Source organism: Erpetoichthys calabaricus, chromosome 10, assembly GCF_900747795.2.
Source record: "Erpetoichthys calabaricus chromosome 10, fErpCal1.3, whole genome shotgun sequence".
NCBI classification, from domain to species: domain Eukaryota; kingdom Metazoa; phylum Chordata; class Cladistia; order Polypteriformes; family Polypteridae; genus Erpetoichthys; species Erpetoichthys calabaricus.
Genome location: NC_041403.2, coordinates 36445186 through 36582972, shown reverse-complemented (window position 1 = coordinate 36582972; position 137787 = coordinate 36445186). Strand labels below are relative to the sequence as shown.

General features: G+C 38.5%; 1 protein-coding gene across 1 annotated transcript; it reads left to right on the top strand.

Moving 5' to 3' along the window:
- The first annotated feature begins 79341 nt into the window (after positions 1 to 79341).
- Positions 79342 to 137396, top strand: fam102bb (family with sequence similarity 102 member Bb). Its single transcript, XM_028811092.2, has 11 exons — positions 79342 to 80003; positions 107303 to 107423; positions 108538 to 108567; positions 112459 to 112575; positions 112766 to 112812; positions 124301 to 124404; positions 124557 to 124652; positions 131907 to 132120; positions 132728 to 132864; positions 133341 to 133410; positions 134947 to 137396. Exons 1-11 carry the CDS (start codon positions 79858 to 79860, stop codon positions 134987 to 134989), a joined length of 1125 nt encoding a protein of 374 aa, XP_028666925.2. The 5' UTR covers positions 79342 to 79857; the 3' UTR covers positions 134990 to 137396.
- The last annotated feature ends 391 nt before the right edge of the window (positions 137397 to 137787 follow it).

Below are 137787 nucleotides of genomic sequence, written 5' to 3'. Positions count from 1 at the left end.
CTGCACCCAACTCCAATTCCCAGGAAGCCCTGTGGGAAACCGAGGCACTGCTTCAACCCAGGGGGGGGCGGCCATCAAGCATCCCGGGGGAGGTATTGCAGTGTCCAGGGCCATCCCGGCTGGGCATGGACACCAGCCACCTGCCACGGTGTATATGACTTCCATTGTTCCCCTGCTCCTTTTGTAATCACCTGTGTATAAGGATTCTGTGAGACTAGAATATGGACCACTCAGGACAGCGGTAGAGAAGGAACTTGCAGGTGAAGACAGGAAATAAACTGTGAAACTGGCTTTTGAGGAAAAAAAAAGAAAAGGCACACAAGGCAGTGCAGTACAACATGAGATTTGCCATCTTAGAGTGAGACTGTGAAAAGCATCTTCAGTAGCATTTCATGCAGGCCTTTGCTTCATTTACATTTACACATTTGGCTGACAGCTTTATCCAAGGTGACTTATAACATCCATATTACTAACCGAGAATGATAAACCGGATATGGACGCAGGTACATGGCATGCCCATGGACGCAGGAGACATAGTGCGCAGGCGCCGACAGCGAGCGAAGTCTGATCCACCGAGAATGAAGGAATCACAGCTCAATAATGAAGGAGCTCAACTCAGCACAGACAATACAGAACCCTAACCGTCCACACTACACAGCATAGTCAAACCCGACATAGTACGGAAGGTGTGTGCGCCTACAACGCACGTCTAACACACCGCAGGCAGACCCCCGAGATGTTACAGACGCCCAGAGATACGGACTCCACAGCATATGTGAATCACATTACAGTAATACAATAATATGAGTACTCACAGACAAAACAAACACAACAGGCTTCGGCGTCCCGCCCCACAATCAAACCAGAGAGAGTACGGCGTCCCCAAACGTCCACAAAACACAGCATAGTCAAACCCGAGATAGTACGGAGGGCGCATGCGCCTACAACGACTACCACATAAAACACACACACGGCACCGGAGGTATAATATTAGCTCAACTAATGTAAATAAGCGCCTACAACGCGTCACAGCTCAAAAACAAAGGAGCTCAACTAACGTAAATAAGAAATGAAGTAACGCGCCCATAGGTAACGACACAGCCACACAAAAAAGAGGATTCAGCCCCCCGCCCCAGAGTGAAACGGGAAAAAGTACGGAGTCCACAAAGGTCCACCATACACAGCATAATAGTACGGAAGGCGCAAGTTAGTACGAAGGCCGAAGGCGCCTACAACGCGTAATAAGAATAAACGAACGCTCCATTTTAAACGTACATCATCCTCACACGTCCAAACTAAAATAAGAATAAACGAACGCTCCGTATTGAACGTACGCCATCCTCACACGTCCAAACTATACAGCATAAGTGAATCAGATTACAGTGATGCATTATTAACAGTACAACCACAGAAAACGCTCCGTATTAACAGTAAGTACAATTACTCATATTACTAACGGTAAACAACGGAGAACTAATGGGGGTCAAACTCATTCAAGGACAACACACCATCTTTACTACAAATGTTGTTCATGAAGACATATTCCAATAAATCTTTGTAATGTGCCATGCTATGGGTTCTTTACTTCCTATGTGCGTCATCTACACCTTTACACTCCGATCTATCTCATACATACATCAATGTATTTCAGGATACCCAACGCCAGGGGTTGGCGAGCGAAGCGAGCAGAGGGCGGAGCTCCCCAGTTTACGATAAAATTGGTTACATTTCTTTTGGTTTGAAGCCCAGGCAGGGCAAGTGACTTGCTCAGGGTCACACAGCGTCAGTAGTGAGATTTGAACATAAGCTGCAAAGGAGCTTGAGCTTGTTACAACTGTAAAACATAAAATGTTCCTAATATAGGCTAATATATGGGTTATTATTCTACTAAATTTCAGACATCAGAGTTCTACCATTTTGAAGAAGCTGCAGTTTAAAAACTAAGAAAGAAGGCAGTAGAAAATGAGACAAAACATTATGAATGCCATACAGAGCCGCACTTTCAGCACAAGACCTGTAACAAATAAATAATGGAGAAACAGTGAGACCTGGGGAAAAAGGACATGCATCACTTTCGGCTCATTTCTGTCACATTCCAAGGATATTTTCTTTACAGCTAAAGATTCTGAAAACTTGAGATTCTAGTTTTATATTCCACTTCAACACGGAACTTGTATTTATTTTTAACAATGTAGGAATCTTTCAAAATATTTGTTCATAGCTTCAAAGAAAATAAATACAGGACCTGATGAAAATCACATGAATGATAATAATGTGATATTGTTTGTGCACTGTTTTAAGAATGAGGAGATGTGTGAATTCTCAGTAGAAACCTGAGTGTTTTTTGTAGCTTTAGAGATTTTCATATTTAACACAAAAAAGTCAGTCTTTTTCATCCAGCCATTTTCTGAAACTGCATTTCCAGTTTAGGGCCATCAAAATAGCTCTGTATACAAAGCAGGGTCTTTACTAAAAAGTATTAAGCAAACTATATAATCTGAGCCTTTTGTTAAATCCATCCTGCCATCCATTCATCTTTTGTGGTTAGAAGAATGGATGACAATCCATAGCAATGCCAACTGACTTACTTTTATGGACCACCTACAGCAAATTTATAACACACATTTATAATATATAAAAATGATTGAGATAGGAATATAGGTAACAAGCTGGTTAAGTTTGCAGATGATACCAAGATACTGTAGGTGGACTGGCATATAATCTGGAATCTGTTAAATCATTATTGAAGGATTTGGGTAGATTAGTGGCAGCTGAAATTTAATATCAGTAAATGTAAAGTCTTACACATCGGAAGTAAAAATGTTAGGTTTGAATACACAATGGGAGGTCTGGAAATCAAGAGTCCACCTTATGAGAAGGATTTAGGAGTCGTAGTGGACTCACACTATCAACTTCCAGACATTGTTCAGAAGCCATTAAGAAGGCAAACAGAATGTAAGGTTATATATCACCCTGATGTGTGGAGTACAAGTCCAAGGAGGTTCTGCTCAAGCTTTATAATGTACAGGTGAGGCCTCATCTGGAGTACTGTGTGCAGTTTTGGTCTCCAGGCTACAAACATACAGGCATAGAGAGGTTAGGAGCGCGTGCTGATACAGCGCACTGCCGCATCCACCACATGACAAACCACCTCAGGATCCCAGATTAGGGCCCGAGTGCAGCCATGCAATAGGTGACACCTCAGCACCACACAAATTCAGATGGAATGGAACACCGTGAGGCTTTTTATGGTGGCCGGAGTGCCGATTCCGCAGGTTGGAGGGCCTGCATGCAGGGCTGGATGCAGATTAACGTCATACCCAGGACAGAGCAATTGCAGGTTAAGGGCTTTGCTCAAGGGCCCAACAAAGTGGAGGCACTTTTGGTGTTTACAGGATTCGAACCAGCAGTGTACAGTACATCCCTAGCCTCAGAGCCACCACTCCGCCTACACAGACATCGGCCTAGTCACGATTCCAGGACTACAGGGGATGAATTATGAAGAAAGATTAAAAGAGCTGAGCCTTTTCAGTTTAAGCAAAAGAAGATTAACTGTTTTAGGGCTAATTATTTTTTCTTTTTCGTTTGAATATTTTTTCCAAAAAAAACCCTGTTTTCTAAAAGGCACACAAAGCATTGGTTACACACGTAAATCAACATAAAACACTTGACAAATGACAAATGTCACTCTGTTTTATGTTCCATGAGCCACTACAGAACGTCAATTCAAAGACTTATTCCATAAGAATCATCATTCATAAGCTGAAAAGAATGTTCTGGAAAAAAACAGCTTGATGTAGTCAAGTGACCAGTAATCCGTAGCATCCACTAGCATGCTGTGTCGTTTGATGAAGTCCAGTTGCCAGCTTTGTAGCGGGGCCACATAGTTAGTGTTAAATGTCAGTTCTGAGTGCGTCTCGTTTCATTGTTCCGTTTACTGTTTGTGTATCAGTTAATGCTGTCCCCGTAAAGGGGGACGGATGATGGAAGGAGACCACAGCCGCAAACCTGGAAAACACCTGTTCACAATTAATCAATCACAGCCGTCACAGGACTATTTAAGCCAGCAGGAGGAGAAGGGAAAGGAGAGGAGAGAAGGAGATTTTTTTCACATTCATGACCACGAGCCATCTGTACCTGTTATTTTCCACATCGCGCATTTCCATCCAGTTTGTTTTTCCATCCGCCGGACTTGCATCAAGGACCTCATCACGAGAGACCCCGGGGTCGGAGTTAATCATCCACCACGCACCGAGGATTCACGGTGAGGCTGCTCCATTTTTTCTGGGGAAAATCAAACGACTCATTTTCACTAATTCAGTCAACCGCATCCAGGACAGTTTCTTTATTACCGGACTCACGTTCACATTCATTTCCATATATCATTCAATTCTTGTTATTCGTGTTGTGTGTTTATATGTTACAGGGACAAGGGAGGGTTTTTGTTGTATTTATATTTGGTGGTGTCTTGTTGTTGCTGGGGTGGAGGGATATTTATATTTATATGTTTCTATTTTTTGCATGTCTTGTTTCATTTAATACATTTAATCCGTTTAATTTTATATCCTGTTTTTGTGTACTTATATTTTCACCGTCGATTGTGGGGAAAAGTTTAATTGGTTAGAAGTACGGCTTGATAGTTAGATTATTTCTCAGTAAATCATCCAGGCCACAGGTCTTGGAAGTGTAGCTGCCGACTGGGTAAAGGGGTCGGCCGTTACAGCTTGTCTCCCACAGATTTATGTCTGGTAGTCCTCCCAGGGTGAACTTTGCCGCAGGTTTCGTCAGCTGCACGATCAGCTGATGCAGGTACTTGACTTTCATTTTTGATCTCCAGATCACTTGCATCAAAATCAAAGTTCAATAAGTCAGAGTCCGATTCAGCATTAATACACAATAAATAAATAAATGAATAAATAAATAAAACACAAGGAGCATTTTGCTTTTCACATTCACTTTGCTCTCTCGCCAGATGTTGATGCCATTCTAGACACTGTTTACTCTAATCTAACAGTCCTCCAAGCAAAGAGGGTCTACCTAGAACCTCTATCAACGTTTGTTTTACACCCTCTGCCCCAGCATGTTGACTTTAGTCGACATCCACTCTCAACCCCCTTGTGTTAACAAAAGTCGCCAAAAAAAGAGGAAACATGATTGAGACAGAAGGTGGTGTCTCATTCTTGACCAACACTTCTTAGAGATGAAGCTCCAAACCAGACCTGAGCAGTTACAATTCCATTGTAGTGGGCAGTTTATGCTTTATTATTGTGCTATCATGTGCGCTTTTTGTTAAAAACTTCAGTTTGTTATTAAAACTGGGTGACTTGGTTGGTGCCCCAACATTTTTCCAGTCCAGTTGTTGTACCACACACAACCATATAAGACAGGCATGTCAAACTCACTACCATTGGTGGGCCGCTTCGACTGCCATATGTGTGTCAGCAGGCCGTACTGTAACAAATACTATTATACTATTATACAAAGTTACTGTAGCTTTCTTTCCAATACTGAAAACTTTAAAAAATGTAACACTTAAAGTTTAAAGAAAAGCAATTTATTTCCATACAGTCTCCGTACAACAGTGTACAATTAGAGTCTTAGCCTCTTAGCTAGGTCCTTATATAGGAGTCTTACAGTCTGACATCTATTTCTTTTGTCCCGACACTTGGCATCTCTTGTTAGTAACCAGTTCGTCAATATCAGGCTTGAAATCTTGTGCAGCTGCAACTTTTATGAGGGATTAGAGGTGCTCGACGGTAAGTCTTGAGCGATGTGGAGTTTTGGTAGCTTTCATTAACGAATACAATTGCTCATAAAGGTAAGTGCTTCCAAACATAGACAGTACTCTCGATGCCAACTTACGGATCTGCACATACGAGGGTGGCAGGTAAGCATACAAGCCTGGCACACCAACTTCGTCGTATTTTGCCTCCAGAATAGAATCTGACTGCAGTTCAGTCAATTCCATTTGGATATTCTCAGGCGCATTCTCAACGTTGTAAGAGTATGGTCACATAAACAGCACAAAGTTCTGTTTGTGTGAACTGAAATTACAAAAACGCTCGCTGGATTCATTGCTAAGTAATCCAAATTGGAAAACAAATCCTCCAAAAATCTAATTTTACTTTACTTCAAAGATTATATTGTAAAATAAGCCGATATGCAAAAAGCCCCCTGATCTACACTAATTTTACAAACTCAAAATCACAAAAATTTGTTAATAAACAACTCACCAACTTCTCGCGTCCACTTGAGATCTTCAGCTGTAGTCTGCACTAACTGTTAGTTACAATACTAGTACAAAATTACATAAAACAAGAGCAAAAAAAAGTTGAAAATAGGCAAGCTATTACTACTCGTGATGGTCAGTTCTGCCCAGTGGCCAGTCTCAGCAGCCCAGCCAGTAGTGTAGCCTGCCAGGCTGCTGCAGCCTAGCACTTCAGTTGCAACGTCGCAGCTCATTAACTTTGGTCAAGGCTCATGAGGTGGGGCAGTGTCATGCCTAGGGTATCAAGGAGCTGACCGGCAGCTGCAACTATACTAGCAGATGACGTTTCCAGTACCGTAATGCCATGGGAAAATGTGCTTTTGTCAGAAGGCGGAAGTAAGAAAGTCAATAAGTAACGCCGAAGATGCAGAATGATTCAATCACAAACGATAGTAATCATTTCGTACAAGTTTAGTGCTAACTAGGATCTGTCATGCGGACCGCACAGATTTCATGTTTGACATACCTGATATAAGATTAACACAGTGTAGCACTATGAAACAAGACAAAACTAAGAGTTGTGGTGAAGCCTCATTTAACTGAAGAAAAAGCAAAAAGAAAACAGCGAGAAGAAAACTCAAATGTTTGAATGGAATCAGCTGGTTGACATACAGGATGAGCTCTGTCTCCTGTCCTCTTGGTTCATGAATGGACAACCGCTTCCCACTGCAAAAAATGAAATCTAAGTGAGTGAAAACTATATCAAGACATTAAATCTTCTTTTCCTTTTGTTATTAGAATTATTGACTTAGCAAAAAAAATTGTATTTACAATTATTTAGCTTACTTGAACAAATTTTGTTAAGTAAATTTTGCTCACCCTATTGGCAACTTTTTTTGCTAAATAAAAGTAAAACAACTCCCATTTAAAGTATTTTTTGTCTACTTTTTGCATAAGCATTTTTTGCAGTGCAGGTGGTTAGTAAGTTTATATGCTGTAGATTCAAGAAGATGTAAGACTTCCAGGGAAGCGAGGGAAATGACCTTAGTCAGCTTCCAAGAGATCTACAAGAAAGAGAAGAAGGCATTAGCAACCATGCCCACACTTGGCGTGGAGTGGCACTGCTCACTTTATTAGAGTCATGGAGCGCTGCTGTTTGATATTGGGTTGGGAGGTGAAGTGAGGGAAAAGAGAGAAAGAGGAAACTGAATTACAATTAACAGAAAGCCAAGATGATTGGTTAGCGAGAGGCTCATCCAACCCCATATTCATCTATTGGTATGATTCAAAATCAAGTAAAGTCAACAGCAGCCATGTTCAAGCTATCACACATGCATATAGAATGCTTGATAGAAGGTCTTTTTGCATTTCATATATATTGGGAAAGAAAAGGTCTAATAGAAGACCAGTATTCGGGTGGAAGGAATAGGAGAGCATGATGCTAATAAAATTAAAATGAGTATTGATATTCATTTTAAAAACATTCAGTTAAAAATGGAAAGGTAAGAGGAGAGAGATTCCATTACAGAACATAATGGTGTCTTACACTAATGAAGTAACATCAATGTCAAGACTCTAAACCAGTGGTCCCCAACCTTTTTGACAGCAAGGACCACTTTATTAGATTCAAATTTTTCCACAGATCAGTCGGGGGGGGGTTGGTTGTTGCAGTTTTATACACAATTTACATAACATTTCTATTATTATTAAAGTTATTAAGCAGTTCTCATACGTTTGCAATCTGAGATTTTTCTTCTTTTTTTGCATATAACAAAGACATATGCTTTACATTTGCCAATCCAACAGATTGCACATCACAAACATTAACAATGCTATCAGTTTTTTCGTGTCTGCCGTTTCTATAGGAGGGTGACAATGAGTTAAATTCCAATGGATGTTTTTCAAATGTTGACAAGCAATAAGTAAAAGGTATCACTGAAAACCACAGACAACAAAAACAACAAAAAAAAACAAACAAAAAAAAAAAACAGTACGAGGAAAGTTCGAAGAAAGAGATTTTTTTTACAATGTTTCTGTTTGGGGGTCGTTGTGCAAATGCGCACAACTGAGCTGCGACCACAGATCTAACTGCTCTGTGGATGATTCATTCAAGCATTTCAAGGTCACTTCGTTGTAATGAAAGCATCTGTTGAATGTACTTCGTAGTAACGTGATTTGTATAGACTCATGTCATATGGGGAAACTATCGGGACCATAAAAATACTTTGTTGTAATACTCTCTCACCTTGGTCTCTCTCCTCTCTCTGCGCCACTGCAAAGCCCCGCCCGCCAAGCGTTCTGAAAAGTCTGAGTGAGTCGGCGCTGCCGGCAGTTCTCTCGCGGCCCGGCTGTCAGACGGCCGCGGACCGGGGGTTGGGGACCCCTGCTCTAAACGACCTCGATAGTTAGAAAGAGATGAAGAACTGACTGTTGTCAAATACAGTGTAAGGGGAGCGGAGAGAATCTGGACTGATTGATTTATACCCAAATCACTGCACAGAAAAAGCAGAATATTTTTAATGTATAGTGAGATTTTTTTAGAAGACATTGTGTATATTGATGGAGCAAATCAGGCCTACTTTATGAAAGGCAATGATGGTAGACTGAGGAGGAAGGTTTGAAACACTTGGGTTTTCTGTAAACTGTGGTGGGTTGGCACCCTGCCCGGGATTGGTTCCTGCCTTGTGCCCTGTGTTGGCTGGGATTGGCTCCAGCCGACCCCCGTGACCCTGTGTTCGGATTCAACGGGTTGGAAAATGGATGGATGGATGGTTTTCTGTAAACCGGCTAAGGTTTCTATTCTGCCCAGAGCCACAACCAAGGACACCTTAGACTGTCATGTAAATCATCCATGTCAAGGCCGGACATGCATACTGACTCTGAAAGGTAAGAATTTTAATGAAAAAGAGCAGGAGAAGAGACAAAGACACCAATACAAGCCAAGGATGTTACCTAAAGGTCAAACTGATCTTTCACTAAGTACAAAATGCTATTCAAAAGTAAGTTCTTGAACAACAAAAATTAAAATCAAAAGAATTGCATACTAATACCAGTTTATTTAATCTGGGTGATATGTATTAACTTGGGTTTATGGGTATTTTAGGTTTCTTGTTTTTGTTAAGTCTGAATTATTATTTTCCGTCTACCTTTATGACTGCTGTTGGATTTGCTTATTATTTTGTAATTGTGTATTGTCACTTTAAATTCGGGTCTATTTTGTGCATTTTGTGGGTGTACCTGAAGAAGTGGGGGTGGTCACACTGACGTCACCACTACTGAGCCCTGTCTCTGGCATTTTAAGTTCAAAGAAAAGGAAGCTCCAGAAGTGGTACATTGTGCTATGTTCCAACCAGTGCCCAAATGTCTCATTGTTAGTTTCTTAGTAGCCATATTTCCATTGCAGTTATGCGCAAAATAGAAGCGACGCTTCTTAAAAGTCGACAAAAAACAAATGCGAATTGTCTGTGTTTCCATTGAGTGATTTTATGTGAATAGTTAGTTTAATGACTTGAAATTAAAAATGACGACTGATATGATGGGTGTTGGTTCTGTTATTTCAATTGCGTCTACAATCGCCGTGTTCGTTTTTAATCGGAGGTGACAAGAGTGAGTGAATACAATAAAGGGAAGGTGAACTCCCTATACTTGGCAGAGGCCATGTATTAGCGATTTCTTTGAAATTGTCCACAGTGATTTTACTGAGGAGCTGTGGGTACAAAATTTTACGATGAGCAGCTCCATATTCATGGCATTATGCAGTAAAATAGGTCCTCTTGTGTCCCCTGCCATAGCATACTTGAGGGAGTCAGCCCCGACCAAGAAGTGAATAGCCATTGCGCTTTATAAACTGGCCTCCTGTACGGAGTACAGGGTTGTTGCCGAGACTTTTGCTGTGAACAAAACCACCATTCACAGCTGTGTATAAGGGGTGTATCAGGTCATATGCTTCAAAATGATGAAGCAATACATCGCTTAACCTGATGTGGAAGAGACATAGCAGATTTTGCAGCGCAATTACAAATTTTTCAGGAAAAAAAAGACGCATGCCTTGCTCAAAACACTTCAAGAAATTCACCAAAAAATAGAAAAATGTCAATCACAATTCCATGGGCTCATGGCTCTTATTCATCTATTGCGTCAGATATTTTCAATGTTAGTGTATTATCGTAGTATTTCCCTCCACTTACCCTTTACCTATTTTCCCTCAAAGGTAAGTGTTCTCGTCAAGTTCGTTATCGGGTTGGTCTACTGTTGCACTTTAAGATGAACACACATATACATAGCTATACACATACACACAGACCCTAACCACAGCAGTGCCCCATGAATGACACACACATGCTGATTAACCCTTAGCACTTTAAACCATACAAGTGCTTTAGGAATAACACAGCCTGTCACTCAGCACTTCAAGAGACTTACTTATTATCGGCACGAACAACATACGATGTTTTAGTGATATCTCAGACCTAAATATTACTTTTGGTCTACAAGAATACATTTAAGCATACAAAGACTCAGCACTCTTGACTATAGGCCATTTATCAGCCAAGAATACCTTCTTTACGTTCTGTTCCTCTACTATTGAGTGGAGCTCTCATCCTCAGCCTTAATAACCTCGCAACACAGAGGTAATGGCAAATCTCCGGCTGCTCCAGGTGCTCAAAGAAATCTAACTTATTACTTCAATCACCCTAGACATTAAGACAAAGCATAGAAAGTTACAAAGCAGCATGCTATTTATTACAGGAATAATAATACCAGTGGAACAAAGAATAAGAAAGTCTGTATATATATAGTCTTTAGAAAAAGCTTACGAAAAAGTTACAGATGTCAAGGATGAATGTCCAAGGGCAGCGTTTGATTTAGCAATCGATGTTCATGATGCCTTTCTGATGACCAGTGACGTCTTTGTCCATCGTCGCTGTTTCTCTTCTTCTTCTTCTCTTCTTCTTCTTCTCAGACGAGGCATATTTATTCTAAAATTGTACCAGGGGTTTTGCAAGATGTGATTGATAGATATTCTGATTGGCTGGCTGTCAATATGAAGAATTAATTCACTGTCCGTTTTCCCAAACAATAAAACCTTTTTATGTTCTCTGAGGTGTCGGTAGATCTTCCTTTCTCAGGCTGTAAAATAATTAGGCATCAGCTCAGTCTTCCTTTCCCAGGTTATAAGATAATTGAGCCACCAGCATGTCTTCCTTTCAATGTTGAAGTAGTTTTAAAAGTGAGGTGTAAGGGAAGAAAACCTGCTTTGATTTGTCTTAAATGTAGTTCATCTGTTGTCTTGTCTTGAACAAAATATAATGGAAAATTAAACCTAAATGTACAGATTTTATACACCATAACAGTTAGTGTCCATGCATAATAAAAATAACTAACAAGAGGAATGTGAAATTATTGAAAATAAGAATGTTTATTAGCGGTGAAGTAGTTAACACTGTTGCGTCACACCTTCAAGGGCCTGAACTCAAGTCTGATGTAGATGAGGCACAGCAGATTTTGCAGCACAATTACGAGGCACACAAGATATCTTAGGTGTATGGTGAAATGGATGGCTCGCATATCCCTATTGGTGCACCAAGTTACATGTGTCATGATTATGTTAACAGGACTGGCTAGACATCTATTGTTCTGCAGGTGGTTTTTGATAACAGATTAATGATCAGAGACATTTACGTTGGATCATCTAGTAGTGCTCATGATGCTGCTGTATTCGCCACATCACACTTGCACATTTATTTGAAATTTTTTTTCTTTTGCAGTTTCAAAATGCGTATTAAGTAGGTTAATGGAAACGTGGCTTATATCAAAGAACTTTTTTCTTTATGCTTTGTGTTTTATATGTGGTTCCCCAAGAGGTGGGATCTCTTGCCCATCACCATCATGAGACTGTGTTTAGCCCTATAAAGGCTGAGGAAAAGCAAAGTATCTTGTGATTCATTGAATACACTGGCATTGGGGAGTTTTGTTGGGTTTTTGGTTAACCTTATGCTTTTGTGGATTATTGGATTTATTGCCCTTATTCTCTGTTTTTGACTTCGCCTACTGTATTATATATTGGGACATTATTTGCTTTTGGGATTGTCTATTCTTAGGGGATTACCTTTTTTACATATGTTCTCCTCTGAACTTATTTTATCTCACAGAGCATTTAAAAAAATCTTTTCATTTAGAAAGATTCACAATTGCCCTTTTTGTGACTACCTGGGGTCCTCTAATGGACATTTTTTAGTTATTTTGGGAGCCTGTGTGTTCAGGAACCCTTAGTCCATTGCATATTGTAATTGTTGGCATCTTTTGTCAGTGATATTGTTTCTTTACGAATTACTACTTTTTTGAACTGTCTTCTGAGCTTTGGATTATTCTGTTTGTTTATTAGGGATTGCTTTTTGAGGCAACTCGTTTTTGCTTTGTTGGAGCCTTTATTGTTATTCTTTTTTATTATTCTTTGAAAAGATGCCTTGTCTTGAATTGTCTTCTCAAGCCAGAGTTTTTACAGTTTCTCCTTCTTGCGAGGCATTTTTGTTATTTCAGGACCTTAACGTATATTTTGACCTCTAAACGTTTATTTTCCGATTTAGTGAGGTTGAAGGCTGCAGGTATAGCAACAAGGTGGTCTGAGGCGAGCTTCATCTGTGATGGCCAGGGAAGGTCCTGGCCGGTTCTTTGTGACATTTTTGAAGGCCTCGATCGCTTTTTTCCTGACCTTTGTACAGTCACTCCAATGATGGTGTTGCTGCCTAATGGTACAATTATTTAGCTATTTCAGGAACCTTCTCAAGAAAAACAAAAGCCAAAATTGAATTCTTCAGGAAAAAAAAAATGCATACTTCTATTGTGTCAGATATTTTTAATGTTAGTATCCATGCATAATCTATACTAATTAATAAAAGGCAAAGCCCTCACTGACTGACTGACTGACTGACTGACTGACTGACTGACTCACTCACTCATCACTAATTCTCCAACTTCCCGTGTAGGTGGAATGCTGAAATTTGGCAGGCTCATTCCTTACAGCTTACTTACAAAAGTTAGGCAGGTTTCATTTCGAAATTCTACGTGTAATGGTCATAACTGGAACCTGTTTTTTGTCCATATACTCTAATGGAGGAGGCGGAGTCACGTATCACGTCATCACGCCTCCTATGTAATCACTTGAACTAAAAACAAGGAAGAGATTTACAGCATGAGTCAAACGCGGGAACGAAGGTAAATGACGTTAATTTTTGAGTGTCTTTTAATACTGTGTAAGCATACATATTAACACATGTGCAATTAAACGTGTGCATTTACGGGGTGATTTCTCAGGCTTAAAAGCTCGCCTTTTATTAAAAAAGGTAAATGCAAACTGTTTTCATTCTGAAGAGCACAAACCACGTTGGATTTTGTAATGATAGTTGATTAGTAAGGTCTATTAAGGGATACTTACAGAATGATTAGTAATGCCTGTGAATGCCGATTAGTAACTTGTACAGTAAATGTCTCTAAAGTCTGTCTATTAAAAAGTTATTATATCTTTCAATCCTGTGTATTGATTAAACTACGAACCTAACAAGATCACTACATGGTGTCAGAAGTGGCGGATTGGAAGAGGAATCTGAAGAAGAGGTTCAGCTTTTGAACGAGTCGCGTGTCTGTGAGTAACCCAAAAACGTGATCAGAAAGTGCTAAGACGTTCTAGCAAAAGAGAAAAAAAATGTTAGGATTGCAGCCCCCACCCAATCTCCAGTTAAAGGGAAATGTAGCTGAAAATTGGAAAAGATTTAAACAGAGATTCGAGTTGTATCTTGCTGCGATTGAAGCAGATAGGAAAAGTGAAAAAATGAAAGCGTCTATGCTTCTACATGTAATTGGCGAAAAGGCGCTAGAGGTGTGCAACAATGTTCAGTTTGAAGAAGATGGAGACAATATGAAATTGAACAAAATAGTTGAAAAATTCAAAACGTATTGCAACCCAAAGCGCAATGTGACGTTTGAGCGGCACAAGTTTTTTTACATGTTTCCAGAAAAGCGGAGAAACAATAGACCAGTATGTGACGGAATTGCATAATAGGAGCTGTTCTAAGAAGAAACCGTCAAGACATCAAAGGACCAATAACCTCTAATCAGAACACTAACACCAGCGAAACAAATATTAACGAGAAAACAAGTATAAATCAGGAAAGAACATCTCAACTGCAAACACAATTAACCAGAATATCAAAATGTCAAGTAAAACCACCAGAACGACTCATTGAGACATGTTGAGGATTAAAGGAACATTTTCAATTAAGAAATGCTGAATTCCTTTAACAGTTGTGCTTTTTATACATAGTTTGAATGCTGGATGTATGCCTGAAATGTTCTGGATAGTTCAGTTGTTTGAAGTGATAAAGAATTAAACGTGTGCATTTACGGAGTCATTTCTCAGGCTTAAAAGCTCGCTTTTTATTAAAAAGTTAAATGCAAACTGTTTTCATTCTGAAGGGCACAAACCACGTTAGATTTCAGCCGTTAAACGCGCAAAAATGTCGGTACACCAGATAAATAAGCGCAACATATTATCAGTTGTATTGTATGCTTACAATACATATAGAAATGTTTTAATCGTTAACTAATAGTATCGGATGGTGTTTTTCGACTCGCGCCTTGATTTAAACGATTGCATGTCTTGGTAGGTTTGCATAGCTTATTGTCAATATCTTTACACCTGTTTTTAAGACTTATTGACTGAAACTGGCTTTCATGAAAAAACTTAGGGCTTTGCTACAAGATACACCCTCCACAAGTTAAGGAAGTAAAAATAAAAGGTATATATTTCTGTTTTATTTAAACCTTTTAAGTTCGTATGCATAGCCCCATTTGGCTGTTTTAGGTTTTTTTTTTTCTTCAGTAATATTTAATCTCCTTAAAGAAAAACAACATATGCATTTTACTTTTTTTGTATCTCTTTAGTAATATTTTAGTGTAAAGGGATAACAAGTATTTAAACCTTTTATGTTGCTTTATAGTTATTTTACACAATGTTGAAAAATTAATAAGAAAGCTACATATTTTGGCAGCTGCTGCTTTAATTTTCAATGAAATGAAAAAAGCTCTCCAAGAGAAAACCTCAATGAAGAAGAAACAGTTTGCACTATCTAAAAAGGAGAAACCCTCATTTATAAAGGTTTGCTGCAGATGACTTAACTGAAAATAAATGAATAGTTCCTATGTGTATAATACATATTTATCTATTTGACTTATGCCTTTATTCCAGCAACTTGCAACATCTGAGGTACAATTTGTTACATTACTTTGTTTTTTTGCAGCACAGGCAGGTGAAGTGACTTCCTCAGGGTCACACAGTGGTGTCAGTACCAGGATTTGAACTGACAAGCTCCGGGTTTGCTGAAATATTACTGAAGAATGAAAAAAAACGAAAACGGGCCAATGGGACTATGCATACAAATGTCCATCCATCCATTATCCAACCCGCTATATCCTAAATACATGAGCCAATCCCTGCCAACACAGGGCACAAGGCAGGAAACAAACCCCGGGCAAGGTGCCAGCCCACTGCAGGGCGCACACACCCACACACCAGGGACAATTTAGAATCGCCAATGCACCTAACCTGCATGTCTTTGGACTGTGGGAGGAAACCGGAGTACCCAGAGGAAACCCAGACAGACACGGGGAGAACATTCAAACTCCACGCAGGGAAGCGAACCCGGGTCTCCTAACTGGCACCTTTCACTGCACCACCATACTGCCCGCATACAAACTTAAAAGCTTTAAATAAAACAGAATTATATACCTTTATTTTTACTTCCTTAACTTGTGGAGGGTGTATCCTGTAGCAAAGCCCTAACTTTTTCATGAAAGCCCCTTTCAGTCAATAAGCCTTAAAAACAGGTGTAAAGCTAAACTTGCAGCACCGCTATTCAATTACACTTGCCTAACGCCTCTCCTAAGGGGAGATACTGTGGGATCTGGGCATCTGTCAAAGCACCAATCACAGGCCTGATTAGAAAGCGGGAAGCTGTGATTTGTCGTCTCCTTCCCATGTAACAATCACAGCCCGTGTCACAACGCACTATGTATGTATGTATATATGTATATGTGTGTGTTTATGTATGTGTGTATATGTATGTATGTGTATATATATATGTATATATATGTGGATGTGTATATGTATATATATATAATATATATATATATATATATATATATGTATATGTAGATATGTGTATATGTAGATATGTATATATATGTATATATGTATATGTATATATATGTTTACATAACCTCTTTAACACACTACTTCTCCGCTGCGAAGCGCAGGTATTTTGCTATAAAAAATAACTGACAAGTGGAATGTGAAATAATTGAAAATGAGAATGTGTATTAGTAATTAACACTGTTGCGTCACACCTTCAAGGGCCTAAACTCAGGTCTCAGCCCAGCCAGTTCTCTTTGGAAGTCTTGTGCATTCGTCAAGTTCACATGGATTTTCACTGGCTACTCCAGTTTCCTTGCACATCTCTAAGAAGCACATTGAATCGGAGACTCTTAATTGGCCCAGTATAAATGGCTTTGAGTGTGCCGAGTGATCGAGGTGGAGCGGCTGTCAGAGTGGTGCACAGTCAATAACCTGCTCCTCAACACCAAAAAAACGAAGGAGCTTGTTATTGACTTTAGAAAAAACAAAACTGACATCCAGCCACTCATCATTGGCGGGGCCTGTGTGGAGAGGGTCCCGGTGTTCAGGTTTCTGGGTATTGAGCTGGAGGATGACCTGATCTGGAGCGCCAACACCAAGGAGCTGCTAAAGAAGGCGCAGCAGAGACTGTATTTTCTGAGAATTCTCAGAAAGAACCATCTCCCCCAAAATCTGCTCCTTGCTTTTTATCACTGTTCCATCGAGAGTGGGCTCACGTACGGACTGTGTGTGTGGTACGGCAGCTGCACTTCCTCAGAAAAGAAAGCACTTCACAGGGTCGTCAGGACAGCGGAGAGAACAATTGGCTATACCCTCCCCACTCTGGAACAAATCTACACCTCTCGATGCCGCAAAAAAGCAATAGACATGTCACAGGATTCGTCACATCCCGGTCATTGCCTCTTCCAGCTTTTGCCATCGGCCAAGAGATAACAGAGCAATGAAAACAGGACAAACCACCTTAAAAACAGCTTTTATCCAAAAGCAATCATGGCCCTGAACTCAGAATAAAACTGCTCCGTATCATTCTCTAAATGTGCAATATAGACCTTAAGTCAACCAGTGCAATTTGTATATTTTGTAAAGTACTTTTATTACTATTCGGTTTGTTATTATTTTCTCTCTTCTTGTCTTTTTGTCCTTTTAACTCTTATTCCTCACACTGAGTCGACTGCACCTTCAAATTCGTTGTTCCTTTGTAAAAGTGACAATGACAATAAAGATCTGTCTATCTATCTATCTATCTATCTATCTATCTATCTATCTATCTATCTATCTATCTATCTATCTATCTATCTATCTATCTATCTATCTATCTATCTATCTATCTATCTATCTATCTATCTATCTATCTATCTATCTATCTATCTATCTATCTATCTATCTATCTATCTATCTATCTCTAGTCTACTGGCATCTGTGCTGGTTCCTGATTTGTACTCAATAGCAGCATTAAGTTTTCTGCCTTCCCATTGACCAATAAAGGAAAAGGAAGTTAAACAAAAGGATTGGTATTTATTGAACATGAGCGAACAGAGAAATAAGTAAAGGAAGCACAAAAGGTATTAATTAAAGAAGAGCCAAAGCAAAACCCATCTTTCCCACTCGATCACACTGTGATAAATTGTTTAGGGTGACATCTTTCACTGTGTCAGGCTGTAATGAATTACTAATGATGGTGGCTTCCCTTTCTTCCTTTCAAAACAAAAATCTTACTGTGTAAGTTCTGTTCTCTTGCTTTCTCTTTGTTTTACTATCCTTCCAAGTGTTTGTCCTCTGCACTTCCCTGTCCACTACTAGTTTGTTCCAACTCACCTTCCAACTCCAGAATCACTTTGGAAAAGTCAGGAAGTGAAATTTTAAGCCTCACCTTCTAGTAATTTCCAGGAACCAATTCATGAAGCAATGACAAGGAATAAACTTCAGTAACGTAAGTAGCTACTGAATGATCTACAACTCTGAGCCCACAGTGACCACTCAGCTGACTGCACCCATTTATTAAAACCAGAACTCCTTCCACTAGATACCTGCTTAGCCTGCCTGCTGAGTTTCTTCCTATCTGCCAGAATCTCTGTTTCACGCTGGAGTTCCTGGAGCAGTGGTTCTCAACTTTTAATCCTCTATGGTCCCCTAGTGAACCACAAGAATTTGCGTGGGCTCTGCTACATGATTTTTCCCCCTCTTGCATGTTTGCTGCAGTCTTCACAAAGATGCTTGTTTTTCAACTTACATTTATTAACAAAACCATATTTGCTGCTGGTATTTTTAAAGCATATTTGAAAATTAAGAATCTGTTTCCAAAACAGCCTTTATGTTTTTTTTATAAGCTATTTTTACTAGTGCAGGAATTTCTTAATCTTAGCATAAAATGAGTTTGCATTTTTTACTGATAAAAAATAACCAGTAATTGTCAACTGCAGATATTTCTAATAATAACAAAAGCAGCAAGGCTTAATTAAGACTTTAAATCTTACAATAAAATTACTATGCAGTTCTGAAAACAAAAAAATATAAAAAAGTAATTTTCATAAAGTAAAATTAATTATCATATACATTTTGTTTCCTAATTTAACTGCAGAAGCTTTGTGGTTATACTCAAGATTCAGCACTGGAGTGTTTCCATCAGTTGCACACATTGAACAAAAGTGGAAATGGAAGTGTCCTTTCTATCCTCAAACAACAGTCAAGTCAATTCGAAAAGACACAAGAACCATGGAGGGCGTCCTCAGCTGTCTGGTAACCTGAAGAAGAGCGGCCAGCCCTGAGTGAGTGGAGTGGTTGCAGTGGCACGTATCATTTACTGTAGCATCTCCATCATGTGACTGTACATCCACATGTCTATGCATCCATTTCCTCTCCTGAGCAGGGTCTTGGGGTTCATGAGACTTTCCTGTAGTTGGCATCAAAATAAAACACTGAAGTTCTTTTGGGCAGTGTGGTGTGTCACCTTGTATTCACTTTTACTGGTTTAGTCATTACGAGCCACTGGTTTCTATTCCAACAATAGGTTAGTACTTGCCGTGTGCTGTTCTACACGGATTAATGTTAGACATAAATAGTTCCTAGTTCAGTTCATGTTATTATTGCCTTAATACCAGGGGTGGGCAGTGTCAGTCCTGGAGGGCCGCAGTGGCTACAGGTTTTCATTCCATCCCAGTTACTTAATTAGAAACCAATCCTTGCCAATCTCAGACCTTATTTCATTTTATGGCTTGATAGTCTGCAATGTAACGTCCTTATATTGTACATTTTTTTTCCTTTCCAAGGATATCACCCAAATGATGTGAAGCCTAAAACGTATAATTTTCAGTCTGTCACATTTTTCTATTAAGTATTTATTAAATCAAATAGTGCATGATTAACACACATAGGTGTAAGTGGAAACAAGCTAGATGGGGAACTGCTGTCTACTTTGTCATTTACATCTTATCACTTCGCTCGTCAACCCAACCCACCAGCACTACGGGCCGTTGTGAGGTGGGGGGCTGAACGCAGCCGCCTCTCCTAAACCCTTCTTAAACGGTGATACAATGAGAAACAAATACAGTGTTGTTTAAACCTCCTGCATGGCTTGCTGCTCCTGCCATGCCACGTGATATGCACTGCGTGCGCCGCCACGATCGTTTAAAAGCCTGTACAGTACCTTCTTGTCCCCCAGACATTCTCAAACACTATACAATCCCGTTTTGCTGTTCAGTTATTTCACCAAGTAATATTTTCTGTTAATTTGCACTAATGCAATCTTTACTGTCATTGTTTTGAGACTTTCAAATTTTCCTACTTCCATTATCTCTAACCTGCTCTGCATGTGTATCACAGGACTTGCTTCCAAAGGTTGTAAGTATGACGTGACTTGTCCATCACCTATCCTCAACCCCCTTCACCCCCCTGCTCGCTTCGCTCACCAACCCCTCTTTCCCAAGTGCAACGTGCCGTTCTGAGCTGGGGGGGGGGCTGAACCCACTTCAAGAGACATGGTTGCTCCTCTGAAATACCTGTTAAACGGCAATACAATGGGAAACAAATAACAGTTATTTTTTTATCTCCTTTTTGCGCGATCAGCTGCATGGCTTGCTGCTCTTGCTCTTGCATTTAAAAGCCTGTACAGCACCTTCTTGTCCCCCAGACATCCTCAAACACTATGCAATCTCGTTTCGCTGTTCCGTTATTTCACCAAGTAATATTTTCCATTTGTTTGCGCTAATGCTATCTTTACTCTCATGTTTTTGAGACTTTCAAATTTTCCTACTTCCATTATCTCTAACCTGCTCTGCATGTGCATCACTGGACTTGCTTTCAAAGGTTGTAAGTATGATATGACTTGTCCATTTCGCGGAACGTGAAAGTGTTTCTGTCTCTCTTCCGAAGATCACGTCGCAAGATTTTTATTTATAATACAGTGATGGTTTGGAGCCATTAAAACAGTGAATGCAGCTGCTTAAGTGAAATAAGCAATTAAAGGAGGGGAACCTTAGCAAGTGAGATCACTAAAATGAAGCATCAAAATGTCACTTAAGCAATAAGTGCTTCATCAGCATTAATTGACTTCTCATTAATAAACTGGGTTGGAACAAAAACCTGCAGCCACTGCGACCCTCCAGGACCAACATTGCCCACCGCTGTCTTATACTCTTGTTATTTTTTCCATTGGTAAATAAAACACTTTTTGTAAGCACTTCCTTGTTCTGTTGTACCCTTTTCCCAAACCATGCACTGGGACACTATATCTTACATAACAGCACAAAAACAACTGTCAGTTTTCTCAGATTCCTCATTTAACGTTCATGTTATATAAAGTATAGATCCATCCATCCATCCATCCATTATCCATCGCTTATCCGAGGTCGGGTCACGGGGGCAGCAGCCTAAGCAGGGAAGCCGAGACCTCCCTCTCCCCGGCCACCTCCTCCAGCTCCTCTGGGAGGACCTCGAGGCGTTCCAGGGCCAGGCCCGGTCTTAGGTATTATAGGGCCCTAGGCGAAAGGGGGGTCCAGGGCCCCCCTGGAAGCTCTGCGAAATGCGTGAAAATTAGACCAAGGAGACGTTTTCTTGTAACGTTAAGAGGTCATCACCCTGCATCCCTTTTTCGCCCGAAGTAGTTAGCTGCTACAATTTAGCCAGTTTGAACTGTTAAACATGCGAGGGGAGGGGCGGGCTGGGGGCCTGGCCGCCGTCGATCCGGGGCCCCCTGGACGCCGGGGCCTTAGGCGGTCGCCTACTTCGCCTATGCCTAAGGCCAGGCCTGCCAGGGCCAGTCGGGAGATATAATCCCTCCAGTGTGTCCTGGGTCTGCCCCGTGGCCTTCTCCCAGTGGGACATGCCCGGAACACCCCCCCTAGGGAGGCATCCAGGGGGCATCCTAACCAGATGCCCGAACCACCTCAACTGACTCCTCTCAATGTAGAGGCGCAGCGACTCTACTCTGGGCCCCTCCTGGATGACTGAGCTTCTCACCCTATCTTTAAGGGAGAGCCCAGACACCCTGTGGAGGAAACTCATTTCGGCCGCTTGTATCCGTGATCTTGCTCTTTCGGTCACTACCCAAAGTTCGTGGCCATAGGTGAGGGTAGGAACGTAGATCAACTGGTAAATCGACAGCCTTGTCTTTTGGCTCAGCTCTCTCTTCACCACGACGGACCGTTGCAGAGCCCGCATTACTGCGGATGCCGCACCGATCCGTCTGTCAACCTCCCGCTCCATTCTTCCCTCACTCGTGAACAAGACCCCGAGATGCTTGAACTCCTCCACTTGAGGCAGTACTGTGCTCCCAACCCGGAGAGAGCATTCCACCCTTTTCCGGCTGAGAACCATGGCCTCGGATTTATAGGTGCTGACTCTCATCCCCGCTGCTTTGCACTCGGCTGCAAACCGCTCCAGTGAGAGCTGGAGGTCACTGTCCGATGAAGCCAACAGAACCACGTCATCTGCAAATAGCAGAGATGAGATTAAATACATATAGTATAGATTGCATTCAAATTTAATTTAGCCAGATTACATTTACAACTGCCATTAAAATGCATTTCCAGTATCCGCTTGCTATAAACCCCTCATTGTTCTTGTTGTGAGGGACGCCTTAGTTGCTGAAATACTGTTGTGAACACAACGCAGTGCCAATGAGCCCCAAACCTCAGACACAAAGTTACCCAACACAATTCTGTGTTCAAATAAAATGTTTTGTATTTTTTTACCAATACTTTTGAACACCAATGCCAGCCAAAACATTTCCAAAGCAAATACATTTCTTCTGCCTCCAGTTAGTGTCGCTCTCTGCCTCCTGACTCTGACTCCCTGAGATAACTGGACCCAGAACAGCTTCTGGTAACTTTTGGGGAGTACTTCCAGGATGTTTGAGAACAAGGGTAGTCCTCTCCTGACAGCACCCCCTTGTGGCACCCAGGGACCCCAACAGGGCTGCATTTCCGGACTCCAGTTCCCATGAAGCCCTGTGGATGCCCAAGCTGGGATGCCTCCAGTGGACTAATGCTACCCAATGTATGAGGGAATAGAACAGCTCCTAGCCTCCAGCTCCTGCTTGTCTATCCTCTGGCACCTTCCATTTTATCCCAAAGTCATGCCATCGTCCAGCTGGGATGCCTATCAGTCTACCATGGCACTCACACCATCCATCCTCTACTTTTTATCTTCTGCCTAGTGTTTGACCTGAGGTCACACTACCTGTTCACTCTCCACTGTTAAACTCACTGCGGTTTCTACACCAGCACCACACAGTGCAACAGCAATGAGAACGCTCTTCAACAAAAATTGGCTGGACTGCATGCCATTTCCACCACGTTGCCATTCTTTCTTCTCCATGTCAGTCTTTTGCATGCTTCCCTGATTTACATGACAGGCACTCTGTGGGGCTCTCTGCCCATACATTGTGGCCCGGCTGAGATGCTACAATGTTCTGATTATTGATGAAGTTGTTTGCTTTATAAATGTAAATCTGACACTCATTCTGTAGCTTGATGTTTAGGGATTTGAGTAGTTTCGTGCCATTTTATCATTATTTTCATTCATCTTACTGCCCCCCCTGAAAGTTTACTCAGGTCTCCTAATGGGCTATGGCCTCCGGGTTGAGAACCCCTGTCCTAGAAGATTCCTTTCAGGGTGAGACACACTTGGTCACCTGAGGATTTTTCTCTTTGTGGTGGTCTGTGTCAGCTTACACTCGATTGTTTCTTAACTCTACAACTGGTCCTTCTTCATCACTTAGCTTGCACTTTGGCTTTTATGGGCCTTTAATGTCAGCTGGTTAGTCTTTTAACATCTGTTATGGGAAAATGAGTAAGTTTCAGGGCCCTGGGGCTTTATCTTATTATGAAATATCAGAGCTTTGACATTTTTCCAAGATCAGTTTATGGTTTCTTCTTGTCAAGAAGCACTCCTTTAAGTAAAAACAGACAAGCAGAATATTAAAGTAATAAAACATGTTTGTTTCTTGCTTTTTTAATGTTGTTTATTTGTATTCCTAGATGGCACAGTAAAGCTGCATATGGCATTGCTGTGTCACACTGCCTGGGCCCAGGTTTGGCTCTAGTGCTGCTATTGTCTTGCCAAGCCTCCCAATTCAGGGCCCCGTTTAGGAGCTCAAACAAGGAACTCCCGACAGTATACTGCCCAGTATTCTCCCCTCAGGATTTCACTGTCACATCGGCTTGGTTTTCTTCATCGCTATACCTAGGAGGCCACATAATGCACATATTCTTTAGGCCTACGTCAATGAGGAAGGAGAAACCTGAAGTAGTTTTGAGTGGGTTGCCAGAATTCCAAAATCACAGATCGGGATAGCCATTCTATAGTTTGCTCATTCTATCTGCATTCCTGTGTGTCTGTTCTGAAGAGCCCAGTTTCCTACGATGATCCAAACACATGCTGTGACTTTCATTTTTTTTTTTGGTGTCTGTGGCATTCTTCCCTGGGTGGGTCCTTTGCTTCTCTTCCTTGTGCTCTTTGCTGTAAGGCTGGCTGGAGGTCCCTGTGACTCTAACTGGATAAGCAGGTTTGAAAGTGAATGAGTGAATTCTTCTCAGTGCAATCCAGTGTCTTCATGTGTATGTATTTTAACAAAACTCATAGTGTTGTTGGCTTGGCAGTATTATACAGTATGTCGCTTCTCTAATGTTTAGCCCTAAAGCACAATTACTCAACAGTTAAATGCTGACTTCTTCCCTCACATTTGTGCTACATGTGGTGCACCAGTAAAGTCTCACTGATAGCAGAGTTCAAACACATTTGCTTAGTGCATTACAGGATTACACACAGCTGCATAGCGCATGAGCGAGGAACCAGCTGTGGACAAGATGGCAGTGTGTCTTATGTTGTCTGTTATTAATAATAATAGAAACTAATCACAATTATGAAGTGCTTTTCTAACTTACTCAAAGCGTATTACATAGAGAGTGGAGAACCACCATCAATGTGCAGCATCTAACTGGAATAATGCAACAGCCACCATTGTGCAGGTACGCTCACCACACATTAGATATTAGGTGGTGAAGGAATGAGAAAGATAGTTAATCAATAAGGGGGCCAGAATGACTAGCTTCTGGATAGGCAGTTAAGCCAAGATATTTGGAAACACCGTACACTTTTTGAAAGATGGCCAGGGATCTTTAATGACCACAGAGAGCCAGGACTTTGGTTTTATGTCTCATCTGATGGATGGCGCCAATTTTTACAGCACAGTGTTCACGTCACTGCAGTAGGGAAATGGGATACCCACATCACCTGCTGGCCTCTCCAACTTCTGCTAGACCTTATAAAATATAGGATCTTAAAAAACGTATGGGGATGAAGCTATTTAGCTTGCATATACTCATTTAGTACTACATATGATTCCCCAGTTATGGCACAGTAGGCAGTTTTGTTGTGAAAAAGTCTTCAGAAAAGATAATTTAAACTCTATGATTCTTTTGTTTTGGTGAAAAGTTAAAGGATAAGTTTGGTATTTCTTCACAAACATGGTATATGTGCATTTCCCAGGTATTATTCTGTTCTAAAATTAAGAATTTTCTATAAAATGAAAAAATTGTCTTGCCCACTCTGGCGCTTAAAAACTTACCAAATACACCAATTTTTCAAGCCAGGACAGTTGTTGAGTATTGATCCGCACCTTCCCGTATTTCCGACTCATGTGTGTGACAATAAAAGGAAACCGGAAATAAACATTTTATCTCATTAGAACATTAGAACACTCTAGACGAGAACAGGCCATTCAGCCCAACAAAGCTTGCCAGTCCTATCCACTTATTTCTTCCAAAGAAACATCAAGTCGAGTTTTGAAAATCCCCAACGTCTTATATTCCTGGTACTGTCTTTCTTGTGGTAAGGATGTGTTTTCTATTCGCTTGTGCAAATTCTCATGGAAATACAGTGAATCAAAACAAAACCAACCATGCAGCACAAAAAGTTTACTGTGATTTGGTCTGTCAGGAGGAAACCACTTCCTGGTGTTTGGAGAAGGGGAGGGTGAAAGGTTAATGTCTAAGACTACAATTGCTGAGCTATCGTGCACAGCTGGTCTTCTTTTAAAATGGCTAAATCTCATAATATTGATGTTTTTTGTTAAAAAATGACAAGTATAAACTATTTTAAAATGTGTTGATAACTGCCTAACTTGAAACATTGATGTATTTGAGAAGTTTTTAAACTTTTTTTTCTGAGCTCCGTAGCCTCAAATGTAAAGCGCCAGTGCGGGCAAGATAATATTTTAAAATTTCAGACACCAATTAACTTTAGAACAGAATTTTGCATGGCAAATATATATATAGCCTGTTTGCGAATAAATAACTTTGACTTGTAAAATATGGAACTTGTCCTTTAGTACTGGTTATGGCAAAACTGTTAGACTTGATTCACATGTGTGTCTTGCAATACTTGCCTATTTAACATTCACTCAGTACAGATAATCTCAAACACACAAAAAAATACAAAGGAAGGATACCGCAACACAGGCCGAAATCGGCTACCTACACGTGAATACCTTGCCAGGGGCTAGAAGCTAGTCGCTCTTCAACCATCCCTTCCAGAATTTGCAAACAGGTTGATCCATCTTTAAGTTGCTTCTCCTGATATTCTCCTACACTTCAGCAAAAGCCAGAAGCCACCACAACTACTCCTACTGGGTTTTTCATTCCCTGATGCCCATTTATCAAAGGACTTCATAATCTAGCTGAAGCTAAGGGCTAATTGCTACCCCTGTAAGAACATAACCTAAATGAATCCAGTTTATTCCATTAACAATTCTACTGTAGGTCATTGCTAAATGTCTGTACACAACAGGACAACTTCAGCAAAGCAATACTTAAACTCTGTTTCAATCGTTACTTATATTTATTTGCAGAAAAACGAGGCATAAATGTTAGATATGAAAACATACAACCTGAACGATTCAAATCAGGGTCAGACAGAAAGCTTCATATCAGGTGATGGTTGCATAGTTTTGGTTGTTGCAGTTTTTGTCTCCTCAAGCGAGGTGTGATGATTCTGAGTTGATAAGCGGTGTGTAGATGGCAAAATCTGACAAGCTGTCTTCTCGCTTCTTCAGTTATGTCTCTCTAAATGCTTTTTAAAAATTCTGTGATGTTGCATCAGTCAATATTGGGCAACTGATAAATTACCATGCTCTGGTTGCCTTTAAAGAGAAGTTACTTTTTTAAATATTTTGACTTTCAAATTTTCAAACTCCTATCTCACATCTTCTTAAAAGCATATACACACTGGTTAGTTTATCCAAGCTTAAACTTATACTTTCTAATAAGCCATGACACTGTTTCACAATTCTTTATAGTTATCTTCCCATTTCTTTTGACCAGGTCTATTTTGCATACACTCTGAATTCTTATCTAGTCCTGAACTCAACACTCCTTGAAAACACATTGTCTGTCCCTTTTATAATCTCACTTAAAAATATATGAATAATAATGATCTGATGAGCTCATTTGTGCTGGCCTGCTGTTTCAAGAGAGCAGTTTGATTATACAAAAAACAAACTTTCCAATTTGAGCTTTAGGAACACAAGGTTAGACATATAAAACTTTATTTGTGCCCATAATGAACTTTGAATTCTACAGAATCCTTTTAAATTACTACATACATAAATACTGTAGTATGTATAAATGTATAAATCTTCTACGCGGTGGTGTGCTGAGGAGGCAGCATGAAGAAGAGGGACGCCTCACGCCTGGACAAACTGGTGAGGAAGACAGGCTCTATTGTAGGCACAGAGCTGGACAGTTTGACATCTGTGGCAGAGCAATGAGTGCTGAGCAGGCTCCTGTCAATAATGGAGAATCCACTGCATCCACTGAACAGTATCATCTCCAGACAGAGAAGCAGCTTCAGTGACAGACTGCTGTCAATGTCCTGCTCCACTGGCAGACTGAGGAGATCGTTCCTCCCCCACACTATGTGAATCTTCAATTCCACCCGGGGGAGTAAACGTTAACATAATACAAAGTTACTGTCTGTTATACCTGCATTTTTATCACTCTTTAATTTAATAGTGTTAATAAAGTATCTATCTATCTATCTATCTATCTATCTATCTATCTATCTATCTATCTATCTATCTATCTATCTATCTATCTATCTATCTATCTATCTATCTATCTATATTCATTTCCCCTGCTCGTCACATGTCTATATACCACTTCCCTGTACTTTCTTAGATCCCCTTCTTTTCTTATGTTGTACCTCTGATTGTAATCTTTTTAGTTAGCCAATAAAAGGTGTCATTTTGCTTGGCCTGCGGTGGGTTGGCACCCTGCCCGGGATTAGTTCCTGCCTTGTGCCCTGTGTTGGCTGGGATTGGCTCCAGCAGACCCCCGTGACCCTGTGTTCGGATTCAGCGGGTTGGAAAATGGATGGATGGATGGATGGATTTTGCTTGGCTTTTCTCTAAAAAAGGAAGAAAATTTTTAAAAAAAGAAAGCTTCTGACACAGTCACAGTGAGTTATTATGCAGGCATATTGCTGTTGGTACTAAAGAGCCCCACTAGGGTTTCCTGACACACTTCTGCTGAATAATTCTTTGGATGAAAGTCCTCAGTGTTAGTGTGTCACAGAGAGGACATGCAGCATTGTCCATAATGACACTCAGTTTTGTTTTCATTCCCTTCTTTACTACAATTTCCAGGGGGTCCACAATGGGTCCCATAACTGAGCTTGCCTTTTTAATTAGCTTGTTGATTTAGTGGGCCTCTCATGAAGTGATGTAACACACCAGCACACCACAGAGTAGAAAATCACACTGGCCGTCACAGAGTTGTAGAAGATGTAAAGCATGTCACTTCCCTCATTAAAGGAATAGAGTCTGCTCTGCCCTTTTTTATAAATTTCCTCTGTGTTCCGAGACCAGTCCAAATTGTCATTGATATGGACCCCCAGGTACTTGTATGAATGCACCACCACTACTTCCACTCCCTGAAGAAGTGAAAAGATTAAGAGCTATGTCTAAATAATCCAAAAATAAAATCACAATAAAATAAAACACACAAATCAAATATTACAAAATGAATTTAGTATATTGTAAAAGCCCAATATTTTTATCAGCATCACATGGGCACAAGGCCTAAAAGAAAAAGAAATGTTATATTCTTGAGACTATCCATTTTCTGAACCCACATTTTCCAGGCTGTCTTTGTACAGATATAAGACAGTAGTCAACACTGGCTGGCTGTCTGTCCATCACAGGGTCCAAAGTCACAAACAAACATAAGCATTTATACAAATGTCTCGAGCTTCAGCAGAAATCTCAACAAGGTCGCACAATGGGCTCATATTTTACAAGTAATGTTTTGATATGGTTTTTGTCATTTCAAAGTATTTGCATTGTGTACTCAGTAATATATCGTGACATGGATGGACAGTTGGTTGTTGTAATAACACACTTAATTTTGATTACAAAACTGAAGTCCTTGCTTCTGAATACCACTTTTAGTTACTCTAATTTATATTAGTGTGCTCCAGTTAAATCAAACTCATTCTAGAAGAGAAGGCAGGCAGTGTGGCATAGTGGTTGAGACGTTGGACTTCAAATGCTGAGGTTATGGTTTCAAATTCTGTTACTGACACTGTCACCATGAGAAAGTCACATCATCCAATTAGAAAAATACAGGAAATTATATTGATCATATCTCAGATGTTGTAAGACCCATGATAAAGGCATCAGACTAATAATAAAGAAAAGCTATGAAGCATTGAAAGAGATTAAAACAAGACTAGAAAGAGATCAAACCAAACTCTCAGTGCTGACTCCTTTTACCTCAGTTGTATCTCATATCTCCATTTTGTCTAAAGCTATTTATCTTACCCTGCGGTGGGCTGGCGCCCTGCCCGGGGTTTGTTTCCTGCCTTGTGCCCTGTGTTGGCTGGGATTGGCTTCAGCAGACCCCCGTGACCCTGTAGTTAGGATATAGTGGGTTGGATAATGGATGGATGGGCTATTTATCTTAAAGGAATTTAAGGAGAAACATCTGTGGCAAAATTGACTCTTACATGAAACATAAATGAGAATCTCATTTTTAAGTCTCATGAGTCATCAAAGATCAACCTTTGAGGAGTAAAATTTTCCAACGGGGTGGGCCAGTTCAGAGTCAACACCAATCAATATTTTAAGTACAGTATGGGGGAAGATATACCAGGATGTAGCCTACATGATCATAGGAAAGAAATCCGATAAGGGGTCACTTCAACTGGGGAATGAGCCGGAGCCTCAGCACTTTGAAAGACCATTCCTGCAGTTTACACCATCACAATGGTTTATGTTTTATCTGAGACAGAACATTTAAAGCCTTATTACTATAGCATATGAAGATATTTTAGAAAAAAATAAAATAAAAACACATTGCATGTGTATGGGACGGCATGGTGGCGCAGTGGGTAGCGATGCTGCCTCTCAGTTAGGAGACCTGGGTTCACTTCCCATGTCCTTCCTGCGTGGAGTTTGCATGTTCTCCCCGTGTCTGCGTGGGTTTCCTCCGGGTGCTCCGGTTTCCTCCCACAGTCCAAAGACATGCAGGTTAGGTGCATTGACGATTCTGAATTGTCCCTAGTGTGTGCTGGGTGTGTGTGTGCCCAGCGGTGGGCGGACGCCCTGCCCAGGGTTTGTTTCCTGCCTTGCGCCCTGTGTTGGCTGGGATTGGCTCCAGCAGACCCCCGTGACCCTGTAGTTAGGATATAGCGGGTTGGATAATGGATGGATGCATGTGTATGGCAAGCCAAATTATCGTTTAGAAATATCTAAAGATATCTTGAATTCATTTAAAAGATTTCTCTATATCATTTAAAAATATTTTTAAGTATGCAACTCATTTTAAGATATCTGCAAATCATTTAAAGATATCTTTTAAGTCAACAAGTATTCATGCAAAGAAATCTGAAAATCATTTAAAGACATCTTGAAGTGCATTAAAGATATCTTAATTTGAGATACATTTCAAGATATCTTCAAATCATATCCAGATATCTTTAAATCATTTACAGATAAGTTTAAATGATTAAGAGAGATCTTTAAATGATTTAAAGATATCTGGAAATATTCAGAAATAGCTTTAAATGAATTCAAGATATCTTTAAAGATATCTCTGAACGATAACTTGGCTTGCTATAAAACACAGTCTCCTGGATATAACAAGATTCTTTGTCCCTGACTTCATAGTATAATCTTCTTTTCATTTCTGCTTTCTGCCCTTTTCCCCTCCTTCTTTTATTTTCTCTTTGACTTGTGAAAGTTACATATTCTGAGCCAAATATTTTGGCCAAGTGGATGACTCAGCCTAGGAAACAACTCAGAGATTCCACATCATAAAAACACTATTGTGTCATGCAAAATATTGTGTCCCGTTGCTAGTTAATCCTCCTCTGGTCTGTCTTCTTTTGTAGAAACCATAGCATTGGTCTGAGTACGGAGCTGAAAATAATAAATAAAAAAAAAGGCCCAATGACCTCGCAGGGACTCTGGGGAAAGTGAGTGGAGACGGCTCAGCGCTAACCGCCCTTGTTTGCCAACAGTGTTTGTTCAGGTTTCACAAGGAAGGAAGGAAACAATCAAACTGTTTCACTAAAATATTTGGATTTTCTTCCCACTTTTTAACTCATTTGTAACAAAAATATAAATGGACTAGAGGAACTCCTAATCAAAAGAATGCACCCCGTAATATTAAAATGCTACATGCATAAACGTGTAATGTCACCATTATGAACTGCAAACATGTACAGCTACTCAAAGTGATATACAGTATACTGTACAGTACACACTGCATTGACGTCTGCCGGATTTGATTTCTCCAGCTGAAGCTGACTATGCATTATAGATGGCAAAACAGCAGGGGGCAGCTGCTCTTTGTTCTTTGTTGTATTATTTACTAGCAAGAGTACTAAGCAACCCTGTAGGAAGATGCAGAAATGCACACAGAAGTAGGAAAGAGACTTCTGTCTTGAAAACCTAGCCATGTAGCCCCTATGTCTCGAAAAACCTGCTTATTTTTATCTCAAGAAACCATTTTAGATACACAACTAAATTATTTATTTTATAGGCCGCATTTTCCATTTACAAGCACTGAGTGCAACACACTTTTACAAATTAAAAAGATATTAAAATGGAACTGTTAATATATTCAGTAGTTAAAAATAACATTCAATACAGGGGGTCCTCGGGTTACGACACAGTTCCGTTCCTACAACAGTGATGTAACCTGAATTTTGGTGTAAGTCGAAACACACCCTAACCTAAGTCACTTACCTAACCTAACACATTTGCAAAATCATAATCTAGAACATAAAAACACAACTAAGCTGCAGAAAAAGGAAAAGGATATAAATATACTGTACTGTACACTGTACTGTAATAACAGAAAAAATAAGTGTAAAAAAAAATCCTTATCTTTATTCCTTCTCACGTCTCAATTTTTTAAAGTTTTTATGGGAGTGAGTGTTGTAAACTCGAAATGTCGTATGTCGAGATGTTGTAACCCGAGGACCCCCTGTACAGTTGTTAAAAGATTTGGGATTTTTCAGGTCAAAGTTATTTCCTCACAATCATGGTATATATTAATTTGCCACATGAAACTGTGTTCTAAGGCAAAGCACATTTTATTAATTTAAAAAAATGACTAGCCCACTGTTGCAGTTTATAATGGAGTTTAAGAAACGCGTTAAAACTTAGAGAATGTATCCATTAAGCCAAAAATGTAACCGAGTTTTGAATCCCATTCTGAGAATATGTACGTCTTGCATAAGAATGTAGCCATGTCATTTTAAGATGGCAAGAAAAGAAAAAAGCAAAACATTGGTGAGATTGAGACATTTTAAAAGGAGGCCAGGGCAACATCCTCCTCCATGGCAACATTTCAGTGTGGATTCAACTCAGGACGTCATCACCAATAACAACATTTATTTTTATAGCACATTTCCATACAAAGAATGGATCTTGGAGAATGATATTGGGTGCATATCCTATACATTTATTGTTTTTTTCGGTTTTCGTTGTTGTGTTTGTAAAACAGCTGTATATATTTTGCTCTGTGCATTCAATTTATTTAGATATTTCCTTCTGTTATTGTATTGATATTCAGGTGCTGGGGTAAAAAATATAGCAGGGCTTGCATATAGGCCTACTTCCATTTGTCCAATCTCCTTTTCTCATTATTCTGTACACCTCAGATTGTAAATATAACATCAGGTTATGTCACTTGAAGAAATTCTCAGATGATTCTGCATCTGTGGTGTGTACTGATAAAGGGGATGAGACAGAGGAGAGGAGTCACGGGGAGAAGTTTGTTTCTTGGTGAAAAGAAAATTATCTGAAACTTAACATGAGTAAAACCAAGGAACTGCTTATTGACTTTCACCTCACCAAAGACCCTCCCTGTCCGGTCACTATTCAAGGAATGGAGGTAGAGGTGGTCCTCTACTACAGGTACTTGGGGGTCCACATTACTGGCAGGTTGGACTGGTCTTGGAACACAGAGGAACTATAGAAGAAAGGACAGAGTAAGATTTTTATTTTTTTTTGGTTCTTTATTTCGCCTTATACAATTTCTTGTATTAGGAATTTGTTAGTTTTCGCATACCCCTTGGGGTCAGAGCACAGGGTCAACCATTGTACAGCGCCCCTGGAGCAATTACAGGTTAAGGGTCTTGTTCAAGGGCCCAGCAGAGTAGGATCTCTTTTTTGGCAGTGACAGGGATTCGAACCGGCAACCTTCTGGATACCAGCGCAGATCCTTAGCCTCAGAGCCACCACTCCGCCCCGATTTAGGAGACTGCGTTCCTTTAATGTGGGAAGTGGGTCAAGAAACACTACGGGGGCTCCTTTATACCACCAAGCAATACGTCTGCATAATGTCTGACTTGAACGCCAAGTCAGAAGTTTTCATTTGTTTGAATTTTCTTGCTTTATAATTCGAGGGTGTGTTCAGACCAAAGGGTGTGTGTACCTGTATATTTATTTATTTAAAGAGCTTCTGTAAAATACCAAACTTTTTAAAAGCCAAATTTTCCACTAGTCGATCTGTCTATCTGTTGTGAACATGTTGGACCCGGACACCGACAGGCTGACACAGAACGTCTTCAAGCACACACGTTTATTGACAACCCGCACCCCCCAAGACAACATACAGTGCACAATCACCAAACATACAGTCTCTTAGGACTCCTCTCTGCTTCTTCGGCCACCTCCAAGTCCTCACTGGCAAGCTCTGTCCTTCTCCCCCCCAACTCCGGCTCCTTGAATGGAGTGAGGCAGTCCCTTTTATTCAGTCCCCGGATGTGTCGCAGGTGACCCCTGATTAACATCCGGCAGCACTTCCGGGTGTGTTGGAAGTGCTGCAAGGGAATTCAGTCCTCCTTCCGGCAACACTCCCAAGTGTGGCAGAAATGCTGCATAATCCAGACCAGGGACGATCCAGGCGCCCCCTGGCGGTGGCCACGGTGTAACATAGGGTTGGATCACCCATGTTTGTGGCCCCCGTACAACCCAGGGGCGCTGCCCCCTTGTGGCCCAGGGAAAGCACTGCCCTTCTTCTGGTACTCCCGTAGTTCTGGCATCCCGGTGGGGCAAGGTCCCTGGACATCTATCTATCTATCTATCTATCTATCTATCTATCTATCTATCTATCTATCTATCTATCTATCTATCTATCTGTCTGTCTGTCTGTCTGTCTGTCTGTCTGTCTGTCTGTCTGTCTGTCTGTCTGTCTGTCTGTCTGTCTGTCTGTCTGTCTGTCTGTCTGTCTGTCCAAGCAACATCATGCATATCACAGGAGCCAACCCTGAATGGCACACTAGTTCATTCACACTTGGTCACAGTAGGCCTGCTGATGTAGGAAAAATCCATATAGATGTTGGAAAAACTGCAGTGCTAACCACTGTGCCACCCCTGCTTATAAGAGAGCTGTAGTGAGGAGATAGAAAAGTGTGTTTCACAAGGTTAGGCTGAGTGCCTATCTTCATTCTGCGTGCAGATACAAAATCAGCAGTTTTTAGCACTTTTGCATTTTGCCTTATTTAAAAATCTTTTTACTGCTAAGCAGTATCAGGCATGTAAGCTGATTGAATCCTCTTTCTGTAATGCAAATAGTCAGATACGTTGTCGTTCATCTCTAGCAGTGTGGTGTTCTAAATAAAACACTCCGCAGACACTATCGCTTGAGCCTTGGCTGAGCGCCAAACGTAGCTGTACACGGTGAACAATAAATGTCAACTATACTGAAGATTTACATGCATTTAGTGAAGCAGACAGCCAGCTCTGTGAAATTCATAATGTGATTTTTAGCAAGCAACAGTGGGTACATAAAAAGCTGAATCTTCTTCTAAAGAGCTAAAGTAAATCCTAGCTATTAAATGGGCATAAAGATCAATAGCAGTTGAACTAAAGAAATGTGATAGATAGATAGATAGATAGATAGATAGATAGATAGATAGATAGATAGATAGATAGATAGATAGATAGATAGATAGATAGATACTTTATTAATCCCAAGGGGAAATTCACATATGGAATTGTTATGGAATATCGAGCTGACAGAGAATGAATATAAAGTCAGTTAAGTAGTAATAGCTAGCTTGAATACTTTCTAAAAGGTTTGTAATAAGAGCACAGAACCATAGAGACACAGAGCTTTGCAACCCAAGTACATTTTGTCTTGCTTGAGTGGCATTGTAAGAGTCAAATCCTCTCCGTATATGAATCTATTGGCATTACTGTCCTAAAAAACTGTAGTTGTAAAAAGTTTTTTTCAAGCCAATTTTTTAATTGTAAACCCATTTGCTTCTTTTATGGAACTGACAGGTATCATTCCTTTACAAATCCTTATCTCGATTTATCAGAAATTCTAATCATCTGACATGTTACTCTTCTGGAGCAACCAACAAAGATCAGAACATTTCAATCCCTCAACTGTATTATTTTACTGAAAAAAGCTACTTAATGATCGACTGCCTTTAAGTTAATCAGCACACATTTAGCTGATTAGCTGTTGTTTCCCTTGTTTTTACTGACATGTGGTTAATTGCCTTTTAGTTAGCAGAAGGCAACAATAAAGAACTTAAAATTCGTGACAAGCAATAGAATTCAATTGAAAATAAAAAGATGCCTGTGTACAAAATGATACTTGAGCTTTACGAGTCTTCCAGAGTTTCAAAAAGAAATAAAAATCATATTATTAATTTCTGAGCTAATGGAAGCTATCAGATTAAATGAAGCAATCAGTTACAACAAAAGTTACATTAAAATAAAATATTAATTGAAACAAAGCCTTCAGCCTCCCGGGACCAAAGTTGCCCACTCCTGCTCCAGTAGTTACAATATGCAGACACTTTATGTAAGCCACTACCACTTTTTCAATATGGCTGCTCATCAAATATTGAATGATTTTTTTTTTTTGCCAGCACAAAGTTTTGCATGATCTGCTGGAGGACTGACCGTATGGCAAGCCAAATTAACATTTAGAGATATCTCAAAATGAATTTCAGATATCTTAAAATGTAATTTACTTTTTAAGATATCTGAAACTCGCTTTGAGATATCTTAAAATACTTTCCTTTACATTTTAAGATATCTGCAATACATTTCGGGATATCTCAAATGCATTTCAAGATATCTCAAATACAGTTTCAGATATCTCAAAATAATTGTGTCTGTATCTCAAGATATCTCAAATGAATTTTCAGATATCTTAAATTGACCTTTCATGCATTTTAAGATATCTTAAATGCATTTCAAGATATCTCAAAATCATTTCCTGTAAAACTGCCTATTATTTCAATGGGACTTCTTGTTTATTATAAGATATCTTAAAATGTATTTGAGATATCTTGAAATGAGCAGGAAGTGATGTTGAGATATCTGAAAATGTATTTGAGATATCTGAAAATGGACAGGAAGCTGTTTTGAGATATCTGGAAATGTATTTGAGATATCTTAAATTGTATTGTAGATATCTGAAAGTGCTATTGAGATATCTCGAAATAATTGAGTGTCCTTTTAAAGATATCTTAAAAGGCATTTTAGATATCTTGAAATACAATTTTAGATATCTTGAAATACATTGTTAGATATCTGAAATAGAGCAGAGACCCATTTTAAGATATCATGAAATTAATTTTAGATATCTAAAAATGTATTTCAGATATCTGAAACAACAATGAATTTCAAGATATCTTAAATGCTTTTTAAGATATCTAAATTATATTTCGAGATATCTTAAAATAACTTCCTTCTCATTTTAAGATATCCCAAATTCATTTTGAGATATCTGAAATACATTTTCAGATATCTTAAAATGACTTCCTACACATTTCAAGATATCTAAAATACATTTCAAGATATCTTAAAATGACTTCCTGCACATTTCAAGATATCTCAAATACATTTCAAGATATCTTAAAATGACTTCCTGCACATTTCAAGATATCTCAAATACATTTCAAGATATCTTAAAATGACTTCCTGCACATTTCAAGATATCTCAAATACATTTCAAGATATCTTAAAATGACTTCCTGCACATTTCAAGATATCTCAAATACATTTCAAGATATCTTATAATGACTTCCTGCACATTTCAAGATATCTCAAATACATTTCAAGATATCTTAAAATAACTTCCTGCACATTTCAAGATATCTCAAATACATTTCATGATATCTCAAAATCACTTCCTGTGCATTTCGAGATATCTTAAATGCATTTCAAGATATCTTAAAATAGGCAGGAAGTTCCATTGAAAGTATAAGAAATTTTACAGGAAGTGATTTTAAGATATCTGAAAATGTATTTGAGATATCTTGAAATACGCAGGAAGTTATTTTAAGATATCTGAAAATGTATTTGAGATATCTTGAAATACGCAGGAAGTTATTTTAAGATATCTGAAAATGTAATTGAGATATCTTGAAATACGCAGGAAGTTACTTTAAGATATCTGAAAATGTATTTGAGATGTCTTGAAATGTGCAGAAAGCTATTTTAAGATATCTGAAAATGTATTTCAGATATCTCAAAATGCCTGCAGATGTATTTTAAGATATCTTGAAATGTATTTGAGATATCTCAAAATGCACATGAACATATTTCAAGATATCTCAAATTGCATTTAAGATATCTTGAAATGCATTTCAGATATCTGAAAATGTACAGCATATCACTTCAAGATATCTTGAAATCTGTTTGAGATATCATACAATTCTTTTTAGATATCTTAAAATAGATGTATTTTTAGATATCTATAATTCAATTTGAGATATCTAAAATGCATTTCCAGATATCATAAAATTCATTTTGAGATATCTCTAAATGTTAATTTGGCTTGCCATACTGACCGAGTACTTTTATTTATTGACTCTAGGATGGTGCATCATCTGTATTTATTCAAAGTATAAAATAGTCATCACAAATAATCATATTTGAGTCATTTTTCCACAGCCATATTCAAAACGTTTGTATCTTCTGTTTCATATGATTAGATGGATGTTCATGTAACATTTTAATAAAGTTGCTCCAGCGGTTTTTAAAATGCATAGACCTTAATGCTTTACAGTTTCTTGTCAGCAGCTATACCACACGTGCATCAGAACAGGTCATCCACCTGAAGCTAAGCATGTTTGGGCCCAAAAAGTACTTGGATGGGAGACCATCACTGGGCTGATGCTAGAAGAGGTGTTGGTGTGGACAGCAGGGGGCACACACAATGTGGTCTGTGTGTGGATCCTGATGTCTCAGCGCAGTGACGGGGACACTGCACTGTAAATATGGCTTTGTCCTTCGGATAAGACATAAAATCGAGATCCCGACTCTCTAGGGTCATAAAAGATCTCTGGCCATCTTTTGAAAAAAGTAGGATGTATCATGATGTCTAGGTTAAACTGACCATTATGGCCCCATTCATTCTGGCCCCTTAAACATCCCTTGTCTCTAACTGGCTATCTCTTACCTGTTCACCACCTAATAGCTAATGTGTGGTCAGCGTACTGGCACAACAATGGCTGTAGATTCATCATTCAAGTGGGTGCTATATATTGGTGGTGGTTGAAGCATGTAAGTGTTTTGAGTAGCAAGAAAAGTGATATATAAATGTAATTAATTATTATTATTATTTTTAACCTCTAAAGTGATCTGTTTTTTTTTTTTTACTTTAAACAACAACGTCTCAGCAGAATCCATTTAAGAAATCTGCCTTTTACAAAACTGGTTGCTTCCATTTCAACACTGTTCAGTCACAGACTTCACATAAGTAACACAGTTACTGTGCCAATTAGAAAGATGTGGTCAGTATAATTTTACAAACATGTACTGCTCACTGCAGTGGGCTGGCACCCTGCCCGGGATTGGTTCCTGCCTTGTGCCCTGTGTTGGCTGGGATTGGCTCCAGCAGACCCCTGTGACCCTGTGTTCGGATTCAGCGGGTTGGATAATGGATGGATGGATGTACTGCTCACATGAGCACTAAAAGAACATGCCAATTGCACAGAGAATGTACCTAAAACTAAAATTAAACTGTGCTCCTGACATTGTTCAGAATGATAGCTGCCTTACCTGCGTCCAATCCAGTTTAGTGCATGGGTAACAGACAAAAGGTTTATTTTTTTTACGCAAAGAACAATAGGCACCTGAAATAAGTTATCAGATAGGGTGATAGAGACAGTAGGACTTTAGGGACTTTCAAAACTAGATGGATAGGACTGGTGAGCTTTGTTGGACTGAATGGCCATCTCTCATCAAGATTGTTCTGAAGTCCTAACAAAATCACGAATGGTGAGTTTTCTCTTTAGCATTTTGTGATTGAAAGGGACAGAGCTGTTAATGAGTACCACAATGGAGGCAGCATTTTAATCTTTGTGGAACCAAATTTGACGGAACTGTAGACTTTTGTTCCTTAGTCCCATAGTCAATAAAACTGATTGTCTCCTTAAAGCATCACCCCCATCTTTTTTTACTGTCACTCTTTCATTTACAGTGTCATATCTAGCCAAACCCTATGACTGAAGTGACATGTATAAGGCATAAAGCAGAAGTGGACAGGATGTCACGCTGTTTCAATATACAATTACACATTACCCAATCAGGTGCCTCATTTAGTAAAAGAATACAAAAGTGAGGAAAAAATAACATAATGGAGATGAAAAAAATACAGAGAATAACAGTGATATCACAAATAAAACCAAAACACAAAATAAACTATAGTTCACTCTGCAAGATACATATAGCCGCACAATTCCAAGACAATCGATGGAAGAAGAACATGACAGCTTGTTGATCAGTGAAATCTTCTTAAGGGGAGAATATTTGACACCATTGACCATTCTGTTTTACTGCACAGGCTGGAAAATGATGTTGGGCTTACAGGCATTGTGTTCGCTTGGTTCTTATTTATCAAATCAATTCCAATATGTACAGCAATGTGCTGACAGGACTCCATCATTATACACAGAAGTGAGATATGGTGTCCCGCAGGGCTCAGTACTGGGACCTTTCCTGTTTTCACTTTACATGCTTCTACTGGGATCTCTCATTAGGAAACATAATGTTAATTTTCACTTGTATGCAGATGACACCCAGTTATACCTTTCATTTAGATCCAATGAAGTTTCTCCGATGTTGTCTTTAATTAGTTGTGTTAGTGAATCAAAGGAGTGGATGGATGAGAACTACTTGTCTTTAAACACACATAAAACAGAGATGTTAATTATTGGAGGGAGTGACGCTGATCGCAACCATATTTCGTCCTCATTTAACTCAGTTGGAATCACCATTAATTTTACTGAATCAGCCCACAATCTAGGAGTTATCTTTGACTCTAGCATGTCATTTAAAGCACACATTACAAAGTTGTCCAAATCATGTTTCTTCCATCTAAAAAATGTTGGGAAATTAAGGTATTTCCTTAATAAGTAGGATTCTGAGAAATTAATTCTTGTATTTATTTCTAGTATGATTGACTACTGCTATGTGGTGTTCACTGGATGTTCAAACTGTTCTTTATACAGCTTCCAGTTAATCCAAAATGCTGCTGCAAGAATTATTACAAGAACAAGAAAATACGAACACATAACCCCAGTTCTTAAATCCTTACACTGGCTCCCGGTTAAGTTTAGGGCAGATTTCAAAATCCTCCTTTTAACATATAAAGCATCAAATGGCCAAGGTCCGGCTTACTTGTCTGAACTTATCATGGCTTACAAGCCAGAGCACACATTAAGATCTCAAGATGCCTGTCTGCTTATGATTCCAAGGATTAATAAAATAGCAATGGGAGGTCGAGCTTTTAGTTACAGGTCCCCTAAACTCTGGAATGGTCTGCCTGCTACTATAAGAGATGCACCTTCAGTCTCAGCTTTCAGATCCCGGCTGAAGACTCACTACTTCAGTTTAGCATATCCTGACTAGAGCTGCTGATTAACTGTACAGACTGCATCTCTGTTGTAAGTCATTAGCACTAAAATGTAAGTAATATGACAGTTATAATTTATTACTAACCCTCACCTCTTCTGTTTCTCTTCTCTGTACTCAAATGTGGCACTTAGTGCCACGGCCCACCTGCCAAGTTGTTTTGCCTGCCTAAGGTAAAGTAATCTCTGATGGGGAATTGCAGGAATCGTTGGGTAGAGGGGTCCTTTCATTGGATTGGCCGGCCCAGTGCTGTCTCAGCTGTGGAATGGCCAATAGAGGGAGGCAGCTTGACGGTCATGGTTTTCGGGACTCTGAACAAATCCAAATCCTATTATGTGATATCATCTACTGTTAAATTCTGTTCTGTACTTGTAATATTTCTATTGCACTATTATATTGTATTGAGGATTACTTGTGTTCTGTTCTGAGTATTGCATTGTATTTACCCCCTTTATTGACACCCACTGCATGACCAACCTGCCTGAAAAGAGGACTTTGAACAGGACACCAGTTGATTGTAGGGCCCACTTATGTATACAGCCACATTTGCCCACTTGCCTTCCTAAAACTGAAAGAAGGTTCACTAAATAAATGTATGAGATATTTTGTTCTGTAGTATTCGAGGTAGATAACACTTACAGAAAGTATTAAGAAAATAGCTAGGCTGTTGTTTTTTCACTTCTTTTCAGATCTGTCCCAACTGCCAGAGGTTATTTTAATTGGGGTTGAGCTGAGCTCTGACACTAAATAAACACATCTGACTTAAATCAGCTTTGAGTCAAAAGATAGGCATCCAGAAAAGCCTGAATGCAAACAGGTTAAGTGAACAAGTGAAAGAGAGAACATTGATAACTTGAACAAGAAAAGCAGCTATGACTAAATAGACTTGGATCTTTATTGTAAGCCATTTACTGCCCTGAAATTAATTAATAACTCCCTCAACAATAAAACATATTCAATATTTCTGCTATAGCTCTTTTTCACCCTGTTTATTTTCTTGAGAAATTCAGAACTTTTGCTTACTGCTTCAGTGAAGTCTGTTTATGTGAATATACTTTTAACCCTTCAGAAGGACCTTGTATTTATTTCACTGTTGCTCATACAAAATGCTTTACAATATTTTTGATGCACAGTATTGATCCATTGAACCAGTCACATTGCAAACTGGGCCATTTATTGAATGATTACACTTTATGTTTATAGCAGATCCTGTGCAAAATTGCTTTGCAGTATAAAAGACTCACAATTACTGTATGGTAGGGGAGAAAACATTCACCTGCCCAAGCTATCACATCTTATGACTGTCAGCAGATCTACAACGGCTCTTAGAGATGATCATTTCTCTCTAGTATAAAAAACCACGTGATTATCTCGGAGGGACACTTACACCTCCGACGAAATGAGGTGCGGTACACATGCAGAGCAGGTTAGAGATAATAGAAGTATGAAAATTTGAAAGTCTCAAAAAAGGGATAGTAAAGATCGCATTAGCACAAACAAACGCAAATTATTACTTGGTGAAATAACGGAACAGCGAAAAGAGATGGAATATATTTAAGTCGGAGACTTGTAGATCGTCTAATTCGTGTTGCCAGTGAGAATTGAAAGATTCCAAAAACGTTGGCACGGTATGAAGTCCTGTGAGACGAAGACTTAACATGAGATTCTTTCAAGTCACACCCAACTTACAACCATTTTCAAACAAGACCACAGTCATCAAACCTCAGTCGTGTAAATGCTTTTGTCAGACACACTTCCTGCGCTCTCAGCTCTTATAAATTTTATCAGGACAATAATTTTATATGTTCTAGATGACACATTAATGACTAAGCGAAGAAGAAAGAGCACTGACAAAAATTCAAAAAAGTTGTTATATTTATTGGAGAGAAAGAAACGATATTCATTCACAGGCAGTTATACGTTGCGTTGTCACGATGTAAGTTCAAACACAAAATCAAAATTCAATGCAATCTTGAAGAAAAGTTAATTCCAAATATTGTTTTCACTAAAGTTTTAAAGTAAAAGTGAAAATAATGCATATGTAACAATTCTCATGAAAATAGCAATGTCTTTAAATTGTATATCCGGTTAACCAAACCCTGGGTGGGTGAGCGAAGCGAGCAAAAGGCGGAGCCCCCTAGTATCTCTTTAAAATGAGTTTTGCCATAGCCATCTCCTTCTTTTTGTGAAGATAACTGCCAGAACCATAACTCTTTGCACAGGTTGAGGATAGTGGACTCAGAAGAGAACTGTGTGTTTGAGAAAGAAGAGGGGAGGGAAAAGTGTGACGATGTGGGTTCACTCCATGCTCCCATCTTGCTTCTGGGAGCTCTTGAACCCGACACCATCAGTTATGTCACAGATGAGCTAGGCAGTGAGGCACAACAAAGCAAGGGGATGGTGCAAAAAGTGCAAGGTGCTTTTATTAAAACCAACAAAACAGTGTTCAAATAAATAGTGCAGTGTCTCAAAAATCTTTAAATAAATAATCCATTAAAACAAGTGGACTGGTGAAGGTTAAAATCCAATAAATAGAAAAAATCCTTTTTAAAACGAGGTTAAAACAATGGCTGGAAGCTGTCCCTTTAAAAACAAATCAGCCCAGTGCCTTTCTTCTACTGGTGACTGGCAACTGAGACTCCCCTGCTTCTCCCATCCAGGTAATGCACCAGGGAAGTCACCCTAGCTGCAGCTGACCTGCTCTGCCTGCTGGTTTGGAGGCTTCCTGATCCCTGGCTTCGGTTCTGCTCTCCCCAGACCGAGACTTGGGTTTCCCAGCGAACAGGACGCTCACGCTTGGAAATCCACCTCCCAAGCCTCCCGACTCCCGCTGTTTCCCGCGGAGAGCCATTCTTCTTCCGGTTACTCCTGCTCCTCAACTACACGCTCAGCAGGAGCGACCACTATCGACTGCCCTAGGTGATGGCCAAACACCACACTAGGGGTCACTGCTCAGCTGCCTTCTTTGCTCATTCACCCACCGGCTTTCTCCTGCCTGCTTCCTGCCACCTTCCTCTCTTCTCTTAACCTCCGTTCACTTTTTTCTTTTTTTTTCTCTCCCTTGCATAGCTGCCTCGCGCTTCTATTTATTATGGGGATGTGGATCGGATGTGGTAATTAGCAGCTCCCGGCACCAATTATGGATGTGGACGACTCCTCACCTGTGCACTTAAGTGAGGACCGTCCGCATCACACATCACCAAGGAACTGCTTCAGCCACACATACCATGCCCCCTCGCTAAGCCGCAAGCGCTGTGATTATTTATTATTTAGAAAGTGCCCTTTTTGACGTGAGCTGTGGACCTGCTACACCACATAAAGGTCATAAGCTAAATCATATAGATTGAGTATAAGAGTGAAAGACACTCTGGTTAGCACTGCTTCCTTAAAGCTCTAGGGATCAGAATCTGATTGCCAGTCAGGTTTCTGTTTGCTAAGTCTGCATTCTTTCCCAGTGATATCAAGACCTTGATTGCATGACACCAGAAAAATGGCCTTTTGTCCTTAAACCACTCCAGTGCAAGGATCATTACTCTTATGAAAAATATACCATGTCCCAAATTTCAAGTCTCTTTCAGGTTGTAGCAGGATTTCTGCCAGGATATCTCAGTGCATTGCTACATTCAATTTGTCTTAATAATTCTTCAAGGCACTGATTCAGGAAAGCACACCCTTGGCAGAATGCTGCCACCATCACTCTATGTAGTATAGATATTGTCTTTTGTTTCATTTCTGCCAACCATATTTATTAAGGCCGTGTCACATTATATGACTTTTCAAGGGATTTTTTCAGTTGTAGCCTTCATTAAATAATCTTAGGGAGTTGGGGCAGTCCTGTGCAACCGGTCACATATTGTGACGTACCCAGTGACTCACTCCAACCAGTCCGCAACTCACCAGAATGAGCTCTATGTACTTTAGAGCTAACAATCAAGGACTGCTCATCCATTAGTAGGTTCCATAAAATGCAGCAACAAGGAATAAGGAATACAGGTGTTTTAAACCTCACAAACAGAACACTCATCCATTTGATGTCTTGTGTTTCATGTACCACAACAGAATGAAGAAAAAACTCAGCGTACCAGTTAACCCTTCATGTAGTACCAGTTCTATCAGGCAGCATGCTATTGGCTGGCAAAAATGGGGCTAACTCGGCCGTGCTGGAAGGTCATCATGTGGTTGCTAAATTTGACATGCCCAGCCATTATCAGTTGTGTAAATTGACATGGTCCAGCAATGAGATCAGCAGCTGACATACAAAACACCTAAATGTCACTTAATGTGACACCCACTTTAGTTGTTAAGGACAAAAAGTTGGAAAAAAACTCATCTGAAAAAAAACATAAGAAAGAGAGAGAATGGACATTTGATGGAACAGCTGTCATACTGAACAAAATTCTAACCTGAAATTTATGAATTAATGTTCTTAGCAACATTTAAAAGAAATATGTAATTTTCTCACACTTCCTTTTTTTATTACTCCGTACAATGTTGTAGGGTTATTTTTGCATAGCTAGAGACTCTGGGCAACTAATTCTAAGGGCCTTTTCCGTTCTCTTTATCCACACTGTCAGTACTCAGTTTCCTTCTCTTGGCCAAAGGTCAAACTGGCATCTCAAAATGAGTAAATGAGTATGTGTGTGAGTGAGCCCTACAATTGATTGCCAACCCATGCCACACTGGCTCCTGCCATGCCCTGCTAATGCTTACTTCAACCTTGCTGTAGTAACTCGTTGCAGAAAATAAACACAGAATAGTTTCGTTGGCAGCCTTTTTGGTTTACTTCCAGTGGTCACCTAAAGTGAGAAATTCTGACTGTTTCAAAATTTCAGAATCCCCATTTCATTCTGCTAACCATATTGCTACACTATACAGGAAATGAGCAAAATTACAACATGTCTGTTATCCAAATGGGCACTAACAGTGCTAACTGATAAGAAGTGAAAGTGAGTCTGCCCTAAAAATGCAGTTAAACAGAAGTGCTTTATTTGGTTTATTAAAAATAACACTCCTAAGTTAACTTTCTTAATTCAGCTTATATTTGTAGGGACCCTATGCCTAATCTGGTAGTACTGGGTTCAAGGCAACAAACCACCCTGGACAGAGCGCCAGACCATTACAGGGCCCAGTCACACACTCGGTTTAACGTTGCATCACTAGTTAAGCTGGGTCAAATGTTTTTGAGGATGTGAAAGGAAAACTGGAATACTCCACACTGAAAATGATTGGGCTAGACATTTAAACATATGACACTGAATCCATCAAGCAGTATAGATAACCAATGTACCATCCTGCCATGCTATTTTAAAATAATTAATAATAATCGTTTTGTTTTTCTTAGGATAACAACTATTCTTCATACCTGTTGTAAGAGCCAATCTTAGAAAGTTAATGCTTTAAGTTAAACTCATATTAGTGCTTGCTTAATTTGAATGGAATATAATTCTCTTTTATGCTATAGATTATGGTATATAGCCTTTTACCCCCTGTAAGTTAACATGGGATAGAACCTTCTTACACTAGGGGGCTCCGCCCCCTGCTCGCTTCGCTCGCCAACCCCTGGTGTTGGGAATGACAAAGAGCGTGATGTATGAATGAGATATAGAATAGTGTGACGGTGTAGATGATGCAAATAGAAATCAAACAATAAAGTGTGTGGCACAGTGTAAAGGTTTATTTGAAAATGTCTTTGTACACGCCGTTTAAGTGTAAAAGGTAATTCCAGCTCAGAACTTGTAAGGTCATTTAAGATGGTTATTGTTGTGATCAGAGTCAAGTTTGTCAGAGCTTAGAAAGAGTTGTGTCTCTCCAGGAAGTAATGGAATGACTTGGGTATTTATGTTTTCCACATTAATATTTTTTGGACATAATATAGTGCGTTGTGTTAAAAGGGGCATTTGGTCTAATGAGATTGCTGTTCCAAATGTCTCTGTAACTAAGTCGTCGCAGATAAAGGCTTGAGGAATTGTAATAATATGTGGCTGAAGTCCATCTGTATTGGTGAGTGTACCATCTCTCAGTTGTAATAAGCAATTGTTATGATCTGGTTCTGGACATCGTATCTTTTTTACTAACTGTATCTTTTGAAAGTAATGCCAATTGTCTGCGTATTTTAAGGTGCACTGAACAATAGCTGAGTGCATGGCATCTGGAAGAATAGCTAATCACTGTTTAAAATCTCCTCCTCATAAAAGTACCTTTCCTCCAAATCGAATATTATTATTCATAAACGTTTGTAGAAGTTTATGAATGGTGTTGAGTAAGTGACTTCATGTCATTGAACATTCATCAATAAACAACATTTTTTCAAGACGGATGTCACGTGCAGTGCCACCGTTAATGTTCATAGTGGATACCGATTTGTAGGATCTAATGCAGTTGATAAAGATTTAACTTTCAGGTACATCGTCAGTTATAAGCTTCTGTAGATATTCAGTATATGAATGTAAAGAAGGCAGTCTAATTTGACCCTTTTGACAACAACGTGTAAATGTATTACTTGTATTGCCAGTTGTTTCTTCAGGGAAGTGAACTGAATGACAATGATTGCAAATGACATTCATTAATCCGAATGAATTTTCCTGGTGTATGTTTTCCTTGTGCCGTTTGAGAGGCTCGTTGTTGCATGTGTAGTATTTGGGACGTGTTGTTTTGGAGCTGTAATCGATTTGCCTGTGCTGTGTGAGAAGCCCGTTGTAGCCTTCGCTGCCATTAACGTATGTCTGAGACGGGAGGTGTTTCGTTTTGAATCCGTGCCTGTTGCGATGCAGCACTTTGATTGATAGTTTGCGTCATGTGGATCTAGGATGTAGATTTGTGCATATTTGCGTTGTTGATTTGTTTCAGGGTGCACTGTTCCAATGCGATGCAGTATTTGTGCACATATGCGAAAGCAGTATGGTCCATTGCCTTTTGGTGGCCTGATATTTACTCCGGTATATGCAAAAGCAAATGAACTATTGTAGGATCTAATGCAGTTCATAAAGTTTTTACTTTTAGGTACATCGTTAGTTAGAAGCTTTAGTTGAGCTTTGCGTTTTTGGAGTCGAGACATTTTTTCTTTTAGAAATATGGATAAGTAATAAGGAGTATTGCACTCACTGTTAATATGGAGCCTTTTCTGCGGTTGAATGGTTAATAGTGCCTTATTGTAATGAGATCCACCTATGCTGCATAGCCGTCTATTTTGTTGTTTCTTTTGTGTTCGTGTGTTTGTTCCTGTTATCATTTCCTTTTCGTTTTGTACCCGTGACCGTGTATTCATGACTTGTTTCTTTCTCAGCATGCGAAATATGGATAAGTAATAAGGACGATCGCAGTCACTGTTAATATGTTTCCTTTTCTGCAGTTGAACGGTTAATAGTGCTTTATTGTAAGGAGATCCACCTATGCTGACACCTGTGCTGTCTAGTGTGAAGGTGATGACGTTCACTTTAGAATATGTGGCTTTGGGTGTCACTTCTTATGGATGTGTGTGTGGGGGGGGGGGGGGGGGGGTGAGGATTGTTGTTGCGCGAGCGTCTTCTTTCTTTTTGTGTTCCTGTGTCTTGTTTGAATCCCCCTCTTTGTGTGTGTCCCGTCCGTTGCTTGTAGGGTCTGTGGGGTGGTTTTGTGTTCTTTTTTTTGTGTTCCATGGGCTTGTTGAATCCCCCTCTTGGTGTGTGTCCCGTCCGGTGCCTGTAGGGGGGGGGGTGCCTTGCTGTTGTGCGCAAGCCTCTTTTTTTTTTTTTTTTTTTTTTTGGGTCTAGTTTCGTGTGCAATGTGTTTCGTGCTTTGCTTGCGTTTGAATACTTTTTTATGTGCCTTTTCCTTTTTTCGTTGCTCTTTGCGCCTCATTTCTCCATTTTTCCTGTGCTCACTCCTTTTTTCTGTGGTCTTGTCCGCCTCTCGCGGCCCCTCATCCGCCTCTTTCGCCCTCTTTTGTCCGCCTTTCTCGGCTCCTCAGCCGACTCTCGCGGACTCTTTTTGCGCCTGCGCAGTACGTCTTTTTGCAGCTACGGCCCATTGCCGGATGTGCCTGCGTCCATCATCCGGTTTAGCATTCTCGGTTAGTAATATGGCCGGATGTGCCTGCGTCCATCATCCGGTTTAGCATTCTCGGTTAGTAATATGGATATATCTGTGATCTTCTTCTTCCGGATACTCTTGTTAGGGGTTGCCACAGTGGATCATCTTCTTCCATATCTTTCTGTCCTCTGCATCTTGTTCTGTTACACCCATCACCTGCATGTCCTCTCTCACCACATCCATAAACCTTCACTTAGGCCTTCCTCTTTTCCTCTTGCCTGGCAGCTCCATCCTTAGCATCCTTCTCCCAATATACTCAGCATCTCTCCTCTGCACATTTCCAAGCCAATGCAATCTCACCTCTCTGACTTTGCCTCCAAACCATCCAACCTGAGCTGACCCTCTAATGTCCTCATTTCTAATCCTATCCATCCTCATCACACCCAATGCAAATCTTAGCATCTTTAACTCTGCTACCTCCAGCTCTGTCTCCTGCTTTCTGATCAGTGCCACCGTCTCCAACCCATATAACATAGTTGGTCTCACTACTGTCCTGTAGACTTTCCCTTTCACTCTTGCTGATATCCGTCTGTCACAAATTACTCCTGACACTCTTCTCCACCCATTCCACCCTGCCTGCACTCTCTTTTTCACCTCTCTTCCACAATTCCCATTACTCTGTACTGTTGATCCCAAGTATTTAAACTCATCCTCCTTCACCAACTCTACTCCTTGCATTCTCACCATTCCACTGACCTTCCTCTCATTCACAACCATGTATTCTGCTTCTTCTTCTTTCGGCTGCTCCCGTTAGGGGTCGCCACACCAGATCATCATCTTCCATATCTTTCTGCCCTCTAAATCTTGTTCTGTTACACCCATCACCTGCATGTCCTCTCTCACCACATCCATAAACTCCTACTCTCACTACAAATCACAGTGTCATCAGCAAACATCATAGTCCACGGGGACTCCTGTCTAATCTCGTCTGTCAACCTGTCCATCTTCATTGCAAATAAGAAAGGGCTCAGAGCCGATCCCTGATGTAATCCAACCTCCACCTTGAATGCATCTATCAATCCCACTGCAGTTCTCACCACTATCACACTTCCCTCGTACATATCTACATTTTTAGATATATCTGTGATACAGTGGTGTTAATTGAGTCAGTTGTTGTTTAGAATAGGTCCCAGTGCTAGCAGGACTGAAAGACAGTATGAAAATGGGATATGTGTACAGTTTTCTGACCGTTTAGAAATACTTAAAGAAACAAACAAGATATATAAGCCTTAAATAGGCCTTTTCTTTTTTTGCAATACCAATCTTTTCTCTATTTTTGTGTGAAGTGTTTTACTTTGAATTTTTACTAAAGTTTTTAAAAAGAAGATATTTTGTCTGTGGAATCATTTCAGCGTGTCAAGCTTTTGTCAGAATCCCATGTCACATACTGAAGCTGCAGAACTTTGGTAATTTTGGTTAAACGTAGCTACACCCATTACACACACTTAGAGAGATTAGACTTCTGTGTGAGAATACTCGTTACTGACTTTACTTGAGCCTTTAACTACATGAAGCCTGATATCCTTTGCAGTAAATTACAGGAGTTACAAGTAAACTCCTACCTCACCTTATGGATTATAGACATTCTCCTTAACAAGGAGCAGTTTGTTAGGTGGACAATTATATTTCTACAGTCCATTATACGTCAATTGGAGCTCTGCAAGGCACATTGAATGCCCCTTTACTCTTCTCTATCTATACTAACAGCTTGACACAATCAGACAGCAATGGTTTAACTGTCAAGTTTGCAAATGACACAGCTTTGATTGGCACCTCTAACAACGTGGCACAATTTGGGAAGAGGCCAAGAGAATGTTGAGGTGGTGCCAGGAACAGAACCTCCATCTAAATGTGAAGAAGACAAAAGAACTGCTCATTGATTGTAGGAACAATGCTGAGCCAGTAATAATAACAATAATAATACATTTTATTTATACAGCTCCTTTCCTATGCTCAAGGTGCTTACAACCACTGGTCCTCAATGGAGAACACGTTGAGAGAGTTAGTAGCTTTAAGTACATGGGAACCATATTGGATAATAGTTTGAACTTTAATGAAAACACGCAATACATTTACAAAAAATGTCAAGAGTGCAGCGATCTATTAACAAGACTGAGGAAAAAACATTTCAACTAGAATCCCACAGAACTTGTGTACATGTCATGTTTGGAGTGTGCTGACTTGTTTATTCCCAGCCTGGTTTGACAGACTGTGTGTGATTAATAAAAATAAATGTAGGAAAATAATCCAACTGGGGTCTGCTCTTTATGGACAATCACAACCAGTGCTATAAGAATTAAATAACAAATGAGCAAAAACAGAAGAAGATAAAATTTTAAAGGACCAGAAATACTGCATGTTTCCAAATTTTCCCTTCTTGGAAGCAATAACTACTGTCAAAAATTAAAATAAATTGTAGTAAAGGCAGTTTTATACTGACTCTACCAACAGCCAAATTCAATTTTGTTGAAATTAATTATTATAGAATTCTCTTTTTACTGTATGTATATAAATATGTCATCAATTTCTATGTTACGTATGTATGTAGGATTGGACTTTTAGATGTTACTAACTAGATCAATGAAAAATTTCCACTCGCGTAAACTAAAGAATATCAATTGCCAACTGCAAGCAGAAGGAGGAAGATGTAATAATTGTATTCCAGAGACTTATTAATGGATAATTAGGTAATTATCTGAAGTGCTTAAATCATGTTTGCTAATGAGTAGTGCTCTTTCTGGACTTTTGTCTTTATATAAAGCCATTATCTTACAGTCAAATCAATGTTTATTTTGTTTGATATATAGCAAGAAATGACAGAACAAAAAACCACAAGGTTCTGAAAATCATTAGTAGGCTAATAAAGAATAAAATGGCCTATTTCAGACCTATGAAAGGAAAGTAGGGTACAGCCCACAGTAAGTGTCCATGAAAATGGGATCTAAAATAACTGACAATTATAATCATGTCTGCGAAGTTAAACAAGACACTTCAGTTTCTTCAAATTCATGAAAATGGATTTCCTTTTTTTCCATCAGCTACCCAGATGGGCTAAAACACTAAAGCATGCACTTTCAAATCTGGCAAGGCATAACAGCCACTATAAGAAATCAGGGTATTGTTTGTCCTAATCAATATTCTTCTTCTAATCCATCTTTTCTTTTTAGGCAGAGAGAATGGTCATTCTCAGCCCTAAAGAAAATTAAATGAGACTGATTAATATACACAAAAAGGACAAACAAGAAGACAACTGGAAAGAACCATCTTTGGGAAATAATGGGGGTGCTTTCTCCCACTCTTTTCTATTCTTTAAATAATTTTATTAAAGCACATCTAAAGCCCAGGGTGAGTTGGTTATTACTTCTTTATCTGTTAATTTGATACAAGGAATCCTTACAAGGTTTGACAGCTACTGAAATCTTGATAAATTATACAACTGGATGCACTATAAGCAACAGATGAGGGGTTGATCCTCTAAAACATTTGGTATAATAGTTTCACTCACCATCCATCGTTATGAGTGAACTTGCCCAGAGAAAAATCACTAGAATCCAAATAAATAATGGTAACTTTTTGTCAGGGGCAGAGAAACTAAGAATACGAGAAATTGCCAACACTCATCCAACAAAAAGGAGTGTGTATGAAAATTGCACGTGAGCATATAAGAAACATAAGAAATTTGACCATCAAGCAAATTTGTTTAGCTAATGGCTAAGCTGTCCCAATATCTCATCCAGAACATAAAGGTTGTCAAAGTCTCTACTTCAACTACATGTCTCAGTAGTTTGCTCCAGAATCCCATAACCCTTTGCATAAAGAAGTGCTTCCTTGCTTTAGTCTTAACAAGGGGGGCTCCGCCCCCTGCTCGCTTTGCTCGCCTACCCCCGGCGTTGGGTATCCTGAAATACATTAGTCGAGCTCGTTCGTCTTGGAGCCGTGCCCGCTCTGCTTGTGGCATTTCAGACGCGCGTTGTAGGCGCCTGCGTTCATTGATTTTATCCAGCCGGGCTCGTGTTTGTATATCCGTCAGTCGAGCTCGTTCGTTTTGAACCCGTGCCTGCTTTGCTTCCGCAGTTTCAGACGCGCGTTGTAGGCGCCTGCGTTCATTGATCTTATCTAGGTGGGCTCGTGTTTGTATCGTTGAGCTGTATTGTGTTTGAATTCGGTGTAAAATGTTCAGCGGTTTGTACAATCCCAAGCAGCACATTACTCCTAACTTCACCCCACAATAGTGCCACTCACAATATGGTGGTGACGCCTGCGCCCTTCGTACTATCTTTGTGGACCTGTGGGGCTGCCGTAGCCTCTTCCATTTGAATCCGGGCTGCAGCGCAGAATCCTCTTTTTGGCATGGCTGTGTCGGTAGTCGTTAGCTATGGGCGCCTTGTTGCTTCATTTCTCATTCACGTCAGTTGAGCTGTTTCGTTTTTGGGCCGTGAGTCCTTCGTTCGCGGTGGATACGACCTCGATTGCGGTTTATGAGACGTGCGCTGTACGCGCCTGCGCACTACGTCTCATGGTCCCATCGCCGTGTACCTGCGTCCATGCCATCCGGTTTAGTTAGTAAACCTGCATCCATGCCATCCGGTTTACCATTCTCGGTTAGTAATATGGATACTAATAACACATTTTATTTATATAGCACCTGTCATCTGCTCAAAGTGCTTCACAGTCTTCTTCTTGTAGTGGGATTTAAACCCATAACCTCAGGGTCTGAAGTCCAAAGCCTTAACCACTACACCACCCTGTCTTTTCCCCCTGCCATTACTTTCCATATTAAAGTAAACAAGCTGCCCTCTCTGTCTGCCAGATTTTAAGTTCAATCCTTATTATCTCTTCTTTTGTTGATTTAATTCAGCTCTTGTTTCAAATATTTTGTACTGTGCTATACTTGTGTTCAGGATTCTGGGAATACCTTTAAAGGTACTAATTAATCAATCAATGAATTCATTTATTAATCCATTTTCATTTACTGCTTGCTTATTTATTTTATTCTTTCCCACATATAGGTTACCTAAAGAATGTATATGTAATTTGGTAGATCAAGTGCATGTGTTAACAACATCTGCATTTAATATGATTCTTAGGAATTAAACACCTCTATTTATGTGCGTAAAAACTTCCAGCATGAACAGTTCACAAGAGCTTTCCCCAAGATATCCTGACTTTAATAGGAGTTAACTGATCATATGAGTCTTAGACTAACAATGTCTTTCAATCTAGGATGTGTTTCATTTTGTTTTGTTTTTTGTCTCGTAAGGTTGTCAGTTTGAAAACTTTCTGGGAATTTTAGGCTCTGAAATAATACAGAAGGAAAGTATTAAGACTAGTTACCATGGGACATGTCTGTATGAGACCCACTTCATATCCTCTTCCATGTTGGTAAATAGAAGCATTTTTCATAAGTGGTGCACTTAGGTGGCAGGAACGAAGCAATGAAATAGACAGAAACTTTATGATAGGGCAATCTCAAAAGGCTGGGTCACCCTGATGTCATAATTGAAGGACCACCCTCAGCCCATACATTATAGGACTGGAGAGTGGATCCTTCATTGATGATTGGTATGTAATTTTTTGTGAGAAATGATTTTTCTTTCTTCTAGAATTATTGCTTCTGTTTTTGGATTTTGCTCTTCCTTCACAGATTTGCATCTGTTTGCTTTAAAGTGCCTTTTAGGGCAAGTTCTTTTGCCTTAATGTGCCTTTTTACCATTACTTATTCTTCTTTTGTTTATATAATACATTTTTCTTTTATAAAGATTCTTTGTGGACTTGTTTGTCAAGCCAATTTTTTTTTATGGTTTTCCTTTTTCTTGGGAAGCATTTTGATATATTTTGGGACTTTTTGGAACTTTTAATTCTTGCTCCCCATTTTTGCTGCCTAGACACTGTGGTGAAATGAGTTAGGGGTCCATGTTTTTAACTCCCAAAGGACAGAAAGTGTTTGGAAACGACTGTTCTGTATTTTAATGTATTTATTTGGATATATTTATTCATTTTATCCCCAACAAGGACTTGTTTTTGTGGATTATTTAGTGAAGAATCTGCACTGCACCTATTTATTTGGACACTGCCTGATTTGAATAATTTTGCACCAATCTTGTTGTTGTGTGTCCTCATTGCATTAGTCCATCCCAGTCATGACTTCTGATGACCTGGGTTCAAGAAGATGCCAAAACTGCTGGCACCCCAAAGACAGGCATCACAGACAGAGACAAAGCCTGCCTATGGAATTGTGACAACAGGCTGCCTAGGGTGAGACGTATGCTAGGCAGGCTAGGGAAGTCCTGTTCCGGTTTTGTGGATCTTTTAGGGGCTTCCATTTTTCTATTTTGTGTACTGCTCCATCAGAACAGAATGAACAACTGTAAGAGCCACTCATCAGCCCTGCAATATATTCACTGAGGGTGGTCCTTCATAGGTGACATAAGGGAGGCCCCACCAAAACACAAGCAATACAAGAGAACACAGAAGCACAATATATAAATAATAAATACTAATAATTTCCCTTGGGATTAATAAAGTATCTATCTATCTATCTATCTATCTATCTATCTATCTATCTATCTATCTATCTATCTATCTATCTATCTATCTATCTATCTATCTATCTAATAATAAATAAACATAACAATGTGAAACAAATACATAATTTCAATAAACATTTAAAATAAACCAAGAAGACACCACAAAGGAAAATAAACATAAGCCAGGGATCATACCCTGGCTGTAACATAGCAATTATGAAAAGGAAAATATAGATCTATAGGCTTTAATTTCATTCTGTTTAAAATGATGGTAACTGTAATCTAAAATAAGCATAGTAATTATTATTATTACATATAACAACCAACCTTGTTTTATAAGAAGAAGATCCAACAAAATAATCTGTTAGAATTTATGAACAGGCAAAAGTAGCAGGCAAAATCAAAGCATAAAAAGTGATTAATTTAAGCTTTTGATACAGTTCAAAACTAGAAACCATTATCATCAGAGTAAACTACAAAAAAAATGGATTCCAAGTTGGTCAACTGGCCGATGATGAAGAATACAGATAAAATGAGAACGCTCCATGTGTGGAGAGGCCATCAGTGCAGACCAGCAGAGATCTCTGCTTGGATTGTAACTCTTTCTAATACAGTGACATAGTTTAGTTGGTAAATTTCTGAAATTCACAGATGAATGTAATATTGAAGAGATAAATATGGAGGAGGCAGCAAAAAAAATGAAGAAGACATGGATAATCTTCAAAATTGAACAAACATTAGGTAAATGGAGTTAGTGCAGCAAAATGAAAAAGTGCTAGGAATGTCAGTGTCAACACCATCCTGAAGGAAGCAAAATGTGAAAATGACTGAGGAGTTTACATTCATGCAACATTGTCATTGTCTTGGCAATACGCAGACGCAATTGAAAAGAGATATCGAATGTTAGGCTATATTGTAAAAACTGAGGAATATAACTCAAAAGACAGTATGCTTAGACTTTATAATACACAATTATAATTAAGTACTGTGTGACGATGCTCCAAAAATGACACAGAAGAAGCACTAAAAGTAAATTAAATTAAAAGAGTGGGCAGGAGGAGGAGTATAGGAACCTCATCAAGGACTTTGTTAAATGGTGCGACTCAAACCACCTACACCTGAACACCAGCAAAACCAAGGAGCTGGTGGTGGATTTTAGGAAGCCCAGGCCCCTCCTGGACCCAGTGATCATCAGAGGTATCTGTGTGCAGAGGGTACAGACCTATAAATACCTGGGAGTGCAGCTGGATGATGAATTGGACTGGACTGCCAATACTGATACTCTGTGCAAGAGAGGGCAGAGCAGACTATACTTCCTTAGAAGACTGGCGTCCTTCAACATCTGCAATAAGATGCTGCAGATGTTCTATCAGACGGTTGTGGCGAGTGCCCTCTTCTATGCAGTGGTGCGCTGGGGAGACAGCATAAAGAAGAGGGACGCCTCACGCCTGGACAACCTGGTGAGGAAGGCAGGCTCTATTGTAGGCATGGAGCTGGACAGTTTGACATCCGTGGCAGAGCGACGGGCGCTCAGCAGGCTCCTATCAATTATGGAGAATCCACTGCATCCACTGAACAGTATCATCTCCAGACAGAGGAGCAGCTTCAGTGACAGACTGCTGTCACCGTCCTGCTCCACTGACAGACTGAGGAGATCGTTCCTCCCCCAAACTATGCGACTCTTCAATTCCACCCGGGGGGGGGGGGGGGGGTAAACGTTAACATTATTCAAAGTTATTGTCTGTTTTTACCTACATTTTTATTACTCTTTAATTTAATATTGTTTTTTTTTTTTTTTTGTATCAGTATGCTGCTGCTGGAGTATGTGAATTTCCCCTTGGGATTAATAAAGTATCTATCTATCTATCTAAAAGCTGAATAGAGATGACCAACCAAGAGCATCCTGTAACTAAAGAATATGCCCTGCTCTGATGGGCTAAGGGAATTACACCTTGACTCTAAATTGGATTAAGCAGGTCTGAAAATGTAATATACTAATTCTGAGGTGAGAGGGTTGTGTAGGTATCTAATTTAGGTCTTCAAAAATTCCCCAATAAAATTAAACCATCAGAATTCTTTAAACTAAATAAATAATCAGTAAAGTACATTAGTAGAAATTAAGGGGAAGTGCAGCCTAAAGAAGTAAACTTTACATAAAGTGTTTTGGGTATCCAGAACAGACTACCAACTCATTTAGCTGAAGTAGAAATCCGGACAATTTTTAAAAGTATCTGAGTGAAATATTGGGACAACTTTGCTTGTAGCTAACCAAATAACTGAGAACTGAAATGATCTCCTTTCATTTGAGGAATATCTCGTATTATTTTGTCCTAGCAGAAATGCTGTGTTTGGCGGTGCCATTCATTTTCCAGTCTTCTCTGAATGGCTGCAAAGTTGATGATTGCACATAGTCAATTTTCTGAATCCCAGACCACTTTGCCTGAAGTTATGTCCACACTACTATGTTTGTTTAAATGAAAATGATCTCCATTCACACTAGTGTTTTCACATTGCTTCTGAAAATATCTTCGTACACACTTAAACAAAGATGGGATATATATGTTCTCCTACAATGGGTATGAAGAATCAGTGGAAAAATCCTTGAAGGGATGGTAACACCATCAGTCTTGGTATGTATTGCAAAACTGTAACAACAAGTGAATGGATTACTTTTTGCTCATGTGTGCAGTGTTCAAATTATATAAAACACAATTTAGATACATACAGGTAAGCAAAACAACAAGAAAGCAGCTCTTCACTCTCTGCTATGTTGGAATATGGTTTTGTTCCATAAAGACTGACCAATCAGGGAATGAGACCTTGTAACGAGAAAGAGTCAGTGAAGGACGGGCTATTTAATAAACAAAAACAGATCAGAGCATGATTAGAGGTTGCATTTCCAAACTATATGTTTTCGCCTACCCACACAGCAACTTTGAGCCGACGTTTATATGGGCTCTGGAGAGCATTTTCAAAGGTCTCCATTTTGGGGGGAATTCTGGAGTAGTGTGGACAAAAGGCAAAAACGGAGACTAATACCTGTGTTTTTAAATAATGTGTACATAGACAGAGACTTTCATGTGAACACTATCAACTGTGAAATTTCAAATTCATCCTGCTTTGTGTGAAAAGGCAAATTGAGCTAAACTCCGCAGAATAATTAACAAGTGATTTCATGATATCAATGTGTGAAACATTCTATTGTGTCACTCCTTCATTTGTGAAATTCAGAGTGAGTAATATTAAAGCCTTAGGCCTTGCAAGACAAAACTTGAGAAAAAGAGCATGCTGTCAAATTCCTAACCATTAGGAAACACTTTTGAATGCCTAGATGTAAGGATGAGCCAGATAAATACTAATTCTAAAACTGCCAAAAAACTTAATATGCATTAAAATTGAAAAAAGACAAAGTCAAGGAGAAAAGTGCCAGTTCTGACTGCACTAAGGTGTTTTAATCGTTTTCTTTCCACGTTCTTTTTCTTTAAAGTGGTAAAGGACACATTTTGCCTTATTGATTGACATAAGACAACAGCATACTAAGTGATTCTTTTTAAATATAATTTATTCCTAACAGATGTTTTGAAACATACACCTAGGAAGAAGCCATTTAAAAAAGCAATTTAAAGAATGAATGAGAAACCCTGAGTGCACATATTCTAGGTGTCAATCAAGTGGTCTTTATACTAAGCAGGACATTTCTTGGTGACAAACCTTTGCAAAGCACTTAATTTGATTGACAAAGTCAAATAAAAGAGACCAAGGTAACAGAGGCAGAAAAGATTTATGTGTGTCACGTAGTACGCAGCATCCCATACGGTCAGTTGAAAAAGACTACAAAAGCCACAGCCCATAGACAGTTACCTTTCTCACCTTCTGTTTCTTCTACAGTTCTGCTTTAAGCTCCATACTCAGTCTAATTCAGTCATGAGGTGGTTTTCACCCCTGTCACTTTCAGCCAAACCTCAAAAGCAGTTCTGAGATAAATTCTGTTGTATGTTTGCAATTTATGAGCCTAGCTAAACATCCCCTGTTGTTCCCTGCTCCTCTGTGTTTTTGGTAGCCCTTAAAGAGTGGGTTCTATCCGAAAGACAGCATGTCAGCTGCTCATTCTACCCCAAGTCAGAAGCGGTCTGATAGTGTCAAGCAGTTAGGCACAAAGATCTGGGATCCTGTTAGTGCTCCCTGACCTTACCCCAGAATGGGCAACCTAGCCCAGCTTTCCCATTTAATGATGGAACGTTGCCACGTGTAGGCCAGCAGGCCTTGTGGCTTCTTGCTAGTTCTCAGTCTCCCTCTTTGTACAGCAGTGAATGTCATACTCAGGTCCTGAATGGACACTTGGCGACAGGTTTTTGTTCCAGTCAGTTTCTCTACTGGTAACCAATTAATAATGCTAATGGCATATATTATATTGCCTTGATTTTAAATGATTAACATTTTAATTATTTAATTTCTTCTTAACCAGCCACCAAACAATAATGAGATGCAAAGTGAGCCAAAAGATGATCAGCATAACTTAGATCTCATCTGCATCTGTGCCTTATCTGTTTTAATAAAATATCTGAAAAGAAAGAAATGAAGGTCTGAGAAATATTAATCTGCTCTGGCCCAGAAAAAAATTGGATGGTCTTCTCAGAAAAAAAAGTCAATTTTGTGGCTGAATCAGAATACTAAAAAGCCAAAGTATTAAATAATGGGCCACATTAACAGCTAAACAGGAAATTGCATGGAGTGAGAATGGAGGACCTGCAACTACTGTGAGTCTGAGTTTTGACACCCCTGGTGTACAGCATCTCTCCTTCTCACTCTCTGTCTCTCTCTCTATATATTTATCACATGATTTGATAAACCTGCACATTGACTGGGTTCCAAGCATGATATGGTCCAATAGCTCCAGTGGTCCACACCTTCTCACACTGGCAGGACAAGTTACCCTCACCTTGTCTGTTTTGGTTACTCTCCCTAATGGTGGGCTGTTAATGTTTTTTTTTTTAACCTTGTGGTGTCCTTGCCCTTGGGCATCACTGATTTATCCTTAAAAAAATCACTACGGCCTCCATGTTCCACCACTACTTATTCAGTTGGTTCAACATCATATTTAATATTAGTTTCCAGCAATATGCAACTTCAATACCTGATACATATTTTTAATCATTTTAGATAGATAGATAGATAGATAGATAGATAGATAGATAGATAGATAGAGTGCATCCGGAAAGTATTCACAGTGCATCACTTTTTCCACATTTTGTTATGTTACAGCCTTATTCCAAAATGGATTAAATTCATTTTTTCCCTCAGAGTTCTACACACAACACCCCATAATGACAACGTGAAAAAAGTTTACTTGAGGTTTTTGCAAATTTATTAAAAATAAAAAAATTGAGAAAGCACATGTACATAAGTATTCACAGCCTTTGCCGTGAAGCTCAAAATTGAGCTCAGGTGCATCCTGTTTCCCCTGATCATCCTTGAGATGTTTCTGCAGCTTAACTGGAGTCCACCTGTGGTAAATTCAGTTGACTGGACATGATTTGGAAAGGCACACACCTGTCTATATAAGGTCCCACAGTTGACAGTTCCTGTCAGAGCACAAACCAAGCATGAAGTCAAAGGAATTGTCTGTAGACCTCTGAGACAGGATTGTCTCGAGGCACAAATCTGGGGAAGGTTACAGAAAAATTTCTGCTGCTTTGAAAGTCCCAATGAGCACAGTGGCCTCCATCATCCGTAAGTGGAAGAAGTTCGAAACCACCAGGACTCTTTCTAGAGCTGGCCGGCCATCTAAACTGAGCGATCGGGGGAGAAGGGCCTTAGTCAAGGAGGTGACCAAGAACCCGATGGTCACTCTGTTAGAGCTCCAGAGGTCCTCTGTGGAGAGAGGAGAACCTTCCAGAAGGACAACCATCTCTGCAGCAATCCACCAATAAGGCCTGTGTGGTAGAGTGGCCAGACAGAAGCCACTCCTTAGTAAAAGGCACATGGCAGCCCGCCTGGAGTTTGCTAAAAGGCACATGAAGGACTCTCAGACCATGAGAAAGAAAATTCTTTGGTCTGATGAGACAAAGATTGAACTCTTTGGTGTGAATGCCAAGCGTCACGTTTGGAGGAAACCTGGCACCATCCCTACAGTGAAGCATGGTGGTGGCAGCATCATGCTGTGGGGATGTTTTTCAGCGGCAGGAACTGGGAGACTAGTCAGGATAAAGGGAAAGATGACTGCAGCAATGTACAGAGACATCCTGAATGAAAACCTGCTCCAGAGCGCTCTTTACCTCAGACTGGGGCGACGGTTCATCTTTCAGCAGGACAACGACCCTAAGCACACAGCCAAGATATCAAAGGAGTGGCTTCAGGACAACTCTGTGAATGTCCTTGAGTGGCCCAGCCAGAGCCCAGACTTGAATCTGATTGAACATCTCTGGAGAGATCTTAAAATGGCTGTGCACCGACGCTTCCCATCCAACCTGATGGAGCTTGAGAGGTGCTGCAAAGAGGAATGGGCAAAACTGGCCAAGGATAGGTGTGCCAAGCTTGTGGCATCATATTCAACAAGACTTGAGGCTGTAATTGCTGCCAAAGGTGCATCGACAAAGTATTGAGCAAAGGCTGTGAATACTTATGTACATGTGATTTCTCATTTTTTTTTATTTTTAATAAATTTGCAAAAACCTCAAGTAAACTTTTTTTCACGTTGTCATTATGGGGTGTTGTGTGTGGAATTCTGAGGAAAAAAATGAATTGAATCCATTATGGAATAAGGCTGTAACATAACAAAATGTGGAAAAAGTGATGCGCTGTGAATACTTTCCGGATGCACTGTAGATCCTTTATTAATCCACAAGGGGAAATTCACATACTCCAGGAGCAATATAATGATAAAAAACAATATTAAATTAAAGATTGATATAAATGCAGGTATAACAGACAGTAACTTTGTATAATGTTAACGTTTACTCCCCGGTGTGGAATTAAAGAGTTGCATAGTGTGGGGGAGGAACGATCTCTTCAGTCTGTCAGTGGAGCAGGACAGTGACAGCAGTTTGTCTCTGAAGCTGCTCCTCTGTCTGGAGATGGCACTGTTCAGTGGATGAGGTGGATTCTCCATAATTGATAGGAGCCTGCTGAGCGCCCGTCGCTCTGCCACGGATGTCAAACTGTCCAGCTCCATGCCTACAATAGAGCCTGCCTTCCTCACCAGTTTGTCCAGGCGTGAAGCGTCCCTCTTCTTTATGCTGACTCCCCAGCACACCACTGTGTAGAAGAAGGCGTGCGCCACAACCGTCTAATAGAACATCTGCAGCGTCTTATTGCAGATGTTGAAGGACGCCAGCCTTCTAAGGAAGTATAGTCTGCTCTGTCCTCTCTTGCACAGAGCATCAGTATTGGCAGTCCAGTCCAATTCATCATCCAGCTGCACTCCCAGGTATTTATAGGTCTGCACCCTCTGCACACAGTCAACTCTGATGATCACAGGGTCCGTGAGGGGCCTGGTCCTCCTAAAATCCACCACCAGCTCCTTGGTTTTGCTGGTGTTCAGGTGTGGGTGGTTTGAGTCGTACCATTTAACAAAGTCCTTGATTAGGTTCCTATACTCCTCCTCCTGCCCACTCCTGATGCAGCCCACGATAGCAGTGTTGTCAGCAAACTTTTGCACATGGCAGGACTCCGAGTTGTATTGGAAGTCCAATGTATATAGGGAGAACAGGACCGGAGAAAGTACAGTCCCCTGCGGCGCTCCTGTGCTGCTGACCACAGTGTCAGACCCACATTTTTAAAGTAACTTTGATAAGAAAAGCATTGCAAAGGACATACAATAAATAAAGACATAATTAAGTCTAGTTATTTTAGTATTTAACATACTTTGATGTGATACAGGTAAATGATATAAATAGATTACAAAAGCAATGTTGCATAGGTGAGGGACTTATTTTAATTTTTAAACTCTGAGTATCTGTCTATAAAAGATATCTGCATAACCCTTCACATACAACACTATCACACATGGACATTTGTCAGTTTCAAAATCTTCTTTCATTTATTTGGCTGATGCTTTTATCCTTTTGTTTTGCCAATTGGAGCAATTGAGCAGTGTCAGTGGTGAGATCTGAACCTACAACCTCATGGTTTGAGGCCCAAAACCTTAACCACTGCACCACATTGCCTTCTGTCCCTGCCTCCAAGATTTAATGTTTCAGAGTGTCCGACCTTACTGCTTATTGTATCTTATGCAACTCTGATGAGATGATCTCAAGGTGGCCTTCTTGCTATAGTGTGTCCCATTCTGATTTATGATCCACACTCTTTGTGATTCAGTTACCTGACAATCTCCATCGGTCTTCCACAAAAGAATCAAAATAAAGATTTGTCTTTTCTAAAGTAAACTGTATCTAGAAGTTGACATCCTCAGTTTCTTCATGCTTTCATCCTAGAATTGTGTTATTGTATTTGATGACTTGCAGGACCATGCCTTTCTGTTCTTGTACCTGTATTTCTGCATCTTCCATGTTATATGTTGTTCTCCTCTTATTTTCTTTCTGCAATTATTTTGCAAATGCATTTTTCTTTTTCAGTCTGTCCCCATTTTGTGCTGTGTTTTGGGCCAAGGCTGCCAGCATTTTGAATGTTTCTGCCCCATCATGAGTATTTTGTTCTTAGTGATGGGGTGGCTGCCACACACGTGATGTCATCATGACCCTGGAGTTTAAGATAGCAGCAGGGTTGTTACAGAGTCCAGGTTTGTGGATAACAAAATAAACATTTGTGGTGTGTGTAGCTTAGTCTAAATTTCGTTTGGGAGTCTGGATTTTTGCATGATACTTCAGCAGCAATTATTTGGTTAGGATTTTGCCCTTCTGGATTTTGTTTTCTTTTTCCCAGGCACAACATTTTTATTGCTTTCTGTTTACAATTTCAGTTTTTACTTTTGACATTTACAAGCTTTGGAGCCTTTTTGCTTGATCCATCTTTTTCATAAAGAGAGTAAAATATTTTATTTTATTTCAGCTAGATCAAAGACGATGACACTGTGTAATTATTCTTGATATGATTTAAAATGTACCTATCTGACCATCTTACTGCCAATGGTAAATGCACCACTGTTCAAATTCATAGATTTTCTTTTTAGTTTGCTTCCTTGACAACCCACCTTTTTGGATTCATACTCTCTCTTACTATTGGAAAGATGACTATTTTATCTAGTTTGAAATGTTTTAATCTTTCTAGCCTAAATCTCACAATAAATATTCTACACAATACTTTTTGAAGTATGATAGGTTGCCAGGAGTAGAAGAGGTTTTGGGCTGACAAGTGACAAGGGGCTTATAACACAGGATTCAAAAGAGGAGCTCACACTGGTAACTGGATGCCTCTTCATGTACTGGTGTTGATTAATGGCTGCCATCAAAGTATGAAGAGACTAAAGAACTTTGGAATGGGAATAAAAATTCTACCATTGCATGGAAAGCACTCTAACCAGTTGCATCACTGTGTGGTTTCGTAACCTGACCTGACAGGATCACAAGCTCCTCAAAATGACTGTCCATACTGCTTTGAAAATCATTGGGGCTAACCTTGTCCACCTTCATACCATCTACTCTACCCAATATCTGAGGAGGGCTAAATCCATCATATCTGATGCCAGCCATCCAGCTCGTCCCCAGTTTTCACTTCTTCCTCACCACAATAGGGTCATTAAACTGTACCCACCGGATGGTTTATGTGTAATATGTTACATGTGTACTGCCATTTGCTTATATTTTAACTACTGTTAAACTGTGTGATTTAACACACCACCATCTACTCAAAGCACCATGATGTTCCAACAGTGAAGAATTAAAAGCCAGAAGTCTGCATGTCCATCATCATCATGTCCTTCTGTGAGAACCCCAGACACAAGAGGACTATTTCATTTATGTTAGGTAGAATGCCCAGAGGGGACTGGGCGGTCACGTGGCCTGGAACCCCTGCAGATTTAATTTTTTTCTCCAGCCGTCTGGAGTTTTTTTTTGTTTTTTCTGTCCACCCTGGCCATCGGACCTTACTCTTTTTTTTATGTTAACTAATATTGTCTTATTTTAATTTCTTATGTTGTTATATTTTTTTTATTTAATAATAATAATAATAATTCTTTGCATTTATATTGTGCTTTTCTCACTACTCAAAGCGCTCAGCAATTGCAGGTTAAGGGCCTTGCTGAAGTGCCCAACAGAGCAGAGTCCCTTTTGGCATTTACTGTTCTTCATTATGTAAAGCACTTTGAGCTACTTTTTTGTATGAAAATGTGCTATACAAATAAATATTATTATTATTATTTATATGTCTGTTCACTTTTTTACACTATGTACATAAGACTATTCTTCTTTGTATTCTGTTTCCTCCTACTTAGTATGCCTATTGACTTACACATCATCTTATTGCCTTATTGCCAGGAATACTTCCCTGGACCATCTCACACCCGCAACTGTGGCACAAGAATTTCACTATGTTTTTGCAGTGTAAATGAAAATAAAGATTGAATATAATCTAATCTATTATGGGAGAGTCTTGGTACTTGTGTTATGATTATGGGTTATGTTATGGGCAGCGGGCAACAGATCAAGCCACACAATCTGAGAGTTGAGAATCAGACCCATTGAACTTAGACACAGCTTAGGGAAGATTTTATGTTCATTTGTTTAGTTACTTTGTGTTCTCCTTTCGATTATTCCTATATTGTGTTGGATTCAAAACCAGTTAACACTACAAACAGAAATTATTTCAGCCATACACAAAACAGACAACCGGGAAAATTTTGCACAAACATTAGGAAGTTTTTCTTCACAAAGAGAACCACAGACACATGAAATAAGCTACCAAGTAGCGTGGTGGACAGAAGGACTTTAGGGACTTTCAAAACTTGACTTGATGTTATTTTGGAAGAATTAAGTAGATGGGACTGGCGAGCTTTGTTGGGCTGAATAGCCACTTGTCGTCTAGATTGTTCTAATGTTCTAATGTACAAAACTTCCTCTTTTGAGCTTATGTTTCCCAGGCTTAATGTTCATACTTTAATCTGCTGATAACGCACAACAGTAACTCCAGTGTTTAAGCAGCTCAAACTGTATTGTTTACCATGAGCTTCATTGATCCCATTAACAAATGCTATGCTGAGCACCTATTACAAATGACTACTGTGTTTACTGCACCAGTATCTTTGCATCCTCAATGACTTATTTATATTTTAACTTGGAAATATCTGTAGTTTAGTGCAGGTTAACTAGCATACAGATAATAAAGATTTGGTTATATTAGACCACTTTTTTTCTTGTTCACCTATAATATTGACTCACAGAGAGTGGAATTGATTAGTTTCCCATATTTAACATGTCATTCAGTCAGACAACACTCAGAATTACTGGCTGCTTGATACTTCACAGACAAGCAGACTGATTAGCAAATCAAATAATGGCTCAGTTTATTATTGCTTTTACTAGTGTAATGAGTGCAATGATGCATGTTCTTTAGGCTAAAACATGCATTCTTTAGATAGAACATTAACACATACAACTGAATACAACTGAAGTAACTGTTGGCTTTCAAACATTGCTAACATTTCACAGTACTGCACATTTATAGCAATGAAAAAAGCAAACATTCAGCACATTTGACCAGTCATCATTTTTTTTAAAACCTACCTATTTAATCTCAGGGTGACAAAGAGCAGGAGCCTATTCTTTTGCTAGGTAGGAATCAATCCTCTAGGTAGGATATCAGTTCAGCGTCCAGTTCATTTACATGAATAGATGGCCACTTACAGTAAACAATTAACATTATGAGAGCCAGGAAACTGGAGTGACTAAAGAAAACACAGGTTCACATGGGAAAAATGTGATACCTACAGTGAACTCTCCAGGATTCAGAATCATTTCCCTGGAGCAATGAGGAAGTTGCCTTTATGCTACTCTTCTAGCAAATTTGCTCAATTTAAAATCATGTGATTCCTTTTTTGTGACAAAGGAAGTAAGATATAGATGTAGAATATGAAAAAATGAAGGCCATTTTATCATCAGAATGTTTTTAGGTTCATGTCTCAGTGGACAACTGTAAGAGTGAGGTTGCTTGTATAATATTTACCTCTTGAGCAAAACATCTCACATGGCAGTGCTTTATTTCTAAAAAATATGTAATATATTGGTAGCTATTACTTTCAAACTCTTGATGTTTAAAGGTCACATTGGTAAAAAAATCAATTCAGCTAGAATCCTGCTAGCAGGTTTGACAGAGAACTGTGTAGTTTAGGAAAAACATGAACATTTATAATGTATAAAATAAATGTGACCTATAACACAGTATATCAAAACATATAATAGGTATAAAGAAAAACTAAATTGACCTAGCATGAATGTGTGTGTGTGTGTGTGTGTGTGTGTGTGTGTGTTCGTGTGTGTTTTTGGGACAGGCAGGTCCAACTTACTGTGTTCTATGCCAATAGAATTCTTTTCCATCCAAAGATGCCCGTTTGAAGATACCATCATTCAGAATGACTAATTGTTATGAACAAAAGGTCCCAAAGCACATAAGTCCAAAAAATCAGTTCCAAAATTGCCCATTGGTTGGGAGGATTTACCCTTAAACTCCCAGCTAGATATAAGATTAAACACCAGGTCTTCATAAAATACAAATTTTATTTTCACAAAATGTTCAGTTGCACTATGAATATTCAAAGTGCACAATGGCATAAAGGAGTTGCCAACAATTCAATCACAGGTGAACAGAGTCCCAATACAATGTCCAAAGTGAAGTCAACCGAGCAACTGAGCAAAGGTTCAAAATATCCAGAAATCACAAAGCAAAGAAAAAAAACACACAGTAACTCACCAAAACTCCTAAATGCCTTCAAAATGGTCCACCAGGACCTGTGGGAAACCCCTCTGGGATATACAAGGCAGAGAGCAATTCCTGGTGATGGTTGGCAGGTGACCCACAAAACACTTGGAATATAACACAGACAAAGCAAATACAGCAGATTATTAACAAAAGTAACATTAAATTAAAACAATAAATAGCTTAACAAAGATCAAAAGGGACATAAAGCAAGACTTTGAACTCCAGCCAGAGGATGGACCCAGGATGAGATATAACATTTATCTTTAGTGTGTTCACAATGGAGTGAATCATTTCTGTTGCTTAGTTTAAAAATAAACATCAAGAAGATGATGCAACCCCCTCCTAGTCTGTAATGTGGATGAAGTCAGACTCACTTCAAAGTCTGGATCATACATTTCAGTTTTAATTGTAATGTGCTTGTTGTTCTATTATATCTTTCACATACTGTAAGTCTCTAGATCCCCTCCTGCTTTTTCCACTCTGTCTGATCGTATCAAATGTAACCCATCCAGCATTAAATAGCATCTGAAATAGGATGTTTAAGCTGGGTCTCTTCAGTACCCAAAATGCCACAATGCCTGAATTTGCCACAACTCACCACAAGATGTGATAGTTTTCTCAACTTAAATAGTAATCATGGCTGGCCAGTTTTGAATCGTTTCCACCTTACATTTATCCGAATACTAGATCTTCACCCATGCCATCCTGAATGAGCTGTTCCTCTGATATGGTATGAGATGGCCCCTTTGGCGGTAATGATCACAGTTCTACCAGCTGAGTTTAGGATTATTATATATATCTTACAGTACTTTATGTTTAGAACATTAGAACAATAGAACACTAGAACAATCTAGACCAGAACAGGCCATTCAGCCCAACAAAGCTCATCAGCCCTATCCAATTAATTCTTCTAAAAAATATCAAGTCTAGTTTTAAAGGTCCCTAAAGTCCTACTGTCTACCACACTACTTGGCAGCTTATTCCAAGTGTCTATGGCTCTCTGTGTAAAGAAAAACTTCCTAATATTTGTGCGAAATTTACCCTTAAGTTTCCAACTGTGTCCCCGTGTTCTTGTTGAACTCATTTTAAAATAAGAGTCTTGATCCACTGTACTAATTCCCCTCATAATTTTAAACATTTCAATTATGTTTCCTCTTAATCTTCTTTTGCTTATATTGAAAATGTTCGGCTTTTAGTCTTATCTCATAATTCCTCACCTATAGTCCTGCAATCAGCTTAGTTGCTCCTCTCTGGATTTTTTCCAGCATTGCTATGTCTTTTTTGTAACCTGGAGACCAAAACTGCACACAGTACTCCAGATGAGGCCTCACTAGTGCATTATAAAGTGTGAACATAACCTCCTTGGACTTGTACTCCACACATCAGGGTGCTATATAACCTAACGTTCTATTGGCCTTCTTAATGGCTTCTGAACACTGTCTGGCAGTTGATATTGTCGAGTCCACTATGACTCCTAAATTATTGTCATAAAATGTAATTTCAGTTTTCAGACCGCCCATTGTGTATTCAAACTTAACATTTTTACTTCCTACATGTAATACTTCACATTTACTTACATTAATTTTCATCTGCCACAAATCTGCCCAAGCCTGCATGTTGTAATGATTCAATGGATTTTAGATTATCTGATAGATAGATAGATAGATAGATAGATAGATACTTTATTAATCCCAATGGGAAATTCACATTCTCCAGCAGCAGCATACTGATACAATAAATAATATTAAATTAAAGAATGATAATAATGCAGGTGAAAAAAAAGACAATAACTTTGTATAATGTTAAATGTTAATGTTTACCTCCCCGGGTGGAATTGAAGAGTTGCATAGTTTGGGGGAGGAACGATCTCCTCAATCTGTCAGTGGAGCAGGACAGTGACAGCAGTCTGTCGCTGAAGCTGCTCTTCTGTCTGGAGATGATACTATTTAGTGGATGCAGTGGATTCTCCATAATTGATAGGAGCCTGCTGAGCGCCCTTCGCTCTGCCACAGATGTTAAACTGTCCAGCTCCATGCCAACAATACAGCCTGCCTTCCTCACCAGTTTGTCCAGGCGTGAGGCGTCTTTCCTCTTAATGCTGCCTCCCCAGCACACCACCGCGTAGAAGAGGGCGCTCGCCACAACTGTCTGATAGAACATCTGCAGCATCTTACTGCAGATGTTGAAGGACGCCAGCCTTCTAAGGAAGTATAGTCGGCTCTGTCCTTTCTTGCACAGCGCATCAGTATTGGTAGTCCAGTCTAATTTATCATCCAGCTGCACTCCCAGATATTTATAGGTCTGCACCATCTGCACACAGTCACCTTTGATGATCATGGGGTCTATGAGGGGTCTGGGCCTCCTAAAATCCACCACCAGCTCCTTGGTTTTGCTGGTGTTCAGTTGTAGGTGGTTTGAGTCGCACCATTTAACAAAGTCATTGATTAGGTCCCTATACTCATCCTCCAGCCCATTCCTGATTCAGCCCACCATAGCAGTGTCATCAGCGAACGTTTGCACATGGCAGGTCTCCGAGTTGTATTGGAAGTCCGATGTATATAGGCTGAACAGGACCGGAGAAAGTACAGTCCCTTGTATCTGCCAACCCACCTAACTTTCCTCAAACTCACTTACATTCACTGATTTTGTGGACATAAGGAAGCCTTCAGATACTCAGTGCTCATCTGTGAGTTTGCAGCTCGTCCGCAAGGCAATTAAGACTAGCTCAATCCTCTGACAGAAGCATATCCTCGATTTAAAAATCCATTAAAAAAATTAATAACTTAAAATAACAAGCCAGGGGCCAAGTCTTAACAGTAATAATTATTAAGAAAAAAGTTTATTAAAGTAATAAAAAAGAAAACAAAAGAGAGAGCTTCAAAAAACCCCAGACACAACTACAACAACACAAGTCCCGGGTTAAATACAATGTTGTATTATACCTCTTTTAACTTAACCTTTGCTTCTTTTAAGGTTGCACAAAATACAAGTACTCTCTAAACAGTGATCATCCATTATACTGCCTCCCAGCAGGAAAAAGAATTCCCTCCCATCCCTGCTGGAACACCAATGCAGAAGCATCATCAGTTTGGCTGGCAGAGACCATCCCTGTGTCAGCATCCTGATCAAGTAAGGAATGGGGTCTACCTTCTTTGGGATACTGATACAGCCAAGACTTTCTTTCTCTCTCTGTATATATAAATATACTCTGAATGACTTGCATGTTAGAATAATAAATCTATGTTTCTTTATATATGGGATAATTGACATTTTTTGCTTTACTTTCACAAACTGTAACTGCAATATACAATTATTTATTTGTAAGAAAGAATAAATTGAATCAGAGAAAAAGAAATGTTCCCCTTAGCTGCTGCCACTTTATTCTGCAGAGAGTGGCTGAGCAATGCAGACCCTGCCTGCGCCTCTGTCCATTTTTCTACATGTGGTGGCTTTGCTGTTTAACTACACTATTAAACATGTATGATAAATTATGTAAACTTTAAAACTCGGGTATATGTATTCATGAAAAATGAAAACCAAAATACTACACTTGTGACTTATTTTCATTTAGCCAGTGAAATCAATCTTAAATCCATGACTCATAAGATCTCTTAAACCAGATAGCATTCGCTTTATCAGATTTCTTTACTTTGTCAGAACTGAAAATAAAGAAAACCATGTTAATCTACAGTAAATTACAAAGTTCTTTCTCATTTAAAAGGATGTGTATGTACAACCTCTTTAATGATCAGTATATCAGACATTTTAATATAGTATATCCAAGTAAGTTATATTTTAATGTAAAAACTAAGAGCTGCAGGGCAGTCTAGCTTACTTTAAGTCAGAATGCTGACTCCTCTAAGACTGCCGAGTCTTAGGTTCATGAATGATCTTTGGATTATGCTCTGAAAAATCTACTAATAGGTGCTTTGTGTATATTAATATATGTCCACATACCATTATAATTTAAAAACTCAAATAACTGAATAAAACACAAACAAAACAAAACAGTAAATTATACTTTATTTTGAAGACGTGTACTAATGCATACTTTAGTGTATGTGCAAGTTATGTTTCCAGCAAAGTTGTGCAAAATAAATAAGCTACAGTATATACCATCCATCCATCCATCCATTTTCCAACCCGCTGAATCCGAACACAGGGTCACGGGGCACTGCTGGAGCCAATCCCAGCCAACACAGGGCACAAGGCAGGAACCAATCCCGGGCAGGGTGCCAACCCACCGCAGACAGTATATACCATATATAGATATACATTGTATATCAAGGTGTTGATTGCTTGGAGTTCCTTCCAGGGTTGGTTCCTACTTTGTGCCTAATATTTATATGTATCTTTATTCTCCATGTTGTAATCCTGCATGTTCTGCTACCCTTAAAGTAATCCACTGATGTCTCCTTCAGTAATATACATACCATTTAAACCTGGCATCACTTTTTAACCTACCATTACTCTTCCACAGAATTTTTTAATATGTTTTTTCCTGCATCTTTCTTATTTCTTGAATCAGTATTCCTTATCTTGCCTGACTGAGTAAGTGTCCCAGGAACATAGGTTTCAGATGGTACCCTGGGTGGATGTGTTGATTTTACCACTGAAGACTTTCAGCGATTTAGGGCTGTAGGGAGCATTAATAAATAGTCACCAGGCTCTGTGATTTATAATTTAAATTTATGTGTATACATATATGTGCTCTTTTTGTTTTACTCTACATACAAAATATATTTATACATAGTGTGGAAGATCAGCCTCGACACAGACAGACACGGACTCCAGATGTCAAAAAGCACACATGTTTTATTCCTGGGCACACAACACAACACAATACTCAGTCCAATACAGCTCACAGTCCTTTAGACCTCCTTTTCATTTGCCACCTCTACTCCTCCCATCGCAAGCTCCGTCCTCTTCCACCCGACTCCGGATGCCAGAATGGAGTGAGGCAGCCCCTTTTATGGCACACCCGGATGTGCTCCAGGTTCTCCCTGATGATCTTCCGGCAGCACTTCCTGGTGTGGCGGAAGTGCTGCAGTCCATAGCTCAGGAACCATCCAGGTGCCCCCTGGTGGTGGCCACAAACCCCCACTGGGATGAGCTTCCCAGCTCTGTATCCACGGCCCTGATGGAATCCAGGGAGGCTGCCCTCTTTCGTCAAGGGGAATATATTGATCCTCTCCCGGTCCTTCCTTGTTCCAGGTGTCCCGGTGGGGCAAGGTTCCTAGTCGTCTGCCACAATAGGTTTATTTTACATTTATATACACATATATTTATTTCCTCTGGATGGATTGTTTCCTACAATGAAATACAGATTATCTTAACTGGCAGCTCTAATTTATAGCACCACATGATGTGTGTGGGTGTGTGCATGAGTGGGCCCAGTGATGGATTGGCATACACTCCCAGGACAGGTTTTGGTCTTGTACCTGATGCTGCTGGGACGAGCACTGGCCCCTTGTCACCCTGAACTTGATTAAATAGTTTTACAATGTTAGAGAATAAAAGTATTTAGGGTGCACTGAGAAAATTAGATGCTATATGAACTGTAAATTTCATAGTGTAAACATCCAAACAAATAACTCTGAAAGTCATTCACAAGATCCTTCATATAACAAATAATTTGCTACAATATTCTGAATACGGAGAGAAACAGTAAAAAGAATGAGACTTTAGCCACCATATTATTTATTTGACTAATTTCTATAGTTTGTATTTGAAATATGTCCATTAAATACTAACAACCACAACCTGCTGCTGGCTGTCTATCACATTGATTTAACATTTCAGTGATCCCTTATTGGAATTCATAAGGGGCTCCGGCCTGCAAACCTTTTCTCTGAACCACGTCTTCCTGGACACAACTGAAAATCAAAGAACTTAGCAACAGATAAAAAAGGTGTCCCTGTTCTCATTCTTACTTCTGCACCAAAGACTTGTGCTCCGATGGTGTGCTTCTGCCTCTATTTACTTTAATAGCTGTGTGTTTCAATAAGTTAAATCAGCACTAAAATGAAAGGCAAGTGCTATTTTCTCTAAAGCCCAAGTGTTTTGTTCTCCTGTCACCTATTGTGAAATATGTATGTTTCTCGAAGCAGCAGGCAATTAGCCAAGGTTGAAAAACAAATTAACTTATTTTTAGAGAATATATGCCCGCTGTAAAATATGCAGGACATGAACTGTATTTCCAGTTATGTTGATGCCATCTGCAAAAACAATTGAAAATACACAATTTTTTAAACAAGAAATCCTTTCAGTTCATTAAACTTGTTTGAATGGCTGCCAACCAAATTAGCTTAATATTGGATCCATTCTCATTATAAAAGCCTTATAAACAGCCTTTTCAGTTGCTTCACTTCTATATCGAGTGCACTTCCCAATAATTACCACTGGCAATTTTAAAAATACCAATTAAACATACATGTCAACAACTACCAATATATCAGGTAGTAAAAAGGTGCTAAAAGTGCTATGGGATTTAAGGAGATGTATGAGCAATAATAAGTGATGCCAAATCAGATCTGGCTGAAAATATCTGACTACTGGCAATCCATCCTTATGACAGCCATCATAGCTATGCATCACAAACTGATATATGAGCCTTGTGACACCCAGCACTTGGAATTCAGAGATCACTTCTGATTGGGAGCTGAAGGATATTCTTATTAAGTCGTCATTTTTAACTGCTTATTGCTTTCTGTTCTACACTTGACTTCAACTGCCATGTTTCGTGCAGTGACTACCTTACAGGCCTTGTTTATTGTCGAAATTTCCTGTTTCTAAACACTTGCCGTTCTCTTTGATTGATCTACGGTGTTTCAAACCTCAAGTCCGTCTTAGACGTATCTTTTTACCAAACCACTTTGGATCTGATACCAAGATATACAAGACAGCCCTTTTAAAGAGTAGTGAAGAACAATGGGAGAGCAGCTTTTTTCATTAATATTATTTCTTGGTGATGCCTTTATCCAAGGTGAGTTACAACATTTGAGATACTATTGGTTAAGTTTATTTTTTTGTTTTTCCAAATTGGAGCACGGGCAGGTGAAGTGGTCAAACAGTGTCATAAACAGGATATGAAACCACAGTCTCAGGGTTTGAAGTCCAAAGCCTTTACCATTATGCCTAATCTTCTTCAACCACTACCCATAAGGATATTGAGAATCTGCAATCTCCACACAGACAGTCACCAGATTGAGAATAATACCTGGTCTCCTGCTACCAAAATAGCTTGTGGTCCTTCCAACCAATGAATTGGATTAAATGCATTCAAAATGGATAGAAAGTACAGAAAATATTATGTGAAATAAATCCCCTAGACCAGTATTTTCCCCACAACATTATTGCAGCTGTCTAAGCCTCCAATTTACAGACATAACACACAGGCAATGTGACACAATACTGGAAAGATTTCTGAATTATAAACCAGGATGACACCATCTCAGCTCCATCACTGAGTGGTGTCACTTACCTTGCAATTATTTTGTTTAAAGAAGTACCTGTACCATGTACTGTTAGTTTCTGCTTTGTGCCAGAATCAGCTGAGAGAAGAAACAGTGCCTGGTGATTACTGATCCTGTAACAGAATATGTTTAATCAGAACGATAAAAGAGTGAATGGACTTGTTATTTATATTCTACTTGTCACTACATTTCTGACACGTAAGCACCCTGGGACTATGACTAAATACTGTGAATCAATACTATTCATTTTACTGGAAGTTATAAAGATAATAAACTGATTAAAAAATAATTCAACTGAATTGAATAAAGCCATCATGGTGGCATAGACATTAGTGCTGTTGCCTCACATTTCCAGCACTAGCCTTGGATACTGCCTGTGTAGAGTGTGCATTTGTGTTTATTTGCTTAACAGACACTTTTATCACATGAAAAGAGTCTGGATTAATAATTGATGCCTTGAATTTTGACATCACTAGGCACCATTCATTAACAGACCCGAGAGGTCCAGAAGGAGCACAGGATCTCACAAGTATCTTCATATAGATATATGTTCTGATCTATTGACTACTCTGACAGGATCTTTCTTTTTATAAAAAATATTAGATGCTTACCTCAAGAAAATAAGGTAGTGTGGTGTAAGGTGCCACCCAGAAACAGCTGGATAGCTGCATGAAGACACACCATGACTGGGGTGCACTCAGACGTGTGTGCAGCCTAGAGAGTCAAATGGAGCAAAGCACAGATTCAAGTGTGCAATCGCTGGCATTCCAGTGTCACTCTGTCTCTCTCCAGGAAGACCATCAGGATAGTTGAAAGCTAGGAATGAGTCGTGAGTGAGAGAGCGAAAGGGGCCCTATGAGAATACAATGAAGTCACCTAAATGAAGTTCAGAAGAGTTTCCTGAACTGTGGATCTGTTTGCTTGTGCATGCACATGGGTGCAACCTCAATATCCTCAAGTTATAGGAGTTACATTAGGGTTGATGCAAGCTGCGTTGTGAGCGTGACAGCATGTGAGCTTTTTGGTGGAGATGACACAAGTGTTGGCTGAGATTTGCCACAGAAAGTGTATAAAACAGCACTGCTGTTACTAGAGGAGAGTGTTTTCTTTGTTGTCGTCATGAGCATTGGCCTCTAGTAATCTTCTAAAAACACCAAAAGGGAGAGAAGGTAGAGTGGTACCTGTGGAGGAAGTCCTCCGAATTACCTATTGAGGTGGAGGCAGAGTTTGAGGTTGGTGTACTGCTGTTACTACAGGAATCATAATCATCATCTTCATTGTTGTCTTCTGATCGTTGTTTGTGTTGGTCTTGAGCAACTTTCTAATAGTTCTAATTGCTCCCAAATGGAGATAAAGTAGAGCAGAACCTGTAGTGGAAATTCTCTGAATTACCAATTAAAGTGGAGGCAAAATTTAAGGTTATTGTGAGTAATCTTCTGACAGCTCCATGCGAGAAGGTAGGTGATGTAATGCCTGCAGTGGAAATCCTCTGAATTACCTATTGAAGTGGAGGCAGAATCTGGTATTGGTGTGAGTAACCTTCTGACAGCTCAGAAATGGAGAGAAGGTAGAGGATTACCTGAGGTGGAGTCCTCCAAATTACCTAATAAAGTGGCATTACTAATAAGAGATTGATGTGGTGAGCTAGCCATCCATTTTTAATTGTGTTTACTAGAAATATCTTTGCTCTAATTAGCTTTTATGAAACGAAAGAGGGAAAAATAATTATTTTTTTATCCTTTTTGAATCACCCTGCATTGAATGTGTCATTGCACATAAACATTTTTTATTGATAATTTAATGCATGACACTGGATTGAGAGTTTGGCATGCATTGTAAGAAACAGCTTTTATTTGTTTTTTCCATATCATTTATGTCTGTGTCTCTCAGTCTCTCGCCCTGATCGCTTCGGTATGTCTTCAGATACCCAGAGACCAAGTCAAATGCATAGGTGCCAATGCACGGCCAATCACACACCCATCCTTGCCTAGTGCACCCTTGACATTTGTCCTTGCCAGGGCACACAGTAAGACCTGCTTCAGATGTAGGACTTAAACCACTTGAGGTTGATCCCAGTGATGCCAAGATCAGAGAGGGTGGCAAGGAGAATATGATGATTGACTCTGCCAAAAGCAGAAGACAGATCTAGCAGGATGATGACTGATGACAGATGACATGCTGGTAGTTCATGGTTGGCACACATGGGTGGACTAGTTTTTGGGTTTCCGCTTTCTGCCCAGTGCTATGGAATTAACTGGATGGTGTGGCCACCAGGGGGTGTTACAGCTCCTCATACATTTGACACAGACATACGCTGGCACAAGTCCAGAAACACACAAGGCTTTTAATAAGGCGTGAGAAATGCTTTCCTTTTGTTTCTCACCTGCAGCACATTACACAAGTACAATAAAGGCACACTTTCTCTGTGTGTCTCTCAGTCCTTCCACCTCCACTCCTCTCCCTCCTGACTCTGGCTCCTCAAGTGTGATTGCCAGGACCACTTCCGGGTAAGGCTGGAGCCCCACGAAGTTGGGCTTCCCAATCCCCACAGCACCCCCTGGTAGCCCCCACGGCACCCAACAGGGCTGAGTCAGCAAACTCCAACTCCCATGAAGCCCTGTGGGAAACCGCGGTACTGCCGCAATCTAGTGGGGGCTGCCATCTGTCGCTCCCAGGGAGATAATACCCAGTGAATGTGCGAAGGCGTCCCGGCCGGGAAAATGCCAGGGCCGTCCGCCTCAGTGGGTTGGTTAGAATTTGAATGGCTTAACCAAACAGCATAAGGTATTGTTTCTTCTCGCCGTGGAGTCAGACTGTATGGATCGCGGCTGATGGTTCAATCCCCATCTCTGCCTCTTGGTACATTTAACATTTCATTTGGGTAAAAAACGGAAGCAACGTCAGAAAAAATGCTTACTATAATAACAATGTTAAGGAAAAATCACAAATTAAAAGCTGTAAGCGGGTTAGTTTTGTGCAAATTAACTCCGCCCTTCCTTGTCCTCACATTAAGGCAGCGTGTTAAAATACAGTAACATTTACAGCCTTTAAGTAAATAGACCGGTTTTTTTCGCATTCTGCACAAGTTAAACGCTCACCTTGGATATCCATTAAGAACAGCGTGTTGCTTGTCTACTTTGGCAGGCTGCCGGCGCGACCAGCGCTGAGCTCGGCGTTAAGTCCCGCCTGCGCCTTTAAATGGGGCCGAGTGCACTGCTGTGTGCGTGTCCGACAGAAACCCTACTTCCTACGCTCACTTTTCACTTTTGTATTCGCCTCGGCTGAGAAGGAGGGGTGGCGGCGGCTATTTCTGTTTTGTCACCTTCAGATCGGGTTTCCCTCAGCAGAGCACGTAATGTGATTGCGCGGTGCTGCGGAGGAGCTCGCAGCCGCCCAGTGCTGTCGACTCACGGAGCGGGATAAGTAAGAGCCGGAGCAGAGAGGCTCCGCGCGCGTACAGCTAACTGAAAGCGAAGCCGTGGACTCGAAAGACGTGGCGGCGTTGAAGTAGCTGAAGCCGGTCGCCTCCAGTGCAGCTAAGGCTATGGATCTCGAAGAAAACGTTTGAACACGAGGGGAACTCCCAAAACTGCTATTCTTATTTTGGTGAACACGGTTCACGGACACACTGTATGGCTTTCATAATGATGAAGAAAAAGAAATTTAAGTTTAAAGTCGATTTTGATCTGGAAGAACTGTCGTCTGTACCCTTTGTCAACGGAGTTCTATTCTGCAAAGTCCGGCTGCTGGATGGAGGCTTTGCGTGCGAATCTTCCAGGTATACAGCTTCGTTTTCTCATAATTGTTGAATGCAATAGAATTACACTGAATAAGTGGCACAAAGCTGGTGATCTGTGCATTCTTTTATTTTAAAATAAAAGTTATTAAACTAGCATAGTTTGTTTCCTGGTGCGGAATCTTTTGGAGGTCAGCTTTAACTTTCTCAGGCTATTTTTTTATATATTTAATTATACTTGACTCTGCGTGTTTCTGTAATTCTAGATATCCTGCTAAATATTTTTAAGGAAACGTGGGAATCAACGTCTGAAACACGCCCGTCTTTGAGCATAGCTCACAGTCTTCGTCAGACATAAGGGGCGCCACAAAATGTAACTCGTTTATACACAGCTCATTTTATCCACACGCCATGACATAAAGACTGAATAAAATATTTTCTTAGTATTGCCAACAAAAAAGAGAGAGAACCTACTAGATCGCTTCTATGATCGCACGGTGCCTCAGTGGTTGGAACTGCCGCTGCAGACTTTTTAAGTCCTGGGCCGTTATTGTCCCCATAGTCACTATTCCTGCAACCCAGAAGAGTAGAGGATTCGGTCGAGTTGAGGCTCAAAACTTAGTGTAGGTGTACACCCTTTGATCGATTTAGAAAGACTGTTGCAATAGTTGGTTTCTGTCTTGTACTGCGTCTGATTATCGGGTTTGGAAAATGGATGAAAAATACCTTTGAATGGCGATAGCCCCAGCCAAGTCTTTTAAAATGACCGGGAAAAAAACTCCAATGGTTATAAAAACTTTCCAGTTGCAGGTCAATTAGTCAGGTGATAACGCCTTTAGGAAGACAGGTGCAAACGTGGTTGGTAATCTGTCAAGTGACGATGCTTTCGTTCTGCAGATATTTGTTTTGATTTGCAATTAGTGGGACCATTACTATTCTTATCTGTATATATATTACATTTTCTGAATTAGCTTTGGCCGGTACAGAGTTCTGAATCGATGGATCCTGCCCTCGATGCATCTTGCACGGGGTTGACGCCAATTCATGACCGTACTTGGTCCCTCTGGTCCGCCTAACACAGTGGCAGGCGTCTAGCTGTTGAAGCTGGTGGTCTTTGATGCAGCTTTCCGGATAATTTACAACTTAGCATTTGGCCAACGTCTTGCTTAGTTCTACTTACTTTCACCTGTAATTGCAGTTAGACTAGCGCTGGTTTAATGTTTTTTTAGGCTCCAGTGTACTTAAATGACGTTCAGACTGATTGTATATTTACCAAAAGGCATGTTGCATATAATAAGATAGATATGACAAGTCGTTCTTTAATGCTGTTTTCCCATCAGAATTAATGCTTTAAGGAACACTTTAGAAGGGTGTGGTCAGACTCGAAATGTAAAGATTGAACACCAACCAGTGATCATCCATACCAAAACACAAATCCTATTACAAAGTTGAGCAATGAGGTCAATTTTCAGATGTAGCTTAGTTCCAGCTCATCATATTGGTTGAAAATAACACTTTTGCTACTGTAGCGATTCACACAATTGAGTTTTACACACAATTTTTTATTCATTCTGGATTGAATCATACCAACACCAAATAGAAGGTAACCAATCTGGAAAATGAATCCCAAGGCCTTGCTTTGCTAGCTGCTTTAAGAAGTGATGTCACAATTTTGTTATATAATAGTTTTTTTTAACACATTTTCCAAACTGTTTAACAGTCCCATTACATTTTTATTTATGCAACTTAATCTTCTCACATTTAATTTTTTTTTTAATTCTACTTGTTTCCTAGATATTAATATCAATTTTATACTCCTAAAAGTTTAGTCTTAAAAGTGTTTTTATTGAGAATAAAAGTTTGTGTTTTAATAAAGCTTGGTGTTATATTTAAACATTTTTTTTGTCCTAGAGAATAATTAAAACTATTAGCCTGAACTTTTATTTTAAATATAGAAAAAGAAATGATTAGAGTGGTCAGAAAGTGAAATAAATCAAGATGTGCCAATTGTACAAATAACAAGAGTTCATTGTGGCCAAAGCAACGTAACAAACCTTTATTACCCCCTTCCTGAAATGGTGTGTATTTACCTGGACATTTACTTCAATTAGGAAATGACAGTGTTTGTTCATGTAAAACGTTTCATAATACCAGAGGTGCATAGATGACTAGGGGTGAGAGTCACGTAATTTCAGCCAGTTTATAACGTACTAGAATATCATAATTTAATAACTGAAAGTTAAATAAAGTGCATTGTCAGGCAGTACTGTGACAACTAATTAAAGAATCACTACATCTTTTTCTTTGGTGTAGCTCTTTCTCACTCCCTTTCATGTTAAGGTATAACACATGATACTTTTTTTGGCAAGCTGATCAGGATGTTTGACTAGTACTTTAACATGCTTTTTTTTTTTTTTTTTTTTTTGTTGTAGCTATACCTGCTAAAGATATGCATGTTGACCAGCCTCTGGTGTGTTAAACATTGCCACGTTTTGTCCATAGTTTCAGTATAAAAATGTATTCTAAATTTTGAATCATTTGGGCTGAGGTGCTAGGTAGCACTGGGTACATGGTGCTGTTGGATTAGTGGCTGCCTGTGCTTCCAATCATTTCATGTCGACATGACCAAAACCTTCATTTGGGTTGCCCAGCTGCAGTTTGAGGTTAAGTATAGGACTTATTAGCAGATTGTAAACTGAGGCTCTTTTAGATTACTTCAGTCTTTAAATATACCTCACACCTGATTGATTCAATTCTGTGCATATTCTAAAATACTTTAGGCACAAATGGATGGAACATCAGTACTCTGTACATCTTTGGTTGTGGGAGGAAGACCAGAATACCTTGAGGAAAAAAAACAATGGAAACCAAAGGAGAATTTTGCAGACTTTACATTGATGGTGACTAGGCATAGCTAGGCATTGACCCCCTTTTTTTGACACCTACTGCACGCCCAAGCTACCTGGAAAGGGGTCTGTCTTTGAACTGCTTTTCCCAAGGTTTCTTCCATTTTTTCCCTACAAGGTTTTTTTTTGGGAGTTTTTCCTTGTCTTCTTAGAGAGTCAAGGCTGGGGGGCTGTCAAGAGGCAGGGCCTGTTAAAGCCCATTGCTGCACTTCCTGTGTGATTTTGGGCTATACAAAAATAAACTGTATTGTATTGTATTGTAGGCACGAAATTTTAACTTGGAATGCTGGAACCATTATGCTACAAAACTAATCATTATGGGTGGCACGGTGGCACAGTGGGTAGCGCTGCTGCCTCGCAGTTGGGAGATCTGGGGACCTGGGTTCGCTTCCCGGGTCCTCCCTGCGTGGAGTTTGCATGTTCTCCCCGTGTCTGCGTGGGTTTCCTCCCACAGTCCAAAGACATGCAGGTTAGGTGGATTGGCGATTCTAAATTGGCCCTAGTGTGTGCTTGGTGTGTGGGTGTGTTTGTGTGTGTCCTGCGGTGGGTTGGCACCCTGCCTGGGATTGGTTTCTGCCTTGTGCCCTGTGTTGGCTGGGATTGGCTCCAGCAGACCCCTCTGACCCTGTGTTCGGATTCAGTGGGTTGGAAAATGGATGGATGGACTAATCATTATGTCACCATGCCACTAATTCTTTAAATGAAGTAGAACCTTTTCTTATGGAATCGATATGCTTCTAGGCTCTATGAACATGGAGATGGTTTTGCCTACACTAATATTAATATCCCTCTATCTGTCTGTCCCAATAGCTTCAAATGTAAATGCATTTTAACCTACTAATGTGCAGCCTGTTTATGGTACTTATTTTGTGGATGACTCGGTCTTTACACACAAAGCTAAAGTAGAGGCAAACAATACCACATTGTTTAAGTCCAGTATAGCCAGAGCTTGAGTAGAGGGTTGTTTCATTAAAATCGGTTATGTAGGAAATGTCTTTACAAGAGAAGATATACATAGTGATTTAGACAGAGCAAATTTATGGGAGAAGAATGTTTTTGTCATTCTATTGGTGCTGTGGTCAGTGAGACAGAGAAAGCGTATGGCAGAGCATGTCTCGTGTCTTCTGCAACTGCGTTGGGATAGTCCGAGTGCAAGTACAGTAAAGGTAAACATCGCTTTTTTCTTGCACTACTGTACATGGAGTTAAGTGGGAGAGAATCAAAGTAAAGGAGGTGGGTATCTTGCATCTTAATGTGCCATGAAAGAAAAAGGTGCATTTCAGATTTCAATTTTTATACTTTTTTTTTTTTTTTTTTAACATGTTAACACCAGCCTGCACAAATGTATTTTTCATACTTTTAATTTCTACACATACAGTACATCATACATGTCTAAAATTTGGTTCCAGTTACACATGGTGTACTTTTGACCTTTTAATCCCTTTTTTAAATGAAAAGATGCATGACCCATACCCTGCAAAGCAAGTGTTTGCTTTTAGATGTTGCTTTTTCTCAAGTGTGTAATATTGTGTCATTATGTAATATACTGAGTTTCACCTAACAAAATGTCTAGGATATTGAACGTTGTCTACAGAATGTCTAAGTTAATGAAAAGGCTTGGTTTAAAACACTCATGTCACTCATTGCAAGGAGGGCTCGAAATTGACAAGGAACTTCATACTGCTCATTATTACTTTTTAATTTTTAACATGAATTAGCATTAATATTACAGTGTGTGCATATATAACGGGTACTGTGCCTTAAGAACATACATCTTTTTACAATGTTACTTTTATTTAAACACTTCAAGCACAGACATGCTGTGTAGTTTGCTGATGATCACATAATCGTCTAAGGGTGGGATTTGAAGTTGAAAGTATATTCTGTGATGTCTGGATTTATTGCCTGACAGGATGTATTGCACATCACTGTTTTAGAGGTACTGCATTCTGTCTTCTGAGGAACATTTCGAGTTTTCCATCATTCGCTGTATCCATTGCATGTAATCAAAGAAATACAAATAAAGGATTGTATAAAAATGACCCATCATAAATATGCTATTGGTAGGAGCTTTCAAAATATAATTCCGGAAGTCTACGTATTAATTCAGTGGTACATTGTCTTCCTTGCCTAGTTTTCCCAGTAACAAAAAAACACTATTAATGTATGCCTGTATGATGCTATGCCCATAGCTAGTTATGGAGATTTCAAGTTTTCATTTTAAAGAAGTATAGTGGGCTCTGTGAATCTAGCTCAGCTTTTTTTATGTAGTTAAAAAAAATCTTCAAATGACTAATGGTTTTTAAAACTGGTTAGTTATGACAAATTCATTTTGATGCTCTGTTGCTATGAGTTTGCCACCTGAATATCATGTGGCCCTTTTCATCTAAAAGAGAGTAAAAAAGTGTTGCAGATTATTATTGAATTTCATTTCAAAGTTACCTCTAAAAAATATTCATGTAGAGAACCGAAGAGGCATTTCCAAAAAACGAGCAAAAAGCAAAACGCCATTCATTAGGACTCCGCAGGGGTCTATAAATATTTAGAATAATTATGTCGGCAACAGAAGAGCTAATTTGATACAGAGAATTGTTTTAAAAGTCTAAATTTATGATGAGTAACCTGTAATGGAAAAACTCGAGGCAATCAATATGATAACCCTTAATATTGTATTCCAGTGCAGCGGTCTCCTTGTGTTTATTTTAAGTCTTTGTACTTGTTTCTTGTGGAGCAAGTTGACCTTCTGATGGATTCTATTCTGTACATTAGTATGATTATTATTGTGATGTTGTGTGTGTGGTTTTTTATTTTGGCTTTAAATGTTGTTTCTATTAAATAATTTACAACTGTGACCTTCAAATGTTCAAGTAGTTTGAGTATGTCTGACAAAAGGTGCCAGAGAGAAAGATAGCATAAAAAAGATGCAGAACAGAAGATGGACTAGGCTAAACCCATGAGGGTTTGAGACCCCACTTTAGTGGCATGGAAGTCTTCAGTTACCATTCTGGGTGGGTGACTGGCAGGGGGTAGTATTCCTTGTAGGTGCATGGGGGTTATTGGTTATCATCTTAGGGCAGTAGATAGTGCAACAACAAAATAGGGACTAGCAGCCTGGGTGCTATTGGGCAACTAATATACCAGGTGCCAGGAATGCCTATATCTCTGACCAAAGAAAATGGTTACTGTAAGCTGGGAGAGACTGGCGAGAATGCTACCAACTGTCAGATGACATAACAGTGCAGTTACAAGGAAGAGGCAAGGTCAAAATCCCCAAGGGTTCTGGCTTTGTAAAAAGGTGCTGGGGCTCAGGATTGTAAGAGGTTCTGGGATCACTGGAGTGAGAATATGGCGACTGGACGTACTGGTACATTCCTGACATTGGATGTGATTGTGTAGATTGTTCTGGAAGTAGCCCTGAGCTAGGGTATTATGGAGTCTTGGAGCTTGGGGTCTTGGGTCCATTCCACAAGATGTTCTCACAGGCTGAGCCACTGAGTTCTGAGTTCTGGGAAATGAAATGTGTAGACTTTTTTTTTTTTTTTTTTCCTACAAAGAACAAGCATGCTCCAGTATAGAAAGAGAGGTAAATGCAGAGTTTGATTTTAACAGTTGATGTTCTCATGGGTTCAGTGTTGCCCAAATAAAAATAAATTCTTTATAGACATGGAGTGAAAAATGTGTTGCTAAATTTTCAGTTGTGTTGTTGGATATGAACATAATATTCTGAAAGCAATTGAACAGTAGTGAACTTGTGACTGCTGGGCTAGCTATGGCAAATACATCTTGAATTACTTCCTCCTTATGGTGTGCTTTTTGAACAAATTAGCACAAACAATTGTCTTTACTTCTCACCAAGCCTGACCCTAAATGGCAACAAATAATAGGCTCATTGTGCACAGAGTTAGAGAGAGAGAGAGAGATGAAATAAAATCTGTGAGCACAGATGTTTCTTTAGATTTCTGGACATCTGTGGAAATGTTTTGCTGTATCAGATAAGATTTGCGTCAAGTGATCAGTTGTTTGTCTCTGCCTGCTGCTAACTGTGGTGAAAGATACTGGAGCAGTGATCCTTAACATGCACTCGTCCTTCTCTGAATTAGCCCAGCTGTAGTACATAAAACTATGCCTGCTTCCATTACCTTACTGCCCACACACATATATGTCATGTCAAGTAAGGGAGCATGTTCTGGTACAGTGTGTTGCCACTCCACCACATGATGAAATGGCTCGGTTGGCAACCTCCCAGGCAGACGTGAGTTTGTCATTTCCGGGGTGTGTGACAGAACATCTACCCTTTGTCCTTTAGCATAGAAATCGGGATTGCCAAACACCCCTTTCCAGCGACCTCATAATCTCCCCGCTCTCCCAGTCCATCTACTGGCTTCATAGGAAGAGTTACTATAGAAATGATTTTTGCTGCCAAATTAAGTAAACCTCTTGATGAGGATGATATTCTTTCTGCAGACAGACAAACTGGATCTTGTTTTTTATCCAGGACACTTGAAAACCCAGACACACATACTCCTCGCTCAGTCTCTCGAGAGCCCTGATCAGAGCCTCCATTGACTCTGCGAATAGCACCGCATCATTGGCAAAGACAAGATCAGTAAATCTTTCTTCACCAACAGATGCCCCATGATCCTGCCCAACATCCAGTCCATGCAAGTGTTGAATAGAGTAGGACCAAGAACACACCCATGAAAAACACCAGAATCAACTGGGGAAAACGTAGAGGTTCTCTGTACACTCTGCACAGTACTAACGGTACCAGTGTACAGACTAGCCATGATATCCAGCAACTTCAGGGGGATTCCGCAAAGTCTCAGGATGTCCCACATGGCAGCTTGATCAAATGAAAATCGACAAAGGCTGCAAAGAAACTCTGCTGATATTTGCGTTTGGGCTCAATGAGAACCCCCAAGTGCCAGGAGGCGGTCTGATAGACTTCTTGGGCTTAAAACCAAACTGCTCTGGTTGCCAGTAGGTAAGTGATCACGGCTCCTATTGAGGATGACCTACCTGTTGCATAATAGTGCCATTCAACAATTACAAAACTCAAATTTTGCTTGCCTGTTTTTCTGATTGTCTACTATACTGTCACTGAAATGTAATAAGAAGATGGATAGTTAGTATTTTTTCCACACTCCAATCACTGTCTAAGGAGAGATTCTTTTTCTGAATCTGCTTTTTCCACTAATTGGTTGTGCAGAAACTGAGCCTATTCCAGTACTGTCAGAAGTACAGTAGAAACTAACTTTGAAAGTGCGCTAGTCCTTCACCTGGCAATTTCACAGTCACACACTTATATGAACTTGGTTCAACATCCTCAAATAATCTAACATGGCACATGTTTGAGATCCCTGAACAAGGGCAGTCTCGTGTCCGTGTAGAGAGTAGGTGCAGAAACCACACAATGATCTGGCTAGGGATGGAACTCCTGTTCTTGAGGCTGCCAGGAAGTAGCAATTGTCACTATGCCATTGTGCTGTGGTCCTTTTGCTATACAGTGGTGTGAAAAACTATTTACCCCCTTCCTGATTTCTTATTCTTTTGCATGTTTGTCACACAAAATGTTTCTGATCATCAAACACATTTAACCATTAGTCAAATATAACACAAGTAAACACAAAATGCAGTTTTTAAATGATGGTGTTTATTATTTAGGGAGAAAAAAAATCCAAACCTACATGGCCCTGTGTGAAAAAGTAATTGCCCCCTTGTTAAAAAATAACCTAACTGTGGTGTATCACACCTGAGTTCAATTTCCGTAGCCACCCCAGGCCTGATTACTGCCACACCTGTTTCAATCAAGAAATCACTTAAATAGGAGCTGCCTGACATAGAGAAGTAGACCAAAAGCACCTCAACAGCTAGACATCATGCCAAGATCCAAAGAAATTCAGGAACAAATGAGAACAGAAGTAATTGAGATCTATCAGTCTGGTAAAGGTTATAAAGCCATTTCTAAAGCTTTGGGACTCCAGCGAACCACAGTGAGAGCCATTATCCACAAATGGCAAAAACATGGAACAGTGGTGAACCTTCCCAGGAGTGGCCGGCCGACCAAAATTACCCCAAGAGCGCAGAGACGACTCATCCGAGAGGTCACAAAAGACCCCAGGACAACGTCTAAAGAACTGCAGGCCTCACTTGCCTCAATTAAGGTCAGTGTTCACGACTCCACCATAAGAAAGAGACTGGGCAAAAACGGCTTGCATGGCAGATTTCCAAGACGCAAACCACTGTTAAGCAAAAAGAACATTAGGGCTCGTCTCAATTTTGCTAAGAAACATCTCAATGATTGCCAAGACTTTTGGGAAAATACCTTGTGGACTGATGAGTCAAAAGTTGAACTTTTTGGAAGGCAAATGTCCCGTTACATCTGGCGTAAAAGGAACACAGCATTTCAGAAAAAGAACATCATACCAACAGTAAAATATGGTGGTGGTAGTGTGATGGTCTGGGGTTGTTTTGCTGCTTCAGGACCTGGAAGGCTTGCTGTGATAGATGGAACCATGAATTCTACTGTCTACCAAAAAATCCTGAAGGAGAATGTCCGGCCATCTGTTCGTCAACTCAAGCTGAAGCGATCTTGGGTGCTGCAACAGGACAATGACCCAAAACACACCAGCAAATCCACCTCTGAATGGCTGAAGAAAAACAAAATGAAGACTTTGGAGTGGCCTAGTCAAAGTCCTGACCTGAATCCAATTGAGATGCTATGGCATGACCTTAAAAAGGCGGTTCATGCTAGAAAACCCTCAAATAAAGCTGAATTACAACAATTTTGCAAAGATGAGTAGACCAAAATTCCTCCAGAGTGCTGTAAAAGACTCATTGCAAGTTATTGCAAACGCTTGATTGCAGTTATTGCTGCTAAGGGTGGCCCAACCAGTTATTAGGTTCAGGGGGCAATTACTTTTTCACACAGGGCCATGTAGGTTTGGATTTTTTTTTCTCCCTAAATAATAAAAACCACCATTTACAAACTGCATTTTGTGTTTACTTGTGTTATATTTGACTAATGGTTAAATGTGTTTGATGGTCAGAAACATTTTGTGTGACAAACATACAAAAGAATAAGAAATCAGGAAGGGGGCAAATAGTTTTTCACACCACTGTATAATCTATAATCTGACACATACTTTTTCATTTCTCAAAAGCATATTTTGCCTACTCTCTGTAGAAAATATATTTCAAACAGCAAATCCTAAAAAAATTGAAATATTTAACATTCAAGGCTGTTGTGTCTGAATGTTGAGAGATGTTGATCTTATAAGAACACTCAATAGATGCACTAACTGTAATATAAAAATAACTTGGACCCTTCTAACACTGAGGAATACTTTCAGAATTCTCAGGTAACAGAGTTCAGACACATTGCCTAGAATTCTTAAGGAGTTTATAAATAATCTAGAAAATGTGATATACACAAAGATGCTATTATTAATGCCAAAATTAGCTGGAAATACTGTATAATTATAATTTAGAATACTTGCAATCTACTGTGTAACTAATATCTAATATAATGAGCATAAGTTCTATTTGAAGTGGTTTTAACTGCATTACATTGAGCCCTTTTTTATGTCCCTTGAAGGTTAAATCGACATCTTGATGAATCTTGTAACAGCTAGTTAACTTCCTGTCTAATGCACTTTTTAAAAACCTTTGAGGTTGCTATTGAACAAGGTAATTGAGCCCCATCTAGCTGATCTCTATAAACACCCCCACAAGATTATATCCTTTAGACAAGCACATCAGTAAGAGCTAACTGGAAATATATATTCTCATTTCACTTTGGAGCTATGCCCAGACCATTATCTTGTTTCATTCAAATAGTCTACAATCCTTTTCCAAGTAATAATATTAGATTTGACTCTTCTGTAATGTGTTTTTATCCCCATCACCATTCATTTACAGTTCAGCAACCAAGGTGAAATCTGCCCTCCGTATTAGCAGATGAAAATCATTGGAAAAAAATTTGTGAAATAAGCAAGAAAGGCTCTTAGCTTATTTATTTTATAGGCAGCTTTTCCTTTTTAATGGTATTTTTTATTTTGAATTGGATGCTCCACTATATACAGTATACACATAGATGCACTGAACTGAACACTAATGTGCAGCAGCAGATGATTATGTTACCACACGTATGATACTTGCTTAATAAAACCACTAAGACTTTTATGGGTTTTTTTTTCTTTTTTTATATTTCTTATTCTGATTCAAATAGAAAATACTTTCTTCTTTTTTTAGTTGTCAATAGAGTTAATCATCCATTCATTTATCCATTTTCTTAAATATTCACAGAAGTGATTAGCAAAAATGGTTATGCAAATTAATTTATTTAGAAAAAGCTAAGCAGTGGGATGCCATTGAAGACCTGAATGCTTGAAATTGCATCATTTAGGTCATCTATCCAGTAATGTCAGATTTACATATTCAAATTTAAGATGAATGATGTAGTGATTGTTGAAGACCACACATGGAAAGTAGGAATTTCAGGAGCAACACCCCAATGTGGGTAAACTAATTAAATTGAAATTAAGCACACAGTGCTTCTTTAATTAGCTTGAGTTATCCATAAAATAGTGATATTATTTTCTTTGAGACTTACAGTATGTGCTAAAGTGGTATTTGACCAGAATTTTTGAAGGGTATAACAAGAACTTCCATCAGTTAAGAAAATATTGGAATTAGCAAGTTGCTCTCAGTGTGGACTAAATAGATGTCTGCAAATTATATACAACAGTATGTATTCTATATATAACACACGGTGATGTTGATTCACCTAAGGTCAGCAGAATGCTATGAAACAGGTTATAAAACCTAATTTATAGTGACCTAAGAATATATTCTTATTTATTGTTAAAGGAAATTTCAGCAAAGAACTCTCTTCTTTAAAACTCTGCTATACTTGTTCTTTGTAGATCAAGTATAAACAAATACATATGGAAATGTGTTAAATATATAGAACTTATAATTGCACTGTCCAAGTCCCAAAAACAGAGTGCTAAATCTGTGGTGCTTGCTTCTTATCAGGATGGTATTAGACAACAGTTCCGGCTGTCATTTTGGAGAGGTGGTTGCATATAACTTACTGTTCATTGACCAAGTTAAGACAGAATGGCATGCTAGTGATGATAAGCATTGTTATAATTAGATATGCCCGACTGAACAGTAATCAAATTTAGTTGGTTTTTATTTTTTTTTATTCTTTCTCTGTTGACAGCCCTAGTCAATGCTACATTATAGCAGTGATGTGCCATATATGCAGCCTTGCATTTTTTTTTTTTTTTATATAAGAGTCAGGGACATTTACTTAGGGATGTTGCACAGGCATGTCGCAATATCGATTCCTTGATTTACGTGTATGTTTGAATGTGTTTTATAATGTTTAGCGTTGAACATGTATTATTAAGGAACATAGAACTTGTTTTGGCGTAAGAGTGTCCTAGACACTCCCTGGTCACTTGAGAGATACTGCATAATCTTTCTAACACGTCCAGGTACTTCTTCCAGTAGGTCATGCCTGGTACACGCACTGTGGGAGGCACACAACCAAGGTGCTCTCTAACTGCATGCCCACACCACCTCAGCTTGCTCCTCTTGATCCTTAAGGAAGTGAGCTCACATGAAAGCTCTATGAGGTTTCTTTGACCTAACTGAGCTATATGAGTCACCCATCTTTTAAGAAATCAACCTCAAACATCACCTCAGACCTGGATGCAGAAGTGAGACATGGTATCCACTACAGTTGAGGTTCAAACTGTTCTTTTGTCTCTTGGACTTATCGTTATTGGACCTTACTTTGACCAGTCTGTGATATTTCATTTTGCCCCTCTTTCAATTTTCTGGATTTTAGACTTTCCTTGTATAGTTTTCGTGGCAGTAAATTAAACCTCTGACCTGTCTGTAACTGTATATGCTTGCAAACCTCTTTGTCTTTGAGATATGCTTACTGCTTGTGCTGTTTTTGGCCTCAGATATGACATTCTTGATATTTTGTGTGTGTATACGTGTATGATATATATATGTATATATACAGTGCATCTGGCAAGTATTCACAGCGCATCACTTTTTCCACATTTTGTTATGTTATAGCCTTATTCCAAAATGGAATAAATTAATTTTTTTCCTCAGAATTCTACACACAACACCCCATAAAGACAACATGAAAAAAGTGTACTTGAGATTTTTGCAAATTTATTAAAAATAATAAAATTCAGAAAGCACATGTACATAAGTATTCACAGCCTTTGCCATGAAGCTCAAAATTGAGCTCAGGTGCATCCTGTTTCCCCTGATCATCCTTGAGATGTTTCTGCAGCTTAATTGGAGTCCACCTGTGGTAAATTCAGTCGATTGGACATGATTTGGAAAGGCACACACCTGTCTATATAAAGGTCCCACAGTTGACAGTTCATGTCAGAGCACAAACCAAGCATGAAGTCAAAGGAATTGTCTGTAGACCTCCAAGACAGGATTGTCTCGAGGCACAAATCTGGGGAAGGTTACAGAAAAATTTCTGCTGCTTTGAAGGTCCCAATGAGCACAGTGGCCTCCATCATCCGTAAGTGGAAGAAGTTCGAAACCACCAGGACTCTTCCTAGAGCTGGCCGGCCATCTAAACTGAGCGATCGGGGGAGAAGGGCCTTAGTCAGGGAGGTGACCAAGAACCTGATGGTCACTCTATCAGAGCTCCAGAGGTCCTCTGTGGAGAGAGGAGAACCTTCCAGAAGGACAACCATCTCTGCAGCAATCCACCAATCAGGCCTGTATGGTAGAGTGGCCAGACGGAAGCCACTCCTTAGTAAAAGGCACATGGCAGCCCGCCTGGAGTTTGCCAAAAGGCACCTGAAGGACTCTCAGACAACGAGAAAGAAAATTCTCTGGTCTGATGAGACAAAGATTGAACTCTTTGGTGTGAATGCCTGGTGTCACATTTGGAGGAAACCAGGCACCGCTCATCACCAGGCCAATACCATCCCTACAGTGAAGCATGGTGGTGGCAGCATCATGCTGTGGGGATGTTTTTCAGCAGAAGGGACTGGGAGACTAGTCAGGATAAAGGGAAAGATGACTGCAGCAATGTACAGAGACATCCTGGATGAAAACCTGCTCCAGAGCGCTCTTGACCTCAGACTGGGGCGACGATTCATCTTTCAGCAGGACAGCGACCCTAAGCACACAGCCAAGATATCAAAGGAGTGGCTTCAGGACAACTCTGTGAATGTCCTTGAGTGGCCCAGCCAGAGCCCAGACTTGAATCCGATTGAACATCTCTGGAGAGATCGGCTGTGCACCGACACTTCCGATCCAACCTGATGGAGCTTGAGAGGTGCTGCAAAGAGGAATGGGTGAAACTGGCCAAGGGTAGATGTGCCAAGCTTGTGGCATCATATTCAACAAGACTTGAGGCTGTAATTGCTGCCAAAGGTGCATCGACAAAGTATTGAGCAAAGGCTGTGAATACTTATGTACATATGATTTCTCAGGTTTTTTTTATTTTTAATACATTTGCAAAAACCTCAAGTAAACTTTTTTCACGTTGTCATTATGGGGTGTTGTGTGAATTTCATCCATTTTGGAATAAGGCTGTAACATTAAAAAAAAGTGCTGCGCTGTGAATACCTTCCAGATGCTGTGTGTTTGTGTATATGTATATGTGTATATATATATATATATATAATATATATGTGTGTGTGTGTATATCTATATATAATTTGTTTTTTTTTTTTTTTTTTTTTTGTTTTTTTTTTTGTAATACACACACAGTACTGTGCAAAAGTTTTAGGCAGGTGTGATAAAATGCTGTATACATAGAATGCTTTCAAAAATGGAAGTGTTAATCATTTCTTTTCATCAAAGAGAAATCTAAATCAAATCAATATTTGGTGTGACCACCCTTTGCCTTCAAAACAGCATCAATTCTTCTAGGTACACTGGCACACAGCTTTTGAAGGAACTCGGCTGGTAGGTTGTTCCAAACATCTTGGAGAACTAACCACAGATCTTCTGTGGATGTAGGCTTCCTCACCTCCTTCTGTCTCTTCATGTAATCCCAGACACACTCGATGATGTTGAGATCAGGGCGCTGTGGGGGCCATACCATCACTTCCAGGACTTCTTGTTCTTCTTTACGCTGAAGATAGTTCTTAATGACTTTGGCTGTATGTTTTGGGTCATTGTCCTGCTGCAGAATAAATTTGGGGCCAATCATACGCCTCCCTGATGGTACTGCATGATGGATAAGTATCTGCCTGTATTTCTCAGCATTGAGAACACCATTAATCCTGACCAAATCTCCAACTCCATTTGCAGAAATGCAGCCCCAAACTTTCAAGGAACCTTCACCATGCTTCACTGTTGGCTGCAGACACTCATTATTGTACCGCTCTCCAGCCCTTCGATGAACAAACTGCCTTCTGCTACAGCCAAATATTTCAAATTTTGACTCCTCAGTCCAGAGCACCTGCTGCCATTTTTCTGCACCCCAGTTCCTATGTTTTCGTGCATACTTGAGTTGCTTGGCCTTGTTTCCACGTCGGAGGTATGGCTTTTTGGCTGCAACTCTTCCATGAAGACCACTTCTGGCCAGACTTCTCCGGACAGTAGATCGGTGTACCTGGGTCCCACTGGTTTCTGCCAGTTCTGAGCTCATGGCACTGCTGGACATCTTCCGATTTCGAAGGGTAATAAGCTTGATGTGTCTTTCATCTGCTGCACTGTTTCCTTGGCCAACCACTGCATCTACGATCCTCAACGTTGCCCGTTTCTTTGTGCTCCTTCAAAAGAACTTGAACAGCACATCTTGAAACTCCAGTCTGCTTTGAAATCTTTGTCTGGGAGAGACCTTGCTGATGCAGTAGAACTACCTTGTGTCTTGTTGCTGTGCTCAATCTTGCCATGACATGAAACTGTCTTCTACAACCTCACCTTGGTAGCAGAGTTTGGTTGTTCCTCACCCAGTTTTAAGCCTCCTACACAGCTGTTTCTGTTTCAGTTAATGACTGTGTTTCAACCTACGTGTGACATTGATGATCATTAGCACCTGTTTGGTATAATTGGTTGATCATACACCTGACTAGAATCCTACAAAATCCCTGACTTTGTGCAAGTGTATCTATAAGATTTGATGCTGGTTTGAAGGCAAAGGGTAGTAACACCAAATATTGACTTGATTTAGATTTTTCTTTTGTTCGCTCACTTTGCATTTTGTAAATTGATAACAATAAACAATCCTTATTTATATTTCTGAAAGCATTCTTTGTTTTACAGCATTTTTTTCACACCTGCCTAAAACTTGCACAGCACTGTGTGTGTGTGTGTGTGTGTGTGTGTGTGTGTGTGTGTGTGTGTGCATGTTCATAGCTGTAGCCCTGATCTGTAAAATGAAGAAAACTGAAAGCCTTTTAAATTCATGACCTCGGCCTTTCCAGTACTCAAGTATACTAAAAGGAAAATGTTTTCATAACAGCTCTAATGCTCATTACTAGAGCCATGAGGCACATGGTTCTTTTTTTCCTTGTACCAATTCGTTTTATTAACATCAATTATTATTTAAAAAATTTCAATTTTGACAATTTAAAATTATGATTGGAAATTACTATAATTTGGCTAGTGAAAACTAAGAGGTATACCGATTATTTCAAATGGAACATTTTGTAGAACTCAATGGAAGTAGTGAAAATGTAATTGCAGATATCAGTAATGCAGTTTCCGACTAGTCAAAATGTAAGTACAGACATTTCTAATTAAAATTTCAATTTCTGAAAGTTAAATTGTAGTTATCTGTAGGTTTATCGGGTCAATTATGCCAAATGTACAGAACATAATTAAATTCATACTTGGCAGGTGCTAATCAACATGCAATACATTGCCATTCTCCGCTGAAGTGATTTGCGAATATTACTGCCTTACCTCGAAACTTGTCTTCCTTATCTTAAATAACTGCCTTACCTTGAAGTTAGTTTTCCAGCTATTTTTAACCACTCACAGATAATAGTAATTATCACAACATAATATTAAAACCACTTGTTATAAAGTTCAGCTGGTCAGAGTATAATTATGGGCATGGTTTCTTTGATTGCTTTGCAGAAAAAGTGTGTAGGGAAAGTTACTCTATTGTATTTATTTAATTTAATATGAGGTCTAGCCAGTATTGAATTGTTTATCTGGTATTCTTGTTTTTGAGTCTGACTAGTTAAATATATTATACATAGTTTTTAACCAGTAACAATTAAAAGATATCTTTTATATTCAAATTATAATTTAAATATAATTAATTTAAATATAATTATGAATAGCAAAAGGTAGGGTGTGCGTGTATGTGTGTGTGTGTGTGTATGTGTGTATATATATATATATATATATATATATATATATATATAAATACATACGTACGTACGTACAGCGGTTTCCTCCCACAGTCCAAAGACATGCAGGTTAGGTGCATTGGCGATTCTAAATTGTCCCTAGTGTGTGTGCCCTGTGGTGGGCTGGCGCCCTTCCCAGGATTTGTTTCCTGCCTTGCGCCCTGTGTTGGCTGGGATTGGCTCCAGCAGACCCCCATGACCCTGTAGTTAGGATACAGCGGGTTGGATAATGGATGGATGGTTTGGGCCACAACCTACTATTTCTTGAATTTTGGACCAAACATTAAATGCTTTGACAACAAAACAGGTAATCTGCAGATTTATACGTTTCCTTACCACTCCGTGAGGTAATGTTATAGCCAGCTGCAGCCATGCATATCAGCACACACATGCAGATTATTGCGTTGATGTCGATGAGCACACATATGTAATGCACAAGCACTATCATGGTATCAGTACACAGTAAACTGTACTGTAGAAGCCAACAGATTCAACGTGCTGACAGGCAAGGCTGAATGGGAGATTGACAGCAAAATGTCACACAGGCACACTGAAGTCTGCAGTTCCCAAACCCCTTTTACAAGCCTGGGAATGTTCAAGGAGGATTCATTGCATGGAAGCTTGAGGCTATCCCAGCAAGCACAGTGTGCAAGGCAAGAACAATCTATTAAGTCTGTCTGTCTGTCAGTCTGTCTCTCTTTCTCACTTATCCATCCATCCATCCTTTTCCCCCTCGCCCAAAGGGTCATCTGAGCTGTTTGTAAGAAAATAGATTGGCCATTTTAATACAAAGTAATTATTTATCTGCTATATCAAATGTGCATGCTTTCATGTTGTAAAATGGAAATATACTCCTGTGTAAAAGTTTACTTGAGGTTTTTGCAAATTTATTAAAAATAAAACAACTGAGAAATCACATGTACATAAGTATTCACAGCCTTTGCTCAATACTTTGTCGATGCACCTTTGGCAGCAATTACAGCCTCAAGTCTTGTTGAATATGATGCCACAAGCTTGGCACATCTACCCTTGGCCAGTTTCACCCATTCCTCTTTGCAGCACCTCTCAAGCTCCATCAGGTTGGATCGGAAGTGTCGGTGCACAGCCGATCTCTCCAGAGATGTTCAATCGGATTCAAGTCTGGGCTCTGGCTGGGCCACTCAAGGACATTCACAGAGTTGTCCTGAAGCCACTCCTTTGATATCTTGGCTGTGTGCTTAGGGTCGTTGTCCTGCTGAAAGATGAACCGTCACCCGAGTCTGAGGTCAAGAGCGCTCTGGAGCAGGTTTTCATCCAGGATGTCTCTGTACATTGCTGCAGTCATCTTTCCCTTTATCCTGACTAGTCTCCCAGTCCATGCCGCTGAAAAACATCCCTACAGCATGATGCTGCCACCACCATGCTTCACTGTAGGGATGGTATTTGCCTGGTGATGAGCGGTGCCTGGTTTCCTGCAAACGTGACGCCTGGCATTCACACCAAAGAGTTCAATCTTTGTCTCATTAAACCAGAGAATTTTCTTTCTCATGGTCTGAGAGTTCTTCAGGTGCCTTTTGGCAAACTCCAGGCGGGCTGCCATGTGCCTTTTACTAAGGAGTGGCTTCCGTCTGGCCACTCTACCATACAGGCCTGATTGGTGGATTGCTGCACAGATGGTTGTCCTGGTGGTTTTGAACTTCTTCCACTTACGGATGATGGAGGCCACTGTGCTCATTGGGACCTTCAAAGCAGCAGAAATTTTCCTATATCCTTCCCCAGATATGTGCTTTGAGACAATCCTGTCTTGGAGGTCTACAGACAATTCCTTTGACTTTATGCTTGGTTTGTGCTCTGACATGAACTGTCAGCTGTGGGACCTTATATAGACAGGTGTGTGCCTTTCCAAATCATGTCCAATCGACTGAATTTACCACAGGTGGACTCCAGTTAAGCTGCAGAAACATTTCAAGGATGATCAGGGGAAACAGGATGCACCTGAGCTCAATTTCGAGCTTCATGGCAAAGGCTGTGAATACTTATGTACTTTCTCAATTTTTTTATTTTTAATAAATTTGCAAAAATCTCAAGTACACTTTTTTTTCATGTTGTCATTATGGGGTATTGTGTGTAGAATTCTGAGGAAAAAATGAATTTATTCAATTTTTGGAATAAGGCTGTAACATAACAAAATGTGGAAAAAGTGATGCGCTGTGAATACTTTCCGGATGCACTGTATGTCTCCAATGGGACCAGCCATTTTGGTCGTATGTCAGATTGGCCATGTGTTTGTCACAAAGTGTGCAGGTCAATACAAATTGAGCCTTTAGGGGTCTGATGTGGGTAACTGATGTGCATACTTTATCTTCTAGTATGGAGTAGCACAAACCGATGTTTGAGTCATGGCTGTTTTTGCTAATTTCTAGAACATTACTAGCCTGTTGTTTTCCTGTATCCCTTGGTCATAAGCACAAATGGTCTTAACTCAGTTGGCTGTAATTTGGCACATGACTATATTTTTCTAGCAGTGTCACTTTTTGTTTTGATGATTATTTACCTTTTGTATAATATTTATATTGAACGCTGACTGATATACAATTCTTTTTTTAAGAATTAGAACTAAAATGTAATTTACCATTTCTATCGAAGAGACTGCTTGAAAATACATAATACTTGGTCTAAAATATGAAATCACAAATGAGCTTAGTACAAGTGTTGCATGCACATTCTTCATTATTGTAATCAAGTCTTCAGCTCCTCAAGCTATTTTATCAAAAAGGTAATGTCTTTAATTAGAAACCTGTTCTTTAGCACCCAAATTGATTTGGTTTTGTAATTTATAAATTGAAATCTATGGTCTTTGTTTTCTATAACCATGAATCTATTCAATGATTTATACTGACATAAGCCAATTTCAGGCTTGCAGGTATTGGAAACCCCTCTTATCAGTACAAGGCACTAATCAAACCTGGTGGAGGCATCAGTCCAGTAGAATTCACACTAACAAACGCAACAAACCTCACTTTCGTTGGGTTAACTTAGTCAGTAGTTGTTCTTAAAAGAAAAATACAGAAAGAAAACTCCTCAAACTAAAAAGAAAATGCACCCAGCCTCCTCCAACTATAAAAGTTCATGTTTATTGTAATACTAGGGGGCTTCGCTCGCCATCCCCTGGTCTTGGGTAACCCGAAATAGATTTGAAAGAGATTGTGTATCTCCGACAGTTGTGGTCTTTCGTTTTGAACCCGTGCCTGCTTTGCTTCCGCAGTTTCAGACGCGCGTTGTAGGCGCCTGCGTTCATTGATCTTATCCAGGTGGGCTCGTGTTTGTATCGTTGAGCTGTATTGTGTGTGAATTTGGTGTAAAGCATTCAGCGGTTTGTACAATCCCAAGCAGCACATTATTCCTAACTTCACTCTGCAGTAGTGCCACACACAATATGGCAGTGACGCCTGCGCCTTTCGTACTATCTTTGTGGACCTGTGGGGCCTCCGTAGCCTCTCACTTTTTACTCTGGGGTGCAGCGCAGAATCCTCTTTTTTGTGTGGTTGTGTCGTTAGTGGTAGCTATGGGCACGTTGTTGCTTCATTTCTCATTCACGTTAGTTGAGCTCTTTCGTTCTTGGGCCGTGACTCCTTCGTTCGCGGTGGATACGACTTCGCTCGCGGTTTATGAGACGCGCGCCTGCGCACTATGTCTCATGGTCCCATCGCCGTGTCCCTGCATCCATATCCGGTTTATTCTCGGTTAGTAATATGGATTAATGAATATAGAGAAAAGCCAAGCAAAATGACACCTTTTATTGGCTAACTAAAAAGATTACAATATGCAAGCTTTCGAGGCAACTGAGGCCCCTTCTTCAGGCAAGATGTAATCATCACATGTAAGTCAAATCAGACAGTTTTTAGAATGTGTTAAGAGTTCAGTCATTTTTCTTGTTTCTCTACTGTGATTTTATTAAAAAAGGAAGTAGACTCTGTGTTTTCTATGTATGAGATTACATGACTATAGTTTGTATAATACGATAAAATACTATTACAGTGCTCAAAAAGGGAACAGAGCAGAGCGCCTTTTCCCTTCAAGCACAAAGGTGATTATTTTTTTATAACCTGAACCTACCATTTATTGAGATGCTTCTTTTTTTAAATGCTTTATTGAGCCATTTGTGTTGTAGGTACAGTAGTTTTTGGGCCTCAAAAGTAGAACCTGAGTAGAATAGGATGGGGAAAGAGGCAGTTAAGGCTTTCATAAGAGTAATACTTTTACTGTGTATTTATAGTATTTGACTGATGCCTTGAAGCTGAATATACTACATTTATTCACATTTCTTTTAAACAATTGTAGCAAAGAAGTGACTTACTCCAGGTTATACAGTGAGAAATGGGAATAGAACCAGCACTCTTGGAGTTAAAGGTCTAATGCTTTAGCCACTAAATCATACCGAGTATGATACATGTATGTGTAAATATGAGCAGTCAAGGGCTAGTCAGCCAGGTAAGTAAAAAAAAATTTGTCCCAGAAGGTTATTGCCCAGAAATATGCCTGATAGAAATTGCAGTTTCCATGGAAAAAAACTAGCGGTCCTGAGCTTTTGAAAATGGATGCTTGACCCTAGTGGTGAATCGTGGACTCAGTAATAATACTTAGATGGGTTGTAAAAATTGTACCAGGCAAGTTGTGTTGAAGGTCTACTAGCGTAAAATATTAGAAGCTGGGAATAAGGAATACATTTATTGTATTAGCTAGCAAGAAATTAGGGAAGCCAAGCGACCAAAATCAGGAGAATAAAGAGGAGCTGTAGAGGCTTTGATTTTTTTTAAATTATTTTTTGGCACTTAATTTGAGTGTTTTTAATTAACCTTTTTGATACCTAACGTGTGTAGGGAGTGGCCCTTAGTGGTGTTGTCATTGACATTGTATATACTGTACTGTATACTGTCTTCATATAAAATTCAAAATGCAATAAAGTTTTGAAATATGTACTTTAAAGTGTTGACAGTTGCCAGATGAAGTCAATTTAATGTTTTTTTGTCCTCCTCAAATGAGTCATTTATTTTATTATGCAGAATTACTAAAATAGTCAATATTCATCTGCTCTTGGAATTCTGTAATGTAGTGTAGTTTTTATCTCTCACATGTAAAGATCAAGTACATACAGAAGTATACTAGTTGTGCTGCCCGTTTAAGACTGGGTGAAATCTAAGTAATTAATGTAGACCTCAGCATTAACATTTGAAATGTGTCATACAGTATGTTTCTGTTATATGCCATTTAGTATGGGATTTGCAAAAGCAGTGTTAATGTTTGTGATGCACCATCTATTGGAATGACAGAGACATAGCACCTGGGTTGACACACAGACAGACACACAGATACTTATCTTTTTATTAAGGTGGACTGGCATTAATGACTGGTTTTTCTAAAAATGAATGCAAATTTTAAAATGTGAATGGTTATGTTTGTAATTCGTTTTATTTTTCCCATTGTGAATAGTTTGTTCCCCTCCCCCCACATCATCCTTTCAGTCTGCTGTGCATGTAATTCAGTGTACTACTTGGATTTTTTTTTTGTGTCCCTTGCCCCATACCCCAATTCATTCTAGTTTTATTTCTGTGCATCTAACCACATTTCTAAAAAAAATATTTTCCTGTTGATTTCTAAACATTTTTATTTGAAATGTTGTTATTAATAAAAAGTAAACACTTTTTAGGGTATCTGTCAGAGTGCATTTTCATACTGTTTGTTGGTACACATTTATTAATTTCTTAGTACCCTAAGTTCTTGTCTATAAGCCGGACTCATGTATTAGCCGGAGACCAAAAATCATACGAATTTTTAAAATAAAATCGTATCATAGATAAGCCGGACTCATGGATAAGCCGAACGTACTATAACCTATAATTAATAGAAGGGAGGGAGGTCAGTGGTCTCACTCGCGCCCATTTAATTTCTTTAAGGGGGGAGAGAGTGTGAGATATTGCCGTCTCTCTCACTCCCCGCATGGCGCGGTTGGAGCGGCCGGAGCGCGTTCTTTCTGCTCTGGGCGTCGCCGAGTCAACACGAGCGCGTAGCGGTCATTTAAATTGTGATTTTATATGTAAGCATATTTAAATATATATCGCGGATTTCTGCGGACAATGGGTCTTTTAATTTCTGGTACATGCTTCCTCAGTTGGTTTGCCCAGTTGATTTCATACAAGGGACGCTTTTGGCAGATGGCTGAGAAGCTACCCGGCTTACTGTTCTCTCTCTCTTGCGCTGACTATCTGTGATCCTGACGTATGGGGATTGAGCAGGGGGGCTGTTTGCACACCTAGACGATACGGACGCTCGTCTAAAAATGCTGAAAGATTATCTTCACGTTGCTATCTTTTGTGCAGCTGATTCCTGAAAAGACATGCTGCACAGTGCTTCGCATACTTAAAAGCTCGAAGGGCACGTATTGATTTTTGACTGAAAAACAAACTCTGTCTCTCTCTATCTTTGTCTGCTCCTGACGGAGGGGGTGTGAGCTGCCGCCTTCAACAGCTTTGTGCCGCGGTGCTTCGCATACTTAAAAGCCAAACAGACATATTGATTTGTTTGCTTCACTGCTTTGAAGAGGAAGATATGTTTGCATTCTTTTAATTGTGAGACGGAACTGTCATCTCAGTCTTGTCATGGAGCACAGTTTAAACTTTTGAAAAAGAGACAAATGTTTGTTTGCAGTGTTTGAATAACGTTCCTGTCTCTCTACAACCTCCTGTGTTTCTGCGCAAATCTGTGACCCAAGCATGACAATATAAAAATAACCATATAAACATATGATTTCTACTTCGCGGATATTCTTATTTCGCGGGTGGCTCTGGAACGCAACCCCCGCGATGGATGTATAAGCCGGATTTATGTATAAGCCGATATTCTATTTTTTCATTTTCACAACTTTTATCCTTAGATAAGCCGCGGCTTATTGACAAGAACTTAGGGTAATAAAAATAAATATAGCTTCAAAAGTTTCATTTATTGTTTGTAGCAAAATAACTTCTTATATTCCACATGCTCAGTGTAATCCACTGATACTGTTTGTTTCTAGCTGGTTGATCTCTTACCACTTAATAATAGAGCAGAACAAAAAAAACAGAAGTGCTGGTTCATAATGTGACTTTTTAATTAGTTCACCATTATTCCTGAAATATATCTTAAAATTCTTCTCATTTTCCTATTTCAATATTAAAATTATTTTATTAATTGTAGATAGTGCCCTTAAACTAAACAAATTACGGTAATATTTGACACTTGACTAAAATAATACCTGCAACAAATATGATAATGTTTTCCACATTTAACCTCTTTTGATTGCCATATTTTTGTTAAATTTCATTGCTTATAATTGTATTTTTATGCTAATAAAGTTTTTTATTTTAAAACATTCCAATTGAGAGAAACCTAAAATGGAGATGTAGTATAGAAGTGCAACATTTTAATGCCAAGGACAATTGCAGCCAGTGCACATAATAGATGAATTTGTATGGTGTTGCTGGGTTTGATATTTATTTTAAATATTGTGATTAACTAACTTGATTTATGTATGCATTCCTTCATTTCTGGATAGAGGACTGTCACATAACTCATTTTGCTAGAGCTTCACTTTTAAGGAGGCTGGAAAGAAAATGTTTCATGACAACACTACAACAGATTTTGAAAAGGAATTGCTATAGCAACAGATGTTGCTGCTAAGCAACTGCCAGGGAAAAGCAACACCTAAATGCTAACTTCCAGCAAGAAGCCATATGTGAACTTTGAATTAATAATGTTATGATACAATATCTGTACTTCATTTATATATGTGGACAGAAGTGATTGCCAATGCTAGGTCCCGAAGTCCTGTTGTTCCTGATCATTTTTGTCTCACCAGTTCAATAATTTGAGATTGATTTGAGCTTTCTTTTTCTGTAATTAATGGGTTAAGTCTCTTTAGTTTGTTTCATTTCTGTAAGGCAGTAAGCAATTTCTTTTTTTATTACAAGAAATTATGTTGCTATGCATTACTTAAGATTTTTCTCCACAATGTCTGTTATTAAAGCAGCACCTTAATTATGACAGCACATGAATTTACTGCTTTCCTTAGAACACATTATTGTCAATATCAGTGTATGCTCTTTGTTGATTATCATTTTTAAAGGAAACTGTTTAGAAGTAACGGCACATATGGAACAAAAAAAAAAAAATTGTAAAATATGGCAAGCATTGTCGTGCACTAAATGTTGTTGACTGCATCCATCCATCCATTATCCATCCCGCTATATCCTAACTACAGGGTCACGGGGGTCTGCTGGAGCCAATCCCAGCCAACACAGGGCGCAAGGCAGGAAACAAACCCCGGGCAGGGCGCCAGCCCACCGTGGGGCACATACACACACACACACACACACACACACACACACACACACACCCAGGGCCAATTTAGAAGTGCCAGTGCACCTGACCTGCATGTCTTTGGACTGTGGGAGAAAACCCATGCAGACATGGGGAGAACATGCAAACTCCACGCAGGGAGGACCCGGGAAGCGAACCCGGGTCTCCTAACTGCGAGGCAGCAGTGCTACCCACTGTGCTGCCCTCATTTGTAATTTCTGTTTAAAAAAACAATGAGTGCATTATTAAACTTTTATAACATAAAAGATCATATCCTGCATTTACATGGTTATGCTCTTGCTATATTGAAAGAAAGAGCCCTCCTTAAGGCCAATTGAGTAAAAACAAAGCTAACAGTGGGCTATTTATTGAAGTGTTCATTGGTAGAAGCACAGTCACAATAAGCAGATTACTTAGCAAGACTTTACAGCTGCGTTGACATCAAGCTAAAAGGTTCTTAAAGGCTTGACTTCACATATTTTACATGATGTGTGTAAGGATTTATTAGCTGAAATTCCCATAGCAGAATGGCAAAATAAATAAGATGTACAATATTGCAAAGAACAGACACTCACTTATGTAAAACCAAATTAAATTCAAATGTATTTGCTTTCTTTTTTTTTTTTTTGCAGATAGTGCCTTTACATTAATATTTTCATATCTTGATTATCAGTTTGTTGCAAGAAAGCTTAGTATTTATTGAGATAGGCCTTCTTCTTTTTTTATTAATTTTATTGTAATCATTCCATACAAATAGATCAATTTTTACAAAAGACAGGATTGAGAACAAGTCTCCCCCCACCCCTGAGAGAGACAGCATGGCCAACAGAGTAAAACCTAAGGCTTGTAAACATACCTAAATTGATGAGTTTAATAGGGCAATAGAGATAAATGGAGAAGAAAAAGAAATGTGGAGATAATTGCTGCCTCGGTGCATTATGAGCATATTCTAAGATATTTTATTGATTAGATCCTGCCAGGTTTTGAAAAAATTCTGTACAGATCCTCTAACTGAATATTTGATTTTTTCCATATTTGATTAGAGTTAGGATTCTAGGAGATGGGCCTAATATTCAAAGTTATAGTCGGATATGTACACTGTTGTTTCCTGATGTTTTAACTTTTTTTGTCATTAGTAGATGAAAGAAGTGAATGCAAGGTCTAAAACCAAGACACATGAAGGGTTTTACTAATCCAATAACCTAAAGCAAAGCTCATTAACTTCAACATCTCTCATTCCCTTGCACACTTGGTTTATATTTTTATCCTTGAAAGACACAGTGGCACGTTTGTCCCATGTCCCAGGTCTGTTTCTGTTTTGCTATATAAAAAAAAAAAAGAGTTTCTGTATTAAGATTAGTAGCAAATTATTTACAGAATATTAAACTGCAAGTAAAAACTGAAGATCTTTTGCCAAAGTCGCTATTAACAAAAGTGTACCCTTTATTGTTTCGTACTGGCTTCTCTGAAGACAGGTATGTTATGCTAGTGTTTAAACATTACATGTACTGCCTCGTGTCCTTTTGTGTATTTAATTTGTGTGGTGGGGGTGTTGCTTAGTGATTAATGAAAGTGAGGTAAAGATTTACTTTGTTAATGCAAATTTAGAAAAATTATATTTTAACACCATCATCCCCAGCATATAGCCCTTAATTAAATTAATTACAGGTTTTGCTATTTTTCTATTCAGGGAGGTTGTCCATGCGAACTGTGTGCACTGGAAAAAGAAGTTCTCATTTTTGTGCAAAATGAGTGCTAGTGCCAGCACTGGTGTCCTTGATACATGCATCTGCCGGGTATCTGTAAGAAAGGTATGGCTTTTGTGCTACTTTAGTATTTTGCTTTCTTAAATTAAACCTGTATTCTTTGATAAAAGTAGCAGTATTTTTTATTAATTATAGGACCTAGATTTCTACACTGTAATTTTTATCCAAGAATATTTGTTGTGTGTCAGGTTTTTGTCACTGCTGGAATGTGCATATTATGCTTATGGTGACTGGGTGTTATTTTTAAAGAGGCACATTTCTATCTGTAAAGAAGAAGCACAGGAGCTAAAGGTCTATGGTTGTATATATAGTGCCATTTAAAACTGACACTTTTTTTTTGCTAGCCAAGTTACCTGTTAAATATATAATCCTCATGTGTCTGAACATTTCATTCCTGGCATTCCCTCTTTTAAGCATGTTCCCATAAAGCCGGATTCTGAAAGTTTGTCATTTTGAGGCACCTAGCTCACCTCCTGTCCACTTTTATACTTTAATTTTTTGAAGGTGACTCTCAACACCTTTACTCTTTCTTGCATGTTTCACACTGGCTTTTCCTGTTTTCGATAGCGTCACCAAAGCCAAACTTCTCAGTCAGATTTTTTTGTGACCAGTCACACACAGACACCTTATCAAAAAAAAAATTAAATTCATGAAACAGAATTGGTATCAACAATTGTATGTGGATCCAAGTTTAATTCCAGTGTAATTCCACTTTTCAGAATTTGACCTTTGTGTGGATGCTCGGATCATATTATGTTTTTGAATTTGAACTGTTCTCTCTCTCTAAGTGATTATATCTGCAGCTCCTGACACAAAGTTTGTTGCATTTTCTTGCCTCTGTTTTCATAAATAATGGTATTTTGTTATTAGTGTACACAATAAGTGGTCATTTCAAATTAATGACTATGTAAATAAATAATGAGACTGGATATCTGTCGAAGGAAATACACTTTACAACATTATGAGCAAAAAATTTGAATGTTAAAGTGAAAATTAAAATTGTATTTTTAATCCTAGCTTTTTAGTGTGCAGCTTAAAAGCCATTTGATAGCTTTCTTTTATTGGTATGTTTTTCTAGTACTTTTTCACAAAGAGAAAAACAATCAAGACAATATATTCACTTAACCCAGACAAAAATCATTTTCTTTTCTTTTTACAGGAATTAAAGGGAGGAAAAACCTATGCAAAGGTAGGTATTTTTGCAGATTTTTTTTAAGTAAATATCTTAATGATATAGGTTAGTAGTAGTTGGTAGTTTTTAGATCACTTAGTATTAATAAACTGTAGGGAATGTGGTGCACAAATAGATTTCATTGGTTTTACTAATAGTTTGAATATTTATAAATGTATAGTTGGAATAGTAGAAGTAATAGATCCTAACGTGATTGAATCTGCAGCAACTACTTTTGAAGGAATTTATAATAGGGAGAAAGGACTCATTTTTCAAACGTTAAACATCTTGACATTAAGAGGTTCCAAACAACTATTTCTGAATTCATGTATACTTTGCCTTTTGACCATGTTTCTGATATGTATCACTAATACACAGACATGGAATCTGAAATGATATTATAGAAATATATCTATTCAGAATCAAAAGCAATTGAACAAGAGAAGTAAACAATATATTTGGTTAATACTTCAAGATGATGCATTCTACTGAATGTCATAATGAGTCTCAAATAGCTTTCTATTAAAAAATCAAGATGTACAACATTTTCCAGGTTTTGTAAAGCATTCACGAATTAAAAGGTAAAGAAATCATTTTCTGAAACAAAAGCTCAAACATCCATATATGTCTTTCTTTAAAAAATAAATCCCCTAAATCCTACAGACCAGTCTCTCAATGCTTAATTTAAGGTACCACTATAGACCTTTTGCAAATAATAATGAGAAAGTTGTTCTTGCATTGTTTATTTTGATATAAATTTCATTTTTATTTGACACTCTTTATCTGAAGCGTCTGCTCTATTTGGACATTAGCTTGAGAAGTTTATAAAGAAGTGCCTATTTGCCACCATATGTACAGTAAGTTTGGGATTGGGTCTGATACATCAGCATTGATTTAATTATTATATTTTCTTCAATTCACGTGACCAATGTAAACTGTGATTACTTCCCTGAGATATGACGCTCAGTATGGTGTTTTTTGCCATTGTAATTAAGCCACTCAATTTTTATATTCACAGCCTTTCTGGCAGATTACTCATACAAAGTATGCCTTTATGCTGATGTTATGTTGCTTTATGTAATATAACCAACCCAGATTCCATGCTTTCAATGCTTCCAAGCATTTTAAAAACATTTTGGATGAATTCTACAAATATCTGGGTTAAGAATAAAAATGTGTATGAATTATGAAATATTCCACATCATAGCTTACATGCTTAGAATGTTTAATTACACAACAGTTTAAAGACTAAATGAGTCAAACCGTATATTTCAAGTTGGTCTTGTACTGTATCTGTCAGTAATATTAGTTGAGATAGTCCCATCATTTTAAATGAATATCCTACCTTGTTGTTGCTCTTTTTCCAATAAATACTCTGTATTAATGAGTCTATATAATTTAGAAATGCTGTAACATTTTTATTTTGAATAAGAAAAAACCCTCAGAACTCATTAAGAAACCTAAAGATCTAGGAGTTCTGGCTTTCGTAAAGTTTAGTTTTACAATTTGGCAACCAGCATTCATGCTTTGAAACTTTGGAAAGAATTGTATCGCATCAAACCAATTTCTGCATGGATAACCATCTAAAGATGATTCAGCACTACTTCCTTATTATGTGCTTTTACCTACAAATTGCTGTAAAGAACAAACAATCCGGAAGGTTTAGTACTCACTGAGAATCTGGCTTCTGTGTAATACAATATTTCAAGGAGAATGCTGCTATCAGTTTAACTTTTTAAGTTAACCATGAATGTGCACTCTCTTATGTATTCAACAACAATATCATTTATTTATATAGCACATTTTTATACAAGTAATGCAGCTCAAAATGCTTTACATGATGAAGAAAGGGGAAAAAAGACAAAATAAATCAGAATTAAAATAAGGGAACACTAATTAACATAGAATAAAAGTAAGGTCCGATGGCCAGGGAGGACAGAAAAAAAAAAAAAAAAAAACTCCAGACCAGCTGGAGAAAAAAAAATACAAATCTGCAGGGGATCCAGGCCACGAGACCACCCAGCCCCCTCTAGGCATTCTACCTAACATAAATGATCAGTCCTCATTGTATTCAGGGTTCTCATGGAAGAACTTGATGATGACAGTCATGTGGACTTCTGGCCATTAATCCATCAATGTAGGGACATCACGGTGCTTTGATCAGGTAGTGTTGGCGGCGCAGGTCGCCACCCCAGAAACCGGAAGAAGAACAGAAGAGAAAGTAGGGGTTAGTACGGATTTTGAATATGAATACCATGAATAATAATGATAATTAATTGGATATACAGAGCATCAGGATTAAACTAAGATGAAGCTATGAGAAAGCCATGTTAAAGTAATGTGTTTTCAGCAGTTTTTTTTTTTTAAGTGCTCCACTGTATTAGCCTGGCGAATTCCTATTGGTAAGCTATTTCAGATTTTAGGTGCATAACAGCAGAAGGCCACCTCACCACTTCTTTTAAGTTTAGCTCTTGGAATTCTAAGCAGACACTCATTTGAAGATCTAAGGTTACGATTTGGAGTACAAGGTGAAAGACATTCTGAAAGATAGGACGGAGCGAGATTATTTAAGGCTTTGTAAAACCATAAGCAGGATTTTAAAGTCAATCTAAATGACACAGGTAACCAATGTAGTGACATTAGAACTTGAGAGTTGTGCTTGGATTTTCTTTTCCTAGTTAAGATTCTAGCAGCTGCATTCTGCACCCATTGACTAAGGCGATTTCTAAGAATATTTCAGCGGTATCAAATGCGGCACTCAGATCTTAGAGGATGAGAATAGATAAACGGCCTGTCTGCATTTACCCGCAAGTCATTTACTACATTAATGAGTGCAGTTTCTGTACTGTCATTTGTTCTAAAACCCGACTGAAACTTATCAAGAATAGCATGTTTTTTGAGATGGTCATTTAGCTGCATAATGACTGCCTTCTCTAGGGTTTTACTTAAGAAAGGCAGGTTAGAACTAGGTCTAAAATTTTTAAAAGCAGAGGAGACTTCAGACAGTCTGGGAAGACCCCCATATCTAATGACGAGTTTACTATGTCAAGAATACTATCAATTAGCACACCAGATACTTCTTTGAAAAAACTTGTTGGTATTAGGTCAAGGATGCAGGTGGAGGGTCTCAGTTGAGAAATTATTTTATATAAATCAGGTAAATCCTATCCTGGTGAAAGAATTTGTTTATAATCGAGTACTGGGGTTTAAGAGGATCAGTATTGGGGAGATGTACTATTTGTAATATCATTAATTTTTTGATTTAAAAAATACAGCAAAAGCCTCGGGTTTCACAGGAAGTTTTTTGGAGGCATTCCATTGAGTGATCTGGGTTTAGTAGAAAATCAATTGTAGAGAATAAGACTGTGGGATTACTAGCATTGTTATTTATAATTCTAGAGAAATAACACCGCCTTGTCAAGGTTTTAACCTTCAATATCTCATAGTGGATAATCAGTTTACTTTTTTCCCCCATTTACGCTCAGCTCTCCGGCATGTTCTCTTTAGATCATTTACAGATCATTTACAATTACAGAGAATTTCCATGTATCACAAAGGCAGGTAAAGTATTTGATTATATGTGTTTGCAACACAGCATAAGAGAATTTAACTATAAAATACGGCCACACATGTCCAGCACTCATTTACATAAAGAAAATGTAAAGATACCAGTAAGGGGTGTGAGGAAACCAGAGAAAATCCATAGGTAAACGTCACAAAACAGTGTTCTGCTAGAGTCTGAACCTAAGTCCCTGGAGGTGAAATGAATCTTCTCTAAATAACGTTACACTCTATTTTAAAAGTAATATATATCCGTTTAAGTATACATGTTTTTGTTTTAAAGTGAAAGTTTATACTGTAAATATTAATAAAAATTAGAATTTATTGTTTGTTTAACTTTTATAACAGCTTGGCTTTGCTGACCTCAATCTAGCTGAATGTGCTGGGTCTGGAAGTACAACACGCAGATGTTTATTAGAAGGCTATGATACCAAAAATACTAGACAAGATAATTCCATTCTGAAGGTAAATAATTTTATGTAGTTTACTTTTGCTTTTATATGATACTTGCATTTTTATTTTTAAAAAATTGTAGAATTCACATAAATTGCAAACTTCTGTCAGTTCAATTTTGAGGTAAATACAATTTAAAAGCATTCTTGATGTTGAACATTTAAATTGCTTTCATGTGAATGCTTCTTTTCATTTTGACTAGGTGGTGATCAGTATGCAGTTGATGTCAGGAGATCCCTGCTTCAAAACGTAAGATTTTTAGTTCCAGGTTTCAGACATTTTTATTGATCAATCATTTCATATAGAATATTTTTGTAAAGAAGTACATTGTGTAAACAGTTTACAAATCCCAACTATGTAAGGTACAAAAAAAGTTAACTTAAGGAATGCCTGTATAGATTTCCTAAAGTTGCATATTCCATCTTAGAAAAACAGGAACCAGGGGCATACTCCAGATTAATAGAGCTCAAGACGTAAACCAGCTATGAACAAGGTGCCAATTAATTGCAGGACCCACCCACATGCAGTCATGCCAGGCTAGTATACAGTTAATTTTGCATGCAGATCTTTGGCATATGGGAAGAAACCAGAGTACTATATACAAAACTGCAAACCTGAAACTCCATGCAACAGTGATAGGGCTGGAATACAAACCTAGTCTCCTGACCCTGCACGGTGATAGACGTTGTCAGTGTGGGTTTTGTTTGTTTGTTTTTGTTTTTTTTTTGTAATGGAAAAACATTCCATTACTAATGCAAATATCTGGACTAGATGACTAGGGGCAATCAGCATTAATAACTTATGAAAAATGTTTGTTTAATCTTTTCTTATTTGAATTAGAACATTTTAAAACCAATATTGTTCACTATTGGATGTAAAAAGTAAATGGTGCTTCAGCTATTATTATTAGGGACATGTTGTGTTTTTCACATTAGAATTCCAGTATCTGTATTGTTCCATTATAAAACACAAGAGGTGGTTATTTTTATTTGTTTTTTTAAATAAAATATGATTCACTTTAGAACACAATTTCATATGGTAAATTAACGTGGTTGTTAAGAAAAAACTTTGACCTCAAAAACACTGAACTTCTCCTTTAACGATAAAAACTGGTGTACCTGGGGTATACACAGGAAAACCATGCACACTCCACATAACAATGGACCTGAACCAATTGAACTTGGAAGGGGTTTATAAGGCAGTAGTCTTAAACATTGTAACAGTATGCTGCCTCGTTTTAAACATGAATTTTTGTTGAGTTCTCATACAATGCAAAAGTATCTATTGCATTGGCCATACCTTTCCACATGGAATTCCAGTTAGTCAACCACTTTTTGAAATGTGGCACACTTGTGAATTTCCCATTGGGATTAATAAAGTATCTCTATCTATCTATCTATCTATCTATCTATCTATCTATCTATCTATCTATCTATCTATCTATCTATCTATCTATCTATCTATCTATCTATCTATCTATCTATCTATCTATTATATAGTGCCTTTTCTATCTATCTATCTATTATATAGTGCCTTTTCTATCTATCTATCTATCTATCTATCTATCTATCTATCTATCTATCTATCTATCTATCTAAATTGTTTAAGGAAATTTGTCAAAACAGTTCAATTTTCATTGAGATAACTTTCAAAGAAATGTGATTTTTGAAATTTTAAAATCTTTAACATTCTGAATTTGCAGAATAGTCTGGCTTAAAACAGAGAAACATTATACGTGACTATAAAATCAGATTACCTTGTTTCCAAATTGTTTTGAATGAGTTCACTTCAACTTGTATATTTTGCTCTTTTTCGCATCAAACCCTAAGAAGCACACACATGCAAGCCACTTGTACATAAGGTTACTTTTCCTGCTGCATGAAGTACATTAACCGTAAAAGTAAAAAAGAAATAAATGACTTTTTACTTTATCTAGAAAGGAATGTTGGAGAAAAACAATTATGGATGCATCACTTTGTAAGCATAGAGTGACTAAATATGTACTCAGCATTTACATTACACTAAACCTCATGGCTGAAATATCTGCACTTTATAATGATTCAGTATTTCTCTTGCACTAGGATTTGTCGGCCAAGCTCCAGAGCTGTCTCCATCTTGGTCCAAAGCGTCTTGAGACCTGAACAGAGATTTTAACTCTTCATCAGATATTTCTCTGAAATATGTTTGATTTGAATTACAGTACAGTACACCCCTAAAATTTGCGGGGGTTACGTTCCTAGAGCACCCACGAATTGTGAAAAACCGCAAATATTGGATGTAGTTAAAAAAAATGCCTATTTTCATAGTTTAAACCCTAAATATGCCCCCAAAACACTTTAACTTCATTTCAAACTCTGCTTAATACATTACCTAAAAATAAAGAGTGTAAAGGTAAACCTGTATATTGCACAGTACTGTACTGCTATGTCTCCCGCAGTGCTAAAATGTAAAATACCGATGTTACCGCTATATGTATTGTAATTCATGCAAGCACATTTTCTTTGCCAGAAGCCTTAGAAGGTGCAGCTCGTTTCGGCGGCATCTTGGGGCTTTAACCGTTAAACTGCTACATGCTTGGGGGTTAATGCATCCCTGGACGCCAAATACTTTTTTGCTGCACTTTAAGTAAACATCACAATTAACAAAGAAAAAGTGAATTTTTAATGGAACACATTTTTTTTCATGCAAAGAGCATCACAATTACTGCAACACTGATCATTTTACACACTGCTAATAAACTGTAAAAAGTATTTAAAAGCTACTGGAACAATATATACAAAGTGCAACTGACGCCATGGATGAAAATCACTGAGCCAACTGTGCTTAAACTGGCTGCAAGCAAGCACACAGAGGTAAGTGCTGAGACTTGCAGGCTAGTCCTAGTGTAGCTTGGGTCACAGAATTGCACACAAACACAGGAGACTGTAGAGACAGGAACTTTATTCAAACACTTCAAACAAATATGTCTCTATCAGAAGTAAAAGGTGCTCAGCACGCAGTTAGTTAACGATTAAACAATAGACAAACATCATAGGGGAGCACAACCCCTGTCTGGGGGAGGAGAGAGAAACAAAGTAATCAGCCAAAAGGACAGGTACGGTTCAGGCTTTTAAGTAAGCGTAACGTTGCACGTGAAGCCGTAATCGAGAAGACGGTGATGTATTTTTTTTTTTTTTTTTTTTTTTTTTTTTTTGGTGGAGATTCCAGCCTTGACCCGACATACACACTCACAGAGACAAAAACAAAGCAAACCGGTAATCAAACCGCAAATAAAGAATGTAATGAAAACAAATGAAATAAGAAAACAACGATACCACCCTGTTCCCCTTACGGCGATTACATATTAAATACAACAAAGCACAAACAAAACACACACAGTAAATCATGAAAAAGTTAATGAAAAATGGCAACAGATGAAACGTAATGATAAAAATATATAGTCCAGAGATCCGCACATTGAATAGGAATGTAGATAGTCCTACCAGTAGTGAAATGGTGAAGACGGGTGGACGGGTTCATAAGCGCTCCTTTCTTTGCAGGATGGCCATGAATCCAGTTACAGTCCTCATGTACACAGACAGACAATCCAGATGCACGAAACGATCCAGGACAAAATGAATAAGTACAGGTAACCCAACAGAAGGCAGACAGGCAGGAACTTGAAACACAAATTACAAAAACTTTTTTTGCTTTTGGTCACCGGCCCCCATTTTAAAAGCCGCGCTGACATCCTTTGACCTCACCAACCCCAGCACCCTCAGCAGAAGACCAATCTCAGGGACTGCTGGGAGTTCATCCATCCATCCATCCATTGTCCAACCCGCTGAATCCGAACACAGGGTCACGGGGGGTCTGCTGGAGCCAATCCCAGCCAACACAGGGCACAAGGCAGGAAACAATCCTGGGCAGGGTGCCAACCCACCGCAGGACACACACAAACACACCCACACACCAAGCACACACTAGGGCCAATTTAGAATCGCCAATCCACCTAACCTGCATGTCTTTGGACTGTGGGAGGAAACCAGAGCACCCGGAGGAAACCCACGCAGACACGGGGAGAACATGCAAACTCCACGCAGGGAGGACCCGGGAAGCGAACCCAGGTCCCCAGATCTCCCAACTGCGAGGCAGCAGCGCTACCCACTGCGCCACCGTGCCGCCCTGCTGGGAGTTGCAGTTTCAAATTCTATTGGCTACTTTCACCACCCCAAGTTGCAGTTTTCTCTACAGCTGTTTCCTGTTCTCTCTACAGTACAGTATTGCCATGAAAAAAGCCATAAAAATTGCGAAGGATATTTGCGGTTTCCGCTAACAATTATTAGTTTGGTTATAAGGAAAAATCTGCGAACTCTGAACCGCGACTTTGCGGGGGTCTACTGTATATGTGTAATGGATATATATTTGTGGCTGTTATGAAAAGCCATACATCTAATGGGCCTGAAACATGGTAAGCACAAGGAGCCTTTGCTGCTACTAGTGCACACTTGGAATGCGACAACAACACGGTCAGTTGAGGAAAATTTAGCAAGTTTGAAGGGAATCTTTTAGAAGCCTAGTGGTCTACATGGCTAATAACGGATATTGGCCACACATTTGTGATATTCTGGCAATGCAACAACTGGCACCAGCAGCGTGTAGACACTTTTGTACCATTTGAGTATGTAGAACAGAAAAATCCAAAGAAGGACTGTCATATTTTGAGGTGCCTTCCACGAATCACTAGATAACACTTTAAAACATACATCCCATTTTGTGAGACATCAATGTATGTGGCAGCTCACCAGTACTGTTTGTGCAGATTGAACTTGTTGCAGATTGAAACAGGACTGATAGTAAATATGCCTACTGTACTGTTGTGTGCTTTCTACTACTAACATGTAAATGACTCTTGGTGATTTTGCTCATTTCTTACCACTCATGTCCTACCTTACTTATTTTGCATAAATTGTAAACATTTCCCAAAAGCATAGCAGTAAAGTATGTTTTATACACATTTGACATATAAGGTGTGACATTTTTTGTTTGTAGGCCGAGAAAAAAGTAATGTTGCCATCTATTCTCCAACATAATTGATGGCACTTGTCATTATAAATGAATTAAACTAATTGCTAAAAGTAACGTACAGTTCGGAGTCATTTTCTCAGCAACAGCAAAATTATTAGATAAAAATAGGAGCAAAGACTGCATGCTTTGAAACAAGAAATATGTCTTTGCTAATTTAAATTTTTTGATTTGTTTAAAATGGAAACACAAAAAAAAAACCTCTACACTTAAAATATAAAATCAAAACAACACAACCACATAATGCTTCCACTAGTGGGGCACCATTGGCTTCCTGTTCATTTTTAAGAGTGAATGGTATTCGCTTGCTAAACACTAAACCTGAACCCGTCCAGAGTACTATTTTACAGTGCTTTCCTTTTTTGAATCTGCATGATGTTTGAGATACGATGAATCTGCCATGCCACTATTCTAAATGTACCACTCTTTCTGAAAGATTAGGATTTAAGGTAGTCAGTAATTCTGTTGACATGCATTTGTCACCGTAGTGATGCTGCCAGTACAGGGGGTCCTCAGGTTATGACACAGTTCCATTCCTACAACAGTGATGTAATCCGAGTTTTGGTGCAAGTCGAAACACACCGTAGCCTAAGTCACTTACCTATCCTAACACATTTGCAAAATCATAATCTAGAACATAAAAACACAACTAAGTCACAGGAAAAGGACATAAAAATACTGTACTGTACACTGTACTGTAGTAACAGAAAAAATGAGTGTAAAAAAAAATCCTTACCTTTTATTCCTTCTCATGTGTCAATTTTTTAAAGTTTTTATGGGAGTGAGCGTTGTAAACTCGAAACGTCATATGTCGAGACGTTGTAAACCGAGGACCCCCTGTTTACCCATTCAGAATTGTTTTTAATCATTCTGTCTATACATGGCTGTGGCACTTTGTTTTTCCAGCCTGGATGTTTTGTTTTCAAGTGCATTGCACGTGCTATGTGCCAGTGTGCAAATCATGACCTTTGGCATATATACAAAATACAGTGTCTGTGTTTTTATAAGTTTTAAAAATAATATACACTTATTAAATATAAAACCAATAAATGTAATATAAAGAACATGACTGCAGTAGTCACTAAGAAGCCAAGATTCAGAAGCACTGGAAAGAGTGACATGACTAATTTAAACAAAAAATCTCCCTGTATTTCCAGCATAGTTAAACTTGCACTTTGGAATTGCATGCTATTTTCTCTGCCTTTTCTTAAATTTTAAATCAAAAAATAAAAAATTCATGACTTTTTTTCTCCTTACAGACTGATTGTTGCTTTCATAAATGCCTAGATGTTCTCTGTTCAAGGCGCCTATTGCGAAAGCCCATGTCTGTTTGTATGAAACAACTTGGCCCCCCATGGACCAGTTTTATAGAGATGTGGCACACTTATTCTTCAAAAAAAAATTGTCAAGACACTTTTTAATCAGATATCTCAAACAGATCATGCTGGATGAAGTTTTAAAATTACCCTCTGAAAAGCATTGGCAAAATTGCAAACTCATCCATCTGAAAACAGAGAAACACTCTATGTGATTTCAACTCTGAGTTGGTTTGTGGTTTATGGCCCTAGAGATAAGTTGCTTGAACTTGTATATTTTCCTCTTGCTCTTCTTTGACATCCTGTTCAGATGCTCAATGAAAGCAAGCCTAATGCCAGGCAAAGCATGTGTACACAAACAGCTCACACAGCAACACCCTTCTCCTGCTGGTTTAGATAAGTTAACTAATAAGAGTTTTAAAAATGCATGTTAACTGGAATTAAGTGGAAAGGGGGGGGGGGGGAGGAAATCACGTAAGCGTTAGGCCTGGGAAAGCCAACACATTAATTTTTATGATTTTAATGTGGCTTGTTGAACGTGTTAAAAAAATATTGTTGCCTCTACGGCCAGCATTGAGGCAAACACCTCAGGCACTGCTTTTTTAACATTAAGAGACAATAATACTGTAATGATCAGGCTGGCGATGTAGTGGGCCATAGGCTGGACAACTACTAAGCACTGTGCCTTCAGAAGTTGCAGTGCATTATACAAGTGAAATGAGAGAGAGTGAGTAAGTCCTGGTAAAAAGGTGTAAGTAGTGCAAGAGATGGGTGTGAGTGTGGAAGGTGCTGGAACAGATTGGCATTGCTTGCGGAGTGCAGAGTCACGTGGGGCAGCTGCACAACAGATGTGGACAAGAAGAAGCAACGCTGTGTGTGCAAATAGCATGGAGTGAACTAGTGTGTAGAGGACAGTGAAAGAGCCACACGCTTCCATAACACTGAACTGGAAGACCATGTAGAGGGGTTTGACGAGTCTGAGTGTGATTAAAATTAAGATTATCACATGGCTGCATTTATGCTGGCTTCTCAAGTTAGTCCCATCCTCCTCAGAACGTTTTTGACCACCTGAGGAACGCGTCTCTCTCGGGCCCGGACTTGGGGGCATTACACTGTTATTTCCACGGCACACCAGTTGAAACACACATGTGTAGAGTATAATTATCAAGTTGTTAATGGTGATGAACAATTGAGGATAGTATTTGAAGAATTTTAACACAAGTTTTAATTAATACCCATTCAAGTGATGCGTATTCTTTCACAGCTACACTTAGGTCTTAATTTGGGATCCTGAAATGGTTCACACTGCATCAGTGCATGCTTCTAACCAACAAAAGCCTCACTCGCACAACCTTCTTCTTTCTCTGCATTTCTCTCAAGGAAGGCATTCAAATTCAGGTTGTACTTGCTCAAGTAGAATTTTGTTTAAAAGTTCAGGTTTAAGTGATTGTTTAGGTTTAAACTGTGCCATTTTTTTTTATTCCTTTGTGTTGATTCTACATTAATTTTGTGATTCAGTGTGTATTTACTCCATGATTTATGTATTGATTTTATAATTGCATGTTTTAATGTTAGACGCGATTAACCTCGATTCATAAGATACGATTTTTTTATAGATTCCCAACCCACTAATATGATTGAACAGTATTACCTGCAGATTATTATTGTAAAGAATGGACACTATGAACATGCAGCTAAATGGTGATTGAAGTAATTAATAACATGGGAAAGATGAAGTTGCCCTAACTGATAAAATAAAAAAAAAAAAAAAAATCATAGGATGGCTTTAAAAATAGACCATGGCATCTGGAGGTGGGAGAACCCCTGATTTTTTTTGGTCAACCATGTACCATTCATATTCTTGTTAATTAATAAATCCGTACTCTATTTTTTTATCCACTTTTAACAAAATACTGTGTTTTATGAACATTAATAGTTAGATTAAGGACTTGGTTCCCTTGTGTCCTGTAGGCTTTTTTTGTTGACGTTCTGCCTGTCCTATTATGTGTCAAAAATTTACATATTAGATTAATTGGTAAATGTCTGTTGGTCCTATATGAGTGGAGATTTGGACAGCTGAATGTGTCTTGCAAGGAACTAGAATTTTGTGTAGATTAGCTATGTTTCTTGCACTCGGTATACCTAGCAAAGGCTCTGGCTTCCTGTGACCCTAGAATTGTATTAAGGATATTCAGTAAGTTGAGAAATGTTTCAGAACTTATGGGGCGAGCTATAAATATATGATTTGACGTGTTCAAGTCCCACCACGACAGTCATCGGGTGCAGGGTTTTCCATGTTCTCCTACTGAAGAGTTTTCCAACCTTCTTTAATGATGGCACTTTTAAGTCTTATTTTAAATCCTAGTCATCACCCAAAGTTATATATTTACATTTCTTTTGGAACACAACATATACATCAATTATAGACCACCATGAAATAAATAAAACAGACTGTTGTATTATTGTAACTTTTCAGTGAGATATTGGGCTTGATGGGATTCACAGTTCTTTTTAATATTATGTGGAATACTAGAGAGAGATACTCTCATTTCTTTTTTAGCCATTGGTAACCTTTTTCTCGTACTTGTAAGTGCATAAAATCCTAACTGACAGTTTTCAACATCTTACCTATGTAACAGAATTATCACAGTTTTTGTATAATATGAGGATATTCATTCTTGATTTCTATCCAAAATTAATTGAGAGGATCTTCAATTTTCTGTTTCAAACTGCCATCATCATGTATTTCAATTAATTCTTCTTCCTCTGTGAGACTGAATGTAGAATGGCTTAATATAAATGCAATAAATGAGTTCTTCAATCAATCATGGTCATCAGTATATACAGTAAGATTAGAAAGTAGTATTAGATATTAGATTAGATAGATTAGAATAGATATTTTTCCCAATACTTGAAGATACTCGGAGTTTAATGACATGGTCTCTTTCTTCTCTGTCTCGGCAACATACGGTAACACATTCACATTGGCTTGCTTGACGTTGGCAGCCCACAAGGCTAACTTATCTCTCAGTGGTTTCATTTTGTCAGTTGAAGATAAGACATTTTTGGCTATTCCTCTTACGTAGGAATTTATCTTGCTTAAATGTTCAAAGATATCAACTAAGTATGGTAATTTTGCAATCTGAGTATCAACTGCAAGTGACATGCATTATTCTTCCTTTTCAAGGGTTTAAAAAAATCTTTTTTTCAGTTCAAATATTCTTAAGGTTTCTTTTCATGTTGCAAAGACACGTGTGTTCATCAATTCTAGACTGGCCCCTTTGTCATTTCCTAGGGATGGATAGGCTTAAAAATCCCCCTGTACATGACAGCCCAGAATTGCAAATTTGAGATTGTTATGAGAATGTAAGATGTGATTTTTAAGTAGGTGATGTGTGGTGGACACGGTAATAAATTGGAGCAAGAAATGTGTATGTGTGTGTGTATGTATGTATGTATGTATGTGTGTGTGTATATATATGTATGTATATGTATATATATATATATATATATATATATATATATATATATATATATATATATATATATAATATTTGCTTAAGCCTATGCAATAAAAGTGACACTGGACAGTTCAGCTGTTTCAGACTGGTCACTGGCGCAGGCACATGTACTCCCTCCCTACTCTACTGTATATTAAACAGTATATATTGTAAACCTATGTATTGCTCTGGTTTTATTTAATATTTTAATATAAATTCAATGATCATGAAATAAAAATACATTTTATGTTTAATGTACTTATGCAGTCAGTTTTGCAAAGGTAATAGTATTTAAAGGTACAAATTCAGGTGAAATATTTTATACTTAGGCTTGTAATTATGCAAATTACATATCCACCCACATCTACTGTGTAGGGAATCCTCTGCAAAGATAAAAAGGGCTGTATCGCCTGCAGAGAAGAGCAAAATAGGCTTTGCACCCACTCAAAGGAAAATCATAGCCTAATATAGCCATACACCCCCACAGAGCTTACGCACAGGATGTGAATCACTTTTTACATTCTTTTAAAGCATTATTATTTTTAGAGTTTTACACTGGAAAAGCTCAGAATCGAATTATGTGTGTGTTCCATGCACTGAAATTAGAAATCTAATTGATACAAGTATAGTCACTAAAATAAAAGGTTCAGTCCATCTGTTTTCAGATTGCTTCTTCTTGTAATGTAACGGTGGCAATTAGTTGAGCAGTATTCACTGACCAATAGAGAGAGAGAAAATGAGAGAATCTCTTCAGTTTGTCTCTGTTTAATGACCTATTGTTTCCTACTAGAAGATCATGTCTAGTACAGATTCGGTGGAAGGTATCCAAGGCACATTATTTTTGGCATCTGTGAATATGGTAGAGCTTAAAGCTGTATTAGAGGATGCTTTGTGATTGCCTGTCTCTTCTTCATATCTAGGACCAGTTCTTGCCAACTTTTTTAGGCTTGTTGAGTTTACTCTAAATAATATGCTAAGCTGAAGAACTCCTTTTATTTTTTTTTTTATTATTATTTTTTTCCCCTATCTACTTGCACCTGTAGTTTTGTCATTTTTATTACCTTAGCTCAGAGGAAAAAAACATGTAAAACTGCTAACACTACACCCATCCACTTGCTAATATCCAAGTTTCATAATGACATGATTATGCTGTCTTACGGCATGTACATTCTCAAGATGAGGATCAATATTTAAACATTTTTGGCTTGAGTAATGGATGTATTTGGTAAGTTTTTAAGGCTTTTTAAAGCCCCATTATAAACTGCAAGAACAGACCAGGTATTGTTAAAATTTATAACCAATGCTTTGCATCACTTTACAATGCAATTTCAAGTGTCAAATGAATATATATACATCATGATTATGAAGAAATAACTGACTTGAAAAATACTGAACTTGCCCTTTAATTGGTATATGTGCTGTGTATGTTACACAGAAGGATCTATTTAGAAATGGTAATATGGAAATTGTTGTCATTAGTAATTGTAGAGTTTATTTGAGGGGAGTTGTTATCTCTTTTATTTATTTAGTGAGCTTCTATAAAACTGCATTTCCATCTTGGCACAAATTAAGTACTAACTTCTTTACTTAGAATAGGAATGTGGAGAAGTGTAATACCAGGTATTCTTCAGACATAAGCCGTGTTTCATGTGGTCTTAAATATGTTCCAAAACTCATACAATGTTAAAATTTAATTAAAAAATAAAAATTCCTAAAGTAAAAGTCTACATTACTATTTCTTTTGAGCTGTTTTGTCTTATACTGCTTTGACAGTTACTGTAATATAGGTTTGTTGAGTGGTATTTTTTTTTCCTTTTGATATGTTTTCTGAAAAATAAGTTATTTCTTTATTCATAGTCCTCCATCTACAGCAACGTACATAGGAATAGCATCGGAAGCAGAATGCTTACTTGAGGATCGAAAAGGAAGAGATACTCTTAAACCTTTGAGTAGCATTGCAGGTACTTTTAATGGCCCTTCTCTTTCTTACACGTTGCAAAAAAAAAAAAAAGTATAGTTTAAAAACTTGGAACAGTTGTTTGTGTATAATTTATTTGTATTGTCTAACAATATTCTTTTTTTCCCTTTGTTTTTTGTTTAATATAATCAACAGACCCTCCTGGGAAGTGTTCTTCTGTTCCAGATGAACTTGGAAGGTGTGGACACTCCAGAACCTCAAGCTATGCTAGTCAGCAGTCAAAAGTGTCGGGTATAACTTTTTTCTAAAAATATTTCACCAATGTAGTTATTAGGAATGTGATGATAAATTGATCAGGGTGGGAGAATTTTAAAGTTTTGAGCTTTTTGCATTTGGATTCAAATTATCATGGCTATAAAACAGATGTTCAGATTATTAAGGCAAAAGATTTCAGGGTTGAGTCGATTTTTAAGAATTGTAAAATATTTAGTTTTCTTTTCACCATTAATGAACTTTTGATCAAATACTTGCAGTTACATAATATTTCAGGTTTTACTCCTTGGTTTTAATAATGTGTGGTAATGTAAACTCCATACTATTCACTCACTAGTTAATAAGTTCTAAGCTTACTGAATCCAGTTAAACATGTTTTCCTGTACTGTGTGTTTCCACAGTGCATATCAGTTTTGTTTTTTTCCCTTATGTCTATGCAGTAGTGCTGGGTGGTATGACCAAAATTCTATATCATTGTATTTTTCAAAATTGTACCGGTTTCACTGTATTCAATGGTATTTTTTTCCCATGCATGAGTTAACCATATTTTCCACTGCAATTACTGCAGTAGACTGGCTAAGAATAACCTATTCCACTGTCATGAGAATTGTACATTGTACAAAAAACATTTTAATGTGCACACAAGTATTAATACAGGTTTGCATGGCCCCATAAAGTGATAATTTTCAAGGAGGGGGGCACTAATGAGGCACTAATGAAGAGAAGGAATCACATTGCATGACAGTTGCAGGCAAAATATAGAACCTTTTTTATTGAACAAATTTTGCAAACAGCTTAAACTAAAATTTTGACAACATATTTTCAACCATCCACAGAGGCATTTAGACTTAGTTAAATATCCAGAGGTGCTTGTCAAACGTTGTATTGCACTGAACGTGTCTTAGAAAAGGAACAAATGGTAAATAGTTTTTGTAAACCAACTACACTTTCTGTTAATGTTAACAATCTCAGTCCACTGACACGTTAAAGTGACTTTTTAAACAACTTTATCATCATTAAACTGCATAGTATTTAAACTAATAAATAATAACAATAAAATAAATAATGGTGCAACTTCCAGTAATAATACTATTACTTCAAAACTTAAAGCCCAGGTCCACTACACAGTATTCACCAAAATAAAATAAAACAAGTGCAACTTGGTGATGACATCTTTACCAACTGAACCATCATTAAGGCAAATTGCATTAATATGAACGTTGCTTCAAGCTAAGCTATATACATAAATAATAAAACTGCAACTTGCATTTATAATGCTATTTGTGGTATAGTGGGTCCGCAGCGTCAAAAAAAAAAAAAAAGGGTCCGTTTTTAAATGTAGTTCGCCGTGTCCGTCTCTGTGGAAGTGATTGCACGACAATAGGGAGTTGATGAGGTGATTGGGGCGAGTCGCACCCTATCTTTCTCAATTGCTTTGTCAGCTTACTGCAGCATGTGAATAAGGCGCTGCACCCACGGAGATGTATATTTATGGCCCGACAGGATAGGGGGAAGGTAAAAAGAAAAGAGAGAACACAAGGAGGTTAAAGAAGGGAAAAGGCAGTCATGGGAAACAATCCAGACACCAGGAAGGAGAATGCAGCACAAGCTGGGGCTCCGTGAGGGAGTGCAGGCTGAGGTGATCTAGGGGCTGGTTTACCCCACCAATTAAGCGTGTAGAGTGGGGCGAGCGAAATGTAAGACCTCCCAATGCATTTGAGTGAGCACGAAGGAAGACTGGAGGTGTGCCGACCTCGGACGGTCTGGCTGTGCAGTTTGGCAGCAGCCAAGACAGGAGTTGGCAGAAAGCAGTTCGTGCTGCAAAGGCTCCGCCAGCAACACCAGTGAAGGGTGAGCCGTGGAGACAGAAGGTGTTGTGCTGCGATCGGGCGAGGAGAGAGACTGCATTTTAACGGATTTATTTATTATGGATTTTATCCCCACGTTTCACTGGCTTTGTGGATTTGCTATTTATTTGGGTACTGTATTTTTATGAACGCTGCACAACAGACACTTTGGTTTTACTTTGACTATTTTTAACAAAAGCACTTGAGCACTTTCCATCATCCCCTGTCTTCAATGAGATTTCTCAGCTCATCTCGGTCATAACTATTGACGATGTTGGTTCAACAGACTCCCATGTGGGAAGTGGGAGTCTGTAGGGGACCGGCTTCGTCACACTATTACACAGTACCCAGGTACATTACACAGTATTGAAAAAAAATACTGCAAGCCAAGTTATACTTGTTTTATTATATTATCCAGTAGTATAGAAACAGTATTCACACATTTGAACATAATGGTCCTCAACCCGAAATTTTAAAACCAAAGTATCTCCAGACAACAGACACGGCACCTTTTTTCGTCAAAGGTTGTTCTGTGTCATCATGTTCAACTTTATCGTCTGCTACAGCTTCCGTTTCGGAATGTTCTCTGTCCACTTTCACCGTTCAATGCCTCCACTAACACATGTACTTCGTTATATGCGGATTTAGCAGTGAAAAAGGTCCCCCATTAAATAGTTTCCCGCTGCGCCACGTTCCGAACATCATTCAGGCTATTTATACCGGTGTTCCGGTATAAGAAAAATCCATATCGTAACAAAAATAAAAAACGGTTTTTGGTATGAACCGGTATACCATCCAGAACTACTATGCAGTGCCTTTCCCACCCCTTGTAGCCAAGCAATTCAATTGATTTATTATGTTGTCCCTTTACTTAGCTGCTGTTTTTTTAATTAATGTTTTTATCATTTTTGTGTGTCTTTTTTGGTATTATTGTCGCCTCTCTTCTTGGAAAACATGAAAATAAGAATTTCATTGTACTAAGTATAAGACAATAAACTTGACTTGTAAGGTATTATTAATCATCATCCCAAAGGCCAGCACATTATGGTTTGTGAGAGTGCATGGTCATCAACTGCAGACAGGACCCATTGTCACTTCAAGGCAAAACAGAGTGGTAGTAAAAAATTTCAAAACAAAACCCATCTAGACAAATTAAGCAAAAGGATAAAAATGTTTTTCATAACTGGAGTGAAATGTGATACATAAGTTGTTGTGTTAAATAACACCATTAATAAGTAATGACTAGCACGGAAAGGCTAACTATTTATTTACAAATAGCAACACATTTTAGACTCTGGACTAGTTATAACAAAATACAAATTGGCTGTTTATAGGAAAAGTAACAGATTTACTTAAGACATTTCTGAAAGGATGACAGTAAACAAAAAATATTCTTACTGCGGTGAATATCAGGATACTGAATAAATCAATTCATTCCGTCTTATACAGAAATACAATTCAAGTGATGTGTTTCATTAGGCCTTCACAGTATAATTGTGTTTCAGTTACATACAGTATTCAAAACATTTTGTCTCTTAAAGAAGGCCATATTTGGTTTACATTTTTGTAAAACTAACTACTGAAGTTAGGAAACTGCTCATTCTTTCTCTACCAAGTGCCTGGACAAGGAAAGATAAATCAAGTGAGAATGAATTCTGTTTGATACAAGTGTGAAAAGTTCTTTGATATCATAAAGTGGACAAGGGCAAACTAATACATATATATTCTACTTTTACTGCTGCAGTCAAAATGCTGCTTTTGGACCACTATTACAGCAGCTACAGCTCAGAAACGGAAAATACTCCAGTCCATTAACTAGTGAAAAGAAACACAGTGAGCACAGCCACAGTCTGTTTTGGCAATTTTACCCTTACTACAGTGGTTTTACAGTGTTGTGTTTTTTTTGTTTTTAATTTTATTTTTGGGACACGAATAAAAGTGACATTACCAGATTATGCATTATTTTTTTTCTAGACTCCAGCAGGCAGTCTTAATCACTAAGCAAAGTTTTTTTTTTTTTTTTTTTTTATATATAAAGATTTTCTAACTATGGATTTGTGTAACTCCAGGTGGTACACCTACATATAAAAGTTTTTGCTTGTTTTGTATATTCAGTTTGGTCCAAGCAAATTCTTCTGATTCAAGGAAACTGGGATGCAGGAAGACTGCTGATAAGAGCTTGTCTTGAAGGAAAACTAATGGTGTGTAGCATGTATTGCGATCCGTACGTTTCCTAATTAAAAAACAGAATAATAAAGGATTTTTAGTTTGAACAGAAATATCTAAGTTAATAACAGAAATATTGAAATTTAAGGTAAATAAATATTATTATGATCACAGGAATTTAAATAATAATAATAATAAAACTTGGAAGTTAATTACAGGGACTCCAAAACAAATGCATTCAATAAAGGGATTCAAATCGGGAAATATTAAACATTCTTCCAGTTTGTCAACATACTGTAGATATTTGCAGTACTTGGACTGAAGGCAGCTCATGTTTTCACTCCTTTTATCTGACAAAAAATAATTTGTTAAAAGAAAAATAATTCAATTTAAGAGCAAATTCAGTCTTAACAAAATCAGTGTATTGTGGAAGAAAGGCAGACTGTGTACATAATAAGGTCCCAAGATAATTTAATGCCACAGCCTGTTGAATGCTGGTATATTAAGATTCGATATCAAGAGTAACCAATAAACATCCTCCAGGTATAAGAATAGACTGCAGGTTTTACTAAGAGAGTGCAGAGTTCCTTTTTATATGACCGGCAACCAGTAACAGTAATGCAGATGGAAATTTTCATACATTGGAAATGGCTCAAAGTACTTTTTACAGGATTTTAAAGAAAGTTATAAGAAAAGGAAAAACAAATTACAAATGGATAAAAATAAATGAATATGCACTTGCATGACATAGATATGAAAATAAATCGACAAATTGAGAGAGACAGAGAGAGAGAGGCTGCAAAATTGAGCTATTACTCAAAACAATAGGCCAGGTGGGAGGATTTTGTAAATGTTTTTGTATCTTTGAGAGAAAGTAAATAGCAATGGTGGATGTTCATTATAAAGAAAATGAGTAGTACATTTGCTAATAACATCCGAGTTGAAAGGAGACTGTGTGTAATAGTTTTGACCTTTATTTATATAAAAACCGCCGTAACTCCGTTGTTTTAAATTGATCATAACAAGTCATATTTATGAAAGTGTGTGACATTGAGGTAATATACAGTATTTGTGGGTGTCCATAATAACAGTAGCATCTAGGAATTGGTAAAAACATTGGGCACTTCCATATACTTAATCATGTATGATACCTGACTCCTGTTTTTAGTTCTGAGCTAGAATATCATATCTGTGGAGGTAGCTTGCTTTCTCCTTATTGTTTTAGGATTTATGCAACTGTTTAAAGCATTAAGTCCTTGCTGTTGGGAAAGATCAAGAGAAGCAAAGCATTCTTTTTTTATGCTTTATTCAAACCTTCTTAATGAAAGCCCCAGTTTTATTTTTTTTTTTTAAGTGTTAATTTTGATCATACTTGCATAACAGGCTGATTTGAAAACATTTTCTGTTTATTATAACACTTGACTATCATGCATTCCATATCTAATATTAATAGGTGTATTCTAATTATTTTGTATTTCCCAAAATAAAGTAGAATTTTGCCACATTTCATAAATCATTCGTAATTCGTTTTGAAGGCAATGTGTTACAAATGGAAGAAGCACACCCACTGTGTGAGCTACAGCAGGGGTGGGCAAACTATGGCCCGCGGGCCACATCTGGCCCATTGGTCTTTTTAATCCGGCCTGCCAAAGATTGGTACAGAATTGCTCAAATTGTATCATAATTATGACTGCATTAATTTGACCTTGTCCTGTAATGGCTGGCGTTCCACCAAGTGGCACATTAGGCACAGTGATACATTGATTTTGTGGAGCCCGGGCTGCTCTCTGTTATTACTCTGCTACTGCTCTGAACCCATCTGCAACAATGAGTGGGCCAAAGAAAAGAAAAGTCGACAGTGAGGGCCGAGTGTTTAATAAGGAATGGACAACTAAGTACTTTTTCACTGAAGTCCAGTCAAAGGCTGTATGTCTTATTTGCCAAGAAACCGTTGCAGTTTTAAAGGAATACAACATGAGCCGTCATTTTTCTACCAAGCATGCTAATTACGCTAACAACCAGTCAACGCAAGAACGGACGGCTACCGCTCAGAGGTTGGCAGCTAGTTTGCAGGCTCAGCAAAACACCTTTATCCGACAAACTGCCATCCAAGAATCGAGCATGAAGGCAAGTTCTGTGCTGGAATTCAAATTAGCAAAGACCAGCAAGTCTTTCTCCAAAGGGGAGTTTCTCAAAGAGGGCATGGTAGAGACAGCAGGTATCTTGTGTCCTGAGAGCAAGAACAAATTTGAAAAAATTAGCTTATCACGCAGGACAGTGACTCGCCGTGTTGAGCTAATTGACGAAGACTTAGCTAGCAAGTTAAACAAAAAAGCGGAGTCATTTACATTATATTCCTTGGCACTGGACGAAAGTAATGACATAAAGGACACCGCTCAGCTTTTAATTTTTACCACAAAAGAATGTCAACGAGTGTTGATGGGTTCAACGGGTGCGTCAAACAGGAGATTATCTGATTTTTGGAGCTACTTGAGAAAGCTGACAATTTTCCTGAGCTGAGTGACACAGATTGGCTTTGTGATTTAGCTTTTGGTGTGGACATACTGACACACATGAATGAGCTGATCGTGAAGCTACAAGGGAAAGACCAGTTTGTGCATGAAATGTATACAAACGTCAGAGCCTTCAAAACCAAGCTAACTTTATTCTCAAAGCAAATGTCAAACAACTCATTTGCTCATTTCCCCACACTGGCTTTGCTGAAAGAGACCCCTCGACTTGTGAAAAAATACAGGAAATCCACTGGACGACCTGCATGGAGAATTCATTGTTTCCTCCTTTATTCCAAAGATTTGCAGGTTACGTTGAGTGGTGATTCTGAACTGACCAAATATGAATAAGTGTTAGTGAACACACCCAGTTACAGACTGGTTGGTTCCTATCTTTTATTTGATGCTGCCGCTATAGGCTAAACCTAACACTCCTCCTTCTGATTTCAACCTGTATTTGAATAAGGACATTCAGAAAATTATAATTAATGATTTCATTATCCAGAAGGATTGTGGTATGTTAGTGTGTGTGCAGTTTACAGTTTGTGAGCTTTAAACGAGCATTAAAACTATATCAAATACTTTGATATGTCTCTTTAGTTCTATGTAGAGAGGTGTCAAATGTGAGTTTGTCTGTTTGAATTGTACATCTGTTTTTGAATGAAAATGTTCAAATAATGCTGTTCATTGAGTATTTGCAATGAATTACCACACAGTTTTGTAAATTACCTGCATTTATTTATGTATAGGATATAGTACTGGGCACTCAAGATCGTCTAGCCTGTCCGAACTTTCACACAGAAGGAATACATCAGTAGGAAGCACATCAACAGGGGTTGTCAGTCTTCCAGAACCCAATGAGGATAATGAGCACAGGGTGGGGCACTGTGTTGGAGCTGCATCCTCCTTGGCAGAACATCTATCTCCAATGAAGAGTGCCTGCTCATCAGAGAGGCTTAGTCGGTATGACATTTATTAACTTTGAAGTACTTAATTCAGTGTTCCCCAATAAAAGCCCTCTGCTTGTGGAAAAGTCATTTTTATGGTAAATTTTTAGCACAGGTAATTTTCTTTATTAGTTTCTCACCATGTTTGTCTAGTTATGTTCCTTCTGTACGGTTTACTTGAAAGAGAGAGGATCACTTTCATCTTTGCTTTTCTGAAGCACTGTGCTCCTATACAGTGATGCTCAGGCTTCAGATTGTGTTCTGAGCTAGTGTACACCTTCATGTAGCTTGCACATTCACATTCTGTTTACATTTTTCATCTTGCAAGTCGTATTTACTACAGAAGTCGAAAGACAATCTGTAAGATACTTTGGTGTCTGAATTTCCCTAAGTGGAAGTCAGTTTGTGTGCAGCCAAGAGTCATGACATGACACTCTTTTGAACCTAGTTGTTGAAGATTGTTTTGGCTTCCCACAACGGTGTATTTAACTGGTGTTTAAAAAAAAATAATAATAAGATTATTTTGAGGTTAAATGTATTATATGTATGTGTTTATGTGCCTTTAAAAGAAATCATCCTAGTATATAAATTTATTTTTTCCTTTTTGTATAACCTCTTAACAGGCATCCAGTGAAGCAGGACTCTGTGGAATCTCAGCTAAAACGGGTCGATGCCACAAGGGTTGATGCAGATGACATTGTGGAAAAGATTTTGCAGAGTCAGGATTTTACTGGCAGCCTCCTAGACTCCAGTGCAGAAGGTATAGTTTAAGTGAGCCTGATTGAATTACGCAGTACGCAATCCCTTTGTTGACTAAGCCCCAACAAAATGAAGCATGTTTAGAATAATGACTTTCTTTATATGACTGATACTTTCATGTCCAGCATAGACTTTCTTTGAAAGTTGTTTTTATTTATTTATTTTTATTTTTTTCTTGAAAACTGGTTATGTGTTGGAGGAGGGTGTACTGCTTTATATAGGAAAAGAACCTGTATTGCCACTGTATGGTCACACTGCAACTGGATTATTTCTTGGGCTCAAAAAGACTGAATTGCCACGACCTGGCCTTATTTCGTGTTTTAAGAGCATCATCACCTTTTGCTCATAAAGTGTGGACTGCAAAACTAGAGACAAGTAACCCAATATTAATTATATGTTTAATTCTAGGTATACATAATTACTTATTTTTACCAGTAGGTTATAAACTTGATTATAACCTATGACTTTTCCTTGCAGAAGAAGGGTTACGTTTATTTGTGGGCCCAGGTGGTAGCACGGCTCTCGGAACACATCATCTTCCCACTAGGTTTGTATTTAATATAAAGTACTTTTTTGACGATCTAAAAGTTGGTGTTTTAAATTTCTTTGCTTGCTTTAGCTATTGTTAAATGTAACTTGTATTTCATTTGTTTTGTAAACCTGAATTTAAAAATATAAGAACTATACAATAAGTGTGTCTTTATAGTCTATTTACACTGTAATTCGTCCCTAATTATCTGGTTGGCTACAGTGTAATTGGGCAGTATTGCAGTGGACTTAATGTGGTCAACAGTGAAGGTAAGCACAATAAGATATGTACTAAGACTGAGATGTGTGTACTTTACTGGAACTGAACAGGACTTAATTACATTGTAGTCTTAGTGAGTAATTACACTCTGAATATACCATATTGAGACATTTAATGTACAAGCAGTGGCAGATCATATTAAAAGAATGAATCTTACTTCTAATGATACTCAAGACCATGAAAAGTGGAGAAATGAAGTTGGTAGGGAAACCAGCCAAACTTGTAATCACAGCTAATAGGATGATGACAGTTAAATAGAGTGGTAATTTGTTTCATGAATGAAAAGAAACGAATATAATAGTTTCGAGTATTGATTTACAGAGTGTGATCTCTAGACATATCAAGCCTTTCTGTGGCCTTACAACACTCATTTTTCTTACTCCAGGAAAATTTCAGGCTTCATTATGCCATCCAAGAGCTACTACTGTCTCATCATTACTATCCTGTTTCATACAGTGAATATATATTCTGTACAGGGCTGACATCCTCATTTTGAAATGGAAGTGAACTGCGCGTTTATGTATCTCTCTTTTAAAAAATTCTTTTGGCCTGATGATGCATTCACATTCACATGCTATCTAGCAGATGGGAAATCCAAGTTTCTGGGTTGGAAATTTGACATGTATCATCTGAGCACTGAAAAATGTGGAGAAAATAATGCTACCTGAAATCTCAGAGCTGTGATGTAACTCTGACCTGTCACCTTAGTCAATTGTATACAATAAAACATATTACCTGGGGCCTGGTGTATAAAACTTGCTTATGCTTGTAAATGTGCATAAGCCATTTCTTATACAAAAGTTGGGATTTATGAAACATGATTTTTTTGTGACATGAATAAGACCCATAAAATAGAATTGATCTCAGTAGTGTGCAGTGGATTTAGCTGTGTTATGCAGCTGCAGAGAAACAAAAAAAATTGTAAAGGAGGTTTTAGGGAGCAACATTCCTTGTTTTCTGCTCTTTTTTTTTTTTTTTTATTTAAAAACTTTAAACCCACTAAAAAACTCTTTAAAGAGAGTTTCATGTTTGTAAATTCTCATGTGACACTCTATAAAAGTGCTGCTTTGCGTATCACTAGAAACTAACATATTAGTATCTAAAATTTAATTATAAAAATGTTAGTATGTAAAATATTGCATGCCTGTATACAGTATTTCAGATGTATTTGTTTTTATCAATACTTTTATTTACTTTTTGCTTCAGGGTTAAGTTATAATCGCATATTAAATTTTCTCTGAGTAAACCTCTTGCCCTTTTCATTCATTGTTTCAGAGTGGGAGCTGGTGCTTATGAACAAGTTGTGATCAAACGCTAGAAGAGGATGGACATAATATCTGAAAAAGCACAGTATGGATGCAATATTGGTGGAAATGGCGTTCTTGGATAGTATCTCCTTTCATTCCAAAAGAAAAGTAAAATTCTGTAGTCTGAATCAAATGCTAGTAAGTGAGTGATCACCTGAAAACCTCCTGCCCTGCCTGGTACAAGGGATTTTCAGAATATGCTTTAAAAACCTAGCAAGTGTGCACTTAATTGAACAGGAGGAAGAGCTGATGCAGAACTGCTTACTGCATAGTATTGTTGGTTTCCCTTTTAAAACTGTTCTTGAAAATCTGTCCGAGACTGCACAGGACTCGTCATTTTATACATGGGGGTGACTTTCAAAAGCAGTGGTAACTAAGATCTGTAAGAGAGCTCATTTTTAAACGTAACATTCATATATCTGACATACCACTTGCATTTCAAAAGTATTTTAATGGTCACATTTTGTTATAGCAGAAATAAGTTTCTTGTATATTCACAAACGTACTTAGAAATATTTTATAATAAATATAACTAATTTGACCACTGCATAATGTATTGCAGTAAGCAGGAAATGCTTTTAGTAGTTTTCCTTTTAGAACTGGGTACTGCATTGATGAAGATTTTGTAAGGGGCTTGATTTCAGCTCAAGCAGCAGAGTGTTTATATATTTATAATATATAATGAGCACAAAATATTGAGACGTTATGGTAATGACTGTTTAACTCAGGGTAAACTGTGTGAAAACTGAAGGCCATCTTTCTCAGACTATGTTTTTTATTTTTTTTAAGTTTTTTATTTTTTTTTTTCCCTTTAATAATTTGAACTCACAGAACTGTTCAGTATTGTCTATTCCACATCAATCACAAAGAGAAACTTGAAATTTGTGTTTTTGTTTCAAGTGCTTCCACGTGTAATAATCTCACCTCTGATTTGTATCACTGTGAGTGTTTTAGCAAGTGATGTTAGAAACTGTAAGATACTGACAAACACATTTTGATATTCCAATTCTAAAGCAGGTAGTTGGTCATTTTAACATTTACGTATTTGTTAATACCTAGCTGTGGTAAACGTAAAAACAAGGCTGCTTCACCAGTATATGTAGTGGTGTATCAACATGTAAGCACAGCGTACTAATGTGGTCAGAGTAATAGTTGTCTCCTTAAAACAGTCTTATCGTAAGTCATTGTAGCATTCGGTCATTACTAGATAACTTGCATCTTTCCTATGAAACTCTCAAACTGTTTTCTGTACAAACAGGACACACGTTCGTGATGGTGGTTCTTTCTTTCTGCTTAGGTAATGTATTTGTATAGCCTGATGTTTTTTTATTTAGAGTTTACACTGCCTTTGATTTTCAAGGGTAATTTTACAGCCTTAACAATTTTTCATTATTTTTAAATCAAGCGCCATGATGTTCAGGCTATTTGACAGCTTACTAGGGTTTCTGAAATACTTGCTTTCATTCTCAGATTGTTTTTAACTAATCAGTTTTTAGCCATGAATGTTTACAGTTTAGTATTATTTTACAGGTGACGCGCACCCTTCTGCTACTCACTGCGCCATACAATAATTAATTATTGTCTAAATCAGGTATACAATGGTGGTTGTGGTGTCTGTTAATTGCTTGTTGTTTCATTTTAACCATTTGCCCCCAGATATACTGAATTGGACTCGTACACAACTACTACATTTGTCACTCGCTGTTTATCACTGTTCATTAAATTGAAAGTAAGTGTGGGGAGAAACGATCCTGCTCCATTTTGGAGTATATTATTGATTATACACATCGTAATTTAACAAGGAAACTGTCCAGTGTAACTAATCCTGGTAAGCACTGGACAAATACAAGAACTCTGAATAAATGGCGTTCACAACAAATGGCACCGGAGTATCCCCAAACTGCTTTCAGCACAATTTGGCAACTATCCGTGTTGGTTGACTGACTGACTGACAAGTGTGTGTGTGTGTGTGTGTTTATATTTTATATATGTGTACTTTGAATGTATGCGTGTAGAATACTAGCATATATGTAAAGTATACATCTATAATATATTTGTGTGGATTATTTAAATACCTATACTGTTTTATAACATATTTTATAACAGTGACACTTTCATTGATAAAAATGGAAAACTGGACAAATAACTTCATGTTTACAAGACAACTGTCAGTTTATTCCAAATGTTATAATTGTACATAATAAATATTGTGGAACCTTTAAACATTGTGAATTTTGTGTAAAGATTTAATTTTTTAATCTCATTGTTTAATAATGTAAAGTGAAACTGGGTGCGTTTTTTGTCCAATAACCTGGTAAATTGAAAAATATAAATGTTTATGGTTGGCAGACCATTTCTTTGTCAAATATAATTACACATGTATTGTGTACACTGAAATAAAGAAACATTTAAAATAAATGTACATTTTACTGTAAGTGGTTTGCCGATTCACATGATAAGAGAATAAGCGTCTTTTTTTTTTTATATTTTTAAAACCAAGTGGTCCATAGTTGTATAAGTGAGACATTAGGTCTAGGAGTAAGCTGTCGCTATTTAGCTTTCACAGTTGGTGTTTAATTCTGCAAATTCAGCACATCTTCTTAGGAAATGAGTTTTAACAGCATTAATCTGGGCAGTGTGAAGTGTTCACTTTAACAAATGCACTAGTTGTTCATTCATTCTTTCTTTCTTTTTTTTTCTTCTTTCTTTTTCTTTGTTCCCCTGAATCTCTTCATTTCTTTCCTTAAATGGCACCCAAACAGAAATAAAATGTGACGTGAGTGAGCCAACAAAAGACCAACTAACTCAG

What these genes read in the sequence shown, in the direction of transcription:
- fam102bb (XM_028811092.2), top strand. Translation starts at nt 79,858, where the DNA reads ATGGCTTTCATAATGATGAAGAAAAAGAAATTTAAGTTTAAAGTCGAT. An exon ending in GGAGATCCCTGCTTCAAAAC is followed by an intron (nt 112,813 to 124,300) that starts GTAAGATTTTTA and finishes CTTTATTCATAG; the next exon opens with TCCTCCATCTACAGCAACGT. An exon ending in ACACATCATCTTCCCACTAG is followed by an intron (nt 133,411 to 134,946) that starts GTTTGTATTTAA and finishes TCATTGTTTCAG; the next exon opens with AGTGGGAGCTGGTGCTTATG.